The sequence below is a fragment of the Oryzias latipes genome, chromosome 7 (assembly GCF_002234675.1).
Source record: "Oryzias latipes chromosome 7, ASM223467v1".
Classification (NCBI taxonomy): Eukaryota; Metazoa; Chordata; class Actinopteri; order Beloniformes; family Adrianichthyidae; genus Oryzias; species Oryzias latipes.
This window is the reverse complement of record NC_019865.2, coordinates 5,066,638-5,181,760: the sequence shown is the minus strand read 5'-3', so window position 1 is coordinate 5,181,760 and position 115,123 is coordinate 5,066,638. Positions and strand designations below refer to the sequence as shown.

At 40.1% G+C, this 115,123-nt stretch overlaps 3 protein-coding genes across 4 annotated transcripts; 2 read left to right on the top strand and 1 right to left on the bottom strand.

Annotated features, from left to right (window-relative positions):
* Positions 1 to 7,406: 7,406 nt before the first annotated feature.
* hck (HCK proto-oncogene, Src family tyrosine kinase) lies at positions 7,407 to 29,500 on the top strand. 2 transcript variants are annotated; one of them, XM_011476805.3, is made up of 14 exons: positions 7,407 to 7,701; positions 16,133 to 16,179; positions 16,712 to 16,791; positions 19,160 to 19,190; positions 19,626 to 19,719; positions 19,800 to 19,895; positions 20,079 to 20,182; positions 21,997 to 22,146; positions 23,294 to 23,446; positions 23,547 to 23,729; positions 24,407 to 24,483; positions 25,682 to 25,835; positions 26,988 to 27,119; positions 27,254 to 29,500. In XM_011476805.3, exons 3-14 carry the CDS (start codon positions 16,720 to 16,722, stop codon positions 27,454 to 27,456), a joined length of 1,449 nt encoding a protein of 482 aa, XP_011475107.1. In that variant the 5' UTR covers positions 7,407 to 7,701; positions 16,133 to 16,179; positions 16,712 to 16,719; the 3' UTR covers positions 27,457 to 29,500. The 2 variants fall into 2 exon arrangements, with proteins under 2 accessions (XP_011475107.1, XP_011475106.1); XM_011476804.3 differs by having other exon boundaries at positions 7,408 to 7,701; positions 16,712 to 16,839.
* Positions 29,501 to 32,819: 3,319 nt separating this feature from the next.
* Positions 32,820 to 49,506, top strand: tm9sf4 (transmembrane 9 superfamily member 4). Its single transcript, XM_023956395.1, has 18 exons — positions 32,820 to 32,892; positions 38,951 to 39,061; positions 39,826 to 39,925; positions 41,251 to 41,407; positions 41,481 to 41,622; positions 41,719 to 41,842; positions 41,960 to 42,081; positions 43,002 to 43,113; positions 43,283 to 43,353; positions 43,425 to 43,557; positions 43,827 to 43,908; positions 43,989 to 44,064; positions 44,143 to 44,226; positions 44,535 to 44,710; positions 44,805 to 44,868; positions 44,946 to 45,065; positions 45,859 to 45,948; positions 47,758 to 49,506. Exons 1-18 carry the CDS (start codon positions 32,875 to 32,877, stop codon positions 47,905 to 47,907), a joined length of 1,932 nt encoding a protein of 643 aa, XP_023812163.1. The 5' UTR covers positions 32,820 to 32,874; the 3' UTR covers positions 47,908 to 49,506.
* A 2,117-nt stretch (positions 49,507 to 51,623) lies between these two features.
* Positions 51,624 to 108,240, bottom strand: plagl2 (PLAG1 like zinc finger 2). Its single transcript, XM_023956394.1, has 4 exons — positions 107,660 to 108,240; positions 64,926 to 65,009; positions 64,391 to 64,844; positions 51,624 to 59,336 (listed from the first exon to the last, which is right to left on the bottom strand). Exons 3-4 carry the CDS (start codon positions 64,699 to 64,701, stop codon positions 57,860 to 57,862), a joined length of 1,788 nt encoding a protein of 595 aa, XP_023812162.1. The 5' UTR covers positions 64,702 to 64,844; positions 64,926 to 65,009; positions 107,660 to 108,240; the 3' UTR covers positions 51,624 to 57,859.
* Between the last annotated feature and the right edge of the window lie 6,883 nt (positions 108,241 to 115,123).

Here is a 115,123-nt window from a genome sequence, read left to right as displayed (position 1 = left end):
AAATGAACCCTGGATGTGACGGATTGACGGATGAATGAAAAATGGCTTTTTTGGCACACACACAAAAAATCCCCCAACAAAATCAGTGTGGCTTGAAAAACGTTGATTTATTACTTCTGAAAATCGGCACTAACTTACAAAAGTCAAGAAAACATTTGAAAAAAGCGGGAAAAGGAACAAAGGAAAGGAAAGCTTTCACTTTGCTGCCAGTAAACTGCTGTAAATGTATGCTTGAATGTTTCACAAACCAATTTCAAGAATTCTCCCATCATGTTGGAGCACACAGATAAATATCCTTCCATCTTAAAAATTAAACATCTCCAAGTGTTGTCAAAATTTGAAGTTTGAGTTTATTAAACTAAAAGTTTAAAACTGTAGTCACAGACTGTGAACTTTAGAAAGTGCCACGTTTTGCATCACAACACACAAAACTGTTTATAGCCAGGAAAGTGTTCCTCTTCCTCTTTTTAATTTTCAGAAAGGCGGTATTTTGCAAGCGTTAACTTTCCACTCTCTGGTGTTTCTCTGAGAGGATTTTGTCAGATCACATGCGGATCGGTTGATGCTTCTATGTGAGGTTCTGGCTTTCATCTGGGATTCCTTTTCTCATTTTGTAATGTGTCATCGTTGACTCCAGTCTTCAAGTTTGCTTGAGACCCGAAAGGTCTGCATGGTCACCCTGAGGAAGTCTGTCAAAGTTCCCCAACAGGAAATGGATGGAAACTTAAGCTATTTTAGTGGAAAACAACTTCTCCTTCTTTTTTTTTATTAATATCTTGACAGAAGTCTGAGGGTAAAATTGTGAACCAGCTGTTCGTCTATTTTTTCTCCATCGGGGAGAGAAAGCCCTAATAGAAAAACACTGAAACAAATTTAAGACTAGTCGAGACTAACCTCCAAAAATAACCTTTAGGTATGTTCTGCAACCGCAAATAAACAAATAGAGCTGTGAGGCCATTGAACGGCCCTTCAAACAAGAGAACTCACCATTTTTTTTCTCCCAACTTTTGTGTCTTTACCTGAAACAATAATTCACTACACACATTACTTAAATGTCAATAAACTTCTCTTTCAACTGGGTGACATGTCTTGAAGTTGAATCACGTCTTTTCTTCCTGAAATGTTTCGCCACAGCAAGATCTTCATTGTCATGTCATCTTTTTTTTCACACTGCGGCTCACTTTTTTTTTTGCCATGTTCGTTAACTTATTACATGTTTGAGTATCTGCCATCAAGCTTGGTCTCCAACAAATTGAGTATTTCATCACCGGTTTCTAACAAAATGATCTGACCACCCTGGATCCAGCAGGAGAATCACTGCTGCAGTGGCAGTTCTCCTGTCACTGCTATCCATGCCATCTTATGCCACACCAGAAGAAGGATCTGACAAACCCTGGTCCTCAAGAGCCTCAACCCTGTCTGGTTTCCAGGTCTCCCTGGACGGCTTGATGCTGACAACCTATGGTAAATTACGTGTGTTGAGTCAATCAGAATGTGGAATTACTTGAGTCAGCTAATCAGCAGCCAACTGGTCAGAAGTGGAAACAGGCAAGGTTGATGCTCTTGAGGACAAGGGTATGCCAGCCCTGTCCTTGCAGCTCTAGTTACGTCATGTTGGGCCACTTCCAATCTATTCATTTTTGACGGTGATTGCCAGGGTCACACATGTGTGTCCCGTCCCAAAGAGGGTCACCAGGGCTTCTCTTCATGTTCTCCATCCCTGAGGATGGTCACCTCGGCCACTCCTCTTCATGTTCCCTATCCCCGAGGAGTGTCACCAGGATTGCTTTTCACCATGTTCCCTATCTCTGAGGAGTGTCACCAGAGCATCTAATCTTCATGTTCCCTATCCCTGAGCAGTGTCACCAGGGCTGCTCCTCTTCATGTTCCCCATCCCTGAGCAGTGTCACCAGGGCTGCTCCTCTTCATGTTCCCCATCCCCGAGGAGTGTCACCAGGATTGCTTTTCACCATGTTCCCTATCCCTGAGGAGTGTCACCAGAGCATCTAATCTTCATGTTCCCTATCCCTGAGCAGTGTCACCAGGACTGCTCCTCTTCATGTTCCCCATCCCCGAGGAGTGTCACCAGGATTGCTTTTCACCATGTTCCCTATCCCTGAGGAGTGTCACCAGAGCATCTAATCTTCATGTTCCCTATCCCTGAGCAGTGTCACCAGGACTGCTCCTCTTCATGTTCCCCATCCCTGAGGAGTGTCACCAGGACTGCTCCTCGTCATATTCCCTATCCCTGAGGAGTGTCACCAGGACTGCTCCTCGTCATGTTCCCCATCCCTGAGGAGTGTCACCAGACCGTCTAATCTTCATGTTCCCCATCCCTGAGGATGGTCACCAGGACTGCTCCTCCTCATGTTCCCCATCCTTGTGGAGCATCACCAGAGCGTCTAATCTTCATGTTCCCTATCCCTGAGCAGTGTCACCAGGACTGCTCCTCATCATGTTCCCTATCCCTGAGGAGTGTCACCAGGACTGCTCCTCGTCATGTTCCCCATCCTTGTGGAGCATCACCAGAGCGTCTAATCTTCATGTTCCCTATCCCTGAGCAGTGTCACCAGGACTGCTCCTCTTCATGTTCCCCATCCCTGAGGATGGTCACCAGGGCCGCTTCTCTTCATGTTCCCCATCCTTGTGGAGCATCACCAGGGTCGCTTCTCTTCATATACCCCATCCCTGAGGAGTGTCACCAGAGCATCTAATCTTCATGTTGCCCATCCTTAAGTAGGGTCACTAGGACCGCTCCTCTTCATGTTCCACCTCCATGAGAAAGGTCACTGGGATCCTTCCTCTTTATGATGATGACGGTGCAGCTAGACAGTTAGAAATGGGCAAATTACCGGTAAACAATCCAACCGTAGTTTGTGGTTGACTCGCTTTTGTAACTAGCCTAGTGGTCGTCAATGGAACTACAGAGTCAGGGAAATCTAATGACTTGACTTCAGGGTTAAGGTAGGGTGTTTATTGTTTGAGACATAGCTTAATTATTTCTAAAAGCATCTATAAACATCTTTTCATTTTGTAATGTGTTTAGAATCAGATCGTACTGCATGTCAGACTGATAATCTCAGAGTCAAAGTGGATTTTGTCTCCAAAAATTAACATTACTCTCATGATTAGCCATGACGAGAACAGACCCAAGCGCTGGAACCCGAAATGATCATACACAAGTCTTTGACGTTAAGAAACTTTTAATTAGTTTGTGGATGTTGGCAAGGAGGTCCGTGGAGCCGTCACCAGCGAGGACGCTTGGAGCTTGGAGTGATGTGGACTGACGAAGAGCGAGGTTGTGGCGTGACTGGAGTTGATGGCGTGGCTGGAGTTTAGGCAGGTAAGGCAGTCTTGAAGGTGAGGAGCGTGGGACTGAACCCAGGTCGGCATTTGTGGAGGACAGATCTCTGTAGGCAGATCGAGAGCTTGAATTGGTTTAGAGAAAAAAACACATACAAGGCTTGAGATCGACTGGACCATGTATGCACCATAGTGGGCAACGAACTGGCGATGAATACTGGACTGGAGCCATCTCAAATACAGAAGCGGGTTGTAGGTAAATGCCGACAGCTGGGTCCAATCTGTAAGGAAGGAGAGAAGGAGGGCCGAGGAGAGGACTCACGGGGGCACCATGACAATTACCTGTTTTTTTATATATCTTAAAATTGAAAGTAAACACTCAAATGAGTTATTGTTTATCTTCAAGCTTCAAGCATCTTCATCGTTTCCATGGAGCTGCATTTTATGGGTTTTAAATAACTAATTTGTCAAGTGTGCAAAAATCCACATCAAAACTAAAACAGCAGCAATTATTTTTAAAGAAATGTGGTCAGTTTGTGAGTCATTTAGTGCTGTGTTCCTTTTTCTGTCATTTATTGGATGCGTGTCCAAAGTTCAAACTTTTCTTTTAACTGTTTTGGATACCAACTCTGCAGTGAAAATTTAAATTTGCTGATGGGAGTGTCCTACGTCACTTGTTGCTTTGAATGATGTCTTGTTTATTTTGTAGAAATGGAAAACTCAAAGCTAACTAATCCTGCACAGCCCTACCTCTCTAACATGAACGTCCCCCCCTGTTTCCAAAGAAACCGTGAAATGCATATATGTAAAGTATTAGTTAGATGCAGGAAGAGGTCTGTCCTGTTTCTGTATTTCTATATTCATGCTGAATCACTGTCAGTTTTTGTTTAACCTTTAAAGGCTTTTTCTGTGAGAAACAGCAGGTTTAAAAGCTAAAATAGAGGGAAGCTAAAAATAAAGCAGACGTTTTTGACATCCTTCATACAGGCGATAAGCTCACATCAGCTGTTTCTCTTTTAATCAAATGACTGTTCATATTTTTATATGAAAGTACATTTTTGACCCTTTCTTGACATCCAGCCTTCATGTTGCCCCGCCCACTTTGTGTGACGAGCTTTGATCCTCAGTTGATCAGACTCACTCAAATATTCACTCAAAGGGTCTCTATATAGGGATCAGAAATCCTGCAGTAAACAAAAAAAACTGGTTTTTATTTCCAAAATGAGTTTTTACATTTTTGTTGCACCAGAGAGGAACTTCAAAAAGGTTAGGAACATGAAACTCAACACTCATGCAGTATCTCATTATGATAATAAAGTATCAGCAGAAATTTGCATTTAATTTTAGTTTCAGAAAGTAAAACGGTTTCTGACACCTTCAAACATCTCAAATAATTAGAACATTGGGAAAAAAGTTCTGTATTTTTGTCAGTCAAATTTTACAAAAAGGGATCATTTTGTTTTCTACTGAATTATTACACTAAAATTTAAACATTACAAGCATTCGGTTAATGTAATTTTAAAGATTTATGGGCTTAGTACAATAAAAAAAAAACTAATTTAGTGTCTCCGAAAGTAAAAATGTCACAGAAGATTTAAAAAAAAAAAAAAGGGGTTTTCAGCAGGATTTGTTTTTTTATATTTTTTTTATTGTGTTCATTTCTCTCCACTTGTTGTCGGACATCCTTCTGCTGCATCAGTGCTCTATGGAGTTGATCAGACTGCTACTCTGCAGAAGCTCAGGTTGCCTTGATAGCAGGTCATCTGCATTGGTTGGTCTGGTTTCTCTCTTCTAAACAACAATCCATAGATGTCCAGTTTAAAATAAAAAAGCCCCAGAAAACACAATAATTACTGATTCATCAAGTTAGTCAAAGCTGCTAAAAAGACTGCAAACAAGAGGGTACTTCTTATTTTTTATTTCAAAATATGTTCATTAAGTTTTAGGATCTTTTAAACATTTTGTTTAAACAGATCTTTTTTGCCTGGAACGTTTAAAGGTTTTAAGTTTTAAGTTTATGTAGTCCGTAAAATTCTGTTTATGGGTCAAAAACTACCCACCCTACCAAAGCCCCCGAATCAAGCAGCCCCTGCCTTTAGACACAACTGCTCTAACAGGTATACTGTGGGTCTGTGGGTAAAAAAAGAGGGAAAACCTAAAGAGAAAATGTTCATGCCCTTTTTATCCTATAGGCATGCTGTGGACGATGGACGCTTTTACAACTCGCAACGATAAGTAAAGGCCCGTTCACACCGGGACGAATTTCGCCCACGATTTTCGCCGACGTTTAACGCCTCGTGACTAAACAAAGGGCACCAATGTGAGTGTGCACACCGACGCGAAAAAACGCCACGCGTCAAAGCGTGACTTTTTAAAAAACGCCTCGGGTTCGTTTTTTTTTTGACGCGTCGCGTCGAAATCTATTCGACCAATGAGAATGGCGCTTTTGCACACGTGTCTGGAGCTTCTGAAGTTACAGTAAAACACAACTTGGGGGCGCTCAAACACAAAACTGCCTTGCTGAGCACACATACCAGCGAAGAAGATAGACGCCGAGTTGCATCTACACAGCCGCGAAGAAATAATGACAGACATTCTAAAATATACCTGAACCAAGCACCAGTTGGAGCTACTGGTGCTTGAAATATTCATGTTTTCTTTGTATTATTCTGACTAGCGGGTAAATACTTGCTCTCTTCTTCTGAGTGAAAAGCGACTTTAAGAATCGTAAAGTTGCGCAGCGCCACCTTGTGTACAGGAGTATTTATGTTTTACATTAAGCGCCATCTAATGTCAGGGAATGAAATTGCATGTTCGCTCGGCTAGTCCTCAGCGAAAATCGCCTGGGTGTGAACACAAAAAACGTGGCGAAAAACGCTGGCGAATAACGCCTGGCGAATATTCGTCCCGGTGTGTACGGGCCTTAAGGGTGAAATTGATGAGATTTTTTCTGTTTTTAACCCTGCCAAAACTGTTAGAAATATTAGAACGGAGGAAATCAAAGAATAAGTAGTTTGAGTGGAATTCCTTCGGGCACATGCGATAAGTAAGGAGCCAGTACTCGCCCCTTTCTAACAGCTAGAGTGTGGCGTAAGGAAACCGTTCAACAGAATCACCTGTACGTCATAATGTAACTTCCATTTGCCTTACAAATACTTCACAATACTCTTACCAAACACACGACAATGGTACATTCCATGTCCATGACGTCTCTTAAGGTGGCCGTACGAGCCTCAAGGGAACTGCAAGACACACCTGCGATCCCCTTAAGATGCAGCCGCTTCTCTCTATGACCCTCCATGGACTCCGACAACCCAAAAACCTGCAGCACCTGTACAGGTGCATGTGACTAATTCCTCCACTGTATTTTAAATCATAAATCTATTGTGCATAATAACACAACTGGATGACTTAAACTAATTTTAATTTTTTTAATGATATTTTTGTTACACTATACAAAAAGACGATCACCAGTGAAAATTATTTCACTTTATTTACACAAACCAACTCTAAAACGTTTTCTTTAACAAAGTAAAGGTTTCTTATTGCTATCACATAAGGGTGAAGTACTTCTGTAGGAAATGGTTAAACATTAATCCACATTAAACATGTACTTTTACTAAAGTAAATATTTAGATTTGCAAATCTTTTACTTTTATTTCGAGTAATGTTTTATAGTAGCACTACTGTTAGATCATTTTTGGAAAATCTACCCGGCTCTGGTGTTTAGTCACGTGACAGACTCCGGGTTTTGAACCCCCACCTCCATATGCTCCCCGCTTCAGACGGAACTTCCCCTCTCATTCTAATCCCGGCCGTTGATGAAGGATTACAGCAGAGAGCTCCCTCCTGCTGATTATGTGCTGTTGTGACCCTGGGTTTGTGCGCGCGCGCCACAGCGGCGCGCGAGGACAGCTTCCAAGCATTTGAATAGCAGTTTCTGCGTGTCATGCAAATGCGGCTTCGCTCTCCATTCAGCGCACGCGGAAAGTGAAGCGGAGCGACTTCAAACTTGTTTTAATTTATTTATTTGTTTGTTTTTATTCCTGGAATTTTAATTTACCTTTGTTTTTATTTGAAGGGGGGAATGTGATTAAAGAAAATCAAAGAGGGGGGAAAAACGCGCTCGGTGGGTGGGTGCAGCCCCTCTGGGTGCAAGCAAAGGAAGACGTCAGCTGAGCTGCTCAGGTTCCTCTTTAGCGGGGAAACGCGCACCACGCACACTTCCTCCTCTGAGAGCACTTCACCGCGCCTGTCCGTCCGTCCGCACCTTCATCCTGAGCGGGCCCGGGGAAATGATGGAAGCCCCGAAACAGACGTGAGGAATACGGACCCCCGCAGTCGCCATCCCCCCCGAAGTAAATTCCGAGGAGACGTTTCTGAAACTGCGCAAGTGCGGTGAGTGCCCTCTTTACTACCGAGTTTGCTGCTCTGAAACAACTGTCAAACAGGCGAGACCCCAAACTTGCTAATATTTATATTTATTAACTGGTAAGTAAAACAAATGTAACATATTTGAAGGTTTTCTAAAGGGAAACACGAGTTTTACAAAGAGAGGATGCCCACCTCCGAAAGAGGAACCTGAGCTTTTTTTTCATGCAACATTCTGCAGAAGTTGTCCTGCACACAAATGATATGTAAAGAAGTGTGATGGGACGCTGTTTTATCTCACTGATGCGCATCGTTTTCTTCAACTGTTGCCTCTGTCAAGGGACGCATGATGGCTCACAGCTCCTCAGTGTTCAGAGAACCAGGCAGCTTTCAGCTCCACCTGGGCTTCAAAGTTTGGTGGCTGCAGCCTCAGAGCTGCTGAATGTTGCACCATGATGGTGACTCAAGCTTTCATGTTGCAGCTTCGTGTTTTCCAGAATGTCCTCAGTAGCTAAAGGGTCATTACATCCAAAAATGTCCAGATGACTCAATAGTGTAAAAGACACACTGCTCAGGTGGTTTGAGAACATCCACCTTCACTGAAAAGACCACAAGAATGACAAAAATGACTCATTGGGTACTAAACCACCGTATTTTTAACATGTCTTTTCACCCCACGTGTTTTTTAGGTCCTGTTTACAAATGCATTTCTTTTTTTTTTAATTACGACATTAAAGTCCTAAAGAAAAGAAAAAGCGCAAAGGTTGTCTGTTGATCATAGCCATGCCCAAAGGTGAAAGATGTGGAGGATTTTGTGAAGCTTTATTTCCGGATAGGTTTCAAAAATAAACAAATTCTGGACCTTTTGGCGGCTCAAAATGAAATTATTGTTAGTGTAGCCGGCTTTCCGGGGTTTGGTTTCGGTAGAGCAGAGTTTCGTATGTAAATGTTTGGGTGTAGAAGACCGCTACTTTATTTTCCTTTTCATTCACATACCCAGAAGTCCACTCGTCACCTTGCATCACATAACTGTCATGCACACAGGAAACACCAAAGGGGAATGTAAATAGTTTGTCCCTTCCTCCAGATGAGACGTCTCGTTTCAACATAAAACAACAAAAATCTGTTACATTATGAGAATGTTGAAAATGCCAAAAACTGGGCCTCAAGTCTGTGTGACGCCCAGTCACACAGACTCGGAGATCTTGTCTTTGGTGGATGAAGAAAGGATTGAAGTGGACACCTGCAGGGATACTGATGTCTTCATCAACGGGCTGCAGAGATCCTGCAAGTCGCCAATCAATAAATAAAACATTAATAACCCTTGTGCTATCCTAGGCACTAAAACATTGGAAGTTGGGTCATCTAGACCCACTTGTCAGTGCGCTGAACCTTTTTTCTTCAATGATTTGTGATCTTCACTGGTGTCCATGGATTACATGAAATCTTTCCACCTTTATCCACCTTTGTCATGGTAGGGAGAACACGTCAATGTAAGGGTGGGGTCATAGGATAGCACAAGGGTTACACCGTAGATCAAACAAATGAGCTTCCAAACATTTGGAACGTTAGTGAACATTCAGCTCACCTGTTCAACTGTCTGCTCTGCTGCTGCGCAGACTTCACTTGCTGCATTGTGTTTGCTCACTTCCACTTTAATCTCATACATTTACGAGAAAAAAGCTCATGCGTTTCCGAGAATAAAGTCCTAAATTAACGAGAAAAAAACACCAAAGTCTCTGTTTATCGCATCCATCCCCAAAGATGAAGTATGTGGAACGTTTTGTGAAGCTTGTGAAGCTCTTTTTCTATCCTTTAGCTGATTATGCAGTTAAACTGATTATAAACATTCCCTCACTACACCCCTCGAAAACTATGTAGTGCAGTACTATCCACTACCCTGGATCATAACACAATTCTGACAGATGCTAGTTCCCTTTTTAAATTTATTATAATACAAATATGACCCATTTGCCGAAAAATATATACTCTATATGAACCCACTCTGTTCTGATGAGGAAAACTTGGAATGTAAATACATTTTTCTCAAATGACAAATCGTTCAAACGCAATGCATTGTGGTCTATAACCCCTAGTTAAGTGAGCATTGATGAGTTTTTCGCAGAGACTTCTGGGAAATTTCCAGAATTTAGGAAATGACGATTTCGAACACATGGCAAACGCCAATTATAGTGCACTAAATGGGGAGTGGTGAGGAAATTTAGATAAAACAACGTCCCATCTAAGATTTGGGGCGTTAAAGGTTTAATTTAAGTTGGTTTATTGATGTTTGAAATTCTTCTTTTTTTTTCAACATTTAAGAAATCATGTTTGAAAAACAGTCACGTTTCACCTTTGTGAAGCCTAATCTAAAAATGTGGAGCATGAGAAAGTCTAAGAAATATTTAAACAGAGTCCGTTCCGTTGTAACAGAAAAGATGAAAATAATCTGCTGGTGTGTTTCTTTTCTCAAATAGCCTCATATCAGGCCATCTGAACTCAGTGATGTCACTGTGATAAGGGCTATCACTGATAAAGGACAATCAGGAAATTTGCTTAGAGGCGAAGCCACAAAAAATGAACACAGATATTTGTCGGCTCCAGACATGCAAAGAAGTCACATGTGCTTCGCATCTTTCCACTTTCCATACATTTACAGTAACGGTTCAGAAGGAAAGTCACTTTTTCAAGATTTTGTTCATCATTTCCTTGTCACCGAATACAGGTAACGCATGCCCTTTGAAGTACTGTAACTCTTTGACCATTTGCACGGTCAACGTAATTCCAACAAATTCTGAAGATGGAGAAAGCAACTATGTAAGAGTTAATAGTTTGCATTATCAGAAATTAACGCACGCTGTGGAAGCCTGAACACGTTAATGCTGATAAAGCACACTTCTAAGGCCATTAACCATGGTCACTTATAAAAGAAATAACTATTAAACCACTTTTTAGTACTTTATTCTTGTTATTTTTTTGGTTTGGAGCGCTTTAGTCACAAAAAGTGGAATATTTGTTGTGTGGTACCGATCTCGACTGCAGCGGCAAAGGAAAGCTATATATGCTGGTCGTCACGACAGGTTAAATAAAGCATCAGTTCAGAGAGAAAGTTCACCTCTTACTGTTTGTTTTTGTCCAGATGATGAAGATAAAGTTGGTTTTAAAGATACTAGCGCAGTGATACCGAACATTTAAGCTATGTGACCAGAACTTCTTTTTTAGGTGTGCAATATCCCTGTGCATTATCACTGTGCTTTACGCACACGCAGCAGCCAATCAGAATTCAGAATTCACCCGGACTATGGTATAAGTCCCGCTTAAGAATCCTTTGGAAGTATGTTAATTTCATAAACAGTCAAAGAATTTCAGCAGTTTAAAGAATGTGTGTTATTTCTGGTTACCGGATGTAACACCGGTTGTGTTAGCGCAAAGAATTAACTTCAGCATCAGAATCCGTTGGAATTGCGTTAATTTTGTAAACACTGTACTGCTGTGGAGTGTTACATTGCAGCACAAATAAATTATCCCATGCATCAGAATCAATGAGAATTACGTTAATTGCGTAAATACTTTAATAAAGTGTTGCATATCAGTGCAAAGAATTAGCTTCAGCGTCAGAATCCATTGGAATTTCATTGATGGTATAAACGGTCTAAAAGTTATGGTAATTAAAAGAGCTAAAGTTCCAGTGTTGATGGTTAAAACAGCTAAGAACTATGGAAAAATCCAGGTACAGTAAAACACGGCTAGGAGCCTAGGAGTACAGTGTTCTGTTGTTTTTTGTGAACGTGCCGTTCCATCACAGTTACATATAAGGCTTAGAGGCGGAGTGCTCACGCCTCAGCTGCACGGTTGGCAGTTTAATTCCTGACTACCCCCAGTCACAAGTCAAGGTGGTCTTGACACTCACAGCTAGTTTGCAGTGGTTAACGTTGAGTAGCGTCGCTGCTTCCTCGTGAGTGTTTGTGTGCAAATGGGGGGCGGAGGCCGTAAAAAAAAACGTTTTGACCACAAATTAGTTACAAAGTGCTTCACATGTCCTTTTGCAGCTTATTTCATGTCTGCAGCTGACAAAAATTCTTTATATTTTAAAATCAAAACGGGATTTTTGTGAATCAAAAGTCATTTTATTCAATTAGAAATGGATTTTCTGGCTGTTCTGTTTTGTGTTGATCAGACAACAGTTTTCACCTGGAGCTCACCACAGGAAAACTGTCTGAGCTCAAAGGTTCGTCTGAGCAACTTTTAATGGTCAGACTGTGTGGAATAAAGTTGGATTTAAACCTAAACGTGGTTAATCTAAGATTTGGGGCATATTAAGTTTAATTTAGATTGGTTTATTCATGTTTGTAATTCTTTTTATTGGAGAAATTTGGTTCATATTTAAAAAACAGTCACAAAGATAACTCCAACATGGACTTAACCATTGTAAGTTATGATGTTCCAAAAGCTAAAAATAACCATCTGAGAATCACAAATGTTCTGCTGAACAACTTTTAACGGTCAAATTATGTAGATTAAAATCTACATAGTTTTAATCTAATAATCTGGATGGTTAAGTAGCCAGATGTTATATCTCATGTTTCCTTTCTGTCTTGATGTGTCAGACATGGCAGATCTAAGAATAACCAACTGTGTTCTCTCAACTCATTTAACCGTTTTAACCATCATCTATAAAAACCACGAGCTTGTTGGTCTGGTTTATCTTTTATTTGTTTTTTCCTGTTTGTGACCTCCAGAACATCGAAACATTACCACCACCACCCCACCCCACCCCCTTGCATTGATTCCGTCGTGCCTCCGCAGGTGGTTTCTTCACCTGAGGCGATGCATTCATGGTCTGGCTGCTTCCCAGAATCCGGAAACTTTCCCATCCGTCTAAAAAGTTATTTGTAAAATCTGTCTCATGAGAGAACGTCTCCTCTGATTGGATGTTGGTTCATGCTTCTGCTGTTCGTAGTGACATCTCAGTATTTCTGCTAGTGGATTGATGACCTTTCCTTTGGATGTGATGCCTATTTGCATTGCACCTGGATTTTGCCTTTATGTTTATGGAGTGTTTGTGTTTTGTGGTGTTGTAGAGCAGGAAGTATTAGTTGTCGTCATGACAACTTTTCATCTCAGAAAAAAAACCCTTTAAGTTGTGAGCAAAGGTCTTTCTTTTTATTCTGGTATATTATATGTCCTTAACCCTTTAACACCAAAGCTACAGCTTCAGTTTTGACATTCTCCCGCCTTCAATAACACTTTGTAATACTTCTGTAATACTGTTTATGCAATAATTCTGCAGAGAAAAGCAGAATTATTGTCAAAGAGCGTGTGTTATCTAGCTGTTGCTGGTGACAGCTGAAGTGATAGAGGTGACATTCTATATGAAGAAGTGTCTGGTTGAAATGGTCTGACATTTCCAAAACAACACATCTTGATTTTCTCTTCTTCATCGTCTGTTCCTCTGAACGAAATCAGAAAAAATGGAATCAGCTTTTGCCCTTCGATGATGATGACTCTTCAGAATTATTGTCCAACAAGTAGACTTTTTAAAGGTTTGTTCATTAAACAAAGTCTACGCTCAGAGTGGCCTGACCTTTTTAATCTTTTAGAAGAAAGTTTTAGCTTTTGAGCTTACCAGCTCCATTAGATAAATGACATGACACACATTAATGGTCTCAACTCTAAAGTGTTTGAGTTGCAGTGTTAAAGGGGACCATATGTATTGGTTTGGACAATGTATTGATATTGATATGAATAAATGGCTTTTCTGTAAAGATCTTTCAGACTGTCAAGGGTTAAAGGGCCTAAATCATGTTAATATCAAATTTTTTTTAGCTTTTAAGTGTATTGTATTGTTCATTCCTCAATATAAACAACCCCAAGAGCAGTATTTTAATCCATTCATGGATTTCTGAGCATTCCTTTAAAACCCTACACTCTGTGCACCAGCCCCTCCCAATTCACGAAAACGAGCGGGTTCTCACATTGGGACATAGATAAGTGAGGAACCTCCCCTTCCAGGAGGAGTCTCCACTGGCTAACAAACACTTTCTAAGTGGAGCTAGCAGGGATCAGCAAAAACTTTTTTATTATACATGCACAATATGCACACCCATCTTTGCAAAAGTTTGGGCGTTGTTTGTTTTCATGGGAGAAACGCAGACAGGTTAACGTCATGAAAAGGGGCGACACCCACACGGAGCGAAAAGCGGTACCTCAGAGATCGAGTCGTCTTACCTCCAAGTAGGAAAATGAACTGCGAAAATAGCTCATGTTTCATAAAAAGTTAATTCAAGGGTAGTATATTATCGTATACAGTACAGACCAAAAGTCCCATTCAAATGAATGGGAAGGTCTGTCCAAACTTTTTGTGTGTACTGTATATGGATTATGGATATAGTTTACTCTCAAAGACTTAAGAATTGCATGATGTAGACCCTTTAAGAAGCTTTCCTGTTTTTTTATTTGCTTTCTTTTACCAAAGTCTTAAACTGAACCAATCAAGTCATCTTGATTGGTTTATTCCAAGTCTTAACAAAAGAACATCTGAGTGACAGAAAAAGAGTGACGGACAAAACAGAACTGAAACTTTCAGAAGAACATTCTCAGAAATCCGTCCTCCATTTAAAATGTTGACGAGGCTTTAAAGTCGCAGCTTAAGCCCTTTTTTAAGTCTTTTTATAGAATCCAAAACAGAAAGCTCTGTGTAACAATTCTCACAGAAATAGCCCCGGGATGTTCTCCTTGTTTACTGCTTAACCTCCTGTTCCAGAGAACGAATGAGTTCCCACGCCCTTCCAAGTAATACAATTTTCACGATCCTTCCTGCAGAACCGATTGATTAAAACCTTGTTTCCACGTGTTCTGCTCTTTAAACTGGAAACACGAATGAAGCTCACGTTTTCTACTGAGTCAAAGTGAAGCTCCAGCATCGGACTAACCTCGTTTTTCAAACGATAGAACGTGACCTGGTCCTAGGAAACCTGCTTTGACAGACTTCCCTAGAAGGTCCAGAAAGGAGAGATGAAGGAAGTGAAATGGAACCACTTCCTGGGATTTCACATTCAAATGAAAGATTTTTCCTTTTTTAGGGCTTGACAAACGGCAAGAATGAACACCAGTTTCATTGAAAGCTCCATGCTTTCAGTGACGTCTGCTCACTGTCAACTCCGAGTACATGTTTATCGGGCTCTGGGATGGAGGCGCTCACAATAAACATGCAATAATCTGTGGACTGAAGAGAGATTTGATCCACCGTCTCCCTTGTGTCCTCTCCATCTGTGCAGCCTACATCTGCACACCACCGCAGCCCTGTCCCGGTACAGACGTTCTTTGTTCCTGCCTTCCTCCATTTATATGCATCCTCATTTACCTACCGGTACATAAAACACAACAACAGTTTGATGCAAAGGTTGGAAGAGCAAATTCCCTCGACGCTAAACACAAAGTGTCCTCTGTGGAGAAACCCTTTGAAACACACAAATGTTATTTATTTCTATCTTTTGTCTTTATTTTTTAAGAAAATATGTAGACTAAGCACCTGGAAAGCTTCCATGTGGACATGCAGCTTCAGGCGGAGGTTTGCGTTTAGTTTTCCCGTCCTGTTTTCTTTTCGTTTTCCACTTCAGTTTGATGTAATTCCCCATGCTAAGCAACAAGGAGCAACATCAAGGTGAACCAAATTTAGCGAAGCCCATTGAGACGACCGGTGTTGGGATTTTGGGCAGTACAAATAAAATTGAATTGAATTGAATTGGAGAGAAAGGCGGATTCGCCTCAGCTGGTCGCAGTCAGAGAAAACTGGAACGAGACAAACGTGAAAACACCGGAAAAGTCTGTTTTCTTTCTAAAAGACATGGTATAACATGATACCATCCACATCACCTTAGATGGTACCATTATTATTTTGATGATCATCAGGCATCGTTTCATTATCCTTAAGGTTTCAGGAACCGTTGCATGTGGCTTACGCTTGATGTGAGAAGAAAAGCACACAGATACTATGATAATACTGAAGATGTGTAACCCTTCATCACCAGAGCTTTAGCTCTAGTGATGACGTTCTTTGAATTACCGTTACGCTTCGACCTTTTGCGCAATTAACATAATTCCAATAGAAGTGAATCAAAGCGTTTATGTACAACACTTCACGCTACTATAGTGTTTACGCAATCAACATAAAATGACTGCTTCTGATGTGGAAAAAAGCATCCTCTGCAAATATGTCACACTTTAGTACTTTAAGGTGTTTACACAAATGATGCACTGTATACCGATGGATTCTGACGCCAAAAAAAAGCAGCTTTGGGCAAAACGCGACGCTTTACGGCAGTAAATTAATGTGAATCAAAATGAGCATTACTTTTTGTTTTTTAGCCTTTTTTTGATTAAAATAATTTTATAAAAAATTTTCTGCTGTTTGTTGTCTTCATATTTACCAACATTTTTTGTTTTACCTTTTTTTTAGGAAGTGAGGTGTTGTCTTCCTGCTGAGGCTCTGCTGTTTCCAACAGTGTAAGGATGACCACTTTAACTGATTAAAGCACAGTTCTACCTTTAATTTTGAGTAATAAAAGTTCATAAACTTAAACCAATCCATGATCTTTATTGTTTTCTTGGATCAGTTACTTTTAATTTTTTTCAGTTTGTTCTAGCTGACAAATAGAGAAATCAAGTAACTATTTCTTTACAAAAAAAACAAATATTTTTACTAAGAATTGTAAAGTTATTCCTTGATGTTTAGACAAAAATAACAACCTTTAGTCAACAAAACCTTTTTGTATGAAATTTAATTTCTTATTACATGGATGTTACCTTGTGGCTATTTTAATTCAAATTTCTGCATCAAACTAGTTTTTATTTGAAAATGTCACTTTTATGAAAGTTTTTAACTATTAGTTCCTGCTGTGATGGAGTTAGAGAAGTCCAATTCGACGAAATGGAAACCCCTTTTGGTTCATTAGAGACTTCTGTGAGCTTCTGTGTCGGATGATTGTCTCAGGCTGCTCTCACTTCTGGTTTCTTCTCCTTTCTGACTTCCCTGCAGACGGCATCATGGGCTGCATCGGCTCAAAGAAGGGGCAGGAGATTCCCATGAAGGAGAACGCCAGCGACGAGCAGAGCCAAGTACCTTCCGGACACTATGTCAAAGACCCCACCTCCGGCAAAAAAACTGTGTGTCATGATGCTGTGTCACCACCCCCAAAAATTGCCTCTTTTTCTCACTCAGTTGAAACACGCAGAGCTGCCTGCAGAAAAATAAGTCAGAAAGAGCGACAAATGCAACAACAACAAAAGTGTTGCTAAATTTAAAATTGAGGGAAGATGGGTTTCAATACACCGAATGATTTGTTGCAGGTTTGCATACAGGCCAGACTTTGTTCTGTGGCATGACTGAAGTAACTGATCTGAGTGTGTGTGGTTCTTCTGGCCACTGCTTCCTGTGTTCTGACAGTAACATCTTTGATAACCTCAGTGAAGAAAGAGGAAGTGACAGAGGCTGAACCAGACCATTCTGGCACGGTTGTGCATTCAAACAGCAATTTGATGCTTGGGTTAGAAACACATACGGTGTTATCTTACAGATGTCTGCGATTGCAGACACTTGACTGTTCTCCAAATACTTCCGGGTAGTTTGTCGTGGTTACAGAAAAAAACGCCTTCAGGTCAGAAACTAATCTGGAACTTTTTAAACAAACTAGATGGCAACATGTTGAGACAACCTCAGGCAGTAATATAAGGCTATATTTGACATAACAGAGTTCTTTATTTTTAAATGCTAGTATCTCCACATTACCACATTACAGACATCATACCGTGTGTCCTGAACCCCAGGACTGAAAAACTGTCAGGCTTTTTCGACAGAGTTGTTGGTTCTACATCACCTAAAATGCGAATTGTTGATTTATGTTTTCCAGCTACATGGGAATTACACTTTTTTTTTTGGAACGGTGGGAAGACTGAGTGCAATGATGATGATTGGGGGGGGTTCCAAACCGGCGCTGTTGGTTTTTGTAGTTTCATCATTGACCGTAATAGAGAACTGAACTGAGTGACCGCACCTCCCTCGCAATCTAAAAAGAAGGTACTTGCTGGCTCCAAGAAGGCTAAACCCCATAGACCTCTATAGAGAATAAACTATTACTATTACTATTACTGACCAATCAGATGACTCAATAAAAGTAGGTGGAGCCTGCTGCCCCCCTCATTCAACATTTAAAACGTTTGATTGACAGACTTTGTGAAGCTCACTTTTAAGTGAAAGGGATGTGGACTTCCAAAAAACTCACTCCTGATTGGTGAGATTGGTTTCCATATAAACTCAAACCGGCCCGAATCAATGAGTGCTGACTAACAAAATCTGGTTCCAACATATCGCTAAAAAGTGGCGACTGAATTGACTTCATTTGGTTTAAGCTGGAAGCACGTCATTTTCTATGGATGACGTCACACTCACTCGGTTCAGTTCCCAGATATGGTCCATGAGTTTCACATGGACATCCGTACTCTTCAGGATACCCCGTCACAGTTATCAGACACATTTTGGCCAAATGGGCACCAACATTGGGTCACGACTGTTGGATAAACGGCTAAGTTTTCTCAGTCAATCCCATCACTTAAGGCCAAAACCTGCCCCATTTTTAATACCTGTCCAACATATCTGTTACCATCTTTTATTAACCCTTTAACACTGGAGAAGTCGGCAGTAACACTTAATTAACACATGTTCTTTGACGTACCATATCTCTTCAACCAGTTATGCGATTAACGTAAATCAGCTGATTTACATCGATTCTGTAAATACTTCACTGCTGTAAGTTACGGTAGTCAAAAGAATGTCAACACTGGAGTTGAAGCTTCTGTGTTAGTGGGTAAAGGGGTTAGTAAATATCTAAGCCAGAGTTTGGACAGTTATCGGTTTTATTAACACAGGGCTGCATTTTTTATTTATTTTATTTTGCAGATTTGTCCTTTCTGAATTCATCTAATCTTTAAAATTAGCACCTAGGCCTACAAAGCCATAATCCCGAATAGAAAGGGAGGCCTTGTTTTTAGACTTTGGGATTAAGTAAGCACAAATCCAGTGGTTTTTACTAATGATAACCTCAGGACAAACCTCTGTCCGTCCCTCCCCCACAAGCAGCTGTTGTATCTGTGGGATGTTTCCAGGCAGTTTGGTCAACCGAGTGTGAAAGCGAAGCAAAACAAATGAAGTTGTGAAAGTTCGGGGTATTCCCTGCCCAATCAAACCAAGTCTCAAGGGCTGTTCTTGTGTAAAAGAATTAAAAAAAAATGTTTTCTTTTTAAATATTTGGGTTATTTTACGTATGACAAATTAAGTAATCTGCTTTACATTTAAAATCTTTCCAGATTTGTGCAGTTAGAAGTTAAATCCTTCAACGAGCAGCTCAATAGCGGAATTATTATAAAACTGAAGAGTTTTTACATCACTTTGAATCCTTTCTATCAGTCAACCTGTCTTTTCTTTCAACAGCCCAAACTCCCAGGACCAAATTCCTCAGAAGGTGAGTTTATGTCCACTTTCTTTGACAGACTCAACTAAAAATGAAGCAGCATTAACGGGGCTGTAATTACAAACTCTGACACGCGCAGCAGGTTTCAAAACCCTAAGAGGCAGAAAGGCCTCGTTTTTTAAGACTGAAAGAGGAAGGAGACTCAGAGTGTCGGTAAAGGGCGATAAGCCTCTCAGCACATCACACAGCAGACCCGTCCCAGTGCTATTATTATCAAACGCACGCGGAAGTCAGCCATGCGTTCAAAAACCAAGGCCAACCTACTGTGGGCGAGAAGCACTAACTTATCAAAGTAATAGGGTTCAATAGATACTCAGCTGGTGTCAAGATATTACTGCTGACAACATGCTTTTGTTCTTACTGCATATCTTGACCTGAGAGTGGAAAAAAATACATTTCCGTTTTGTTTATTTTTGACCGCTTTAGGGGAGAGTGTTGCCATCGCATTGTATGACTATGAAGCCATTCACGAGGGAGACCTGGGCTTCAAAAAGGGCGACAGGCTTAAAATTTTGGAAGAGTGAGTGGACCAAAGTTTCCAGGTTTTTCTTTCTTTATTTGCTGTATTTCTGAAGTCTTTCCTCTCTTTGTCCTTTTTAGATCAGGCGAATGGTGGAAAGCCAAGTCCATCAGCTCAGGCCAGGAAGGCTTCATCCCCAGCAATTATGTCGCAAAAGACACTCTAGAGACAGAGGAGTAAGTTCAAGATGTTTTCCTCTGGATGCACTGGTTTTTATGTTTTCAGGCACATTTTAATTAGATTTACAACAGAGTTAAACTTCAAGAAGCACAAAAGAAACAGCAGCCTGAGTGGAAAGTTATGACGTGAGAAACAAAAGAGAAGCTCGTGTGCTAACTAATCTGTTTCCTGTTTTTAAGTTGGTTTTTTAAAGGGGTAAGTCGGAAAGATGCTGAGAGGCAGTTGCTGGCCTCTGGGAACAAAACAGGCTCCTTCATGATCCGAGACAGCGAGACCACAAGAGGTGAGAGAGTTGGTTACAGAAGCTGTTTCGACTGTTTCCTGAATGTCATTCTGGGCTAATTCAGGAGAGAATTGGGTTAAACATTTACCAGAACCACCAGCCTGTTGGGATTATTGACATTGACACCAGTCAGGAAAACGCAGTTGAATGTGATTCGACTGTAGTAACGAAACTGTTTTTGTGGCCCTAATGTAAATGTTCGGAGCACACAGTAATGTGGGGCAGTACAAGACTGAAAAAAAGAAAACAGGAACTTCTCCTAACCCTATTGACACATGTATTCATTTTAGTGTCTTCATATCTGGTTAAAACATGTATTTATATTTTTTAACTGATAGTTTATTTAAACTTGTTGCAACAGAGCATAATACACAGTTGTCTCCATGGTTTCCACGATAGTCATCCTAAATACAGTACGTATTATCAAACAAGGTACACACAGGAAGTTGAATTACCACAATACTCTTTATCTAAAACAGGAAGAATGAAATCTAAACGCCAACATTTGACTAACTAGAGGTATTAATAGGAGGATGTCAGTAGTAAGGGTTTTTCTGACCCCATCTTAGGTTAAAGGTGTGCATTTGATGTCTTAGTTGGAAAGTTATTCTTTCGTTTTTAAAAAGTTCTCTTACTTTTTGTATTTAGGTATCCAGAGAGGATGTCTCTGTTTTCATCCATCTCATGTAATTCATTTTAAAACTGCTGTAAAGAGTACATGCCTCCCACCTCCTCCCACATCTCATCGGGTATGCCTCTGGCTGACTCCACCTCCCACCCTTGCTTAGCCCCAACAGGTCCATCATCAGACATTGACACAAAAATGTTATAGCCCTTTTATCCCCACCCTCTTTTTGATATTGTATTAACAGACTTTCAATTGGTGTGGGGTTTAATACTTTGTTCCACTCTTTGTGAGCGGTCAGAAAGGACCCGCATCTGCAGGTACCTGAAGAAGTCAGAGATGAGATACCCAAAATCAATTAACTAATGGATATATAAAAGTCCCTGGTTTGACTATTTTGTGAAGCCCTTATTTAAAGAAATAGGTGTGAAGGATTTATTATGCCTATGCTTGAAACAGCAGAAAGTTTTTTTGGGTAGCTTAAACGATGTTCTAACTTTTTTCCAAATACTAAGAGTGTTTTTAGTCCACAATGAAACTGAGGTATCTACTTGTGAACACACACTTCTACATATAGAAGTTTGTACACACACTTGTATTTGTAGAGGACACAATTCTACAAATACAAGTGTGTACAGTGGTTCTGAGCACATTGTTTGCTCAATAGTCAGCCATCGTGCTTGGGTGTCACTTTTCATCCATGAGATTATTGGTTTCAGTTGTGCAGAGTCCCACCGTATGACGTGGGATGTTTCCGGTGATTTGTTAATATCTAAGTAATTTCTGAGTTCTGTTTTAATGACAGTAATGAAGTCTTTATCATTAAAAAAGGTGCATTCAGTCTCCACTGTCTATAGGTTGGTGTAATGCCTATATCCCACTTGAGCACAATAGGGGCGTGATCTGAGATTGTGATAGGCATTACTGTTTTTTTGTCAATTCTATGTATTTCAGCTTTATGGGTAAAAAAATAGTAAATTAGTGAGTATGAATTATGGCTGTTCTCTTTTGGAAATTTATATGATCCACCGAACCAGTCTCTCAAGACAGAGATTTAACGGTTTTAGCCATTTGGATAAAGGACATGTAGAAATAGAATGCCTGTCCAGTTGTGATATGTTCATGTTAGTCGCTCTGCACACACAGAAGAATATCACCTAAAAAAAACTATCTGTCTCTGGAACCACAGGAAGCTACTCCCTTTCAGTGAGAGACCACGATCCCCAAGCCGGTGACACAGTTAAACATTATAAGATCAGAACGCTGGACAATGGAGGGTTCTACATCTCACCCCGCATCACATTTAGAACCCTGCAAGAACTGGTCAGCCATTACAAGAGTAAGTGATAATCAAATGTGTCTTCTTTGTTTTTATTGCTCTTTTGTGTTAGACTATTCTCCTTAATTTAGTTAACCCTCTAAATAATGATAACAATAATTAGGACTTTTTAAGTTATTTTGTAATATCATGCTATAATGATTGAGTGTAGCTGGTTAGGACAGCCATGAGAAACGTGCTTGATACAGAAACGCTCCCTGATGGCAAAGTCAGAAACATTAAGCTAATTATAGTAATAATTAAAAAGTTGGTAACAGTTGGTAGTCTGTGCTTTATCCTATTTGTTTACCATTCAGAAGAAGCCTGTATGGTGGCCCTGAACTCCAAATCAAATCAACAAATCACTCAACGCAAAAACATATTAAAGGTCACAGCGACAATTAAAAAGGCGAAATAAATATTTGAAAAATTTACATCTTAGAAATCAAAACAAAATTCTAGAAACCAAAAATTAATTTAAAAAAAAAAGATAAATTTAAGCAAAGAAACAAAACAGAAAAAATTGTTTTGGGAAACAAAAGTAACTTCCAGAAATCAAAATATAGTGTAAAAAATGAAACAAAACTAAGAAAGAAGAAAAAGTTAGGATGATTGGATGACGTTTGTCATTTATTTGTCATTGTGATATCTACTGACAGGATATTTCTTTAGGCTTCTGACCAAAGCCACTGCAAACGTTCAGTGATTGTTCCATCAGCTCTTTACCACAATTTGGGTAAAACCTTGGGTAAAAGTTTAATTTGATATATTCAATTTCAATATTCATTTTCCACCACAATTTATGAATAAATTCTTTAAAAACGTGATTTTCTGGATTTTTTGTCTTATTTTTTCTCAGTAATGAAAATTACAGCCCTCTCTCATCTTTTTAAGTAGGAGAATTTGTACAATTGGTAGCTGACTAAATACATTTTTTCCCCACTGTAAATAGTAAGTCAGAGAAATAATAGTAATAAAGCAACCTTGAAAAACAAAGATAGTTGCTAAATATATGGTTTACAGTTGAGGTGTGCATCTAAACCCCTCGCTGTTAAGGCTGTGAAATGGATAATTGTTTATTTGAAATTACCAACTTACCACTGAATTGTTGCTGATTTTCATGACATTTATGCTGATAAAATAATATTTACTTTTTTTATGTAAACAGAGCAAGGAGATGGCCTCTGTCAATCCCTGACCTCCCCATGTCTGAGCCCCAAACCTGAGAAGCCCTGGGAGAAAGATGCATGGGAAATCCCACGATCATCACTTAAACTGGAGAAAAAGCTTGGTGCTGGACAGTTTGGAGAAGTCTGGATGGGTGAGACTTGTGTGCTTTAAAACCAGAAATGCAGAGTCTACACCAGAGTAAGGAATATAGAAATGGCTCTTCTAACTGTAAACATTTGTTTGTTTTTAAGCCACTTATAATAAGCACACCAAGGTAGCAGTGAAAACCATGAAGCCTGGCAGCATGTCCGTGGAAGCCTTCATGATGGAAGCCAATCTGATGAAGAGACTGCAGCACGATAAACTGGTTCGACTTAACGCCGTGGTCACAAAGGAGGAGCCCATCTACATCATCACTGAATTCATGGAAAAAGGTACACAGTGTGTACAAGTGTTTTTGTGTTCTTGTTTTTGTTCAGTTGTGGGGTCTGAGACCCCAGGATACACTTCGCAGTGTGGGGGACCAAAAATGTAACAAACTGATTATTGCCCCCTAGTGTTTAGTTTGAATAGTTCATAATAATTACAATTTCATAATAGGATTTTACCATGATTTATTTCAGAGTGGATCTATTGAAAAAAAATACAGTATTTTCAATATGTCTTTCATCCATTCATTCATTTTTCTTTAATAATGTCTGTAAAAAAAATCTGGCAAAAAGTCCTTGTGACAGAATTTAAAACACTTGATGGAGTTTTGTATATGTGTTTTAGAGGTGATGGACACTTTGGTGACACAAGTTTAAAGTTCTTCTTTTCAAATAACAGTTTGCAAGTGGTTTGGCACTTTCACATATACTATACTTATACCATAGTTGTCTATTGCATCCTTATACTCAAAGAGCGGTTGTTTTAGGTAACTTGCTTGCATTTTTAAAACATATTCCAGTATTTAAGTTCTCGCTCCTAAAAAAAAAACAGAAAACCAAAAAATGAATGCCTGTCCAGTTGAATCTAACCTAAATAAGACAAAAAAAACAAAGAGAGAATGGAATAATGGATCTCAGTATCGGTTGTAATCTGTCTGTGTGTGTATGTTTTTTGCTTACAGGCAGTCTGCTGGACTTCTTGAAAAGTGATGAAGGGAACCGTGTTCAGCTTCCAAAGCTCATCGACTTCTCTGCTCAGGTGAGAAGCCTTCACTAAAAGTTAGATTTGCATTGAAAACAAGTTTTAGGTAAAGCCATGATTTTTATTTTCTTTATGTCGTTTTCTTTCATTTGAGAAAAAGTGAATGCTAATCCTTTGGTTGTGTCTTTGAGTTCTTGTCCTTTGGTCTTTTTGGACTTTTCATTCTAGACTAGAAGGTTGTGAGTTCAAAGCCACCTTTGATTCGTACCGAAGACTATAAATGGGACTCAATGGCCTCGTTTCCACTGAGCAGTACGGCCTGGTATTTTGAGTGTTTCCAGTAAAACAGACCGAACCGTACTATTTTTGGGCCCCTGTTGGATTTAGGTCCATAGAAAAATGGAATGGACTGGTTAGGTCATACGATGAAACCCGTTTATTGGCAGAAAGTCACTATGACAATGGAAAATGTCAAACTAGCCATAATCCAATGCAGACGTCTTCATTAAATCATTCTTAAAATTACCAAAAAATCTTGGCATTTATAGAACTTTAAATTTAGCACAGTTTTTTCTTTTAAAATAGCAATCAACTGGTCTTATTTCCTCTTTTCTAAAATTTTAGAATATTTGCAAAGATAAACCAACATGGACTTCTCTTTTACCCACCACTTTGATGAAGTCACCTGGATGCAAGACTATACAATTTTTTGTTGTTTTAATAAACTGCTCATAAAGTCCCATTAGCCCCATTGCTGTGGTCGGGAACCACTTGGTGTCTTAACCCCCCCCATCCAACCCATAATGCTGTCAAGCGGGGGGTCCCATTTTTAGAGCCTTTGGTATGACTTGGTAGTAGAATTGAAGTCACAACATTCCAATGTCAGGGCAGACACTCTACCACAAGGCCACTGAGCTGGTTACACTGCCTTCAAGTGTTTGACAGTGTTATTACAGAGCTTTAATGTATTAATCTGTAAAATGTTTTTCTTTAAAGCATTTTCCACAGGTTGTCATATTTTTGTAACACATTTAAACAAATTTATTTAGATTTAAGTTAATCACACTAGTAGCAGACACAGTGTTAACTAGATTTTTATTTTATTAGATATTGCTTATTATTTTAGGGTAATCTCTTGCTAATCAGTCAACGTTTAAACTTTCTGCCATGCTTAATAAATTCATTTTCAGGTTTTAAACAGACAAGGAACACAAAACTAAACTAGAAACTAATCTGATTTCTTGTTTGTCTTTAGATTGCAGAGGGAATGGCTTACATTGAGCAGAATAACTACATTCACAGAGACCTGCGAGCAGCCAACATTCTGGTCAACAAGGCTTTAGTTTGCAAGATTGCAGACTTTGGATTAGCTCGTATCATTGAGGATAACGAGTACACAGCTCGAGAAGGTATGAATCCTTTTCAAATGTCACCCATAAGGACTCAAATGTATGTGTTCAAGCAACAACATGCAAGAGCTGAAAATGTTTCTATTAAAAACTAGTAACTTTGTTGTGTTTTTAATGGGATAACTCTAATATCTGTAATGCCAACACATTTTTGATACAAGCAACTAGCAGAGATGAGCTTTTTAGAAACATCAATTGATTAACAGCTCTGTAGTAGTAGTGGGAATAAGTTAAATTCATAATAAGATGCTTTATCAAGATGTCAAGTAGGGGAAATTGAAAATAACTGTTTTAGAGTCTGCAGTCATCACTTTTGGAGTGAACTTGCTTTTTTCCTATTATCTATTTTTAGTTTTTAAGTGCATTTTACAGCCTTAATGTTTTTATTTGCAAACATTTTATTCGACATTTTTCTTTCAATGTTTAGAACTCCTTTCCTATAAAATATACATTAGATTTGCTCCATTAATGGTGGTTGTTGAACATACGGCAGCACTACATTGCAATTAATGTGTTATGGTTTTAGTTTCTTTGCTTTTATGTTTTGGTTCTCTTTTTGTTTTGTCATGTTTTGAGTTCATTTTCTGTTTTATTTTGAAACGTTCCTGTGTTGTGTTGTGTTTTCGAGTTTTAGTTTTGGTCCCCATCTGCCCTCATTGTTTCCACCTGTGTCTCGTTTGTCTGTATGTATTTAAGTCCTGTCTTTCCCTTCCTCCTCTGCTGGTCCATAGTTTTGCTGTCCCCTAGTTTTTGTGTCTTGTATTTCGAGTTTCAAGTTTACCAGCCTGCTGCAGTGGTATTTTGTTTTGTTTAGTTCAGTTTTAGTTATTAAAGATCCTGTTTCCTGGAACCTCCCCCCTCCTCCTCTCTGCGCCTGGGTACTCCCTCAACCCCCCTCCATAACATGACATAATGAAATAACTTCTAACTTAGTAAATTATTACCTCGTTTTTTTAGGTTTAATTTAATTCTACAACATGCTTTTTTCACATCTGTTACATACGTTTTCCTATATTTAATGAAGGGCAACAGATACATTTCAAATAGTCGTGGTTTCATGGAAATATGAAATTATACTGAGTGTCAAAAACACAGTAAAACTGACAACAACTAAAAACATCATGTGTCTATTCAATCTACTTCTATAACTAGGAGCCAAATTCCCCATCAAATGGACAGCACCAGAAGCCATTAACTACGGGTCTTTCACTATTAAATCTGATGTCTGGTCTTTCGGTATTCTGCTGACGGAGATCATCAGCTATGGACGCACTCCATACCCTGGTAAGAATGCAGAACATTTTAAGTCTACACTGTGGCTCTTCAAGCTCCTGAAATATTTAGACATAAACAGCAGCTGTGATGCTTAAGCCCAGAAGATGGTGAGAAAATTCAGCTATGTTTCTGCTGATCTCCAGGGATGACCAACCCAGAAGTGATCCGCTCCCTGGAGAAAGGCTACCGAATGCAGCGCTTGGAGAGCTGTCCTACCGAACTCTATGACATAATGTTGGATTGCTGGAAGAATAAAGCAGAGGAGCGCCCCACCTTTGACTACCTGCAGAGCATTCTGGAAGATTTCTTCACAGCCACTGAGAGCCAGTATCAGCAGCAGCCTTGAGTCGCATTACATTTGTTTCTTATGTGTTCTGTACGTATTACATACCCACTGAGCCTTTTCATTTATCCTTCTTTGTCTTTTCATACTCAAAAAAAAGAGTCTTATTACAACGTAGCTCAGTCATTTTCCATACATCCACGAATAAGCGATAACTAAAAAGTTCATGCTTTTAGACTTAAAATAAGTTAATTTTATCATCAAAACTATTTTTCTTTTTTTGTGTGTGGGGGGGGGGGTAAACCACTTGTCTGAAAAAAGTTAGATCATCAGCGAAGAAATCAACTTTTATTTGGCGTTGTAGAGCTGTTACAGGCGAATACGATTTGCACGGCCAGTTTCAATGTTAAGTCATTGTACAGACGCCGTCAGAGGTCCTGCGTTGCATTTGGAGTGTTGGTTGCAGCGGTCTGGTGGCAGCACGTTGCAGCAAAAATTCTGACGTGCGATATTTCCAGAGTTCAAACATCAAAACTTTCGCAAAGAATATGTGTCACATAAACCAATCAGAAACTTAGCTTTGACCCGTGACGCATTGATGGCGTGATCAGGGGGGTGTAGTCCAGAAGTGATCAATGTAGATTTTTTGGTCAGTGGAGATCATTACCTCTTCCTGTAAGGTTTGGAAATCCCTCCTCCACTTCCTTTTTTACCCCAGTTAAATCAGGCTTTGAAAAACCCTGTTTTTCCGACCGCTTTTAGCAATTTGGGTTGTTTGATATTTTCCGAAGCAGCTTAATGTAAATATGTTATCTTGAAAGAATTTTATAACGCCTTTTTTCAAATAATTGGGAATGGGCTTATAATTCCTGTCATTTATTCCAATGCATCGGCTTTAAAAAAAAACAACAGCTCACTTTTTTAGCTGCAGGCTACTTTGCATATTTAAACCTCGTGCACCTCTATTTCAACAGAAAAAGCATTGTCTTGCTATATCATCTACTTTTTGGAGGCTTGTTTAACATCAGTTTTTCACTTATAATAGATTTATTTGTCCTATTACAGTTTAGTTCAATTTCACCAATAACAGGAACGCATCGTTGGATCATAAAATGTCTGCATAGCAACCGTGCAAAGCTCGGATCCGTCTAGACGCATAATAAATCAAACTGTAGCGTCGTCTGTTAGAAGAAAACTGCATTATACAAACAGCATTTTGGTTTTCAAAAGTGGCTCTCTTAGTGTAAAAGATGTATTTTATAATGTAATAAACAAAATGAGTGTTGCAAGTCAGAAACTCATTTTTCTTGTCCCATCTGAAATGCCCTTAAAATTCCAACACTGCAAAGTAAAAACTGCTTTTTCAAACATAGAATAGTTTGAAGGCTCATATCATATGGATAGAAAGTCTTCTTTCTTTACAGGAAGGCTGTTTTTTTCTGTCTGCAAACCTTTTTATTTTATATATCAAACTGAGCTTATTTCCTCACAGTGCCTTCTTAATACAGTAGCCATAAAACCCTGTGTATGATCTGTTCACAAAGTCTTGCGGAAGTTTAGTGTTTTTCAATAAAACAATATATTTTTATTGCTGTGTAACTTATTTTTAAAAGATGCATAAATGTAACAAGTTGGAGAGGTACCGTACATATTTCAATGATATGGTGACTGGAGCAGCATTTTATTCCCAAGAGCTTTTTATATCTTTGTGTTAAAGGGTGCATGTGAATGACTAGTGATGGCTGCTTTTTCCTTTGCTGCAGCATCTGTGTCTTTCTCATATGTTGTTTGAATATTCATAATGGTTTTTGCACATTTAAACTATGTTTGGTGACAGAAAATCAGAGAAATTTAAAGGGAAGCTATGAGCCTGCAATAGAAATGATTTTGTGCTGGCATAAATTGACCCACTATTTATCAAAATCTGTGAAGCAAAGATCTAAGACGTTTGTGCTTTTCCTAAATTATTATGATTGAAAGAATTTGCAAAGTTCTGTATATAATCATAGGAATATGTTTATTTTTTTGTTCATTCTCTCTACCAATATGAATCTTTTTGCAGCATCTGCACCTGAAATGTTAAAATAAATAGTTTTTAAAAAGCAAATGTGTTATTAGTTTGTTTTCATTTATTGTTAGAATTGTGTTCATTCTTTTTTTTTTTTTTTTTTTTTTTTTTTTTTTTTTTTTTTTTTTTTTTTTTTTTTTTTTTTTTTTTTTTTTTTTAAAAAAAAAAAAAAAAAAAAAAAAAAAGAATTGTGTTCATTCTTAAAAGATCGTAATGAAGCTATTGGGAAGAGTAGTGGAAAGTTAGCTGAGGTTAGAAGGGAACATTTGGGGTATGGTGAGCAACAGTTTGCAAAGAAGAAGAACCAAAGATGCAAAATTTGCTTTGACCCTTGTGCTATTCTAGGCACTTTGACGTTGGGAGTTGGGTCATCTAGACCCACTAGACAGTGCGCTGAACCTTTTTTCTTCAATGATCTGTGATCTTCACTGGTGTCCATGGATTACATGAAATCCTCTTCACCTTTATCCACCTTTGTCATGGTAGGGAGAACAGGTCAATGGAAGGGTGGGGTCATCTAAGATAGCACAAGGGTTAAGGATGCATCTGCAGAAGAACAGTTAGGGTCAGAAGAGGTAAAGAAATGTTATGAAACAGAGAGGGGAGCTGTGGTTTGGACAAGGAAATCTGGAGTGACAGAGGAGAACGTTGGAGATCTTCAGGACATGTGAGAGCTGGAGGACAGTGCTGGGACAGAGGAGTTCAAGGCGGAGGTGAAACTGCACCAAGGATCAGCCTCTAGATTTTTGTGGCGATGGACAGACTGACAGATGAAGTTGGACAGGAATCTCTATGGACCAGGATATTTACAGATGACACTGATTTGTAGTGAGAACAGGTGGAGGAACAGCTGGAGAGGTGGAGGTTTACTCCAGAAAGGCGGGGAAGGGAGGTCAGCTGTAGCAAGACAGCATATATGAGTGTAAATGAGAGGAACTCAAGAGGAATGGTGAGGTTACAGGGAGCAGAGGTGAACAAAGTGGATGACATAAGGTTCTTAGGGTTAACAGTTCAGAGGAACGGTGAGGTGAAGAGGCAGGATGGAACGGGTGGAGGAAGGTTTCAGGTGCGATGTGTGACAAAAAGAGTAAAAGGAAAGGTGTAGAAGACTGTAGTGGGAGCAGCCACAGTCTCTATGGAGACAGCTCTCCCTCCTGGATCCTTGCAAAGAGACAGAGCTGGAGGCAGGACAGGTGAAGATGTTGAGGTTCTCTTTGGGAGTGACCAGGAATCCATCAGAGGAACAGATTGTGGAAGATGTTCTGGAAAGGAATGCAGGGAAAACAAATTGAGATGTTTTGAAAACATTGAGAGGATGAATAGTGATGATGACAGTAAAAAGATGCTGAAGTTTAAAGATGAAAGTGGAGGTTCTTCAATGCAGAGGGGGGGGGGGGGGGATGTGAGGATATTTGGTGAGCGAGAAGGAAGAGGAAGAGAGATGGAGGAAGATTATTCACTGTGGCGCCCTCTATAGGATGCAAAGAAAAACATTATTTAAGAACAGGAATGTTTCAGGGTAAGGTGTCTCAAGCTCAAAAAATAACAAGAAAGAAGAGTGTAGGAATTAGTGTTAAACAATAAATTGTTACGTATAATAACTGTTATTGTCTCACTACAAGTATCAATTAGGATTACCTTTAGTAACTCCATTTAAAACCTCACATTCTTTCCAACTCTTCCCATCATTTTCTGCAATTGCCCTATTTTTCCAGATTTTGTCTACAAAATCAAAAGGTGTTTTCATTTGAACAGTTTTCTTCAAAAGCTTTAAACTGTCTGTAAGGCACACAGACCAGTGACAATTAAAATAATATTGTTAAAGTAAGTTAAAAGAATCAATTCCTCCTAAATTAAATCAAGTAGCTATACAACAACAAAGGTATCATCGATAACCTGCACTTATATGCTGATGATACCATCTTGTACACTTCAGCACTTTCAGTTGAGCTTGCCATATCAAAGCTCCAATCAGCTTTTAATCAACTGCAGAACACCTTTTATCATTTAAAACTGGTTTTAAACTCTAATAAGACTAAATACATGCTATTCTCTATAAGCAAAGCCAAACTCCAAAACCTGCTCCCAATTACTACAAAAGAAGGACATTTAATTGAACTGGTCACAGAATACAAATACCTTGGTATTTTAATTGACCTAACTTTTAAACCACATATTCAGAAACTGGTTCACAGGCTGAAACTAAAATTACGCTTTTATTTCAGAATCAAATCATGTTTATCATTTGAAGCCCATGAGAAACTTGTCACTGCCACTTTTATGTCTGTCCTTGATTTTGGTGATGTGATTTATATGAATGCTTCTGCTGATGCTTTGCATGCTTTGGACACTGTTTTTCATGGTGCACTGCGTTCTATAACAAACATGAGGTCACTAACCCATCACTGTGTTCTGTATGCTCGGGTGGGTTGGCGCTCCTTATCCCAGCGCAGACTGAAACATTGGTACCTTTTAATTTATAAATGCATTCTTGGGTTGGTACCGTCTTATCTCCAGCAGCTCATAGAACTGAAGAGCAGCAGCAGCTACAGCCTGCGGTCTCAGGACATGCTCCTGCTCTCTGTGCCCAGAGTGCGCACAGAGATGGGAAAAAAGGCTTTTAGATTTGCTGCGGCACAGTTTTGGAATGAACTCCAGAAAGAGTTTAAATTGAAAGATTTGATCTCCCTGGGCTCTTTTAAAAAACTTTTAATGCTATAAACTTTAACATGCTGCTGCCTCCTGGCCAGGACGCTCTTGCAAAAGAGATTTTTAATCTCAATGAGTTTTTTATCCTGGTTAAATAAAGGTGGAATAAAATAAAAATAAAAAAAACAATTCTTATTACTCCCAAATTTTTAGCAAACCCTGACTTTACAGTAAAATTTACAAAAAAATATTACTAAATATGCTTTACAATAAACATTTAGTAGACATTATATTATGGTTTTTTTATTGTTTTATTATACACTAGTAAATTACAGCGTTTTTTCGTTTGAAAAAAATCTTTATTGACAATTTAATATTGAGAAATAGTTGAAAACATTTAAGGGCAACATTATAAGAACTTGTATAACTGTTTTACTCAAACAAACCAAACAAACAAAAAACACGTGGAAGACTATCTTATAAAGAAATACACAATATAATATAAACCAATCGAGAAAAACAAAATAAATAGGGATCTAGCGCATATCTAAATACAATATCCGAAGGTTCTAAAAATCTAAGTGTTTGTTTTTTAATATTTCCCGATTTCTATTTTTTTATTTTTCTATAGAGAAAATCACTGTTTTAAGTCTGTTACTTTAAAGTCATAGTTTTTTTTCTTCTTTTTTAAAAAAATTAATAAATTGACGCCGTTTTTAAAACATTTGCCACTTCCGCAACGTCACTAATGACACGTATTCAAGATGGCGGCCGCTGCGATGGTAAGTGGAACAGAGAAGCGTTTCTTCAACTTTCTCCCTATTTCCTTTCAAACCAAAGCAAGACAACGCGCTGTCATGCTGGTGGAGTTAACAAACCCAATCGAGGGAAGGCGTCCGGATGTTTAGTTGTCTTTACGGGAGTTCGTTGTTGTTTTGGCGATCCGGCTACCGGAGTTAGCATGCTAGCGTCGCGATGGTTAGCCTGAACTGTGGCCCTTCATACACTTCATTATGTTTGTGTCGATTACAAATCTATGTCGACATAATCTAAATAAAGAGTCAAAGTCTATGTCCTCAAATTGTTATTTGTTGTTCAGCCAGGAGAGTTTGGGGGCCTTGTCAGGTTGTCGTTGGTTTGGTTTTTGTCGTTGTTCAAACACAGAGTGATAAATAGCTGAAGCGTTTTTTTACAAATACCAAAATCCCGAATAAAAGCCTTTATTTTGTCGCTTGGTCTTATGGTCTTTGTAGTTATGATGCAAAAGTTCTGTCCTGGTTTCTTAACTTCCCTTTTCTTCACGTCATAAGCTCTCATGCTGAGATATGGAAATAATATGTAAACATGAAATAATCTTTAGGTTTTAAAGGCAGGAAACTGGCTTTAGCCTTGATTTATAATCGGTTGATTATGGTTTCATGATGTTAAATTATCTTTTTCCCCATTTAACCTTTAAATGGAATCCATTCATTTAAGATTAGGCTGTTTTCTTTTACTTTCTCCTGATTGATTTGTGTGATTTCCTAATTTTTCCTGAATGAATGAATAAATTCAAACCTTAACATGTGATCCTTTCAGTAAGACTACAGGTTTTCTTATTTTGTTTGGTTGTTTCTAAGGTATTCTCTACTGTGTCATGTTTCCTGGAGCATGTAATGTGTTGCTAAGTTGGCAAACTTGTTTTGTAAAACAGTTTTTTTTTGTTTTTCTTTTTACATTTTAAGTTGATCCATATCTTTTTTCAAACTTGTCAAAAATCTTGAGGCGTTGGCAAAACGAGAAACTGATTGTTCCTCCATTCGTTTCATACAATCTGCTTCAAGAAACCATGAATACATAAAGGCCTTTGTGTGTGCATTAACAAGCTTTAAAAGTCAAACATGGCCTTACTGACACAGTGGCTACAAAGTTGACACCAGCCTGATAATTAATTATTCTGTTTCACCATTGAGCTGTAAGCTTCCACTTAAAGTTTTTAATAGAAATATGGTTCCTATTTTATGAGGTTTATAGTTCATTAGTAATTTTAATAAAGCCTCCACTTTAGAGCGCATAAACTGTCTATAATTTTCATGCTTTACCTATATGTAGAGGAAGAAAGTAAAAGCATTATATCCCTCAGGTATTGAGTTTCCCCCAGAGTCTAATTTTATTTGTGGTGGCTTCATCAAAAATGTTACCTTTAATTTCTACATTCCAGATTATGTAATTTATGTTGTCTTTAATGTTCCTTTAGTATTAATTACAAGCAAACTATGAGGAAATCCTGATTAAACCAGTGACAAGGAACCCTAACTGTGAAAACCATCAAATAATCCAGGCGGTCCTCGGCTCGGTTCTGCTGAGTTCTTGACGTCTCTGTTGGACAGAACACGGAGGCTGACTCTGCCCTGTTGAGAGCGATGCTCCTGTTTTACCTGTTCTGAGACAAATGAAGCGGGATGAAAGATGTTTTAGTGCAGCTCTCATGTGTGAATAAGCTGATGTGACGCTCACACCCTCAAGGTTCTTTACATATTTGGCTTCCCGGTTTTTTAGGATTGTTGAGCCAACAATGTGATGAAAAGAATCTGCCTGTTAAGCTGCGTAAGAACATGTGACCTCGCAAATGAATGAACTTTGCCTGACAGTTCTTTGAAATAGAAGTTCAGTTTCTCCTGAAGTCGCATGAAGCTGCTTAAAGATAAAACAACTACATTGTAGACAGAAAGAAAATCTAAATCGGATGAAAAGCAGTCGGCGAGTTTATTCTAAAATGGTTTTAAGTACATTTCTTTAGTTTTGTGACTCGAGAATCCCAATAAAATAATAAACCAATCGGGAAATCCATGCAGGAGAGAAAATTCATCAAAATAACACCATTTAAAAACTTGTGTATTTGAATTTTCTAAACCTTCTGGATTTTATACATTGGTTTTTATTTACATTTTTTTTACTTTTTTTCATTTTTTAATTTTATTCGTGTATCATTTTTCAATTATGTTGGGTGTGGGGGGCCGAGAGGGTTGAGCGTTTCTTTGTTTTACGATTTAATTTTATTTCATACAAAGCCCTTTGCGCTGCTGTTGTATGAAAAGTGCTTTTTAAATAAAGTTTGAATAGATTTAAAAATCCTTCATTCAATTCAATTATTCAATAAATAAGTACAGGACGTAAGCGTTAGGATTAAATGTTGATGGTAAATGTCTTGTGGTCTGAAAGGCTGGTTAATAAATACAAAAACAACATTTTTCAACTATAAACCATTAAATGCTCCATAATTTATATTTTCTTTCTCTTCTGCTGCAATTCATGTCATGTTTAACAGACTGAACTCTGGAGCTCAGAACAGCTGTTTTCATGTTAACTTTGATTTCATGTTAATCAACTTTATTCAACCCCGTTATCTGAATCTGACCGTAAACCGTTTCACAGACTGATTTAAAAAGAAAAAGACAGAATAAAGACAGAATCTGTGCTTTTTTACTCACTGAAATATCTCCCAGTGTTTATCTTCAGTGAGAAAGAGGGACGATTGTTCAAAAACTTAAAAGTTTTTTATATTTCTGTTTGGTCATGAAGGGGGCAGCTCCTTACACTTTGGTTCGGTTTCATTTTTTTTTACAATATTTCCTTTTTTCTTTTAGTATGTTATAAAGTCAGAAAACGTCTGGGGAAAAATGCATTTAGACATTCTTAAATTAATAGATGATTGAAAAATGCTCCACAGTTACAACAGCACATGTTTCTTTACTTAAAAGGGTTGCACTTGTTCAAATATTTTAAATTTGGACATGCACTCATATTTTGTGATATAGACAAAAATTATTCAGTTTTTTTCTTCTGGTCCTCTATTTTCTAAAAATGTCTACGTTTGTGATTTTTGATTAACAAAAAAAGACTAAAAACAAACTCGGTGTGTCTCTGATCACTGAGAATCAATTATGATCATTTTAGAATTGTTTTTTTTTTTTTAAACGGGAGATTTAGGACCTTCACAGAAAACCTCCACTGTTGATTAGCGACTCTTAAAGGTTTGATTACAGCTGAGGGCTGAAACTGTCCGTGTTATGAGGACGATCACTGCTTAAACTTCACAAAGAGCAGAAACTTTCATCTTAAACCTTATTCCAGAGCAAAACACCATTTCTTTCCAATACGTTGTGTTTTTGTTACTGAAAAAAACACTTTGTTTCTCTTTTTCGTCATTTTTTACAGATTTCATTTATTTATTTTAGCTAGGAAGTGGTGCGCTGCGACAGCTGTTGGAAGCGGTTGCTGGTTTAACTCCCTCATTTCGACTCTTAAAAGTGGAAACGGTGGTCTCTAATCTTTTTTTTTAGACTGACTGCATTAAATTCACGGATCGGCCTGTACAAAGCTGAATCTGGCCCCTGATTTTTATTATTTATTTAATAAGTTTCTGATTTCTCTTAACTTTTTGAAGGAAAACATTCATGTTCACCCTCTGTTAAATATCTGCATCCGACTTAAACAGTTTTTTTTTTTGTTACAGTAGATATTTTGTATTTATGTATTTTCCCTTTAAAACCCCCTAACCGATAAAGTGGAGGCTTAAGAATGAATTCAGCCTCGTCTGACCTTTTAAATTATGGCGTATAGATAAAACAAAATACAATGACACAACCATCTCAAAACTGGTATTTTCTAAATAAAATAAAACAGAAATAATGTAAACGTTCTAGGCCTGCACAATAAATCTAAAAGGCTTCATCATCACAACATCTGCCTTTGCTGGGCGTGTAATGTCGATGTAAATGGTGACAAACGGTTGCCTTAGATAATACATCCTAAAAACTCTCATGGCAGCTTGAAGTGTTTAACGAATGAGTTGCAGCCTTTTGCACATCTGACCAATTGGATGGAGCCCTTTTATGTCAGATACCCGCCTCCTATGTAGACGTTTGAAAAGATGTAGTGGTATTTTTGTTTTGTTGTTGATGAATGGCAAGTTCTCTACAGTTATGTGTTTTTGTTCGGCGGTCCACTGCTTGTGCTAAACGTCCGGCATGTTGGACCCCCTCTACAGGCTCAGGCTTGACCCCAACTGGATTTGAACCCAACTTTTTCTAGACTCGGAGTGCATAGCTGATAACGTTTTGCTTCTTGGCCTGTTCACGTTGCAGGTCCTGCTGAAGCAGACGATTCCACATCGGGGATAGAACTCTCCCTCTAGATCGGGGGTGGGCAATTATTTTGACCCGCGGGGCCACATAGGGTTCTAAAATTGGAGCATGTAAGGACCGGACCAGGAGCAGATGCGTGGAGTGAGAAAGAAACAATGTCATGGAATCTGGATGAAAACATTTGGATTGAAAATTGTATTTTAAAACGGAGCATTTTAGAGTTTTTAGGTAAAAACATTTGTTTTCATTTTAGAGCCAATTGCACCAACGGCTTGATGTACCTCGTGTGAAACTTAGAGAAATGCTGCATTCATGTGGGGTTTGAATGATCGGAACAATAAAAAAACAACAAATCTTCCAACTCCACACGGATGCTAAAGCAGAGTCCCCAAACCTTTTTCCTGTGAGCGTCACAATAAGTCTTTTTCTTTAAACTTCTTTTATCTTTCTTTTATTGTAAAGCCTTATGATAAGGTTTTGTTAATTCATGATCCTTTTAATATGATAAATAACACTATTTCTGAAAAAAAAGACCAAATAACTGCGATTTTCAAAGACAAAAAGTCAGGAAAAATTGCTGATACATTAAAAAGAAAAACCAATAAATAGTGGATCCTCTCCCGTCATTTTCCCCGCTGAGACTTGGAGGGCTGCAGCTCCTCACACGTCTCACAGTTTGCACTAAAACTGAACAGCTGTGCTGTGTCCTGCACGTCTGTGTCTCATCCAGTAATAATGAAAAAAAATGCAAATTTTTGTTTTCTGCTGCAGCTGCGCATATATCTGCGTTACCTTTTCACCAGTTCCATCATTTATTGCAGGAGTTACGTCCCAAAAATATTAGTGATCAGTCAAATCCACGGAGAATGATTATAGATGTTTATGGCAGTAAAACTCCTCACTGCACACTTTATACACTTTTCTCAGACAGACATGAACATTTTCACACTTTTCTCTTGTTTAAATTCTCAAACCTTCATAGAAATTTGGTCCAGGATCTTAGAATGAAAGCAAAGATTTGACAACGGTCACAGATTTCTGTACATCTGAAGAACTCCATGTTTCTGTACACGAGACACGGCACGGAGGAGATTGATTGACAAGGTCTCCAGCCAATCAGGACACAGAACAGGGTGCGCTGTTTAAAAAAAAAAGCAGCTTAATCGCTCTAAAAGAATGAGCTAAACCGGGAAAGATGAACTGCGACGTAGAAAGGAAAGACTGTCTTCTGTTCTGTTTGACAGAGATTTTAGAGGGTTTCAGGTTGGAGCACAGACTGCACAAGGGTGGAATAAAATATCACGTTCTATGCAGGGCTTGATCTTGTGGCCAGATAAAAAAATAAAAAACATGGATCTCTGATATTGTTCAGTGGGCCGGACCAAACATGGAGGCGGGCCGGATCCAGCCTGCGGGTCATAGTTTGCCCACCCCTGCTCTAGAGCATGGATTTGGTTGCTCATTGGCCTTTTTTTTTCCTGTAATTCTCAAAACCTCTGCTCTTTTGCAGAGTTTAGCCGCTCGGTTGAATGTAAATCATTTGATCATTTGTGTTCTTATCAGTTGCATAAAGTTAATAAATCTTGGAGTTTGTCTCTAATACAATGAGTTTTCCTCCCTTTGGTTTGCAGCTGAAGTGTAGAACAAGTCTAGAAATGAGTCAAATTCACTGAGTCATGCTTTGTGTCTGAGTCATTGCTGGTGTTTGCTGCAGGTGACGTGGTGGGCCTTCACGCTTCTCACCTTAGCACCTTTAGTCCGGACCTTCTACGTTCCTGGAGTCGCGCCTCGAGATTTCCATGACGGAGAACCGGTGGACATAAAGGTGAGCAGAAGTCCAGGGTTGTTCATGGGGTTGTTATGGGGCGACAGTGGCTCAGGTGGTTGAGCAGGTCGTCCAATGACCGAAGGGTTGGCGGTTCGATCCCCGCTCCCACCAGCCAAAAAATGTCGTTGTGTCCTTGGGCAAGACACTTCACCCTCCTTGCCTCCAGTTTGGCTCCACTGGTGTGTGAATGTGCATGAATGGTCCCGGTGATGGTCAGAGGGGCCGTAGGCGCGAACTGGCAGCCACGCCTCTGTCAGTCTGCCCCAGGGCAGCTGTGGCTACAACAGTAGCTTACCATCACCAAATATGAATGAGGAGTGAGTGAATAATGGACACAATGTAAGCGCTTTGGGTGTCTTGAAAAGCGCAGATAAATCCAATCCATTGTTATTGTTATTGTTCAAATATCAAGGATCTCCCAACTTCTAATGAAAGCGGGGCTAGAAGGCATCTGAGGAACGCAGCAATTTTTTGGAGCTTTGTGTTAAAGTGGGCGCGAAGCAAAGTCAATGAAGAACATTTTTAACTGCAGCAGGAAACAGTTTGTCCAACTCAGATGGAAATATCTTCTACTGGTTTGGTTTTTAACTATAGTTTTTTTCATTTTAAACATTTGTCATTTTTATATATATATATTTTTTTATTTATTTGCAATTTATCATCAACTAAAAAGAGAAGAAAATCGGTTATTCCACTGTTTTCTTGTACTGTAACATTTTTCAACTGCTTCTTTATTTGATTTATCACCTTCTGTTTTTCAGGCAGTGAAACTGACTAGCTCTAGGACCCAGCTTCCTTATGAATATTACTCCCTGCCTTTCTGTAAGCCGGACTCTGTGGTTTACAAAGGAGAGAATCTGGGTAAGTCCTGCTGCACACCTGCCTTCTCCTTTGACTGTATGTGAGACCCGGACTGAGTGACCCCCCGCCCCCCGTGTCCCAACAAGCTCACTCCTGATTGGCTGGAGTGCTTGCCATAGAAATGTTGACTCGGACCAATCGCTGCTTGCTGACGACGTCCATATTGCAGAAAAATGGCGACTACCGTATTTTCCGGACTATAAGTCGCACCGGAGTATAAGTCGCACCAGCCCAAAAATGCATTATAAAGTAGAAAAAAACACAGATAAGTCGCACTGGACTATAAGTCGCATTTTAACTTTCACAACCTCATATGACACAATCATAGCAGACTGTTTATCTAATAATTTCACATTAATTTTTTCTCAAACTTATTTATTTATTCTTTTCATGAAGCATCATTGGCCAACTAATACTCTGTTTTCATCCTGTTTTTGTAGAAACAGTTGTCATTTTTATTGCATTTCTGAATCTATGAAATCATTGGAAAATAGAATATTATGTCTTTAGCCGTCAAGATCTTACTGTAAAAAAAAGTTTGCTGATTCTCTGAGTCACTTAACATACCTCATACATCAAATTTAGCCAGGAACATCATCTCTGTTCCTCACAAATGAACATAACAGGAGGGTTAACAATGTATTTATTTCAATTTATTTCTAATATAAGTCGCTGCGGAGTATAAGTCGCACCCCTTGCCAAACTATGAAAAAAAGGGCGACTTATAGTCCGGAAAATACGGTAAATTGACTTCATCCGGTCAGAATTTAAATAAACCATTTTCTATGGGTGATGTCACACTCTCTCGGTTCAGTTCTGGGATAAAGTCAGTGTTGCTACCACAGAGTATTACCCCAACTATGCCATATTTGGTCGTTGTTGGGGGTATTTCTATAAATAAGAAATCTTTTGAGGGCCGGGATGATTTTATCGTACAAAGAACAATGTGAATCCAGTATGTCTGAAATATTCTATCAAAAAATCTGGGTTTTTTTTATTGAGATGTATAAATTTCAGTTTTTTTTAATACAAGTATTTTTAGAAATGAAAAAAAAAAACAGAAACTTCCATATTGGGATTTCATCCACACTACTGTAAAGAAATGCATTTACAGCATTAAAATCAAAATTAAATTTAAGCCGAAATTTTAAAAAGAATTTGCTTTCTATAAAGAGAAATTAAAGGATGGTTTAAAATAATAGATGATCTGCATTAAAAAAGTTTTCGTTTTCCCGCACAAATACTGCTTCTGATCCACAGCAGTTTTGCTTCTGACCTCAAAGACTAAATGTGCGTTTTGACTTCAGTAAATTCCCTTTTCGCAGGCGAGGTCCTTCGAGGCGACCGCATTGTGAACACGCTGTACAGCGTGGAAATGAACAAAGACAAGAAGTGCGAGGTGGTGTGCGGCAGCAAGAAGCTCAGCCTGGAGGAGAGTAAGCTGGTGGCCGAGCGAATCCAGGAGGAGTATTACGTTCACCTGTGAGTTTCCTCTGACCGCACGCTCGCCGCTCGCCAGGCTGTTCTCATGGCGCCCTGCGCTGTGTCGCCTCAGTATTGCAGATAACCTTCCAGTGGCCACGAGGTTGGAGTTCTACCCCAACAGAGAGGCAGGGGGGGAGGAGCAGAGCAAGGACGTGGTGAAAGACGTGCAGTTTGAGCACGGATACAGGCTGGGCTTCGTCGACAACAACAAGGTTTGGGAAGAACAACGGTTGAGGATGGAAACGCTCCTGAGAAGAGTTCTTTGCAGGACAGCACTGATATGTCTCTCTTTTTTTTGTCCCTCACAGTTTTATCTGCACAACCACTTGTCCTTCATCCTGTACTTCCACAGGGAGAAACAGGAGGAGGGCGAAGTCCACAACTACAGGGTGGTGCGATTCGAGGTGGTACCTCAGAGCGTGAAAGCAGAGGGTTGGTATCACCAGCAGCTTTTAAACACAAATATCGCTTTCTTCTTATTCTGTTGAAGATCAAGACGGCACCAAACTTTCTGTGAACGTTAACGCATTTTTTGTTTTTTTCCCACAGATTTAAAGGCTTCAGCAACAGAGAAGACGTGTGTTTTGCCCGAAGCCAGTGACTCCCACGCCATGGAGATTGACCCCAACGTAGAGAACGAAGTCCTCTTCAGTTATTCTGTTCACTGGGAGGTCTGTGTCTCTGCTGCTGTCGTGTCCACATGTTTGGTTGGATCACAGAAGGTTTTCTACTAACTTTGTTTTCATGTTGACACACAAACCAGAGCAGACTCACTCCTCCACCTCTGTTGAGGAAAAAAAATCCCAGTCCCCTAGAATTTTGGTTGATATATTTAATATTTAAATTATTACAACTCAGATCTGTCAAAAATCGAAAAAAAGGTTTATAGCACTGATAAGCAACTCCAAGCCTCAAAATACTTTTTCCAATTTATCCCACCTGGATTAGACGCTTCCAACCAGTTTCTGTGGGATTCTCTTGTGTTTGGCTTTAGACTGTTTTAATAATATTAGAAAAACAAATCAGTGAAGGATTTGGTCCAATTATCTTTTGACATCATGACAGATTTGTGGTCAAATGGTTGAAAAAAAATCAACATTCCTCCAGGTTTAGATTAGGATTATTTCTGAAGGTTCTGCTCCTCAATAAAGCCTTTTTAAATTATTTTGATCAAAAAATGCAAACTAGACTCTTAAAATCTGCAGATTCCTGTTTCTTTATTCATATTACAGGCAAAAATAGTTGTTTTTGTTAAAGTTCCATCTTTTCTCAGTTAAAATTCTTTGTTTTGTAAAAAAAACATTTTACATATGTATTTTTTATTATTGTGTATGGCATTCGTTTGTTTTAATGTGTTTGTTATTTAAAAGATGTAGATTCAGGTTTGACCGTGTTCTATATACAAATAGAAATCCGTTTTTTAACTGAATCATATCATCTTTCTCGGGTAAAACTAACCTTTTTTTGCCTGTTCTTCTGTACCGTCAGGATTTAGCCGCTCATCCTGTTTTTGCAGGAAACAGATTGTTTTCTGAGTTGGAAAACCTGGCAAAGTGTCTCTGGTGCCACTGATGACATGTTGTGTGCGCAGGAGAGTGAGGTGAAATGGGCGTCTCGCTGGGACACGTACCTGACCATGAGCGACGTCCAGATCCACTGGTTCTCCATCGTCAACTCCGTGGTGGTCGTGTTCTTCCTCTCTGGTGAGATTCTCACCATTTAAGAGAACAGACTTTCCAGCAGTGTTGAATTTGACTTCCAAGACGCCACAACAACAAAATACAAAAGATAAAACACAATTCCTGACTTGGCGTGTAGTTTTCTAACCTGCCAGACCTCCTGACCGTCTCCTCTTCTGCCGCCGCTCCTCAGGTATTCTCAGCATGATCATCATCAGGACCCTGAGGAAGGACATCGCCAACTATAACCGGGAAGACGACATTGTAAGACGAAGAAGAACGCCCGACATTTGTGTGAAAAATGCACGCCAAACGTCTGATCCTTTCTCAACCAGGAGGACACCATGGAGGAGTCGGGGTGGAAGAACGTCCACGGGGACGTCTTCAGACCGCCTCAGTATCCCATGATCCTCAGCTCCCTGCTGGGCTCAGGGATCCAGCTCTTCTGCATGTTTCTCATCGTCATCTGTGAGTTTTGCTTTTAATTCATGAACTGCTTTCATAATAGAAAGAAAATCAATGATTTGATCAAGTGATGTTTTGGCGCCACTGATTTGTGTCAAACATGTTTGATTGAATTTGATTGCTGGGATTGTAATATTCTGAATTCCTGCAGGGCATTTCTGTTCCTCATTAAAGTCTTTTTTTGATGTTGAATTTTAATTTCTTTAAATATAATGCGAAATACTTCCCCCACAAGGCTGAGGCGGGTGTTTTTTGTGCTCTGTGTGTGGCAGTTGTTGCCATGCTGGGAATGCTGTCTCCATCCAGCAGAGGAGCTTTGATGACCACAGCTTGCTTCCTCTTCATGTTCATGGGGTGAGACGCTTCCCCGTCGCTCAGGTTCTTGGCGTTTTGACGTCTCTGGGTTCTGATGGTGGCGTCTTTTCCTCCTTCAGAGTGTTCGGTGGTTACTTCGCTGGTCGACTGTATCGCACACTGAAGGGCCATCGGTGGAGGAAAGGAGCCTTTTGTGTGAGTTTGCTCTCCTGGACACCTGAGCTACGGCCTTCACAGACACTTGGTCTCCACGTTTTTGGTTTTCTTCTGCAGACGGCGACTCTGTACCCCGGCGTGGTTTTTGGAATCAGCTTCTTCCTGAACTTCTTCATCTGGGGGGAACATTCGTCTGGAGCCGTAAGCTGAGCCTAGAACATGCTGGAATTTTCATGGGTGATGGGTGTAAAGGTTCCTGCTGTCAAATAGGGTCATTTGAAGTTCCTGCAGGAACCAGCCTGTGGTTTCATTCATTCTTTTTCTAGACAGACTTTCAAAATGTTGCGTGAAGTTTGTCGTCGGAGTTGCTGAAGCTTCTGGAAAACTTTGGACTCAGATGAAGCAAAAATGATCAAAACAAACCTAAAAGTTTGACTGGTTTTTGTTTGACCACACTGACCCCCCCCCCCCCCCCCCCCACCCCCCCCCCCCCACCACCACCACCCCAGGTCCCCTTCACCACCATGCTGGCCTTGCTCTGCATGTGGTTTGGCATCTCCATGCCTCTGGTCTACCTGGGATACTATTTTGGTTTCCGTAAGCAGCCGTACGATAACCCGGTCCGCACCAATCAGATCCCTCGGCAGGTCCCCGAGCAGCGCTGGTACATGAACAAGTTTGTGGGGTGAGTTGGCCACGCCCCTTTCCATCACTGCCACAGATGTATTTTTTTTTTGGGGGGGGGTCCCTTTAACCACCTCTTTGATCTTCTCCTCCAGAATCCTGATGGCTGGGATCTTACCGTTCGGCGCCATGTTCATCGAGCTCTTCTTCATTTTCAGCGTGAGTACAGATCTGCTGCTGGCTCTGAACCCGACTGTCACTGCTGCTCGCCGCTGACGGCTCGTCTCCACACACAGGCCATCTGGGAGAACCAGTTTTATTACCTCTTTGGCTTCTTGTTCCTGGTCTTCATCATCCTGGTGGTGTCCTGCTCTCAGATCAGCATCGTCATGGTTTATTTCCAGCTCTGTGCAGAGGTAAATGTGAACTCCAGTGTCTGTGCGCATTAGGAGGGTGGATGTTTACAATCATTACGGTCAGGTTTACAAGTAATATAAATCCAAAAGGGGATTGGGCCTGTCCACACACACACACACACACACACACACACACACACACACACCCAAATGCCACAAACATACCTGTTTGCTCCAAAATATTCATTTTTTTAAAATGTCCTTTTTTAGTATTTTCTTTTTATAGAACTAAAAAAATAATTGTAGTCATTGTGAACAAGTTCTGTAGTTCAGAGATCTAGTAGAACTTGTTCTGTATTTATTCTGACTTTTACTAGTTGTGCAACAACAGAACATTAACTAGTTTTAGTTCTGTAGTTTGTGCAAACTGTTCTGTAGTAAAGGTGGTTACTTTTTACAAACTACAGAACTAGTTGAGTAGTTTGTAAAAACTACAGAACAGGTTCTACTAGAACCCAGTTCTTTAATTTTTTACCAACTATTAATCTTGTTCATAAAGACACTATAAATTTGTGTTAATTTTCCAAATTTAATGAATTACCCATGAAAAAATATCCAAAAAATGTCAAAAAAAAACATTTTTATTCTTTTATTTATTTATTTATTTATTTAAAAAAATGCTCATCAGAGATGGATTTTAAGTTGGATGTCTTGCCTGAGAGGCGGAAACTAAATATACTTTAAATCAATCTTCCCTGATTTGTTAATAACTTAAGTTTGGGTGAAAGCATTTCTGTCGTGGATCACAAACTCTTCACCTGCATCTCCTCCTCTTCCTCCTCCTCCTCCTCAGGACTACAGGTGGTGGTGGAGAACGTTCGTGGTGTCAGGCGGCTCCGCCTTCTACGTTCTTATTTACGCCATCTTTTACTTTGTCAACAAGGTAAAAACAACACACAAACACTGTGGGCTTCTGGGAGACTTGGACTCTTGAGCTGTTTTTATACAGAAAACATCATTATAGATAGATTTGTGTTAGAGGATCATGACGTCTTTGCTGTCCAAACAAATACAAACAAAAGTGGAAAAAATGATTCAAATGTTTTTGTTTCTTTTTTCTTTTGTTTCTACATTTTCTTATAGACTCGTACTGCATTCAATAAAAAAAAAGGGGAAAAAAGTAGTATCTTGATAGATTTTTATTTAAAGAACTATAAACGCCAAAGAAAGCTGATCAGCAATTAGAACTGAGCAAAGGTCTGTGTCCTGAATGAACAGTTTGGTCTGTATTGATGCCGAAAACGGGTCAGAACCGCCGATCTTTAGGGATGGGTACCGTGCCCCGGTATTGAACCAGCCCCGGGGCCACATTCTTCAAGACCACAGTATCGTTAAGATCTGACCTGAACGGTACTGCTATCGGTACTGGAGAAGTTACTTTTTCTTTTCTTTTTTGTGTCCCACAAGCGTTATCTGCCATATTTAAGTCAGTCAATTTTCCGTTAATTTATGATGATATTAATTTCGGTATTCACGTTGAAGCGGAGAGCTCTGTCTGTCTATTTGTGTGCAAGGGGGGCGGGGCTGTTGTTCAGACAGCACCCGCGCGCACAAAAAGACAAGGCAGCGCACACACAGTCAGTGGCGATCTCGTAGGGGACACCTGAGCCCACAGACTAAGAACACCCGTTTCTGCGTAAAATTAATGAAGTTTGCATCAAGGAGCCCCTAACATGCCGTCACCTTGCTGCTACGATGACCGTATGTTGCGCTGTTTGTGTAGAACACGCTGTAGCGGCGTGTTTTACACAAAACGAACAGGTAAAGAGGCGCGGCTTAAATTCACCGCTCATGATTCCAGACCAGTGACACACCATCAGCTGCTTCCTAATACTTGTTTTTTTTTCAACTTTATTGAACAAAGTATTAACATACAAAATACTTCCTAATACTTAATAATAATTAATGACTAATGATAGTTGTCATTCGTAAAATTAATATAAATCATTGGGTTTACTGGATTTAAACAAAAATAAATAAATAGAAAGGAGTCTGCATCAAAGTGAATTTGTTTCCATCATCTCACTTAACTTAACTCTGATGTTTGACAGACAGAAAAGTCTATTCAAGGTTGTAAAGAAATGGACAAAAGATCAAAGGAAACATCACGCTCATAAAGAATAAAAATAATTAGATTAAAAATTAAATGAATATCCTGTCTGGAACATTCTCATGTATAAAGTACATTTTTTTGTAAAAAAAAAAGTGTTGTTGCATAATGAGGAAATAAAAAACTTTGTTCTTAATTTGTTATTTATTTATTTTTCTTCCTCAAAAAGTATCGATAAGTGTACCGTTAAAATGCCGGATCGATAAGCAGTATTGGTAAGAGTAGTAGTACCGTTAAAACCTTAACGATACCCATCCCTACCGATCTTAGTTAAATGAGCTCCGCCAACAGGACAATTATTTTAAAACGTTTTCTAGAAACAATTGAAAAATTCTCTTAAAACATAACATTTATGAAAAATATTTAAAACAGAAAAATATATATTTTTTAAAATTATAAAAATAAAGGAAAGCATGAATTTTCTATTTTCGAAAAACCTTGAATTTCTTTTTTACATGTAAGATGCTTCCATTACATGAGTCAGCATTTGTGTTTTCATATTTCCATGACATCAGCAGAGTTCCTCTCATTGTGAGCCATGATGTTGTTGTTAGAACTGAGACGCTTGTTGTGATGTTGCAGCTGGACATTGTGGAGTTCATCCCCTCCCTGCTGTACTTCGGTTACACCGCCATGATGGTGATTTCTTTCTGGCTGCTGACGGGCACGATCGGCTTCTACGCCGCCTACATGTTCATCGGGAAGATCTACGCCGCCGTCAAGATCGACTGAGGCTCCGCCTCTGCGGCTCTCCGCAGTTTTTGATTTTTCTCACATTTAGGTTTTTGTATTTTTTTATTTTGCACTCTTGTTCAGAGAGCACTGACTCGAGTGTGGTGGGAACAGGAGCACAGCGCCATCTACTGGTCTCATGGAGGAGCAAGCGGCCTCCCCCTCCATCTCACTCCCTTCCTGGTTTTTTTTTTGGTGTTCAGAACAGAGACGGTTTCAGATCCTCTCCGTCACACAGCAGGCTAAAGCTTGACAGATGAAGGTTTCTACCTTTTTTCGTTGTGTTGTTTTTGTCAGATGATTTGTGATTTGTTTTTTTTTTTCTTTTCCTGTTATGCTGCTGGGATGTTTGTTTTTTTTTTGTCTTAATTTTTCCCATCAGTTTTGTCTTCACTCTTTCTGCTGATCATGTCTTTTGATTGTCTCCCTTCAGCCTTTCCGGGTCTGGGAGGGACTGTCGATGGGGACGGGGGGCGGGGAGGCTGGGATTTAAATGTTTGTAATATGGAACTGGTGGAAAATGATGCGGGGAGTTTTATACTGTAACAGAAGAACGGATGAATGAAATGTTCTGTTGTTTTTTACTGCAGCTCCAGTGCTTCTCCCTTGCAGATCAGCGCCATTGGACCAGACCATTTGCCCCAAAAAGTCCCGACTGTTTGGTTTGGGTCTGAACTGTTCGTCATTAACTGAGCAGCGCTCAACTATGCAGTCATGGAGGGTTTGAACTGTTCTGGTGGCCTACAGTTTAAATCAAACTGAAATTGTGCTTATTGTGCATAAACGTGGTTTCTTCTTACAAGCCCAGTTTTTTTTTCTTTCCTGCACCGGCTGTTCGGTTCTGCTCTTCACAGATCTGCGCTTGCTCTGAAGATCTAGTTTAGAGCCTCTCCAGGTCGCGAGGCTCCTGGATGACTGTTACTGTCTGGATGTAGAGTCTGCGGCACAAACCGGCGGGCGGAGGACGAGCTCCTGCTTTTCTGCGGCTCGCGTCGGTTGGAAGGGTTCCCTCATTTTGAGTTCCCCCTACATCGGTTTAACCGGGATGGAAATGGCTTTCACGAAAAACCCAATTAGTAGAAATGTTTTGCTCCTTTCCAGAACCGTTCCTGATGAAGGATAAAAGATTTGACTTTCAAAATAAAAGTTTAATTTAATGGCAGTCTTATTGTTATTATTTTGTATTTTAAACCTTTCTGCTCTGATTTACTCACAAATGTTTGCTAACGTTTCCCCGTCTATCTTTAAGGTCTCAGAGAAAACATCAGTATTTATTTATTCTGGTTGACTCTTGCTTTTGCAGCCGTTGGTGAGCAGGTTTTCAGCATAGGACTTTAGAGGAGGGGGGGGGTTCTGGTTCCTCCTGGAGCTTTAGCTGCTGTCCAAGGGGACCTCTGTTATGGGTGGGGGGCTCTAGGGGCTATTCCAGTGTAAATAAAGACGGCTTTTGTGTTTGTTGCGGTTTGTGGCGCTCTGTAATTATTCCCACCCCTTTATTTTATTTTTTTTACTCAAAGCATGATGCCTTTGATGACCATGAGAAGAACCCTTTTCTTTTTCAGAATGTACAAAACAATAAAGTTCGAAGTTGAATACAAACATTTGTTTCAGTCCATGGATTTTGTTTTCCCTCATGCCTACAAGTGTACAATCCATGTTTTATAATGTAATATAAAACTGATTATATCCATTTTTTTCATGTTCTCTGCTGAATCCTTTTCTGTGAGGCGGGGTTGCTGGGGTCTATCCCAACTACTGTTGGCTGAAGGATAGATTCACTCTGAGGGGCAGTAGTTCCAACAACGGGCTGTACGGGCGATTTCCCGGGGCGCACATTTATAGGGGGCGGAGGCTCGGTGCTTAGAGAAAAAAAATCTGGGCCACTATTGGTTTGCTATTTTCTGTTATCCCATGGTCCGGGTGAATACTCGATTCTGATTGGCTGCTGGGTGTGCGTTAACCCTTGTGCTATCTTAGATGACCCCAAAAGGTGGAAAAATTTCATGTCATCCATGGACACCAGTGAAGATCACAAATCATTGAAGAAAAAAGGTTCAGCCCACTGTCTAGTGGGTCTAGATGACCCAACTCCCAATGGTAAAGTGCCTAGGATAGCACAAGGGTTACGAAGGTGCCACAAATGTGTGTGAAGGAAATGGGGCAGGGTTGCAGGACGCAGCTCGAGGGGTGAAACGGCGAACAGAGTTGGTGTAGAACCGCCACTGATGAGGGGCAATACAAATAAAACGAAGCATGTGTAAATACATAATAGTAATACACATCATAGCTAAAACACAATCTCCACATGGAAAGGCTCCACCAGGGTTCTGAACCAGGACTTTCTGTACTGTGAGGCAAAGGCATTGACCACTGCACCACCACGGATTGATAGATGCACTAATTTTTACGCTGGATGACCTCCCTGACACAAACCTGTGTATGATCCGGGCTGGGGACCGGCACAGGGAGACCCAGACTCCTTGTGGCTAAATAGTTGAGCAGTACCGTAAAGGATCTTTCCCAAGGACCCTCGCTGGATGAAAAAAAATAAAAAGTTCATTAGGTGTTCCAATCAAAGCACACCACCAATTTGGTGTTTTATTTCCAAGAGGTGCCTGGATTTAGGCTACTTGGTTCAGTTATTGTATTTTTGAAGCAGTTTTTTCTAACAAGTCTTTTTGAAGGGGATTTGGTTTCTTTGGTTGTTTTAGATCTCGACCCCTTGAACGGAAACATCTTTTCTTTGTTTTTGTTTTGACTTTTGTCAAAGAAAATCCCACATTCTTTGAAACGATCAGTATTTTGTCTTTTTTTTATCTTCCTTGGATAATGTGTGGCAAACAATTCTGATGTGCTTCATGCTTTTATTTTACAGTACTTTGATCAAGTCTATATTAAACTACAGTATTTAATTGAGTGAATAATGGATTAGATGGATCTCCAGCCTGAAGCTGACTACATCTATAAAAGTGATTGAAGAAAGCCATTTTGTCGCTCCAAGTGTTTACTTTTTTCTACATTTCAAAGGTCAATAAGAGCTAAAGTGCTCACTGGAAACTGTTCAATTATTCAGTTCAAACATTTGGGTCTTCTTACCCCTGTAACAAACCAACTAAGACAAAACAAGTTTTTTTTCTGCTTCTTATTGTCTGTGGGAGTAATTAACACAACCAATGTTTTAATATGTTTGCTAAATGTGCAGTTTTTTGCAGTTAACCCTTGTGCTATCCTAGGCACTTTAACATTGGGAGTTGGGTCATATAGACCCACTAGACAGTGCTCTGAACCTTTTTTCTTCAATGATTTGTAATCTTCACTGATGTCCATGGATTACATGAAATCTTTCCACCTTTATCCACCTTTGTCATGGTAGGGAGAACACGTCAAAGTAAGGGTGGGGTCATAGGATAGCACAAGGGTTACACTACATAAAATACGTGTAAAACTGCGTAATTCTCACCTGACCAAAAGCTTTGAACGGCTCAAAACTGTATTGACGTGAAGACCTGTCTGCGCACATCGACAAATGACAAACACAAAAAACACTCACGAATGATGTAAATATCATACGTGTAAAATACACTAAATCTACAACACGGCTGTAAAATAGGAATTTTAAGCAGAAAAAAAACAATGTGCATGTATTTGTATTTTCTTTTTTTATATTTTTGAGCAAAACGAATTTTTTTTTGTCAAAAATAAATGCCCACCAATGCTCAGAGGGTATGAAACCGCTGGTTTGCTTTTTAATTATTTCAACATAACACATGACAAGTCAAAGATACACTGTACTGTACAATAAGTCAATAGTTCTGTTGTTGTGTTCATCATCTCTTTGGATCAACCAATATACAAATCTGTAAATTAAACATTGCAGATGAGATATGTAACAAAAAAGCAAGACTCTTCTTTCTTTCCTTTTCTCCACATCATTTCTTCAACTCTTGCTGCACTTGATAAACTTTGAGCTTAATAACGCACCGTAGGCGAATGCAAATAATCAGGGTTTTCACCTCGTGTACTCCGAGAGGAGGCTGTAATAGCATTTCATAAAAATAAATGGGCTATGTCACTTCACAAGATACACAAAGAGATTGGAATGCAAGACTTACATGGAGCTAACAATATATAAAACTATATGTGGATGTATAGCCGGCACCAGACGGTGCAGCTTCTTTCTACAGAAGAGGGCGTGTTAAAGGTGAAGAAGCCTTTCTCAGTTTTAGAGTGAAGAATAAAAATTCCCTTACAAGCGTAGTTTGTACTGCACCTACTAGAAAAGAGGAAAACGTGAGGATAAGTGCATCTCTAGTAGGTGCATGACGAGGTAATGAAGCTACAGCCGAGCTGAGAAACAGAACAGCGGCGCCGGTTTGAGTTCTGCTGAGGATACAGAAGCCCATTTAGGACAAAAAAAGACCAACTGAGGCCTGAAATTCACAGCGACATAGTTGCGCGTTAGCTGCACATGGCTAATGAATGTTAGGATTAAAAAAACAAGCCAGAATGCAACCTGGACTGTGTCCTCAATATGGATTAGAAATGTGTTGATTTATTTGGATCCTTCATGCAGGATCCTTTCAGAGCAGATTTTAAAACGGATCATTTGGATTTAGATGTTCCGTCATCACAAATTTTTCAGTTAATTCTTTTTAACAAAAATATTCTTCTTATTTTGTACGAATTTAAGATATGTTTCTAAAAAAATAAAACACACCGGTCATGAAAATAGGTGTCATTTTTAAAAGTCGTCATCAGAGAGACTTTTAAATGTGCAATCCTCTATTTAAAGTTCTTTTTTAATGTTATTTACTGCTGTAAATCTGCAACATTTTTTTTGGGAATTCATTATCTTGCAAAATTTGTTTTTTCTTGTTTTACTGAAAAACAAGTTGTGGATCAAAGTTCCTCCATAAGACATTTGGCGTTTCCTGTTGCCATGTCAAGAATAAAAACAGAGGGGTTTCAAACAATGCTAGCTTTATTTGGCAAACAGCCCCAATATTTATGTCTTAATTCTTTCATATTCTAAAGAAGAAAACTACTCACTTAAGATAGATTGTGATTTTTATGTCTAATGTGGAATTTTATCAGTATAGTTGAATAAGAACAGGTTTCTACGGCATTTTCTTTGGTGTCTCATCAAGCTTTTAGTCAAAAGAGTCATGGATATAAATCTCTGATTTCTTTAGAGAGTAAAATGTAATTATGGAGGCGGTCTTAATGCTGGGGAAACTTCAAAAAGATTTTTTCTGAAGGGAAGTCAAAATGTCTACATTATTTGTCAGCACCAGGCTTCTTAATAGTTGCTATAGACTTAAAAGTTTCACAAAAGTTGCAGTTTTGTAGTGAAAAGGTTTATAGAATTGTTTTAATCTTCTCCAATAGGAATGCAGAGCAATTCAAAGCTGCCTTTTACATCTTTGCCACATAAACCTTATTTTTCTTTTACTTTTCTTACCTCAAATGGACTTTCACGCATGTCCAGCCGTGCAACATCAAAGTGAAGTTGCGACCTGCTCACATCCCGAAACTCTGATTCTGCCACTTTACGTGTACCAACATCCATTTGAAGCAACGTTTTCCCCTTTTTATTTTTTTAAAACTCAGATTTGTTCTGGTTTTGGCAATAAAAGTCCTCTCAGCCTGGACTTTTATTTTGAAAGCTGGGCATCACCACACCACCGCCTCAGATGCTGCTGTTCTGTTTGAGCGCTCGGCTGGAACGAGGCTCGACTAGCTAAACGAGTGAAAGCTGGTTCAACCCAAAAAAAAAAAAAAAAAAACAGATCAGGGAGGAAAGGAGGCGGGGCCAATACGTAGAAAGGTATTAGTGAAAAGTATATCAAAAATACTGTTATTCTTTTGGAGAAGAGAAATACACAAAAGTTGATAAAGTCTACACATCAGACTAATGGCACATACATATACAGGATCAATACAAAATTAAAAACATGTACATATAAGCTGAATTTTAAAAAGAAAAAAAATACTCTTCTTTTTTTTTAAGGTTGAAAGTGCTAGAATTCAGATTAGCTCACAGAAACCCAGGGAGGACAAACTTAATGCCAAAAGCTTTCTAATCCTTTCTTTCCAGGAATAAACGAGATAACTGTTTTTAAGAAAATCTCCTTTTGATCGCTACAAACTGAGACGTTTTTCTTAAAAACAACCTATTTTTTTTTTAAAGTAAAGATCCAATTTGAATTCCGTTTTCCTCCAGAACGTTCCACAGAAAGGTGCAGACAGCCCATTTCAGATCAATCCAACGTTCGACCATCAAACTTATTGAAATAACCAATAAGGGGAGACGTTTCACATGCTTCCATTTTGGATTGAGATTGGATTATGATATTCCTAATCTAGCCTGTGTGAAGCTTTTCTGCATCAGTGCTTTTCCTTGTTTTCTCCAGTTGCTCCTGCCTTTCAAAGGGACTCGAGTTTTTCGTGTAATGTGCACTAGAGTCATCAGCTGCTCATTGTGAGAGTTTTATTTCCTACAGTTTCCAAAAAAAACAACATGTTGTTATAAGTCATAAGCTATTGTGCAAAAAATGAAGTTTCTTCTCCCGAGGTTTTGGTAAGAAAAAAAATGAGGTGATGTGTTGTGTTGTTTTTTTTTTTTTTTTTTTTTTTTTTTTTTTTTTTAAGGTCCTGTTTGTACAAACAGAAAACAATATATCATATGACAAACAAAACAAATAAATGATAAAGAGATACGCCGGGCGGAGCGGCCATTGATGACCGCCATCCTCCGGGTATCGCTTCATTTCAGACCCTTTTCTTTCACTCTAATGAAGCAGCAAAACGAGGATGAGGAGGAGGAGGAGGAGCAGGTTGGACTGAAGAACGCTTTGTCGGTTCCGGTTCTGTTTTAGCTCCCTGCTCATCTTGCAGGATGTTTTAGTGGTCTACAGTTGTGGTAACTTGGAAACCGTGGCGAAAAGCAGCAATTTGTTATTTTTTTTTTTTTTAACGAAGACAAAGCGAGCGGCTCCTCTGCACGACGAAGGACAACATCCCTCAGAATGAGCGAGGAAAAGCACATTTCTGTAAAACTGAATGCTTCTGGCTTATTTCAGCCTCGTCGTGTGGCGTCAGAGCTCTCGTCACAGCAGCAACCTGAAGTTTACACAAAGACTTTTTCATCCAACTGATGTTTTTGGCGTTTGCAACATGATCGAGTCCTTTCTGTGTGGCTCAGCGTCCGGCCTGAATGAGGACTGAGATTCAACCAACATGTTTTGGTTCTTAACGGAGCTCCAGCAGCAAAACCAGCTCAGCTGCGCTCGTGTGGCGGGAAAGTTGTCAGATCAGGGGCTTTAGTGTCTGCATGACATCCAGATATACAAGCTCCACTCATGGCTGATTACCTGGTTCAGGTGTGTCCTGCCAATTAGAACATGCAAGGGCAGGTCGTGCTGGAAAACATGCACGACTGCGGCCCTCGAGGCCTGGCTTTGCCTATCAGATGATGACTGCTCCATCGAGGGAGGAAGAACAAATTCTACACTAAGGAGCTTTGATTAGAAACAACTTTGAATGAAACCAGGTTTTAGAAGTTTACTTTATGCACCGACAGACAAAAATCCTTCAACTTTTTCATGCCGTACATGTTGAAAGACACCTTTCTCAGAATTAGCTGGCTATACGTTGATTGCGAAAACACTTAATTACCATAAAGTGTTGCCCATCGGCACAGAGCTACTTTTCTCAGTTTCAGAATCCCCTGGGGTTACGTTAAATGCATTGAAACGATTGAAAGGTTAAGCTAATTGAAAGAACGCCGACGCTGGAGCTAAAGCTCAGATCGGACAAATTCAGAAAGCTTTAGGCCACAGCGCCCCCTGCAGGTAGCAAATAAAGACAGCAGTTTGGCTACATTCGACTTTCTACGTGTAAATGACCAATAGCTGCTTAGCCAATAACAGCACAAAGAGCCGCTTTTCTCCGCTTTAGAATAAGTCAGTTGACACACTTTCATGCGATTAGGTTTTGCATGTCAGCGCAGAGCTACTTTTCTCAGATTCAGAGTCCGTTGGAATCACTTCAGTTGCAAAAACGGTTAAAGAAATGCGTTATAAGATTGCCAACGATAGAGCGATATTAAAGAATTCAATTCGGAAAGTTTTGCCCCTACAGGTATCAAATGAAGACAGCAGTTTTCCCTCCGTCTGCACATTCGAGTGTAAATGACCAAATGCTAATTAGCCTTTTAAGGCGTTTAAATGACAGAAATCTTAAAGTTTGACAATGACTTGATGAAATGGAGTGCTTGTAACAATCTGAAACTAAAGAGTAACAATAACAAGACACGTGGCTGCTAAATGCGCTGCCATGTTTGGAGTTTAAAGGCAAACTTCTCATTGCAACTGTACGGAGACCCATCAAATCCTGTCGGGATGGTGTTTTCAGGACTTTCTGTCCAGCAGGAGGGTGAAATAAACCAGAAATTCACTGTAAGCATGACCTGTGGGATGAAGAGCATCCCATCAAAACAACCTATTCTGCTCAGAACCTAACTGACAGCCGATCCACTACCAGCCTTCTAGAAATACTTCCGTCCGCAGCTCTGACTCCGCTAGAACTAAACTCACGTAAAGATCGGGTGAAAAGCTTATGGGGAAAAGCTAATACTTCATCCTGTTGTTGATCAAGAAATAAAAAAAATGCAAGATACACACAAATGTAAACCTGCCAGACATCAAAAACATTACTTAGTTTTAATACATCTACCAAAAAAGTACACCTTACTGAGATAATCAATTATAATCATTTTTCGAGATATTTCGTACACTGCAATAACATTATTTTATACTTTTCTGTGATTCTTTGCTCTTTTTCTTTTTTTCCAGCCATTCACATATTTCGGGGTCCATCATTGCCATGATGATGCATCTTTTTCAAAGACTGCCTGAAGGAGCGTTTTCACTCAAAACGTTGAGTCGGCACAAACGGCTCCAGAGAACTTTTGAGGGGGGAGAAGGAGGGAGACCCCTTATGAGGAGTCTCCCGCCGCCAGGAGGGAAGGAAGGAAGGAAGGAAGGAAACCTCCGGAGGTACGAGGAGGAGGCGAGGAGAGCAAAGGGCAAGTGCCTTCAGCCAAAACAAAATGAAAAAGTGCTTCTAATGAGGAAAAGTTAGCGCAGAAACGTGTTTGGCAGCTGTTTTCTTACGTTGAGCCCGTTTTGTTTTTTGTTTTTTGCATGGAAATGATCAAACTGAGCCGACTCTAGGAGCAGATCAGCTTAAGTTTTTCCTTGTTCGAAGAGCACTTTCATGAAGACGACGATCGATCGGTTGTTGGGGTTTTCTATTTTTTTTGTGGCAGTATTTTGGCCATCTTTCATATTTTTCGCAGCCTAACCGATCTTTCTCCTCTCCATAATAATCAGGTTTTCAGCACAGATGCTTCAAACACATTTTCTACCATGTTTTTTTTGTTTTTGTTTTTTTACATTTGCAAAAAAAAAAAAAAAAATTTAAACAAAATCTCCACTTCAAACTATATGCTTCCTGGGTCACAACAAAACAGATAATCTTCACTAAATTTCTTTATATTATTACTTTAGAAAGTATGCAGTACCACGCCTTTTGGCCTACTGATGCTGCTCTCTATAATACTAAATAGGGGATGGAAGGGAGCTAAAAGCAGAAGTAAACGGAAATAAAGAAATGGGGTTAATACGTCGTTATATCTATAGGATAAGGAATAAACAAACAAGAAAGCCCAAATAAAAGCTGCTTCAACTTCTTTTCTCACCTTTTTTCTTTTTGTTCAAAGGGGTTCGACGTCCTTTTAAGGCTCAATCAAAAGCTTTTGTGCGCACTTTCATTTAAGGCTTCTAAGTGAATGTCCGTCTCTTTTCTCGGGATCTCCCGCGGTGTGATCGGGCCCAGTGAGGGACCGCCCGTCCCAGCTGAGCTTGGGCAAACGGGTGGGCCTTCTTTCTCACTGGAAGGCTTGGTGGAAGCGAGGCAGTGTGGTGGTACTGAGGCTGGAGCTAAACACTGGTGGGAGGGGGTGCAGGTGTCCCAGGCCTAGCCCCCCGCCGGAGCTCTGCTGCTCCTGAGGTTGTGGTTGCAAAGAGGTAAGAGGTGCCGCGCTGACGGCGGCCGCTGCCGAGGCGACTGCTGCGGCCTGAGGCTCAGCAGCGTGCAGAGATGAGGAGGAGGATGTGGAGGAAGTCGCAGACGAGGTGTAGCCCATCACCAGACCTCCGGTGCTCATGGGGGCGCTGTATGGAGGCAGGTTCAGGGGCAGAAAACCCAGCAGGTGGGAGAAGTCCATGTTAGCAGCACACAAAGACTCAGCGATCACCGCAGGGCTCTTGGACAGGAGGGGATCCCCGCAAAGCTCGTCCGCCAGGCCCGAGGTAGGCTCCAGTCCGTCCTTGGGGGGTGAGGCAGCGGCGTGAGGCTCTGCAGAGGGAACCGGGCCAGGTAGACCACTCTGCAGATCCATGAGGAAGCTCTCCATCTCCACTTTCAAAGGCTTGTCCAGCAGGTATGAGGTAGATCCCAGCTGGTATTTGGGTGCTGGCTGGGGCTGGTGCTGCTGCTGGGGGGCCGCAGGCTGATGGTGAGGGGGGAGAGGAGGGGAATGGTGATGATGGTGATGGTGGTGATGATGGTGGTGGTGATGGGAGTGTGGGTGGATGGATGCAGGGGACTCCATGGGACAGCCCATGCCCATAGCTGCAGACAAGGAGTTGGGCATCAGGGATGGGTGTGGATGACCCACCCCGGGGTTAGACATGGCCTGCAAATGGTGGGGGTTGTACATGCTCATCGGAAAAGATGCCCCGCTCGGGAACGACTTGCCCATCATGGGGTCTTTGTTGGGCCCCATGCCACACATCATGGGACTGAGCTCCTCCTTCACAGAGCACGGCGGAGACCCCGACGCCAGGAGGCCCAACATATCCGGAGGTTCCGTTTTGATCTTCAGCAGCTCCTGAGAGTGGCTCTTCTTCACGTGGCGCGTCAGATGGTCCTTCCTGCCGAAGCGTTGGGCACAGTACTGGCACAGGAAGTCCTTTCGGCCCGTGTGGACCACCATGTGACGCCGCACGTCCTTCCGCGTGTAGAAACGTCTGTCACAGTGGTCACATGGATGCTTCTTCTCCTTGGCACCACCCGAGGACTTCCCCGAGTGGCTCTTGAGGTGCTCCAGGAGAACGGGGGTGCTCTCGTAGCTCTGCATGCACACTTTACAGGTCAGGTCCCCCGCAGTTGCAGAGTGCATGGCCACGTGGCGTTTGTATCCCAGCTTGGTGTTGTAGTGCTTTCCGCACTCGTCACACTTGAAGGCCTCCTTGTTGGGGTCATGGGTCTGTAGGTGGTTCTTCAGGTGGTCTTTGCGGTGGAACATCTTCTCACAGAACGAACACTGATGGGTCTTCTGTGGAGAGTGTGTGGCCATATGCCTGCAGACGACAAGACAGTGTTAGGACTACCCAGAAGACGACACGACATAGCAAGGGTCCCCCCCCCCGGGCCTCGAGGGCCGGTGTCCTACATGTTTTCCCACCAACCTGCCATTGAAGCTCCTTATCGGCTAAACACACCTGATCCAGGTAATCAGCAACAAATACGGCAGGGTTTCTTGAAAACCAGCAGGACACCGGCCCTCGAGGCCTGGCAGTGGCGGTTTTTGATATGGGCGATGTGGGCGGTCGCCCAGGGCGGCACTTCATAGGGGGCGGCATTTGCCGTGCCCGATGCACACATATTGTGCTACGATATTCAAAGAGGAAGCTTGAAGCTTTTAATCTGAAATTGCTTCAGCTGCCGACACTTAACACTTTTATTTTTGACACATCAGACTGTTAAGTATGTCTTCATCCTGTTTGCTCTTCACACTTATGGTGCAAAAAAAAAAAAAAAAAAAGGATGAAATAACTCAGAGTGAAACAACGTAAAACAGGCACATGAAAAAGAATTAGGCAGAACAATCACCCGTGCTCAACCCAATTTCGACAAAAGCAGGCAATGGGGATTATTTCCCACAATTCCTTGCTCTGAGACGGCAGACCAGACACGCACGTGACCACCGCCCTCTGCTGCAAGACGCTTGCGGCCAACACCTCTTTGCGGTACAACATAAGTCAAAAAACTCGAGAGGGGGGCGCAACTCGCCGGTGGCTGGCTGAATCACACTAACAGGCGTGAGGGGAGTCTTTTTCTATCTGACAATCAACTCTGGGCCGCAGCTGCGCCTCCCGTTATAGAGACGGAGCCGCGTGTGTCAGAGGGAAGGGGAGGGGGAGGGGTGGTGGTGGCAGACCATTTTTTATGGATTGAGGTTTTTTGGAGGATTTCTGCTGTTGGTGTTGCACAAATTTAGGGAAATGCCAAATATTTTTGGAGTAATCCCACTGATGAGTTCTATGATTTAGTCTTTAATGTTTTATAAGACCTAAACATATTAATCACAATAAGTTATTTTTAGACCTAATCCCTCTGATATGTTTCACAAAGACACACACAGGACGTCACACATTAAGAAATTATTGCTAAAAATGAAGCAGGAGTCCAGCTCTAAAAAAATGCCCTAAAAAATGATAAAAGAGCAAAAAAAAACGGAATTATTTGATTTGTAATTTCTTATTAATATTTCCAGGCTTTCTTTGTTTTGTTCTGCAGAATGTTCATATTTGTATAATTTTGACAGAATATATTTATATGGAGAGCAAAATATTACAAGTTATTTAAGGTTTAACTTGTGTTCCTGTTTTTATTTATATTCATGTTCAAAAAGTTCAGTTTAAAAGGTTTAAAAGTTTAGCTTTAGCGTGTTCAGTAAATGTTTATCTTCTTCGGCCCAAAACCTTAAGCATGTTTTTAATTTAGGCCCTCTGTGTGACTGAGTTTGACCCCCCTGTAATACAAGTCTAGAAAATTCATGCCTTTTTTGTGTAAAATGGCTAAATAGAAGATAGGGAACACAACAGGATGTTGTCAAATTTTGTATGTGTGCGCGGGGGGGGGGGCGCTGGTGGGGTTACTCGCCCAGGGAGTAAGTCAGTGTAGAACCGCCACTGAGGCCTGGATTTGGGGACCCCTGACGTAGAGCAACCTCTTTGAGGCTGGGAGGTTCAAATCCACGGTTGGATTTGACAGTATCAGACCCACCCTACCTAATATGCAGCGACGGACTCTCCAATCTTACAAGGATGCAGCTAATAACGGTGGATTCACTTTATTAAACTTAGAAAATACCAGTTTTTATGATGGTTGTATGATTTTTTTGTGTTGTATTTATGTGCCTTACTTTAAAGGTTAGTCGTCCGCTTTTTGAGTCTCCATTTTATCGGTTTGGGAGTTTTAAAGGACAAATACCAATTACAGATGGTATTTAACAGGTAATATTTACTGTAAAAACTAGAGCTGCGACAGTGTGGTACTTTTGATCACCGTGGTGATGAACCAGCAGGGGGCGTGGTGCCGGGGTTACCAACACCAAACACGAAATCCCCCAGTGGCCGCGACACAAATGAATACAATTACAACGCAGTATTCTTTATTAACAAATAACAGTAAAAACTGACTAACTAACTACTACCTATCTAACTAATGAAATAACTACATAGGTGTTGTAGAATGACTATGTGTGTGTGTGTCAGCGCGCTGCGTGTGTAGGAGGAAGGAGCGCACACACGTGTTGGGGGTGCGTGTTGATTCTTCTGCAGTGGACCGCTCTGGAGTTGCACGCGAGTTTCACCTGTGCTCTCTGGTACAGACATATTCTCAAAATATTATTTATTGCTCAGTAATAAACAGACTGCAGTCATCTTTCCGGTAGCCATGAGGCCTGACACCCATGAAGAACGCGGGACAGGAGGCTCCGCCTTTGTTTATACGGACACGTAACTGTGCGTTGCACAAAATAGTTCCCAAACAAAACATGTAGTGATGTTCATCGAAATCTAACAGTACGCGTTCATGTTTGGTGTTACAGAGAGAAGGAGAACAGTACTAAAAGGTTTCTCCCAGAAACCCTTGAAGTCTGAACACAGGACTAGCAGAAAAAGTACATTATCAGCAAAGATGAATGTGTTTAATGTGTTTATTATAGTTCTAATCACGCACCATATGCTGAAATTTAAAAAAAATAAATAAATAAAAAACCTGCGGTGATGCAGTTATCGTCACACCCCCAGTAAAAACAAAAACAGTTTAATCTGCTTGCTGATATTTTACAGAGCGTGAAGATGTATGTCTTTCATCAAAAGTTAAGAGTAATCAGAAACTTAGGACAATAATAATTAAAAAAAATCAGAGGCCATTTTCAGCTTTGTACAGGCTGATCTGTTTTGCGCCTCTTTACATTAGTAAAACATAAAACTCTGGCTTCACATTAGATAAGTGATGCATATCAGAGCAAAGCTGCTTTTCTCCACGTCGCAATCCGTTGGATCTTTGTCAACCCTCATGCTATCTTGTGGGGTCCATTAATAGCACGTTAACGCTGGCACTAGACAGTGCGCTGAACCCTTTTTCTTCAATGATTTGTGATCTTCACTGGTGTCCATGGATTACATGAAATCTTTCCACCTTTATCCACCTTTGTCATGGTAGGAATAACACGTCAATGCAAGGGTGGGGTCATCTGGACCCCACAAGATAGCAGAAGGGTTAATTGTCCAAACCAGAGGTCAGCCACCCGGGGCAGGCGTGCCACAGTTGGCACATGGAGGAAAGGACAGTGGTACTGCGGGGGGGTGACAACAATAAGCGTTTGATCTGTCGTGTGTTTGGATTGTTCGGATTTAAAAAATATTTAAAAAGGGGGTTTGAGTGACAGTTTTCCTCCATGGCGTCACAAGGTCCATTCATGCAGCGCTGGGTCTGTGACCCCGCCCACCTATATAAATACAGACTTTTTTCCACGTCAGCCTCCATGAACAGGCGATTAAACTTGAGTCTAACGCAGTGAAATGAAAACGGTGTAACAGTTCCCCTGGGTTTTGAAAAGGTTGCGGGTGAGACGACAGGTGTGGTAATGTGAGCGCGTGCGCAATCGGGAAAAGCTGCACACGTTTACGACTGCACAGCTGGCTTTTTTGGTCATGTTTTTGGCGTCTCACCAGCTGACGTTTATGAAGTTATAAGGTTTATAACAACCAATAAAGATCAGATTAAACCCAGACTTTCTTTCTGTTCCGCTAAACGTCAACGTGAAATGTGAACAAGTTTTAAAATAAAACTACAGCTGATCACATTTACTGAGGGTGACGATGATGAAGAATGATGCAGTGGAAAATGTATATGACTATAATTAGGAAACTAAGTAAAAAGTAAAAACATTTAACTTGACATGCAATCAAAGCAGAATTACAAATTTAACTGACATGAAGTTACTCAGGCCCCGTCTCTGAATGTAACAAAAAATGAATAAACCAAAAGCGTTCGCTTATTTTATCATATTAGCGGTTGTGTTTAGAAATATTGATGGTATTTTGCTCTGATGTATTGTTCTAGGTGTGACATACCACAAATGCAGTACTTTTTTCAAAACAAACATAGTTGCAATACTATTTCAACTTTGACCCATATTTCTTGTGTAATATTGTTATGAAAGCACTTTTTTAAGTTAATGTATGTTTGATCTGCTGTTTGTGAATTAAATAACGTTTCGGGCATAATGGAAATGTTTTCATATTTTTTTGGATCAAAGTTCACATCATAGTTGGTGATGGAACCGTTGAGACAGTTTGGAATTGGCGCTTGATGTCATAAACGTTGCTGACCGCTGGTCATTCAAAGAGCATGATTTTGGTTAACCGATGAACCTACTGCAGATATTAGCTCCACCTAGTGTCAAAACTAAGAAGTGTTGAGAAGTCAGAAATCCCAGTTTTGAGCGTAAAACGTTAAACATTTTGTGTGCTCAAAGATTACGTGCAATCAAAATTCAATTCTCTCTTTTTTCTGCGCTCGAAACAGAGCGCTGTGCCCAAAAAAGCCAGCCAATCACAGACATGGACATGAAGGTTTTTGTCTTCATCCTCACAGCTCTAGTAGAAATAGATCGAAATGAAAACATCCTAGCGAGCGCAGAGATCAACGTCTTGGCAAGAAAGATGGTGCACTTTAGACGACTGAACCAACGGGGCATCTCAATAATAATCTAGGAATTCTGCACTTCGCTCACGTTCAACCATCCCAAAATGCTCCAAAGCTAAAGCGCACTCGGGTCAGACTCAGTCATGACCCAAAACAGACGTTGATCCTGGAAAGCCTGAGAAAGTTTACGAATTCAAACCTTTCTGGAAAGAAAACTCAACAGACATGGGAAACTCTGACAACTTGTTGCTGTGTGAGGCAGCAACCATGTTGCTGCCTCACACAGCAACAAGTTGTCAGAGAAGAGTCATGAGGTTGAAGGTGTGATTCCCCCAATCGACATTTTCTGAGCTTTTTGGAAGAGGTTTTCTCACATCGATGTCCAGAAAGGTCAAGCGGAGACGTTGTGTACCTGAAGAGCTTGTACTTGGAGCTGAAGGCCTTGGGACAGTGCGGCTGCGAGCAGTGGAAGGGCTTCTCCCCCGTGTGGCTCAGGCCGTGGAGGCGGAGCTTCTCCTGGGAAGTGAACAAAGCCCCGCAGACCAGACACTCGTTTCCTTTCGCTCTTCCCACCTCCTCCTCCTCTTTCCCCCTCTCTCGCTCTCTCTCCGTCCGTGGCAGCGGGGCGGCGCTCCCGAACAGCTTGGCGGCGGCGCGGCGTCCCTCTTCCTCCGGCGTCAGTGCGGTGATGTGGTGTGAGGCATCGGCGGCAGCAGCTGCCATGGCAGCCCTAGAGCGCCGCTGCCATGAACATGCACTCGTGGCTCCCCGGGCCTGCAGGCACAATGCGGGAAGGTCCGGGCGGGAGACGGACAGCTCACAGGAAACGCCGGCAATCCAGGGGAAACATCCAGGTGATCCGAAACCTGAGGAGACGCAGACGCTCCTGAAGTCAGAGACTTAGGTGGAAAAACATGGTACAGCCACGGATGGTCAACAATCCCTACTTTTTTTCTGGGTCTCTTCCTCACCCAGTCCCAACAGCGGTGGCTGGCGGTGAGTGAGAAATGCCGCTCTGCATCCTTACGGTTCTGCGAGGAGAAAGAGCAGAAGAAAATTCAGCCCGGAGAACACCACATGTCGTTTTTAAGAAAGTTTCACGTCTGCAGAGAAAGATCCAAGTCCATCAAACTGCTGAGCAGGAAGTCGGTGGTCAGGTCAAAACGGAAACAGCAGCAAAGCAGCGACCCACCCTGATGAAGAACGTGTTTTTAACATGTACTTGAGGCATTTTTCTGATACATATAGAGAAACTTCTGCTCAAAACTGCAATTTTCTTTATATATGTCCTTTTAAATAAAAAAATAATTTCAAGTGATAACTTTTGTTTGATAAAAGTCTTAGAACCAGATTGTGTTCCTTTAAGTCCCACTGTGATAATCTTTTGATCTATTTTTAAAACGCTCCCACTGGTCTTAATTATGGTTATGTTATTTTGAGGCAAAACCCCAAAAAATGTTATTTTCTAGGACATAGTTTCTGCAAAGCGACAGTAGTTCATTAGAAATTCCCCTCTAAGTTGTTGGCAGGACCGTTGCCAAGGAGTAAGCTCGTCCCCTCATCCCATCAACCCTTGCTGAGAGGTCGGAGGAGGGACCTTGTGGCCCGCCAAGCGTATTTCCAATGTCACAAATAATCCTTTTTTCAGACTGCAATTTTTCATCTGCTCATTTTATTCATTTCTGAATAAAGAAATACTCAGAAATGCCATTTTAAGCCACATTTTCTATATACATATTTTCTCCATCATCAGAAAAAAAGGACGTTAAAGAATCCGAGTTGGTCTGTTTCTGGATGTTAAAGTCAGAACTTTGTGAACTTTATATTCACAGCATATAGAACTGATTCTAATTCCGTTTTTTTCTTTAAACATACACAAACCTCTGTTTACGTTTGATTCTACTTCCAGCAGGGGCTGCTGCTGCTTCCTCAACAGGACTCAGTCCAGCATCCTGCTCTAAAACTCTCACTGAATCTCTTTAGTTCAGCAGGTTGGACTCACGTTGTTATGCCAGTTCACAACAGAAGAGGGCGCCAAACCGTGACTCAGACGATTCTTTTGGTTTGGATCTAAAGTCTAAAAATGTTGGGACTAAACTTTGTTACTGACGCTCTGCTGTGTTTACAGCTGTCAGACGTGGGTGCGTCTGTGTACATGTTATGAAAGCGCATAAGGCTCTCGTAATCCATGGCAAAACAGAAACACCCCCCAGATAAGAGGGGGAGGGCTGTCACCAGATGGGGGGGTGGCTCTGACTTGACTGAGCAGCAGCTACCTGCACGACTGAGCTTTGAACGAGATCAAGGAAACGTCAGCTGCTGCTTCCCCCGGCAGGACGGCGGGTTTGATCCCTCCTCGCAGTTCCTTATTTACCTTCAGTGACCTTCTAACCCCCCCGCCCCGCTCGCCACTACACCGGCTGAGTCCAAGGTTGGGTCTGGCGTGTGGGCCCACGTGCCAACACGCCGCAGCGGCGTGCTTTCCGCGTCTTGTTTACGGATCTTCAGGGCCTGGAAGCTGCAGTTCAGTGCCCGTCATCCCCCAGCAGGGGGGGCTGCAGCGGGGTGGGATGGGGGGGGGGCAGATCTTTTGTAGCTTGGAGGCTGATTTTGCATTCCTGATGTGAACCATGCAGTGTCGCGCTACACAACATCCCATGCAGGGAGAACAGTCCTGGTTGCCATGGCAGCAGCTTTATACAATGCAAGAAATGTCGTGTTCTGGATGAAAAACTTTACGTTACTGAGCTAAAGTTGTTTATTTTAAGTACGTCTTAATGTTTTTTGGCTGATTTTCTTTCTGGGTTGTGCTTCAGTTCAAGGCAAACATTTATCCATAAATGTTGATGAATTAATAAACTAATTTCAGTCACATGGTAAATATTACATCATCAGGCAGGTAAACTGGGATTTAAAGGGTTTTTAATTGATATGACATTAACGACTAAAGACAAAAAAAAAGCACTTTATCTCACATTTCTTCAGTTTTGTCTTGATTTATGACATTTTAACTAAATATCTTACCAATTTTCATTGTTTGTTAATGTTTCGGGCTTAACCTGCCTCCATTCAAATGTTCTCAAACTAAAGTAAATGAAATACCTTAAAGAGCCGTCATGAACAGTTTGTATCGTCTCATGCCGCGATAGATGAAGATCCTGACTGGCTGCAGTGTCTCCATTGTGGACCGTTAAAAGAAGTTTTGGTGCGACCGGGGTGCAACGATAGGGCGGTCGACCTCTGATCGGAAGATTGCAGGTTTGATTCCCGCCCTGCCCATACATATGTCAGAGTGTCCTTGGGGAAGACACTGAGCACTTGTGGATGTTCCAACTCCAAAGCACCACGATCCGCAATTTTATATGGTTCCGGCAGCGACGTGGCACAGGGTTCTGGTTCGGTATACAAGCTAAAACTAAGTAGTACATCTGTCATAACAACAGCTAAATGTTCAATCTGCGAGGCTGATTGAACATTTAGCATTTAGTGCAAGCTGATATATAAATAAATATCATCTTGACAGCATTTTAAATCAATACAAGTATCGCCAAATGAAATATCGCGATATATCGCCGATTTTTCCCTACACCACTACTGAACACCCACCTTCGGCAGCAGAGTGTGAATGTATTGGAAGTGAACTATCAGAATTTATTGAAATGATCTGGGCTGAATGGGATTATTTTAGCTATAATGAATCCAGATAAATGTCATGTTTTTTTGCTTTGAGACCACCTCAAACATGATCTAGAACTTTGTCAACTAAAGTGAGTTTCCTTTCGGGCGGACGGATAGAATTTATTCCAGACTCTTTGTTCAATCAACAAAAAGAAGTGCACAATGTCAAGAATACACAAGTTAAGAATACAATAGTTAACAGATAAATAATTAAAAACTTAACTAACCTTTTGCTTATCATGCATCTTAATAATGTATCGTCATAAATAGTTAGTAAAAATTATATATTAATAAGTTTAGCTTAAATCCTTGAGTTTTAGTGACCAAAAATTGAAAAGCTGCAGTTCATATGCTCAAAAATGACATCTATTTTTTAAGTTTTGCATCTTTTTCCTGTCCACATTCCACATAAACGCCTACAATTGTTGCAGCTGTACAGAGGTTCAGTAAATAATTATGGACAGAGAGGCAAAAAGGCATCAAGGAAGAGGACAAAGAAAGAGTTGATCCATTTCTCCTAAAACTGTCGGCGCGCTTGTTTCAGCGAAGGCTCGTAAGCGTTTTTGTTTGGATGCATAACTGCACGTACACAAAGGTGGGAACACTCCGTGCCTCATCACTCTGCCTTTTTTTGTGTTTTCAGCGGCACAAAAGTGCAGCCATTTCAACCATTAATCACGCTCTGCAGCCATGGCAGAGTTTCGCTGCAGCCGGATGGAATTTCACTCCAAAATGGCAGATGCCACTGCAACAAACAGCGCGCCGCACGCTCACGTGGACGCTCGGCCCGCTTCTTCTAATCAAAAACTTTGAAAGAAGGATTGAAGCGCCACTTTCCAACCGCCTGGGTGTCTTTGGTTTCTGAGCTGGATGAAAGAGCTTCCACATTCCTTTCCTGGGGGGTCAGAGGTCAGCCTCTGCACTGCCTGTGTGCCCGCCCGCCACGGCTCCTGCATGCTGAGTTACTGCCGTTAACTCTTTGCTGCCCGCCGCAGACCCGCTGCGGTCTGGGAAGCTCTTTGCGGGGCCGTCCCGGCTGGAGCAGAACCCAGCGGAACCAGCAAACTAAAAATAGAAAGGGGGGGGTTTAAGGTTTGGAGCTTGGGTGACAACGTGGGGGTGGGTGAGTGTTCGGCTGCATAAACATTTATGGCAAAACGCAGGAGTCACCCTGGTAAAAGAGCTCACCAACACGTGTCAATTCTTTTACTTTTCTAAACCGACTTGGGGATTTGAAGGCAAAATTTCTATAATATGATCAGCAATTTAAGGCAAAAGTTACCGAAAAAACAACTAGAGTTGATAAAGAAAAAAACATTTTTTCCACACAGAGTGTAAAAAAAAGAGAGAAAGAAAACGTTTCGGTAAATCAAGGCGAGGACAGAGGGGCAGCGGAGTGAAGCTGGGGGGTGGGGGACGGAGGCGAGGTAAACAGGCAGGAGGGATAAAGGGATGACGAAAAAAGGGAGGGAAAAGCGGAGTCATTTGCAGCGGTGGAGTCAGGGGTCTTTGCACCAGTCAAGTGACTCCAGAGGGAGAGAAATACAGTTTGGGAGGGGTGGAGGGCAGCAGGTCATGCTTTACTAACCACATTGACCTGGACCATCCGAACAGGAAGCTTTGGGTTACTGGAGGGAGCGTTCACAAAGGAGCGTTTGGAAGGAAAAGTACAATTTTTTTTTTGCTAGGGTGCGTGAAAAGTCAATGAATCCACGGCGGCTGGAGAACCACCGCTCCACCCGGCCTCGTCTGATCCGTCTACGCCACCAGCTACTGCTGAAAAACATGAAAAACACCCACCATGTGTGCACGGACACCAGTGACGATCAGTCATCCAGGATGCTTTCATGCATACGTTATATAAAGCAGACGTTTCCAACTAAAAAAACTAAGTCCAGATGACTCGTTATCATACATCCCATAATAATAATAATGATTTTGAGTGAGATGTTTGTTGTTGTTGTTTTTTTCTTTCATAAATTACATAAAAGCTGCAGCTGCAACCCAAATAAAAAGCTCTTATTTTGAAAGTTAGTTGGTTTTCTAGAAAGGAAATGTGTCGTAAATAAAAAAAAACTGTGACGATGCAGAATTTAGTTTGCCCTAAATATCTTAGTTTACGGACTATAAGGAGATTATAGAGCGCGTTAACAAAAGAGTCAGATAAGAGATATGACTACATTACCCAGCATGCCTAAAAGACTGCAATTGCACGCGATTGGTCTGATGGCTTGATGGGAAGATTTAGAGTTCTAAACCTAATAGATGACAACTCTAAACACGTAAAAACCAAAACAGTGCTCTCACTTTTGCAGTTGATTATGTTAAAGGGCTACTTCCGCCTGGTTCCTAACTATATTACCCATAATGCTCAAACAGTCCATCAAGCAGTGCGGCTTCGTATTTTCCATAAGTTGTACTAAAATGGTCGGATTTTTGAGTGCCATGTACCCCAGAAAATCGGTTCCAGGTCAGTCAGTGCAACCAGAATTCGTCCAAAATAAGGTGCCGCTTCACTGTTAGAACATTTTTAAGGCTTTTAAGTGCTTTTTGGATCAGAAATAAGCATTAAACTTCCTTTTCAAGTAAAATCTTTGAGCTTTTTGTATGTTTGGAGTCTCACATGTAGAGGCCAAGATTCTCCAATAACAATGCAGTCAAGTAAAAGTACTTTTATTTTGTGATACTCCTACTCATATACGTTCCTCATGTTTCCTTAACTCTCACACAAATCAGGAAAACAAAATAAAAATGAGCAGGTTTTGCTTTCGCTATAAATTCTAATATCTGCATACTTAAAAAATAAGTTGAATTACCTGAACAGAAAGGGAATAATCTTTGATTTACAGTCCAGTTGGCAACAACCAGACCTCCGATTTAGTTTAACGTAAAACGGAAATTTTAGTCATTTATTTAGAAGTCGTCTACATGAAATACTGACATTTCCAAACCAAACGCACAGCAGATTCTGTGGTTCGTCTCAAGACTAACAGATAACAACAGAAAGGTTTATCTGTCAAATTAATCACACAAGCAAAGCGTGCAAAACTTGTTATCTATCCCTAAATTATACTATGATCCAGGTGAATACTCAATTCTGATTGGCTGCAGGGTGTCCATTAAAAAGTGAAAATGGACACCTAACAAAGAAGTTCTGGTCACATAGCCTGAATGTTCTCTGCTAATTATTCCTTGGAGTAATTATGGAGCACAAAATAAGCCGGAAGCCACAAATGCGCAAGTCAGAGCTAAAGTTGCTAAAGGAATAGATAGCAGTGTTGGGACAAACGCGTCATACGAATATTTGACTCACAAAACGCGTTTACTAGTATATTCATTGCTAGTTCTATCATATTTACAGTACTTTGTTGGAGTTTGGGGAAAAACTTATGAAACAAATCTACAGTGTTTGTATATCTGACAAAAAAAAAACTCTTTGAATAGTTCATGGTGTGAATTATGGGACGCATATAAACGCACTATTTTTAAAATCAGGTTTATTGAACTTATGGAAACTAAGGAAGCCTTAAACAGCGGTCATGTTTAAAGCCAGAAACAGCTTCCTTCCAGTCAACACAAAACAAATGTTCAAGGACAGAGATGGGAGTTACCAGTTAAGAAATCAGCTAAACTTCCAAAAAACGGTGTATTCCTACTACAAAAAAGAAGATGTGCTTATCACTTTGTCGTGTGGATTTAAGGAATGGGTTGGCCGAAGATTTAAACAAAGCAAAAGTTTACATATATGAAAAAAAAACCTACAATATGTCACTCATGGAAGTTTACAAATGATCATCTGTGGTTCTCTGAGTCTGCATGAAACCAAACTGCAGCTCACAAACATCCACCTCAGCCTCTACTCTTCCCATAACTTCTATCAGTTTGAGTCCATCTTTTTTCTTCTCAAACCTGGAACCAAAGCACTTCTCCTCCATTCCTGAGGTATCTCCACACTCTCCAAAAACCTTGTTCAATCAGAAACCGACCGGTCTGCCTCTGTCAACAGTCCAGTTTCCTCCGCATTTATCCGGACTTGGGACCAACAATAGACAAGAACCGCATTGTGTCACGTTGTGGTTACACTGTTAAAGTCAAACTTACTTTCATAAAAACCTACAAATAATTTATAATAACAATGCTGGTTTCTTGCAAGCAAAAAACCAACCAGAATCTAATTCAGGAAGCGGTTTTAATCACATGATAAACCCTCTTTTCTGCACCACAATGAAGGAAAAAAAGACAACTCAAGAAAGAAAAAACAAAAAGCAAACACAAATAAAGCACTTTTCTTTAGTGCCTCAACTGTGGAACCGCATTCAGAAAAAAAAGGAGATGAATGGAAAGTAGGAAGAGAAGCCATCAACTCTACAAACCTGGTAAGCAAAAAGACTGCAGCTTTGGGAGATGATGAAGAGCAGACACACATGAAGCACACATGAAGCACACATGAAGCATGCTGGCTGTGTCTTTAGAAAAACATTTGGAGCCAACTGATGGCAGAAACTCAGAAGAATCTCCAAAAGTTTGTCTTCTCCTTAAAGTTACAACCGAGGCTCAAAGAAGACAAACTCCTCCAGAGAAAGTCACATTCCCTTTTTTTTTTGTCATTTCGCTTCAGCTCCAGGATGAAAAGGCTCCAGAAAAAACACCACTAGGCTCACAAATGAATCTTAAAAAACCATCAGCTTGGTTTGCATGTTTCTGCATCCCTGAGTAAAATCAGGAATCTGGATCTAATCAAAGACCGGTTTCTGCTTTTGTGATTGTTCATCAGTCCATCCCAAGGGTGCCACAGTTTTGGGAGCACAACAACTTTTTTGCAAACAAGTAACTTGCATTTTGAGAAGGAAATACTGTTGGAGCGTGCAAAAACTTGAACTCAACAAAGAAAAATGTGTTGTTTTTTTCTCTGTTTGTTTTGCTCCAGCGGATCACAGACGAGGAGAAAACGCCTCTGATTTATCTCTAGTCAGCAACCAATCATTGGGAAAAAAATAGATTTTTTTCATCATTTTAAATGCTTAAGGCATGAACTGAACTCATTATGAACTCATAATCATACAACAATCCAACTGGAAAACAGTATTCTTCAGATTCTACTCGTAGGGAAAATAATTTAAATAGTTTTTTTCCCCAAACATTAAGGCATTGATTTTCATCTGTCAAATCTTTGATTATTTACACTTTTCTACATCTGAGTGTTAAAACTCAGATGTAGCTGAAGGTTTCCAGCTGTTGTTCATGATCATCTTGTCTTAAGCTGCAGTCACATACAGGGGGGGTTGACCTGTACGGGGGCGGCGGGTTTTTCCGTGGAGGGAGGGGGGAGCGCAGGTGTGTTTAGCAGTTTCCTTGAAGCACACCTGTGGGTGGTAAGCGTGTTGTGAAGTATTTGTAAAGAACAGGTGAGTTGCACACACTTTCAACGCTGTCGTTTGGTGGCCTGACGCTGCACCCTTGTCCACATTTTTTGCCCCGTGGGCCACAATGGGCACTATAGACTAGGAGCAGATGTGTGGCGTGTTTCGGGTTTTTTACCACATCAGAGAAAGAAATAACATGAAACCCAGACAAAACCTGCTTTCATTTTTGATTGAAAATTAATATTTGTACTTAAAAAAGAATTTGGAGTTTTTCTTTCAAAAATGTGGATTTTGTTCTCACTTTAGTGCCAATTGCACCAATGGGTTGATGTCTCTTTGGAAAAAATAGTCAGTTAGAGAAACGCTGCGTTCATGTGATGTTGGAACGATGGGAAAAATGCCTGTCCGACTCTGAAAACACACATGAACACGTGTGTCCCGCTACACATTCAGGCACATTTCTTCTTCTTTTTTTTTCATATACTGAAAAATATTTTGTCGGGGAAATCAGACAATGTTGACTGTTCCCTTTACATATTTGAAGTTACCAAAATAAAAGCACTGTGAATTTGCTTAGGCAAAAGCAACTTGTACATGAGTTACAGTTGCAGTGATCATTAAATAAAAGTAATTTTATTTGTATCACAATGAAAGGCGCGTTAATATTCAGGTGGAGGTTTTTCTAAATCATACTCTTTTTTTTTAATGTTTGGTGTTACGGAGTGAAGGAGAACAGAAATAAAAGGTTTCCCACAGAAACCCTTGAAGTCTGACCACAGGACTAGCAGAAAAAGTAAATTATCAGCAAAGTTGAATGTGTTTAATGTGTTTATTATAGTTCCAATCACGCACCATATGCAGGACTTAAAAAAAAATAAAAAAACGTGCGGTGATGCGGTTATCGCCACACCCCTAGTTATCAGTAAACTGAATCCTTCCACCCACAAAAACGCTCAACATTTCTGGGTTTTTGTCTCATTTGGATCAAATTTGAGTTTAAATCCTCAAAAGGCTGCAACGTCACAAAGAACGGACTTCACTTTCAGTCAACGTTAAATCATTTAGAAAAACGAAATAAATTATGAATTTCTGTTGATCAAACACCAACATGAATCTTTTAAATCCCCAAAATAGCTATTTTTTTCTCCTCCAATCTTCAAAGAAAACTTTGAAAATATTTTCAGCTAGAGGCCAAATTTCAAAAACGCGTTCAGGAATGTGACACAGAAAACAGGCCGAGAGGTGCTCAAAGCCGTCATCTGCTCTGGCTGCTCTCCCACACCCCTCTCTCCATCCTTCCTCCAACCCCCCCCCGCGGTTTCAGTTCCTGTCCTGACCAAGGGCGAAGCTTGGCACACACCGCGGGAGGAGGATGGGGGTCGCAGGGGCGGGTTTGAGGTGGCCAAGAGGAAGACCTTCTGCGTGCCAAACGCTCACGCATCCCGACGGTTGATCCCTGCTTCATCGCACTGGGATGTCAAGCCCCACCAGCACCGCCGCCCGCCACTGCTGCTGCCCCCCCACGTCCTGCTAAAGATAGCTGTGGTCGAATAGTAGTGGGTGGGGGGGTGAGGGGGTGGGACTAACTGCCACCAAGAAACACCTTTAATGCAGCAACAGAGAGCAGAGCAACTGTCACCGGATTCTCACAGAGAAAACCGACGAGTCAATTCCCAGAGACTGAACACACTCTGTGAAGGTTTCTATTCACTTTATCTGACAGACAGCGGCTGAGGGGCTGCAACAAAAAAAAAACCAAAGGGGGGGAACCCGAGCTTTCCCAGACTTTCAGAATAAAAGATTAACTCAGATATGCTGGAAAAGAGACTAAAAATGGATCCAAAAAAGACTGAAAATGTCAGAAAGGGCGAACACATACAGAGCGCTTCTCTACCCCCCTTTAAGGCCCAAGGCACCCTACAGTCACAGTCCCATTCGCCTGCGTTCAACGTGTGCTGCCAAAGAGACGACAAATCAAAAACACAATTCCACGCAGATTAGGGCTGCACGATGAATCGCAAATGTATGATTATCACAATATCAAGCTGTGCGATACGGATATCGCAAAAGTCGGCAAAAAATTAACAATCTTATGGCAGCTTGAAGTATTTAACGCATCAAATATGCATTTGACCAATTGGCCGGACTCTTTCCGATGCTGACCAATCACATGGACCCCTTTGATGCCCGACTCCTATCTAGACGAGGGTCACTTGGAGTGTAATTAGTTATGCTGACTTTTATTTAAATTAACCTGTTGCAGTGAAATGGAAATGACCTATTTAGTTGTTTTGCTGTTTGTTGATGTATCACAAGTTATATTGATGTCACAATATTGAATCACTAATATCAAAAATCACAGGTTTTCCTCATATCGTGCAGCCCTACAGGACGGGAACCGAGCCTACGGCCTTCCAATCAGGGGTCGGCCGCTCTACCTCTGCACCACAGCTGCCCCCAAGTTACAAACTACAAAATATATCTGTAAACAAATGTTTTGGTTCTTTTGTTTTGCATCACTTTTATCTGTTATATTATATTGTTTTAACATTTTTATACTTTGAATTGACTCTAATATAAAAGCTGTAAAATAAATGAAGCTACCTTTCCCCAAATGCCACATTAAAACCTGGGATGTTTGTAAAAGAAAAAGCTGAACAACCATAAATACCAAAGATTTTCAACCCAGGAAAACATTATTGAAACATTTAAATGGACAGTGAAAGAATAAAATAAAAACAGATTCCTGTGTAAAATAGTTTTACAGATACTTTAATGGCCATGAAATGCTATGAAATGTGACGTCTGAAGAAAACAGAAAAGGAAAAAGGAGCAACAATCCATACAATTCCCTTTTACTTGTGTTTGGTCTGACACATTATGATTCTAAAAATCTGTTTTTCTAAAACCAACACTGATGCTTTTTTCATTTATTGAGTCAGCTAAAATTTATGTCACCAGCTATTTATAAAAGCTCCAGAGACGTAAAAACAAAAAAGTCAACATGAATGAAATGTCAATAAATTAATAAAAAGCATTAAAGGTTGTGCTACACTTTGATGTAGAAAAAAGCTTATAATAACTAAAAATAGCTTTAGGGTTTGCTTTAAATAGACAAGAAATATGAGATAGTTCGGCATTGTATTCATTCGTTTTCTAGCCCCACTTTATTCCCAGTTGGGGTCACAGGGTCACTGGAGCAAACCCAGCTATAGTGAGGGTGGCTTACATCCTGGACAGTCCTACAGTGCATCACAACCACATTCACAACTACGGGACGACTCCCTAATGAACATAAACATGTTTTTAGACTGCGGGAGGAAACCAGAGTTCCTGGAGAAAACCTGTGAACATGGAAACTCCACACAGAAAAGACTCAGCTGGGATTCAAACCAAAACATTGTCACTGTGAGAGAGTGCCAACCACTACACCACCGTGCATCCCCAGTTCACAAATTAAAACCTAAAAATAAGGGATTTTTTATGTTATTTCTAGCTTTACTGATAAAAGGACACATTTCCAATTGTATCTATCATCCGAAGTTGCCACGGCAACCTACATTTTCAAAATTAGAAGCAGTTCTTGAAGTTATACAATTGTTAATTCTGGCACTTTGGAGTTCCTCGCTCTTATTTTGAAAAGTCAGGCAGTCGCTCAGCTGATCCCGCTCACTTCTACAAACGTGTTCATATCTGTGTGCTCCTCACACTTCCATCCACCATCTGTTTTTCTGAAATATCCACTTTTTCCAAAAAAAAAGTGATTTATATGACCGAAAGCCTCACGGCGGTGACTCTCTCTGACATCCACACTTTTCCAGACACACACTTTAATGAGGCCTTTTATCGTTTCATCACACCGGCTGATGACAGACACAAGACTTCACCATCACCTGTCGCATGAACACACAAAACCTCACAGCACAACAGCAGAAGCAGCAGGTCGGGTTGTTCCAGACAGAATATTGCTACAAGACAAGAGGTTTTTGTATTTTAAAGTTAAAATTATATGGTTTTTTTTTACAAAATCAAAATTTTTCTGTTACTCAATGATTAGTTTTGCAGTGAAGCTCTTCTCTTTAAAAATGATTTTTTATCATGTAGTCTTTTTTTAAAGGCCAATTATGTCTTAAAAACCAATAAACCAAATTGAAAAGCCTCAGACAGATATTCTTTTTAAACCCTTTCTTCAAGTTTTCATTGCAAAAAAAAAAAAATTATTAAAAGAAAAATATTATAAACATTTTTATTAAATAAAAGCTTAAGAGCAAAACCTCAATACAAAAATATATCCAAACATTCTACTTTGTAGAAATTGCTGACAGGCTTCTCTTTGTTTTAAAGAAAACCATTTATTCCAGAGTTTCTAAAGATTTCTTTTCAAAATATAAATCAATGTTTTTGTGGAATAGATTTCCTCGTCAACTAGCAGCCACTGGTCTGAATTTGGGGAGGGGGGTCACGTTTTAGCCAACATCTGTACAGGCGTTTAGCACTGACTGTATCTGGGAACTGGACTGAGTAGCTGTGATGTCACCCATAGATTCTTTCAGCTCCAGCAAAATGATGTCAATTAGTAGGGATGTAACGATACGCTAAAATCTCAATTCGGTTCAGTTCAGAATTTCATAGGGCTCGGATCGGTACGGCTGTTTAACAAATCTGCCTCATATAAACTGCTATTTAATGAACTATTATTTTATTGTTATTTAATGTGTGTGTTTGTTTTGCTGCCGGAAACCTGAATTTTTCCCTTGGGAGATTAATAAAGTTTTTATCTATTTTTGGTATTTTTTCTGTACAAAAACTAAGGCAGAAAGAATTACGGTACTTACAACGTGCATTTATTGGTTTTACATAAAAATAAATAAAACTGACCTATGTAGGTGATCTGAATAAGAAAAAACTATTAGCTGCCAAGAACCAAAAACTTTGGATACTTAAGACTGGCCTGAAAAAAACATTTTAACTTGCACTTTTTTTTTTACTTGTAGACCCAATTGTTACAGTCTGTGATGCCGTTTTAAGTTCATTAACAGATTAGATGTGTTACTGTGGCATACGCTATCTTTGTGTAACAATGTCAAAACACAGCATTCCACTTATCCAAAGTTAAGACAGCGGTGACTTGGGGGTTAGCCCCGCCTATATCCACTAAGACTCATGGGAAGTGTGAAATCTTGTGTGTTTAATCCTTCACCATCACTGAGAGAGCTGTGAAGAGAAGTGAGGTTCATGTTGTTACGCTGATTGTGTGTGATCATAATAAATGGGTTTTAATGCCGGAAAGGAGATGGAGCAATCTATTTGTCTACTCTCTCTCTGAGACTGTTTGAGGGCGTGTGGAGTATGAGGCAAGGACAGTCAACGCAGCTAGTTCATTAGCAGCTGGGCTATCGTTTCCCCGCTACGAGTGACAAAGCAGCTGGGTCATTACAATGCATATGTGGGGACTAAACGAAAAGGGACAGAAGTGAACCAAACCAAAGGTGCCGTACTGAAACGGGTCAGTTCTACTACGTGTATCGTTACACCCCTATCAATTAGGTCCCCATTCTTTTGGCAATAGGACGTCGCCATGTTGGAGCCAGACGACATCGGAAAGCAGTGTTTGGTTCAAGTCAGTCTGAGTTTCTGTGGCAACCAATCCCGCCAATCAGAACTGAGCTTGATCAATCCACACCCCTTACCACTTGAAACTCTTATTTCTTTGGGTTCGTCATTCGTCGATGTCCTTTGAAGGTTTCAGCCGACGGGTCTTTACGTTAAATATGTTTGGAGCTGTTCAAAGTTTATGGTCAGTGAAGAATTACTCATGCGTTTTTTACTGAACTACTTTATACGCAGCTGTGAGTTGCTTACGCAAAATTTGTGGCTAACGGACTTCTCACGCATGTAGCACCGATGTATGACTTTTCTACCGCAAATACGGTGCACATGTCATGTTCAAATTACGTAATTGCTTCACAAAGGACTAATGAATTACATACAAACAGCGCGATAATCACGCAAGGTTCATGTTCTGCGTTGATTTATGTGCTCTTTGCGTGGTTTATTGGCACTTTTTTGTGAAGTGTCTATACGTGAAAAGTGTTCTCACTTCTACTGCACATTTTCACATCTGACCAATTTTCATCTGTGCAATGTGCGAAAAATGTACATAGTGGTTGTGTAACACGACCTTTGGACCATATGCTTTTATTGAGGCATCTGATTGGTCAGTTTATAACTTGAATAAGTTGCACTTCAAAAAAATTATATAAAAAAAAACAAGAACATGTTGTAAAATTTTGCAGGATGGTTATTCAGACGGAGTAACATTTTTATTTCTCTATAGAAGTCTATGGGATTTGGATTGGATTTATGGGATCTTGGAGCCATCAGGTACTTCGTGTTGTCTAGGTGAGAGGGGGCGTGGCCAGTTCTCATGTACAGTCAATCACATTTCCTAGTAATATCCCAATTCAGTTCTAGGAATATCATGAATCATAATGAATTCAATAGTTGTAATGACATTATGCCAAAATGTCTGTAACTTTGTGCAGGACCAGAAAATGTGAAAGTGATCAGAATATGCATTAGGGCTGCACGTTATGAGGAAAATGTGTGATTTCCGATATTAGTTATCAATATTGTGATAAAAGATATATTTTGCGATACATGAACAAGTAGGAAAACAACTAAATACATCCTTTTCATTTCACTGCAACAGTTGAATTTAAATAAAAGTCAGCATAGCTAATTATACTCCAAGTGACCCTCGTCTAGATAGGAGTCGGGCATCAAAGGGGTCCATGTGATTGGTCATCCGATTGGTTAGCATCGGCCAATTGGTCAAATGCATAAAGGGATGTATTTGATGCGTTAAATACTTCAAGCTGCCCTAAGATCGTTTTAGTACATTTAAAGTAACCATTTAATGCATTTTATGCGTATCGCACGGTTTGATTTTGCGATAACAATCGATTTGCGATTCATTGTGCAGCCCTAGTCTGAGAGTCTGAGGGGAATTGTGTTTTTGATTTGTCGTCTCTCCGGCAGCACACGTTCAACCTCAGAAGTCTGCGTTCTTTCCGCTCTTCCTTCAGTCCCTCATGCAAATGCATCCTCCTCCTCTTCATCTTATCTGTCTTCCTGCTGGAGTTTCCACAGACGGCTCTTATCAACAAACACAATCTCAGCCAGAGCCTGGCGTTCGAGTGACAGCGGGAACGCACGGCCACACATCTGATGTAAACACCCACCACTTCCCAGCTGAGCGGCACGCTAGCTAAGAATCATCATCATCATCATCATCATCATCCCCCTCTGCTAACACTCAGTTAACAGAAACGAGGAAGCACATCTTTCAACAATCACAGAGCTTTGGTGAGAATAATCACTAAATTATCCAACAAAAACAGCTTTTTATTTTCAAAGGAAACATTGGTAAAAAAATGTAAAAGAAAAAAACGATCTCAGTCCTGAAGGTGTGGAGCCATCAACATTCACCCTGGCGGCTCGTAACACACACACCTGCAGGCTGTGTTGTTGGGAACATTAAAATAATAAAAGATTTGAAGAATAAAGGCATTTGGTAATTATCTTTATGAACGCAAACCTGAACGGAAATCAGGATCAGATTAAAGTGAATATTAAAAAAAATCTAACCCCGGATACAGTTTTAACTGTACACTTGGTAAACTTAAAATTAGTATAGATTTTTTTATTGTAAATAATAATAAAAATACTATAAACTTGAAGTAAAAAAAAAAAACTAAACCTGAAACTGTTACCAAATGAAAAATAAAAAATTGTTATTAGTAACAGCTCCTGTTTTGTATTTTCATTTCTCTTTTTTGCCCTTTCTCCTCCTCTTTGCTTTCAGTCTCAATTTACAGTTTCAGTTCCGACTTTTCGTTTTCCGGAGATGACAGTAATTTGACGTGGGGGTGGGGCTTTGAGCTCATTGGCTACTGGGACTTGTGTGACATCTAATGACAGAGCTTATGGTGACATCATCAAGTTAAAGGAACATAAAGGTTGTGTACAAATTCCTCAACTACTACCACCACCTCACGCGACCTTAAGTTGGCCTTTTCACATAGACTCACTCCGGAAAGCAGCAGCAAAGGTTGTACTTCCTGTGACACTCTAAGAAGTTCAATCAGCCTCAGGAGCTGCTGACCATCTCCTACACTTCAATAATCCAGTCTGTCCTGACCACATCCATCACGGTCTGGTTTGAATCAGCAACTAGACACGACAGAGACAGACTGCAGAGAATCATCAGATCTGCTAAGAGGATTTTTGGTTCCCGCCTTCCCTCCGTTCAGGACCTATTCCGGTCCAGGTTCAGGAAGCGGGCTGGTAGAATTGCAAAAGACCCATCTCATCCCGGACACTACCTTTTCAGCCTTTTCCCGTCAGGGTGACATTCTAGAACGCTGCTCCAAAACCACTCGCCACAAAGTCAGCTTCTTCCCCCGTCACTTCATCACTCTGACAAACTCCTCACCAGTCACAGAGAACGGAGCCAAAACCAGAGAGTTGTCACCACCGTCGTAATTTTATTTATCCTTATAATATAATTTATCTTTTTTGTCTTAACCCCTTTTACAACTATTATATTCCTAACTTGGTTTGCCCAAGAGCATAAGACACCGAAGCCAAATTCCTTTAGATGCACTGTACTTGGCCAATAAAGCTGATTCTGATTCTGATTAGAACAGTATATGAGGCGTTTTGTAGTGGTCTCTGACAATTTAGACAGCAAAATCCAGCGCCCTAGAAATTTCCCAGACGTTTCCGCTTCCTGCATCAATGCTCCCTAGACTGGTAAATATAGACTAGGCCTGCACAAGATACCGCAAATGTATCGTTATCGCAACATCAAGCTGTGCAATATGCATACCCCAAAAGACGGCGAAAATCGCAATAAATGTTTACCTTAAATGTGCTAAAACAATCTCATGGCAGCTTGAAATATTGAGCAAATGAAATAAATCCCTTTGTGCATTTAACCAATCGGAAGGACCCGTTTACGTTGTTGATCAGTCAGATGAGCCCTTTTATGTTTGATGTTTGCCTCCTATGTAGATGAGGGTCATTTAGAGTATAACTTTTAAACTGTTGCAGTAAATGGAAATGATGTTTTTGGTTGTTTTGCTATTTGTTTATATACCGCAAATTATATCGTTATCGCAATATTAATCACCAATATCGCATATCGCGAGTTTTCCTCATATCGTGCAGCCCTAATATAGACCACAATGCATTTCATTTGAATATTTTTTAAAGTGAAGAAGAATGGATTTAATTTATGTTTTATAATCTTTCAAAGTTTCCATCACAGTGGATTCTTTGTCAAATGTCTTTCCTTCAGAAAATCTTTGACGTCATGTTTGTCATTTAATTTAAAAAAGTGAGCATGGTGTCCGATTGTTTTTAGGAAGTAGTAGTTTGGAAGTAGGGAGGGAATCCGGATAATGTCCAAAGGCTGTCCCAAAACAAAATAAATACAACTTATTTTTTTATTTGGTAACATTTCTAGATTTGGAGTTTTTTTTTTTTTAAGTATTTCCTTAAATTTACATTTTTGTTTTAATTATTTTTCCAGGAATTTTCAATATTTCTTTCAAGTTTTTAATGAGAAATTTCGACTTTAAAACTGTTTTATAACTTTTTTTTTTTCAACATAGGGTTTTCATTCACTTTAAAAATACTATTTGTATAAATTTAAGTTTGCATTGAATTGACAAAAAAGGGTTTGGACTTAATAAATTGTCATCCAAATCCTTTTTAAACTCTGAATATTGTCGTTCCTTGTTGTACTTCTGTTTTTTGTTTATATTTTATTTTATTTAAGTTCTCTCCTCTCCTCTCCATCTGCTCGTCTCCTCCACTGTGTGGTGGAGGACATCAGCAGATCTGCTCCTAACCTCTGGAACTTTCTACCACACGACCTCAGCACCATAAACTCCTAATCAGTGCAGAAATTGAGCCTCAAACTCACAATTTCAACCCTTAAAATAAAAGCACACCATTTAAACTTTTATTCACATTATAGTTTAGTTATTTAACTTTTTAATGTTGTGAGTAAATAATATAAATAACGATATTTTATTGGATCCTCTATAAAACAGATTTCAAATATCTATAAAAATAATTGTATAATGTAAGATAAAGACCGACTCTAAAGTTTGTCGACCTCAAACTTTCTCCTTTTTTCGACAATCCCATAAATTATCTTCCTCCTGTTCAGCGGTGAAACTTCTGCGACATGAGTGCGAGGCATGTGTGCGAGCTGTGTTAAGGAGTGTGTGTGTGTGTGTGTGTGTGTGAGAGTACGCGTGAATGCGGGGAAAGCCCTTCTGGCAGGAGTCCTGACCGTGACACGGAGCGCGGCGGCAGCTGGAGGTGCGGGCGCCATGCCAGTGGGCGTCACGCCAGTCGCCCCCGCCCTCCCTCTGACGCTCCCTCCTTTCTTGCTTGGTCATGTTTAAAGAGCAGAGCGTTCACAGACCTGCACACTTTCACTGCCACACACACTGCACCGTGGCTCCTGTCCTGGTACTCATCAACGCCAGAGAATGTTAAAAATATTTGGGGTTTTCAAGCAGGTTTTAGTCGGAACCCAGCCGTAGAAGAGGAACGTAGAAAGAAACCTGATAGAAATCCTTCTGTTCATGACATTTATGACACAATGATGTATTTTAAGGATGGGTCTGACATCGGGAAGTTGCCCTTCAAGCCATTTCATGTTCGGTGGTTAAACTCAACGTGATAACAGAGCTAAACACAACAGATAAACTACTCAAACCTCAGTAAATTAAATGTATTTAGCCTTCATTTCTAAAGTAACACAACCCCAAAAATTGAAGCAGCTAAAAGATGTTTCCAACAGAAACAGACATTCCTGCAGCTTCAGGACTTCAGAGTACCATCATCTCTGCATGGAGAGACCTTGGAAGACGCTGCCAGTGAAAAAAATGAGTGACAGGGATTTATCCAAGAACCACAGGAACAGTTAAAAACAGAGTGAATGAGGATTTAACAGCCATCACCACAACAACACTTCAACACGGAAGTGGTACTGTGATGGTGTGGGGCTTTAGGGCCTGAAGAACTCATAGAAAACAAAACCAGGACTTTAAATCCTAAAGGAGAATGTCCTCTTTCAGTTCGTGCATTAAAAATGGAACGCTTATTTTCCAATCAATTAATAACTAATCATCTTAAGTTTTATATATGTATTGATGCATGTCTCTTTTGTTTGTCTTCCTCAGTATTTTTGTTTTAATTGCTTGAAATAAATCGATTCCAAATCCAAATCTCCTTGAGTTCTGCACCAAATCCAGCAGTGGGACCACTTCTGGACGGATCAGCTTGACATTCTGGAGTCAAACCCCGACTAAGAGCTTTATGACCTTCAACAACCAAAGAGAAGATAAACAGGGTGTCTGAATACCAACGACTCAACTAACCTCAGTCATGACCACAAATGATTAACTTTCTGACATGGAAACCGGCAGGGCTCAGACAGTTTTGTGTTCCCAAACACGGCAAAGGCTCAAGTCTGCTACATCGATGTGTTGAAACCATATTATGAGCGTGATTCTGCTGCTACCTCTGGTAAAACATAGCAGCCTTCTGCTGTAGTGCCTGCAGACCAAACTGCGCTGAAGGTCGAGATGCCTACATCTCCTCAAAGAAGTGCGCGACTCAAGAATTCTGCAGCTCTTGGTCATCTGCAGGAGGCCCAGAGGAGGGATTTTGTCTCTTGTATCTCTAACTTCAAATGTCTTTTCAATGACACCTCTGTCCTAAAACATGACCTAAACTTTAACAAAGCTATAAAACAAGGTCTGTGCGAGGGTAACCCAAAATAAAAAGGAAACAAGAGACTGACTACCTACAGTACCAAGCTAGACCTTGGAGCTAACGCTGCTTGGTAGAGATTGGTCGCCGAAGTTTCATCACAGAGTTGAATACAGTCTCCATTACATACTCCATACCTATCCCTTACCAAGAACAGATCTCCGTGTGGACAAAGTGGGTAGTACCACCTTTGTCTTTAAAATTGCACATGTTAAAGGGTTACTAGCAAGTCCCACTCACAGGAAGTGCTTCAGTCATATCTGCTTTTCTAATGCAAGACGTTTACTTGCACTATTTTGTCATGCTATTTGGGTTTCCTTAAATATATTATTATAATGAAACAATCATTTAAACATGTGTTGATACATTTCTTTGATTTCTCTCAATATTTCAGATTTAACAAACTACCAAAGTTAAAAAACTTTTTTAGTAGAAGTTCAGACATCCTGAAGGCACAAAGGGCACCAAGGATCTCCGTTTCTATGGTGCGCTCATTTCCAGTCTCATAAATGGAGGCTTTTAGTGTCATCTCTGTCATCTACAGTGAGGACAGTGTTGTGATCCAAACCAATGACAAACTAAACCTTAAGAAGACATTTTCTCCTAAGATAGATCCTTGCTGAGCTGTGTCCAGAACCATACAAACAGACCAATGGACCGTCCACTCATGACTGCTCAGTAGCTCCGCCCTCTGAAGCTCATGCGGCCTGCGGTGTCCATCCACCCGCTGGGACGCTGACTTTTGTTCGGCTGAGCGGCCGCTGGCTCTCTCCCATTCAGACGGGGGTTGGCCACAAACAATCTCTAAGTTTGGCAGCGTCAGCTCAGCTTAAAACAACAGCCATTGTTTGGAGGCTTTTGCCAACAGAAATTTACATGTTTCAATGGACCCTTGGCTGTTTTTTACCGTTTCTGCTTATTTCCCCAGTTGGACCAGAAATGTATTTCTTATTTGGGTTTTTGCTCCGTATCTTGTTTAATGAAAACGTCATGACTACTCCCTCTTTCAGGTGTTTTTGAAGGATAAATGGAAGGGACTGAAAGGTGTGAGGATTTAACAGATTTTGGTTTCTTGCTTACATCACGACGTTTACGAAACCTTTTCTGCGTGATGTAAAAAAAACACAACTCAAACCTGTCAGTTGATCGTCTGCTGCCCTAATCAAAAGAACGACGTGTTAAAGGCAGGACTCGCTGTGCTGTGCTATGCTGTGCTGGGCGTGCGAGGACGTGTTTGATTGCCAGAAGAAGATAAGAAGATAAAGATCAGTCTGGGACATGCTGAGATGAAAATACATGCAAAGTGTACTAAAGGAGGATAAAGCCACTTCTGTGTTTGTAGCTACATCCAACCACAGCGGACACTATTCTCTGTTTTATAAATCCATGTTATCCATGTTTGCAGTATGGCTTTGACCCAAAAGCTAACTGATTTTGACCTTTCTTAAAAAGTAAATCCACTTTAAGGTGTGGGATTCCAGCGGCTGGTCCATCACCTCACTCACTACCCAACAGCACCGGGTAGTCTGTACTTTCCTGTGTACTTTCCTGTGACAGGTCTGGGTTCCAGCTGAAGTTAGCAGATGCTCCCACATTTGCTCATTACTCCACATCCATTCTAAACTTGAACAGATCAAAAAGTAAATAATCTGCTCAGTTTGACTTTGCATTCCTCATATGGGAGCACTAGGAATTCAGCGAAGAAACATGACGCATAATGAAACTGCGGCTTATGTAGCCACTCCATGTGGTGCCACAATAAACGTATTTTTCCACAAATGATGAAAATGTAAAACTATTTAGATGAGATAAACAATATTTAGGATCAAATAAGTGGTTCTGCATATCCACAAATAGGGCTGTCACTAATGATTATTTCAGTTGTCGATAAGTCAATGATTACTGTCTCGATTAGTCAACGATTATCGTTTACAAAAGGTGATAGTGCTGGTACTCAGTCCATGGAGGTTCGTGTCATGTGTGATACCGCTAATACTCGGCGTACAGTGTACACTACATGTATAGTTCTTGAATTTCAATTTAACCTTATAAAAGATAAAAAGTTTAAGGTCCCAGGCAAGCTACAGGATTCCTGATGCCTGCACTAAATCATTGTCTAAACTTCCCATAGAAATAGTAAGCAAAAATATTTTTATGAACATGGATTTTACTGTATTGCCATTAGTGAACAGTAAAATATTCTACAGTCATTTTTCTTCCATTTAGGGCTGCACAATTAATGGCAAATTTATCGTTATCGCGATTTCAAGCTATGCAATGACCATATCACAAAAGTTGGCGAAAATCGCAATAAATGGTAAACCTTAATTGTGCTAAAACAATCTTATGGCAACTTGAAGTATTTAATGAATTAAATAAATCTCTTTGTGCATTTGACCAATCGGATGGAGCCCTTCATGTTGTTGACCAATCGGATGGAGCTTTTATGTTAGACATTGCCCTCCTAATTAGACGAGGGTCATTTGGAGATTATTTTAAGGTATTTTGACTCTTATTTAATTTAAACTTTTGCAGTGAAATGGAAATATTTTTGTTCCTTTTTTTATTTGTTCATTTATCGCAAGTTATATCGCAATATTGATCACTAATATCGCATATCGCGGGTTTTCCTCATATCGTGCAGCCCTACCTCAATCAGTTTGCAAAATGACTTGGGTGGCATCCAGGGCGCAGCGCCCCAATCATGTCTTTAAATCCATCCTCTTCAACCATTGAGATCTCATTCCTTTCAGAAACACGTTAAGGATGCTCTGTGGAAGAGTTGCCGCCATCGCTGGTGTAACCTGGCTCCACCCCCGGCTACAATCAATGGCGCAGATCAGAATTTCGGGCTTCAGCATCTGGAACGCCCTTGAATCGCGCGTCAGTACGCATGTGTCTAAGGCTGGTCGCCCTTGTTTACACTCTCTCCTGCTGGCTTATTGCATCTCACCAGCCCAAGCTATCATTAGCGTAGCAAAAAAGATGCCAGTTCGGAAGAGGAAAATAAAGACGTACGTGGATCTATTCGTCTATAAGAGGATGCATCAGAATTGGGAGCCTTTTGGGTCACAAACCTGAGGTACTTCAAACGGCAGGTTTTCATCTGCACCTGATTCAACACAGTTTGAATTCAGAACAACTCAGAAACGCAGTTTTAACATCGTATTTTTTTTAATATACAGTACAGACCAAAAGTTTGGACACACCTTCCCATTCCAAGTCCTCCTACAAGAAAAAAGCTGCAAAACATGTTAAAAACAGCAAAAACTCAGTTTTCATTTGAGTGGGTCTTTAAGCACCAAATGAGGATAGATTTATGTGTTTTTCTGATCAAAACCACAGTGGGTTGTACTTCTGAAAAATGTATCTATATGTGTTATTATCCTGTTCACGCGATTTAAACTTTGAAGTTTCCAGTGAGTTTTTAATCATAAATAATATGTAGCATCTCATGTGAATCCAGAATTAATGGTTACAAAAGGTTTTTGTTTTTTTCAGATGGACTGTGTTTGTTTTGTTTCTGAATAAAACTTATTTACATGTATTTCTGTCTTTAGTGAAGAAATAAAAATTGTTATTAAATAGGTTGTTTGAATTTCATGTTATTATATCAAAAAAAGGAATTCGATTGGGTTGCCCTCACACATTTTCAAATCTGGCCCTCTATGCAAAAAGGTTTGAACCCCCTCCACTACAAAACGTTAAACATACATTTAAGGCTGGATTGGATGAACGCAGTAAAAAGCAGGCAACCGGAGAGTCAAGTTTAGGTTAAACAAGACCGAAGCGGCCCGATGAAGAGGAGTTGATGAACATTTGGGCTGGACTGCAACGGGACGGGAGGTGGGCTCGATGGGGGGAGGGGTGCGTCACGTGACCGAGTCCAGCAGAGAGCGCTATAATAGGCCCCCTCTCGGAGCAGAGAGGCATAGGCTGGACGTGAACCAAAGTCCCTTTGCCACACACAGGCTGGCCATTGTTGGCTATTCACTGGACTCCATCTCAGGGCACTTTATCATTCAATTAGGACAGCTTTCACACTGCACACCACAGAATAGAGGCCTTCAATCAAACTGAAAACTTCACACTGGCCCTGGAGGGGACGCAGAGAGGGGACTCGCAGTCGTCACCCCACTTTCATTTTTAAAACTTGTTGTTGTCGCTCACAGTCTTTGAGGGAGGGAGAGATGCAGGGGGAGAGGAGAGGATAGGTGGAGACATGTGAGGGAAGAGGAGGAGAGCCGAAGAAGAGCCATTCCAAGTCTGAAACCACGTGCACCTTCATGCATGGGAGTGGGTGAAGGGTTAAACCTGGACCGAAGTCCTGCATGGATGCAGGGAGGGAGGGCTCAAGGGAGAGAATCTCACAGAAGAGAACACTTGATAGAAATAATGAGAAAGACAAGTATGCTTGAAAAAAACGGGGGAGAGAAAGAGAGCATGGAGGAACACAGCGTCGGATCAAAACACGGCGTGAGGAGCGAGTGGCGTGAGCGCCACAGTGGATGTGGAAGGTCGGTAAGCGAGGAAGAGGAAGAAGAGTAAAGCCGCTCACCAATGATGAAGATTATATCATGACCAGTAACTACATAAACATCCCACCATACAAGTTCAAGTGTCCTATGTTTTATATGACTTTCATAATGGTACCATGTGTTCAGAATAAAAGCTCATGTGCAAAAAATAAACATTTTTTACCTTTATTTATAACAGGTAGGACACGTCAATTATATCGTGTGATTAATTTAGTAAACAATACATAAAAAAAAAGGATTATGTTATTATGCTGTATTTTACAAGGAAAAAGTCGTAAATTCATGGGGAAAAAAGTCAGAATTTTGCTAGAACAACGTCTTAAACTCACAAAAAAAGTTGTAATTTGACAAATTATTACAATTATTGTTTTTCATAATTTTTTTTACTTTTTTTCTCAAATTGTTATGATTTTATTCTGTAAAATTACAACTTTTCTATCCTAATTCTACGACTCTATTCGTTTACATTTTTTACTTTTACTCTCAAAATGTTACGACCTTATTCCTGTAGAATTCTGAATTTTTTCTATTTATTTTATGATTTAATTCTTGTAAATTATTTAATATTTCTGTTAATTTTACAACTTTATTCTCGTAGCTTTATTTAGATTTTAATTTTTTATGCTAGCTCTTATACTCCGTTGTAAAACGGTTAAAGGCTAATTCTAATAAATACAAATTCAAATGTTATCGAAATAGAACTAAAGGAAATAATAAATGAAATTAAATACTTCTTTTAAAAAGTATTTATCTAAAACATATCAATTTTATACATTTAAATGAAAAACTATAACATCCACACAACACGCCTGCATCTCACCGACTTCAATTTCTATGAATTCAAGTAGAAAACAGAAACATTCACACAAATACCTCAAACCTCAGAGATGCTCTGTCTGCTCAGATAGTCTCCCTGGATGGTATAAGTATAGCCCCCAATTCCACAGTTAGAAACCTTGGGGTTTTACTTGACCAGGATTTATCATTTAAGGCTCACATATCTCAGGCGTGCAGAACTGCCTTTTTTCACCTGCGGAATATTGCTAAGATCAGAAATATACTTTCTAAGAGTGATGCTGAAAAACTCATCCATGCATTTGTTATGTCGAGGCTGGATTACTGTAACTCCTTGTTAGCAGCGTGTCCTAAGAGTTCCTTAAGAAGTCTCCAGCTTGTTCAGAACGCAGCTGCTAGATTGTTAGCAGGAACTAGCAGAAGAGATCACATCACTCCTGTGTTAGTTTCGCTCCATTGGCTCCCAGTTGATTCTAGAATTAAGTTCAAGATCCTCCTGTTAACCTATAAGGCCTTACATGGAATGGCCCCATCCTATATTAAGGACCTCATAGTCCCTTACCAACCAATCAGAACACTTCGCTCGCAAAATGCAGGACTGCTTGTGGTTCCTAGAATTGGTAAAAGTACGGTTGGAGGTAGAGCGTTTAGCCACCAAGCCCCTGTCTTATGGAATAAACTCCCAGCTCATATAAGAGAGGCCGACTCAGTTTCTACATTCAAAGCTAGACTGAAAACATTCCTCTTTGGACAGGCTTATTGTCAGACTAGTTAGTATTTAGAGATTATTTAACTTAATGTTAGTTTGTTTAAATTAAACTTAATAATAACTATTTCTTTTAAAAGGCTGCTAGAAGTTGAAGCTGGGGTAACTATGGTGCACTGGGGTTCTGTCCTCTTTCCTTTTTTACTTCTACCCTTCCTCTCCTCTATTCTTGATCATAATTTATCATTTAGTTCTCCATGCCTCTGTTTGGTGCAGTGCGATTCATGTATTGTCCCTCTTTTCCTCTCCCCTCCTGGGGAGTGGGAGTGCTTCCAGACTCCAGTTGGCTCATCCGTGCTCCAGTTCCTGACCGTTTACCTCGCCTTTGCTCCTGCTCCTACACCTGGCTGTGGATCCTGCCTCTGGCTCATCTCTGGCTCGTCTCTGCTCTGTACCTGACCGAGTACCTCGTCTCTGCTCCTGCTCCTACACCTGGCTGTGGTTCCTGTCTCCGGCTCGACTCGCGCCTTTGACTGTCCCGATAACCACGGCTGGATGAAGCTCGTCTGCTGGACTTTTATATATGTAGTTGTAGATTTAGATAAGTTAATTCTTCTCTAAGATTTCTGGTAAATCGCCTGTCCGTCCTGGGGGAGGATCCCTCCTTCATGTGGGCACCCCTGAGGTTTCTTCGTTTTTTCCGGAATCCGGTTTTTTTGGGAGTTTTTCCTTACCGCGAAGGGGGGTCTAAGGGCAGGGATGCCAGTATAGCTTAGTCAGTTTGTTAGTTCATTTTAGTATTTTTCTATTGAACTCTTTGTATTCGTGATCCTTTTGATTTCATGTTTTACTTCGAAGCCCATCGAGACGACTGTTGTTGTGATTTTGGGCTATACAAATAAAATTGAATTGAATTGAATTGAATTGAAATATAAAGAAAAATATAAACAATACCACCTTAAAATGAAAGTGGAGGAAAACTGTCAGATTTCTGGTTTGAAGGTTGTGTAGAAAAAATTAGTATAATATGACTCGTATGTTGCTATGCTAGCTATCTTATACCATAGCTACCATTATGCAATAACTACAGATTTACATTTATATTCAGTATTAACCCGCTTAAATTTATTTTCAGCTATAAAAAACAAAAAATTACGTATATGTTTTTTCTTTCATGTAGATGCTAAATTACGGTAAATTTGGAGCAGAAGTCGTTTGATGCATATTTTCTATCAAAAAGTGTAACAAGTTAAAAAATAATTATTTTACTGAGTTAAATAGTCAAATAAAAGATTGTTTTAGATTTGCTACACATTTAAAAGTAGAGGCTTATGCAAATATGATCACTGTCTATGCAAAAACAAAATAACATATGATTGAAGACATTCCAAAGAACCTTTTAGGGAAAAACTTTACAATACAGAGAATTCCAATGTGTTTATCCTTTTGGTTTTATCTTTTTTACAGTTTTAAAATTTTCTCCTTTTTAGTCTGCAGCTCATAAAAATAATTTTGTCAAAGCTTTTTGAAAAATTCTGAGGAAAACTCAAAGGCATTTTATCCCAAAAGAAATTCAAAAAGAATCTTAGCTATAAAACTTTCTATGTTTTTTAATCATTTTTACTTTCTGTCTTATTTTAATTCATATGCGAGTATTTATTTATTTGTATGTTTTTTGTTGAAAAGCTAAAAAAACAAAACAAAACAAAAAATGTCAGCAGATATAATGTTTTCTGTTTTTGGTCAATTTTGTTTGCCAAAAATTGTTTTCTGTGAAATTTGTTAAACAGTTATGTCATTAAATTACACATTACTACTTCCAATGCAAATTTCTGGAACATTCAGATGTATAAAATAAGAACCAAATTATACACTATATAAAAGTATTTTGTTTCAGCTTTTAAAATCATTTTCTGTTCTCATTATTTGAATTACAGTGTGATATTAGGTCCACTATAAAATTAGATAAACAATATGAGAATAAAGTCATAAAAATGTGAGAAAAAAGTTATACAATTATGAAAAGAAAATGTGACAATTTACAAGACTAATTTTGTACGCTTATGTTTCAAAAATTCATATTTTTTAAATGAAAAAGTTTTACTTTTTCAAAAACAAAGTGTTACATTATGCTTTTAAAACATTTTAACAAAGATAATCAAACATTACCTCCTTAAGTTATGGAGCAGACAAATAATTCAGAAAAAATTAAACGGACATAAAACAGCTCAAGAATCTCACTTTTTGCTTTAGCCAACGTTTTGTTTTTTACATTAAGTCATCAATAAATAAAATCAATAAAAATTTTGGACTTTAGAAAAACAAATAACTATAATTGATCTAACTTATACTTTATTGATTTCTAATTTCTTTCCAGTTTGATTTTTGTTTCATTAATGAAGTTTTTAATGTTCTGTTTTCTTGTCTAAAATACTTTTTTTTTTTGAGGTTCTAATAAGGTTTTCTACATTTACATTTGATCTTTTTTTTTGCATTTTCCTCTAAATCTTTTCCTTGTTTGATCTCAGCAGTGAAAATCTGGAAGAATGCGCTCTGTTCCCTTTTCCTGATGAAATCTGGCGGCGGGACCTGGCGTGTGGAGCCAGCACGCCGTGGCACGCACCAACACCAAAACATCAGCCTCTCTGGAGCAGAAGCCAAAAAGCTGTGGAGGAAGTCAGAGAGGACGCCTGGCTTTGCGGCGCTCAGCCCCCCGCGGCCGCCCCGGCTCAGAGCGCAGACAGGAAGAATGTGCGAGTCAGTCGCTCTCCCCGCTCCGATAAGGTTTCATCCATTCGCTGACTCACTTCAGGACCAGTGGACCCAGCGGAACAGAACCGTATTTTGGATATGACTGTACCGGAGGAACGGGCGTGAGTGGAGATGAGTCACAGCGGCGTTTCTGTGATTCAGCATCGCCTCTATGATGTGAGGAAATCAAGGCTTCCATAAACAATAATCTACTTTCTCCACTAGTTGAAAACCAAACAGGAAATTCGGGACTTTCATCTCGTTCATTCACAAAATTCTGAAGGATGAGTCAAGGAAACAGAGGGAAAAGTCCCTGATCGGAAGCTGAACACAAAGTTTAGGGATAAAAAAAACTGGTGAGTTAGTAATAAATCATGCAGTTTTTCTCTACAATGTCTAATAACCGACATTATAAAGCTTTTATACTAAATCTTTACATATATCATTTTTGTGAGGCTGTTTTTGAGAAGAAAAAAATACATTTTATTTGAGGTATCGTCACTGAAACCTAAAAATGTCCTCTTCTTTTTAAATTAGTTTTATTCAAGGTTAATGATACAAAAAAGCTCTAAAAAAAACCAGAAATACTCAGCAAAAATCACTGCAAAGAGTTTCCTAAACTTCCAACTTTCCTTTCCTTCACTTAACAAAATGATCAGAAAATGCATCAAAATGCAGTTTATAAAAACACATTTTCATGTAGTTTACCGTATTTGTCGAAAAGTTTAAATACCGTAAAGCTGCCATCAATAATAGAACATTTATAATCATTTAGGAGCACCGAAAAATGTCTTAACGAAAATAACAAAAAGACATTTCTGAGAGGCTCTCTTCAAAACACTATATAAAAATAACCATTTATAGTCATTTTTATTCTAAAATACAACCTAGAACAATGTAAAATACTTTTATTATAGCTGTACGATATGAGGAAAAATCGCACTGTGCAATATTAGCGATCAATACTGCGACCATGATATACCAAAAACAACTAACACATAATTTCCATGTCACTTATTCAATTATTATTATTATTAAAAAAGAGGTGGGCCTCTAAGATCAAAGGCTCCATTTGATTGGTCAAATGTGTATAAGGCTCTACATATGGTTTTAGTATGTGTTAAAACAATTAACTGTGTATTGCAGTTTACGTGGTCGTTTGCGATACGCGGATCATACAGGCTGATATCGTGATGACGATACATTTCTGTTCTTCAGGACCAATTATAACAATTATTTATTATCCATTTTCTTCATGAAATTTCAAACAATCAGCTGCGGATTTTTAAAGAATTACTTTTAAAGTATTTGCACTTCTTGATACAATCAAATTTATATGAAACATTGTAATTATTGTTCTTATTAGAACATACATTTTTCAAAGTTTTTGCCCTTTTGGCCCCAAAAATAAAAGAAAAACCATAAAAGGGAATATTTTCTATAAATTTCTGACAAAGTTGTTCCTGAGCTTTATGTATCCTGGCGGTCAAATCTCAAACCCAAACAAAGGATAATCTTTAGGAGTTTCCTCCTGAACGGATGATGGAAGCAGCACAAACACAACGCAATAAACAAGCCTATAAACCCAATCCTTCAGACTGCGGTGTCGCTTCTGCAGCTCCAACTAAACAAAGTCCGACCACGAGTCCTGACATGTGTTTCTGGCTCCAATCATATGGCCTACATCTGTAACAACTGCCAGGATGTCAGAGCGTCCTCCCAAACCGTGCTCGCTCTTCTCCTGACCTTTCAATCCGGCGCGATGACAGCTCAGCGGCGCGCAGGCTTGGGTTTCCTTCAGAGGCTCTGCAGACCAGCTGCTCCAGAGCCGAGACCCAGGACGTCCACTGCACGAGCAGCGGCACCTGCATCTCTGCTTCAGCGGGACGACCCGCAGCCTGCGGGCCACGCCATCGCACTACGCTCAGAGCCAAAAAGCAAACCTGGAGGGGCTTCTCACTGCCGGATATAAAAGTTTCTGCCCCAAAGGCTCAGGTCAGCGGATCTTCAATTACATGTCGATTAACAGGAACAAATTCACAATGAATTCATAATTCAGGTTAAAAAAAAAAGTCAGGCAAAACAGGGAAAGACTAACAAACTTTAAAAGTCCTTCTATGTTTTACTTTCAGAGGTGAATATCAACCTTAAATGATTCATTCCTCACTCAATCTAAAATCATTTTAGCATTGGATTTAACATTTCTGATCTTTCTATCATTTTTTTCAAATCACACTTTTCTGAACTGCTCTTTGGGTTTTCCAACATTTTTGCTGCAAAGTTTGAAAAGTTAAGATTTCAGAAACAATTTAGAACCAATATTTCACAAAACTAAAGATTTTCATTAACATTTTTTTTAACATATTAAGCCTCATATATTTTCTTTGTTGTTGTTTTCTTTGCCTCTAAATGGGGGGCGTTGGACTCCAGGCCTCGAGGGCCGACATCCTGATGGTTTTTAAGAAATCCTGCCTCATCTGCTGCAGATGACCTGAGTCAGGTGAGTTTAGGAGCTTCACTGGCAGGTCCGTTAGGAAAACATGTAGGGCATTTAAAAGTATAAAGTAAGTATAAAAGGTGCTCAACAAATATGTCAGAACTTTTGATAGCAATCTGACACTTTGGTTCCAGTTCTGTAGGAATAATTAAGCATTTTCCGTTGAACATTTTTGGCTGAACAGTTTGGCTAAAAATGTTGATGAGAATTAGCATTAATCACCATTATAAACCAGTTTAGCGCTTTGCATTCAGCATCCTACAATTCTTTATTCATTTCAACATTCCTGTTTTTAAAAATGTTTTTTTTTATAATTTGTCTTTGGGTAAGTAATTTGATTTAAAAGTATTTATTGAAGTTTATTTTAGGAATCGTTTTAGGGTGTATTCAGACCGGAAAAGTCCATCGGTCCAGACAGAGTCCTAAACTTTGCATTTGGTCTGTATTCAGGCTGCTTTTCAACCGGACGATTCTGTTTTCAACCAAAACCACATGACAAAAGATCTCTTCAGTCATTGGCCAGGAATCAAGGGGCGGGGCAAAGCAATGTGAGAAACCAACATTGAACGTCTGTATCAACGTCAGGTACAACACTTTTTACTCGCTACGTTGGTAATGCGAGACATGTTGCAAGATGTCAGGGATGAAGGTACGCTGATAAGTGTTTGTGACCGATAGATTGTCGGGAAATAATGAAAAGCAAAGTGTGTCACCTTAAAAGTTGTGTCAATGAGCCTGCCTTCATCCGGCCACATTTCAATGAGTTGCTGTGTCTCATCGTCATGGTTGTAACCTTCCTACCCTGTTTAAATCCCATAATGCCCGGCTACGGCTGCCGTTTTGGTCGAGTTGTTCCGCCCCGAGCACAGAGCCTATTCAGACGGAGGAATCTCAGAGCGAACCAAAGTTCAGTATAATTGGAAACGAACCGAGACCACCTCCAAAGATGGGGCAGAGAGCGGTTCCTGGTCCTGGACCAGAGTCCACTTTGGTGGATTCAGACTGAAAAGTTGCTCTAGCTCAGTGTTTTTCAGGCAGTGTGCCGTGGGAAATAAATTACCCTCATCAACTGATTTAAAAACATTTACCATCTCCAGGATATCCGCTCTGTGTTAATCCAAACAGTTCCTGATAAAACACTGAGCAGTTAGGAATATGAAAGATCATAAAATACTTTTTTCTTTCTGTTTATTTGATTCTATTAAAAACACTTTGATAAGAATGACGGTACCGGGTTTTAGCCACAGCTTCAGCTCTGTTTTCGGTAAAGTCCCGCCCCTTTTCACACGTCATCAGTCTGACCAATCAGATGTGGTTAAAGTCTTCACTTCCTTGTTCTGATTCTGCTCATAAAGTCTCTCAATTCCAAAGAAAATACAAGCTAATGCTCGTCTTTAGCTTTCCGCGGGATCCAGTGTCAGACTGTGGAACAAGTGAACAAAACGATGAAGCACAGAGACGAGAATCTGTCTGGCATCACTACATCTCCCATGATGCATAGGGTTAAAGTGACAGCGTCTCAGCGTGATGTGAGTCTTCCCCGTTAAACGTCTTGAAACCACAACGAACACACATCAAAGAGTTTTGAAATCTTCTTGATGAAATCAGAGGTCAACACTTTAGTTCTCCTTCCAGGTTTGTGTTTATTAACAGCCAAACATCCCAGAGTTTGGTCCAAGTCATCGTTCTAACTGAAACACTTTTCTAATAACGTCTGGATTATTTTAGATGTTAAACTAATAACAACATTTAAGAAACAGGATTAAGGTGAAGTGGCCAACAGACACAAATAAACTAAATTGAAATAAAGAAATAAAACATTTTTTGTTAAAGTTTTCAAAAACTTTATCTTTGATTAAAACTAAAGAAAAACTAATAAAACTTCAACATGTTCACTTTTTGTGTAGCTACAGAAAACATAAATATAATGTTAGTGTTTTGTGTGTAAAATATGATCAAACATATTGTGATCATATTGTTCATAAATTACAGCTGCCTTTGCACCAACATTAAAAAAATTTGTTTTAAATAAATCAATATTTAGAAAGAATACATTTGTTTTTTTGTGAGGTTACATAAAATTGCCTGTCAATAAACTGAAGGGAAAAACAACTACCAGGGTAAAATTTCAAATAGTTTAGTTAAAAATTATTACTGAAAACTGACTTAACTTTTATTACAACTTTTAGCTTTTTCTGTCACAATTATGACAAAAATGCACGTGAGATTGTGGAGGGACAGTCCATCAATACAGACTATAGAGTTCATCCTTTTTTAATTTTTGGATGCTGGTGTGCCACAGGACTTTTGTCAGGGGTAAAGTGTGCCGTGGCTCAAAAAAGCTTGAAAAACACTTCGCTAGATTATCAGGGAAAAGGAACTCTGGTTCACTTAAAGCAAACCAAATGTTTCCCGTCTGAATCCACCCTTAAAGTCCAGATAACAACAGCATCTCTCACCAAACAGTAGAACCACTGCAGAAGTTTCACAAAGTGGACAACGTGTGATGAATTCTGGCAAAAACAATATTTGGTGATCTAGAAAAACAAAAAAAACAAAGAAAATATATTGTTTTTCTAGTTTCTTGTGTTTGGAGAAAACCCCAACTTTAGATACATCAGTACATCACCACTACACACATGGACCAGAACACTTTTAAAACCACTTTAAAATGTTTTCTTTTTAGATTTATCTTATCTGATCATGAAAAGAATGTAAATATATTGATTCCGAAGGAAGTCACTGATTTCCAAGAGGATTATGAAGCTTGAATCCCGATCCAGGAAAGAAGCACTCTCTCTCATTCGTGATGCTGACGGCGTTGACGTTAACGGGCTAAAGAGCCTTTCATCCCACTTCTCAGAGGGAACATCTTTTATTATATTCACCATTAATATTCAGCACATTTCAGTGCTTCACCTTCATTTCATTTCCCTCTTCTTTAGATCTTTAGCCCTTCAAGGCAACTCCTCAACTATTTCCGCCATCACCATCTTTTCAGCGGGCTCTGAAGCTGAGAAAAGCGGCTCTGCGCTGATTCGCAACACTTTACAGAAGTAAACGACACAATAAAACGTAAACCAACTGACGCTGACGCAAAAAAAAACGCTGCTTTGTCCAGATATTGTTAGAAATGACATTGATTGCGTAAACAGTCAAAGAGTTACGGTAGTTTATAGATGTGTGACACTGCCTTTAGCGTCGCTTCCACTGCAAACCACATCAACGGTTGGCCCCCCCCTCACAATAATATCCTCTGCTGTGGGTCATCTTTGAAACCAACAGACCTTCTTCTATTCCGGAGTCAGCGAGTGCCTATAAGGTTAAGTGCAAGTCTATCAGTGACTGAGAGACGACCCCTTGAACCAACGCTGTGTTTACTGCACAGAGAAAAGCCTATTAATAAATCTGTGGCAGACAGCCCGGCGGAAGTTGCCCGAGGGCTGTAAACTCAGTCTAGAAGAGAGGGATGAATGAAGAGCAAAACAGAGAGCGCCAGATGGACGGCGAAGAGAGCAGGAAGAAGAAAAGCAGCAAGGATGCATGGAGGCTGGCAGAAAAGGAGAGGATGCAGGGAGAGGAAAAAAGACGGGAGTGAGAATGATGTGTGCGAGTGAGTACTGGTTGATGGATTGATGTTGGTTCCATAAAACCACAGCTGCCTCGCTCTTCCTAGAAAAAGAACCACAAGGAAAAGTGGCAGTATGTGGTTCAAGCATCTCGCATCCTCTGACTATTTCTGACCGGCCGACTGCAGGAGTAATCAGAAGGTGCACAGGTCCAAAACGCACAAACCCTGCCTTTATTTCCCATAAATTGTGCTTTTGCACTGTAATAAATGAAAAGTTGTTTTTTTTTTAACTTTAATTAGCCTTGTAAATATTTGTGTGCATGCACGCATGTATCTGCGCCGCGCCGCGCCTTCATGCGTCTGTTTTTAATCAGTGCGTTGCCCAGTAAAGCCCCATTCTTCCCTCTGACAGGCCAGCTAACCGCTGTAAATATATGCATTGAGTTCTGTTTACTATAACACCAATAAAATCGTGTTTGCACCCAAAAAACCTTCACAAAAACCACAACTACCTTGAATTATTTTGAAAATATACAGGAAAATGTTTTGGCTTCATACAGATTCAAACCGTCAAAGAAATGCATCTACAGCTGCAACTGAAAAAAAAAAAAATCACAAAAATGTAGGCTATGTCCAAATTCCTTCACAAATCCCTAATTCCTAAAAGACTACATAGTCCAGAAATATCCAGTATCCTGGGTTTTAATGTAATTTGGACACAATCCTCACATCTTTTCTGGGGTTTTATTTTATTGTCAAATATGCCGTCACCCATTTACTGAAGCAAAAACCTAACAAATATCAACTTTTTACCAATTATGAATCCACTATGTTCTGATGATGAAAACGTGAGTGATTGATAAAAAATAAAATCACATACATTGATGCACACTAGTTTTTTGCAGAGACTTCTGGGAATTTTCCAAGCCACTGGACTTTTAATGATTCGGAGATCCTAAAAGAACAGTGGCTAGCGCCTATGTAGTGCAATAACCGGGGAGTACTGAGTGAATTCAGACACAACTTTTAAGTTTATCAATGTAAAAATGTGAAGACTAAAATCAAATTGCAGTCGAAAAACGGTAAATAAATCATCTTCTATCTAAATGTAGCATCTACTTGTAAGCAAAAACAAAAGTGATTTCTTTTTCATAGCCTTAAATAAATTCAGACGTTAAGGGTCAATATATTTTAGGTCAGAAAGTAGTTTTTGATCTAATAATAAGTTTTAAGTTTCAAATGGTACAATGGAAATCCGGATTTTAGAGAATTTTGCAGGTAAAATCAGTTTTGTCTGTTGTTCCGCTTGAGCTAAAATGAGCAAAACCATTCAAATGATCTATTAGCAAACTGCTTTAGTCACACAGGATTTCAATACAAAGCATTTCAAACTTTGTAATTATGCAAATTTCAAGTTTTAATTGGCATTTTTATGAAAAATAACTGCAAAAATACACAAAATAAAAACCATACAGCAACAGATAACATTAGAAAAAACTGCAACTTGTCGGGGGGGGGGGGGGGGGGGGTACATGCTTAATTTTTTATTCATCTAAATTTGATCAAATAAAAGAACATTTCTGACTCACATACCTGATGATAGCAGGAATAGTGAGAAAAGTTTTTTTGTTTTAAAAACAACTTGGAACCGTTTTATCCATTAAATACTGCTTCTAGAATATTTTGGAAGTGGTTTTTTGTAAAATTGTCAATGAGCTGCAATCCAAAGACTTTTTGTTAGGAAGGAAATGATTCCTTTTATGTCTGTTCATTTTGAACGATCCGATTCCTAAAATGGATTCGGGACATCTTTCCTCAAGACTTCCACCAGTGTGCATCAGAGAGAAATACCTGGACCTGAACAGTGCAGGTTAAGTTTTCCAGATTTTCTTGAAAAAGTATTCAAGTGTAAATTAAATATGTGTCCAAACAAACAAGCAAACAAGAATTAATGTCAAATCCATTCACATTTTTTTTTCATAAAGTTGTTGTTTTTGCAATGATGGCTGGATCATTTTTTGCTGACAGCGGCAACACAGACATGTGATGCACTTGGTTGTTTTTATATTATAGTATAATAAACCTACCATGTCTGAGACCAAATGGTATTTTCCATATATATTTTATTTTGAAAGTATTTTTATATGGTACAGTCAACAACTCCTCTCTGACAGATTGATCTGGTTGGATTGTTGGAATATAAATCAATCAATTAAGTTGATTGTCTCTCCATTTTTTACATCCAACATGCCCCCCCCCCCTGAAAGCCCAGCAGCTCCTGTGAGAAACCTCACACACTGCCCTGCAGACATGTGGTCTCGCAGCACTGAACATGCATGCATGTAAACACTGTGGAGGACCTGAGAGTACACAAAAGTACAAACACCTCGTGTTTACACTCCTGACCGCAGCGGTTTTTGGGCGCCATCCCCTCCAAACGACAAACAGTCGGATGTTCTTCAGCGGACATCGTCTATTCTAGCGTGAACCCGGTGTCCTTTGCTCCCTCTCCCCGCCTCCCCTCTGCCCCAACCCCGTCCCATCCCCGCCTCTAGAAGGTGAAGAAGTACAAAGAAAGGGATCAGAGCTTTTCCGATGTTTATCCCCCTCGAGAGCTGTCCCTCCCATTACCCAACTGATGCTCTTTTCTCATGGAAATCAGCCTGCTGTTGCCACCATTGCTGCCGCCGCTGCCCGTGAGGGCTGCAAGGCATTGTGGGAGATTTTACAAGGCGAAGACCTCCCCTCCAGCTCCAAAACAGTCCTTTCTCCTTCCAACACACACATCAGGAGCAGCTCAATCACTGGGGCAAACATGAAACGTGCTGACTCCCGACCACAGGGGCATGGAAGCAATGTAAGGCGATGCATGGAGCTTAATGAGAAGAAGCTGGACCCAAGAAGAGAAAGTCATGTTGAGCGATGCAGCCAGGAATGCTGGGGAATAATCATCAGGAGTGGAAGGAATGTTTTTACATATCACTTCATGCATGTGGGGAGAAAGAAAGAAAAAAAGCTAAAGAAAGGGAATAATCAAATCTGTCACTGCAGCCAAACCCACCATAATAACAGCTACGCTGCACAAGGCTGCAGGGCAGATCCATCGCCATCTGGGTGGCTGCAGCAAACATCAACACACGCCTCTCAACTTCCACTGCAACTGGCAGAAACCAGCATGGCCTCGTGACAAACGCACTTCCATTTCCTTATTATGTAGCAGGAGGCCTTGATGGCTTGGTGCCTGACTCAGACCGAACTCACCTAGAGCCTCTCTGATCTGAGTCCAGCTCAGACCCTCATCAAACCTGCTCTGCAGGCAGCCGGACGACTTTTCCCGCCACGCAAATACTGAAAGGACGGGTCCCATGCGTGTGCAGCAGAGTGCGGCTGACAAGTCTTCGGCGAGAGCGCAACAAATCAGGGATCAGCCGCTCTGGGAGCTCCTGAACAAAAACACCTGCGCCTTTTTGCCACAAGTCATAAAGCGACATTACCAGGACAAAATATTTGGAACTTTTCCAAGGCTAAAAGCATTTGTCGAAATTTTTCTTAACAGATCAACGATCAACAGGTTTTACCCTCCAAATGTTTTCTGAAAAGGGAACACTTGAAAAACCAACACTTGACATCAGATTTCAACGTTTATTAAGAGTTCCGGGTTGTTTCCCGGGTTTTTGAGCCCCAAAGTCTAAATCTGTCAATATCAATAACTGTTTTTCTGCACTTCCTGCTCAAGCAAGTGCCGCTCAATAAAATGTCATAATTACTTCATGAAATGCAGACTTCCACTAGAGTATTAATCTGTAATAATCAGCTTTAAATGTTATTACAAATAAATATCCAATCCCAGTTCGGATGCAGCTTCCAATCAAGTCTGAAACTATGTGATCGGGCCCGATTTCCAATCAGATGACCGGATCGGGACAGAGCTAAATAACAATCGTGCAAAATTCAAACCCAAAGAGCCATAAATTGTGTTCTGTTTGTCCAATCATCATCTTCTTCCACAGACAAGAGTCCAGCTGACTTTATGGCACCATCTTCAATCTGTGTTTTGACGGCCCTGAAACTTCTTTAAAATGAAAACTTCCTTTTGAAACCATTTTTTAAAAGGGTGTGTTCCCAGATTTGATCCACACCAGAAGTCACTTCCCGTCCTTCATTGCAGGTCCAACCGGAACTCTGAACAATAAAAGTGAGTTTTTGTCTGATTGAGAACAAGAGTTCACTTCAGACCAAGACGGAGTGAAGGACGTCAGCACGACAGAAACAGGTCGTCCCGTGAATCGACACCAGCATTTCACATGTTTTGTGATGAAGTGCAAAGCTCTATAAATATACAGAGAACCAGAAGTAGCAGAGGCTTTCTTATTGGTTTGTCCCCCATCCTGGTCAGAACTTGTTTTGGGCATTACTGCCCCCCCCCCCCCCCCCCCCCCCCAATGAGCAGGTTTTGGAACAGAAAGATTTTTCTGTCTTTGGTTTATTCCTGAAAGTGCCAGGTGTGAAACCAAACCAAACCAAACCGTAAGAAGATGCCAAATTTATTAGCAAACCCAAATAAACAGCTTAAGCCATTGGAAGTTTGCGATGCTTTTCCTGAGACAAGCTGGTCAGGATGGACGTCTTACGGTTGACGTTGGTTCGTTTGGTTTTTTTTTTATTCATATCGTAACTTGGGCTGAATCCGAATTCTTCCCCCACCCCTACTGCTTCTCCCTACCCCAACATTTAGCCCCTCCGAGTGGGGAGTTATGAAAAAATAGTGTCTTTGAATTCGGGCGTTAGCCCTTAAAAAAAATATTTCGGACCAATTTATGCTAAAAAGTGACTTCATTCAATCATTTAATTGAATAATTGAGTTTTGTTTCCTAGGTAAAGACACACTTATCTGCTACGGCAGAACAATGGTTGCTTTTGACATCGGACGTTCACGTCAAATAGAATTCTGCCCTTGGAAAAGTTTCTTTAAACTTCTCCCGGGACAGAGGCTGGACTGCGTCCCCGCTGTAGCAGCCGGCTGTGCTGGTCGTGAAAAACGGAGAGGGCCATTTAGGATTTACTGCATAAGAAATAAGGCAAAGTCCATTATGTAATTAGAAATGTGTGTTTTCTTTTTCTTACTTTTTTGAAATCATTGTGAATCAGGAGCAGATGAAAAAATGCAGTTGGATAAAAGCGAATTTGTGATGTACACACTTCTGTTGCACCCATTTGTAGACGACTAGATCCACGTATGTCTTCGTTTTTCCTCGTCTGGGCTGACCTCTGGCTCAAAACTGTACGGCTGGATAGCTCCAATATATCCACTATAAATCCACTATATGCTAGTGAGAGCATGTAAACAGAGAGCTCTCAGTTATGGGTGACAGGAAGGGAAAAGGGTAGCTCTGTGCCAACGACACCAACACAACTCCAAGGTGATGAAATCCTGCCGCTCTGCAGAAGCTATGTAATAAAAAACAACTAAAAACAGCATAATCATAATCAAAAGACCACTGGGAACGCTTCAAAAATAGATCAAAAGATGATCAGGTGGGTCTTCAAGTAATGTGGTTTGTGAGGAAAATCGAGTGGAGATATAGTTTGTTGACCTGCACTGCAGTGACCAGGCTTCAACTGCTCAATAGATATCATTTCATCCGACGCATCTTTTATTTTGAAATGTGAGTGGACAGGCGTCTGTACGCTTTTGTTAGAAAACCAACCAGGTTTCCCTTCAAGAGATCTACCAAGGAAAACCAGGTTTTTGAATCACACCTTTTCACTGAGATATTCATATTTGTTATGATATGTATTGTCCAGTTTGTCTCAGACTAAACCTGCCTGAAAAGGTCAAACAGTTGATCAAATCTGACCAGTAAGGAGGTTTTTCTGCCTCTGGCTGTTGATGTGGACCACAGATTGGACCGAGTGAGTGTGAATTCACCCGAAGAAAATGGTTTCACTCAAATGAAGTCCATTCAGTCGCCCGTTTTTCATGATAAGGGATGTTGGAATCAAAAACTGTCGGGAAGCAGCAATTGGTCTGAGTCAACTTTTCGACTGGCCATCACTCTCACCAATCAGGAGTGAGCTTGTTGGAAGTCCACACCCCTTACCACTTGAAAGCGGGATACACAAAAACTGTCAATCAAACATTTCAAATGTTCGACGTGAGACCACCTACTGTTATTGAGGCATCTGATTTATAGAAAAAATATCATTAAAAAAAGATGTTTGTCAAAAAGAATGTTTACAAAAGGTATCAGAGCAAAAGGGTGAGGGGTCACTCAGTCCAGTGTTCATGAACAGTCAATGCTGAAGACATATCACACATCACATTTCCTTTCTGGTCCACTTACTAAACTGCACCAGAGTTCACTTGCAGGAACTTGTTCTCAGGCAAACCGGACTGTGTGTAAGAACTGGACTGAGCAACCCCCCTCCCTTCCCGTTCCAAACAGGAAGTACTCGCTGGTCCCAAAAAGCCAAAATCCCACAGACTTGTACAGAGAAATAAACATCTATTACCCAGTAGTTATATTTGACAGAAGAACCATTCTTGCTCCAATACTTTTTTTACCATGTTCTTAATAATCCTAATTTTTTTCAGGATATTTATGTTTTGTTATTCAAGTTATAAACTAACCAATCAGATGACTCAATAGTATATATTTTTAAAAGGCAACTGAATTGACGTTATTTGGTTGCAAACGGGAGTTTGGCATTTTCTATGGAAGACGTCACACTCACTCAGTCCAGTTCTAACATACAGTCAATGCACCGGCCCACCAACTGGACCATCCCAAACTAAATCCAGACCAAAAAGCTTAGTGTGAAAGCAACTTTACTGTCCCCACTTTGCTCCAGAAATTCATATTTAACCACAAAAGAAGGCGACCCAAGAACACCGACAGTAATCTGAATTCATGGAAAACGCTGGTTGCAGTGTTATAAACACAGACTCCAGCAAACAGTGTGACAAACGTTCTCGGGCTTTTGGGACCAAAACGCTTCAGGTGAAACGGACAAAATCAGTGGAAAGGTCAACAAAACAAGGTCAATCGGTGGAATGACCTGAACACGAGGGAAGATGTGTGTTTTCCTGAGGGATGATGGGATGTCTGAGGCGGATTCCACCCACAAAATCAGCCCCAAATTAATTCACAGCAGAAACCGACTGGAGTCATCCGCTGGTGATTGTCAGAAAGTCCGTTTTTAAAGTCCCCTCTGGCTCTGCTCTCCTTTCCACGCGTAAGTGACAGCAGACGTGTAAAAAAGCCTGCGGGAACGTCAGCTATCAGTAACAAGTGCATAAACTGAGCCCCCGCATTCTGAACCCAACAACCCCTCACCCCCCTTCCTCCTTTTTTTTTTCTTTTTTTTGGGTCGGGACTTAGTTGTTATTTACGCGCTCCAAGCAAAAGCCCTCCAGTCCAGAAAGGCATGATGGAGCGCGTGGAAGCGGTTCCACCGAACTTCCGAGTCAGGGTCCCAGAGGTCTGAGGAACCCCCCCCCCACCCCCCACCCCACCCCACCCCCCACTCCGACCCTCCATCCATCCCCTCCTGCTCCACAGATCACCGAAAACTTTTTGCAGGGACAAAGTGCGCCGCCGCGGGTGGAACAGCCTCACGCGTCCGCGACGCGTTTACCGGCCGAGAACAGGAGGGGCTCCGGCGTGCGCGCACGAAAACGAAGTAAATAAGTGCCGGGCTTCCTTCCAGCCTGCCGCGGCGATATAACTCCGCACGAAGTTCGGATGGCCGCGGCGCAGCCTGCCGAGCGTCGCGCACGACGAAGTGTCACCCCCGGTTCTGTGCCGAATCAACGCGTAAAAGCGGATTCCAGAGCCGCACGATCGATGAGCCCCCCCGACAAGAAAAAGACGAAGCAGCAGCAGCGGCGGCAGCGGCGGCGGCAGCGAGCAGTTCACTCACCGAAAACTTTCCAGCAGCGCATTAGTCAGATCCACATACAGTCCCGGTGAGCTTCATCCCGGACCCGAACCCCGATCCCGCCGCGGCTGAACGCTCGCCGCCGCTGGACGCTTTTCTTCCGCTTCTTCTGCGCTTTTCGTAATTTTCCCGATTTTTTTTCTGTAATTTTTCGAAATCCGAGGCCTGAGCGTGCGTGTGGCTCTGCGCAGGCTGCAGCCGAGTTATGGGGCGGTAAGCATTGTGGGAGCGTGACGTCAGGCCACTTTCACAAACTTTTTTTTTTTTTTTTTTTTTTTTTTGAACCAGCGACATCATACTGGTTTTTCAGAAGAAAGCAGCCAGTTCTCCCAGTTCTGACCCACTTCCCCACACCTGCAGCCCCACGCATCCCATGAGCCTCTACTTCACAACCACCTGTTTGAATCTTTTACACATTTAGATACGTTTAGTTCACTTTTAATCCTTTAATTTGTCATTTACCGTAAAAAAATATCTTTTTTTTAACATCAACAAGTGTTTTTATGAGTTAAAAAATTCTTGAGTTAACAAAGAAAAGATTAGGAGAAAATACTCAATGATAAAATAAGATTATACAAAATAATAAAAATTATTCAGAAATAATACGTAGTGCCAAATGCATTTTTTTGTTTGTAATGAAAAAAATATTACAAAATGATAAAGATGTGTTTTAAAAATCTAAAAAAATGTTAAAAACTCTTTTTTTCGTTATATATCCCATTTAGTAATAATAATAAAGTTATTTTGTTTTAATTTAAAACAAAAAAGGGGGGGGTCTCCATTGTTTCTCTTTGCTGTTTACTTTATTTATTTATTTATTTTAGGAGGGGGGGTAGGTGTGGGTAATGTGCTTGGGGTAGGGGGGGGGTATTACTTCCAGGGCGCATCAGCTCGTTTTCTAAAAAAAAAAAAAAAAAAAAAGTCAGCTCGTTTCCTCATCACTTTCCTCCACCTCAGCCCCCCAGGACCCTGGCAACACTGAGCCCGCGGGGGCTGCATGTGTGGAGGTGGAACAGGGGTGGAGGGTCTTCAGAAGGTTGTGTTCAAGTGCTGTTCAAACGTTAAACAAAACGGAGCATATGACATTTTGGTTTACATTTACAATTTTTACAGGAACATTTTCAGATAAACCTTTTGTTTTGTTGCATTTTTTGATGTAAAAATATTTAAGGAAAAAAATCCCAATTTTTGGTCATTAAACATTGCATAGCGTCCTTAAGTGGGCATTATTGTCCAGTTGGCAAACATTTTGCGTCGATTTCTCCGCGAAGAAGCCACATATCCTACGGTCCGCGAACGCGTCAGAAGGAGAGCCAGAAAATGCCAGTTGTTGACGACGCTTCTGCGCGTTTTTTCAGCGTGACCCTACCTGTCCACGCGCAGAAAAGTCACCTCTGGACACTGACTTCCGGTTGAGTTTGGTAGAAAAAAAAAGTAAACATCAAAGACACCGGCGCTTTAAACACAAAGCAGCGCCGGAAAACAAAACAAAAAATCATAAGAAAATTACTTTTCCGTGATTACATTTCGCTTTTTGTAGATTACGCTGCTCCTTTGGCGAATTATTCTCTTAATAAAACTAAACTTTGTCCACAAATTCTTGGTACTAACGGCAAATTTTGCTTTTACAGCTTCATAAAAATAGAATTTTTAACTTTTGTTTCTGCAAAAGTAAGAAAATAGTTATAATTAAAAGTTTATTTCTCTTTTATAATGTTTTATTATTTACAGTCAACACGTATAAACCATTTTATTGATTATCTATGTTTTAGTATCCATAAAAAGCAGAAAACTATTTCTTAGAGGAAGAAAAAATTAAAATTCTGTTTATTGCATTAAAATAAAATACAAAGAGAGTTTTGTGGTCTCCCTCTTAGCTAATTTTACCAAGTAAAAATCAAATTCTTTTGTAAAAAAAATAATAATAATAATAATGCTATTTCTTATTTTTAAAAAGAAAACTATTGTTTTAAACAGAAGTTTTGTTGAAGCAAAAAAAAAACAAAGTTTAACCTTTTTTGTTTACTTCTTTTTCCATTTGTGTTCAAAAATCTACACGTATCTAAGTTAGTTATCTGGTTTCCTGTAATGTAAGAAAAAAAATCAAAACAGTTTTCTGACCATCAAACAAATTAAAATAACTCCAATAATATAAGAGAGAGTTAATCAAATCACTTTAAGATGAAAAAAATCATTCATACCTGTTCATTCATGAAAGATTCTTCCCATTTTAAAGCTTTATTTTAGTTTTTCTTATATTCTTTTTCCTGTAAAAAAAATAATAATAACAATAAAAATAATTTAGTAGAATTGGTTTAAAGTTTTTGTTGCAAAAATTACGTTGGCCTGTGTCTGAATTCCCACCCTAAATACTATAAAAAACATATAGTGCGAGACTATGAGGCAAATATGACGTCATGGAATTCCCGAAGATCAAATCTAATTGATATGATTGTTTTGCGACGACCATTTATGAATCCACTGTGTTCTGAAAATAAAAAACGTTGATGGTTTATTTAAAAAAATACATTTGAAATACAATGTATTTACAAAATACATTTGGCAAAAACTGTTCAGACGCAATGCATTGTGGTCTGTGTTTACCGATCTAGTGAGCATTGATGCACACCGGCTTTTCGCAGAAACTTCTGGGAAATTTGTAGGGCACTGGATTATGGAAATGTCAATTCGGACAGCACTACAAAATGGCAAACGCACTACATAGCGCACTAGTGAGTAGTGAAGGAATTCGGACACAACCTTTGTTTGTCCAAAGGAGAAGCCGCTTTTGTTGTGGAGCGCCTTTGAAACCCCTGTCTAAGGGAGATTTAGGGGTCCAGGATTCGAAACAGTAAAGTTCTGTCAATTTTCATGCTAGCTAGGCTAAAGCTGCTGAAGAATCACATTCCTCAAAGAATATACAGATCATACAGCCGGTTTGACAAAACAGCTGAAAATCATTGAAAAGACTTGTAACTTTCAGCTCCAACTCATTTTTCCCCCTGAGAATTCATTACTTTGTGAACAAAGCGTCAATGTAAAAACCGAAGTGTGTCCCTTCTAAAAACAGTTTTAGTATGAGAACGTCAGAGCAACAGTCAAACACAGAGGAGGTAGTGTGATCATGTGGGATTGTATCATCAATTTATTGTAGGAACCATGATTTCTGTTCTCCATCAGTAAATCCTGAATGAGGTCATGGTCCCTCAGTCCCCAGCTCAGGCTCATGCAGGAGCCTCTGTAACCTGTGTCGCTGCATCCGCCTTTGGTGTGGAAACAAGAGCAGCTCCTCAACAGACAGTTGAGACGAGCCTCCCCAGCGTGGAGGATGATTGTGTTAAGTGTGTTGAGAAAAACAAACAAAAAGAACGGAAAACTTTTTAAAGTCGCACTTGGATCATCTTTTGATCTAATTATAAAACTTTCCCAGAGGTCTTTTAGTTCCAATTTACGCTGTTTTTTCGCCAAAATCTAAAAACCCTGTGTGGTCTTCTAGGACATAGTTTCTGCAGAGCGGCAGGAGTTCATTAGAAATGCTCTCTTATCACGCGCTAGCTTACAGCCCCTCACACGGTGCCGCATATATGGCGGCGAGCTATATCGGAGCCATCCAGATTCCAGCTCAGACGAGGAAAACAAAAACGTTCAAACAGCTTTTTTTTTCTTCTGCTCCTGATTCACAATGATTTGAATAGAGAAATCCTCAGAAATACAAATTTGAGCTTATTTTTCCCTACATATATATGTCCTTCATCATCAGAAAAATGCTTCAAAAGCACGATTTTCAGCAGAGTGGGTCTATAACTTAACTAATTAACATTTTCAATAAAAGAAATTCAAAAGTGCGGTCCTACATGACCCAGCAGCGTTCAGACTCACCTGTCGCTCTCACAACCCCTGTAAAGTGTGTTGCACCTGCCCCCCCTCCAGAAACTTGAGACCTCAGCCTTCTCGAAAGGTCACAGGTCAAGTCCACCATGTTCACATTGGTTTACCCAGTTTTTTGTTCACGTGCCACATGAAATGTCTGTCTCACGCCATAGTTTCTAAATATCTGTGGTTACTATGGCAACAGCATGGACAGAATCGGACTATTATGGGATGAATTCCTCCTGAATTTAGTTGAGCTTTCATGAATGCCAAACACGTTCTGGAATTCCAACAGATTACATTTGATGAAAACAATCGTATTGGTTGTTTTGTGACTTTTTGGCGACTTTGCGCCTCGCAGTCGGAGCTGTAACGCTCTCCTACTGTCTGCTGCTTTCCATCCTCCCTGGTTTTTCTGCAGATCTCCGCTGTTCTTCTCAAGCTGCTAATTTTACCTCTGTTTCCGTTAACAGATTAAGGTGACTTTCTCCTCCTCGGCAGCAGATGGTTTAAAGCTGCTGGGAGAGAAACGGCTCAAAGACGGAGCTTCTTTCATGATTCCCTTGTTTGTTTACTTGGGCGGCTGCGTGGTTGCTGCAGCCGCAGTCGGGTTGATTGCAGTCGTTGCCCGGTGGTCTGCTATTTCAAGCCGCTGAGTGATTTTTAACCATCTCCTGACCTCTCTGTGTGTTCGGGTGCATGTGGAAGCTCGGCCGCCGCAGCCACTCCTCTGCATGCATGCGTCCACCACCAACAATCAGGCCTGATTAGATGCACAGAGAGGAACGAGGGAGCCAGAACATCTGATGAAACGGAGGAGAGACACAGACCCTCCAAAGTGAAGACTGAGTAGAAACATGTGCCTTTTTGTCTTTAGTCATCTCTAAACAACAGAGTTCAGTAACTGCAGTGTTTACTTCCTCAAATAAAGGGGTTTTGTTTTGCGTACCTGCCATCTAGACTCCTGAGGAGAGCTCAGACCCATCTGTGAAAGTTATTGGATGCAAGAAAAAGTTAGATGGAGCAGGACATCAACCTGAGACTTGACAACAACAACAAAAAAAAAGCCGAGATGAAAGAGATTTTCCTCAGCTAAGAAACAGAACTCATGACTGGACTCATTCACAATCTTCACGCTGTGATCAGATCAAGAGCAAATATCCTTCTGACTACCAGATGACGACAACCTTTTTCTAAATCCACCCAAAAACTACATTTCCCAGCAGAGCACCACCTCCTCACATTTGGTATTAAAAAGCCCAACTGTCCTCCGCAGATAACAGGAGGAGTTACTTCAGTAGAATGCAGGGGTTCAGGTTCAGAAATGTCCTCTACAGAGGACACATTTGCATGGCTGGCAGTCAGGACATTCAGAGAAATCTGTCCGTTCTGTTTTTCAGGATCTCACTGTTGTTAAAGACATTTTCTACTATCTATGTCTTTCAGTGGTTTTATTCAGATTCCTGCTCCTCAATGAAAAGGCAATTTCCCCCCAGAAATTAAAGGTTTCAATCAAATTACGGCTACCATTTTTTTAAGAATTAAATGCAATTTTCCGTTTCATTTGAAGTGTGCATAGATTTTTCTTCCATGTTCATGTTGTCCTGTCACCTGTTTGATCAGAAACACAAACTGACCTTCCTCTTGTGTTAGGGTCGGCATTGACTCATTCTTAGTTGTAACCCTTGTGCTACCTTAGATGACCCCACCCTCACATTGACGTGTTCTCCCTACCATAACAAAGGTGGATAAAGGTGGAAAGATTTCATGTAATCCATGGACACCAGTGAAGATCACAAATCATTGAAGAAAAAAGGTTCAGGGCACTGTCTAGTGGGTCTAGATGACCCAACTCCCAAAGTTAAAGTGCCTAGGATAGCACAAGGATTAAAAAATACCACAAATGAATTTGTTTATCATTTCAAGCATTTTGGACTTTGTCAGCAATCTTTATCTCAAAAAAATGAATTAGTTATATCTTCTTGTGCCTGGCAAATCTAAGGATTTTGTTCTGATTTATGCTGCTTTTTATTTTTTTTATGTTCAAGTTTTGTAACTCAAAGATAAAAGCGTAATAGTCCTTTTCTTAAAGCTAATGCACATGGGTCAAAAGGGACCACAACACCATAAATATTGCTATTAATAATAATATTAATAAGTAAATAAAACAAATGATGATCACAGAGGTGTGTTCTAATGTCCCTCAGTCATACTAATGTAAAAACAGTCTAGTTTATAAATGTGATTTTGGTTTTTCTCTGGGTACAATTTACCATTTTTCTAAAATGGAAATGCCCAAAAAAAGCCAAAAACACTGAAACTTACGTTAACAGGTGGAAGGCTAAAGTCAAGGTTGGGCTATGAGAAGTGAACGTGCTTTTAATGTTTTCTTTTTTTACCTGGTGAACTCACCTGCATACGGAGATTTCACGATTACCTGTTTCAAACCAGCTGTAGAGAGGAAGTAAAAGTGTTAGCCTTTTGCCATTTTTTAGAAAGATTTTTGCTTTATTGTGAGAAGGTTGATGGAGCAGAACATTGTAACTGTTGTGCTGTACGTCTATTTTTCTTTTGTCATTAGATCTGTATGTTTCATGTCATTGTGAAAGAAATTATTGGGAAGTTTTTTGTGTGCAAATTGTTGAATAAATTTTTTCGTTTAATTTGCTAATTTTCTAGGTAGTTTAAGAAATATTTTTTTGTAATTATCCTTTTTAAAATTTAGGGAGCACAGTTCCGACATGTAGGCAAAAATCCAAATGCATGAAGTCCAGGTGGATGAAAATCAAGTTTGTTCCGAAACCTTTGAATCTCCTCAAACTGCTCTAAAAAACTTCATCGAAGATCTTCTGTTTTAGATTTGAAAGCCTGATAAACAAGAAATTATGACTTCAAGTAATTTTTGTTTTTCATTTTACTTTGAGTTTGCTTTGGTTTCACAGGAATGAACAAAACAAATAGTTTTCTTTTTAAACTTCTTTTGTGTTTTATTTGATAAAGGATAGATCTTTTTTGTTCCCAATTTCATCTAAAAAGGTTAAAATGTCAGTATTAGACATATAAATGTTTTTTCCATGAATCTATTTTATATTTCTGCATTTCTTTTTTTTAATTTAAAACTAACATTCAATCATTTTCAACCAGTTGTTGTTCTTGTACGGAGCAGATGTCGCGTGGAAACACCACCGAGGATGCGCTTTGTTCTTCTCATGACTGGGAGCCCTGGAAGCCATTTTTATTGTCATCCAAACAATCCGAGAGCTCCAGCATCAATGAGGACTCTGTCAATTAAAACTGGTGACAATTTGCTCACATCTGGAGCGCATTTTCCCCAGACCGACTTGGTGAGATCTGCTGTGGTAGGAAATGACAGCTTTTTCATGGGCTTGGTTTTAAACAGATGGTGTGTTTACATTAGCAGAGGTGGGTAATAAACAGCTCAGAGGGGGAAAAAACAGCTCTTGGATGCAGAGAAAGGCCTCGTCAGTTTTTTGTTTTGTTTTTTTATAGGTGAAGGTTTTTTTGTGGAAAAGATCTGCCGACCTTTGTGGTTCTATGGACACAAAAAAACCCAGA

What these genes read in the sequence shown, in the direction of transcription:
- tm9sf4 (XM_023956395.1), top strand. An exon ending in TTACAAAGGAGAGAATCTGG is followed by an intron (nt 39,926 to 41,250) that starts GTAAGTCCTGCT and finishes CCCTTTTCGCAG; the next exon opens with GCGAGGTCCTTCGAGGCGAC. An exon ending in TCTTTTACTTTGTCAACAAG is followed by an intron (nt 45,949 to 47,757) that starts GTAAAAACAACA and finishes GTGATGTTGCAG; the next exon opens with CTGGACATTGTGGAGTTCAT.
- hck (XM_011476804.3), top strand. Translation starts at nt 16,720, where the DNA reads ATGGGCTGCATCGGCTCAAAGAAGGGGCAGGAGATTCCCATGAAGGAG. An exon ending in CCACCTCCGGCAAAAAAACT is followed by an intron (nt 16,840 to 19,159) that starts GTGTGTCATGAT and finishes TTCTTTCAACAG; the next exon opens with CCCAAACTCCCAGGACCAAA. An exon ending in GACACTCTAGAGACAGAGGA is followed by an intron (nt 19,896 to 20,078) that starts GTAAGTTCAAGA and finishes CCTGTTTTTAAG; the next exon opens with TTGGTTTTTTAAAGGGGTAA.
- plagl2 (XM_023956394.1), bottom strand. Translation starts at nt 64,701, where the DNA reads ATGGCAGCTGCTGCCGCCGATGCCTCACACCACATCACCGCACTGACG. An exon ending in TCCAAGTACAAGCTCTTCAG is followed by an intron (nt 59,337 to 64,390) that starts GTACACAACGTC and finishes TGTCGTCTGCAG; the next exon opens with GCATATGGCCACACACTCTC.